Below are 127,289 nucleotides of genomic sequence, written 5' to 3' on the forward strand. Positions count from 1 at the left end.
AAATGTGCGTGTGTCTATATGTGTGTGTGTGCGTGTGTGTTCCTGGTACTCCAGCAGCGTAGATAATATGCAGTTGGGTACAAGGGCTTCCTGAAAGCATTTTTATCCGTTATTAGTGGACCACACGAGTCTCCACATACGACAGGGTTAAATAAGTGAATATAAACATTAGAAGTGTGCACTCGGTTTCGTGGGCACTCGGTTTCGCGCCGTTTTTTCTCTCCTTCGCCTCAGCGGCAGCAGGGCGTATTCACTTCCCATCCCGGTGTGAGAAGGCAAAAATATGACACACACATTCATTTTTCTTTCGTTATAAGCCGTTATCCTCGACAGGGTTTGCTTTTGTCGTCATTATTTGATCGTATATTATGTTTTGGTTGAGAAACTTGCGGGTGTAATCACAACTAACGGCGATATTTGGGCAGATCTTGTTCATGACCATATAAGGTCATAGGATAGCGCTATGGCGTTGCTGCTTCCCCATAGGCTGACTGTTGCCACCTCGCGCAACAACGTTAACCCTTTACGTGCTAAATTATATTCGTTGGTCGCCTTATATATATAATATAAAATTAACCGCTTTCAAAAATCTTTTTTTGGTACATTCTACACTACAATGTGATATACGGTGTGGTACAGTATGTGCTTCTGTGTAGTTTCTTTGCGCACATTTCCTGGAGATTTCTGTTTCCGAGACACGTTAACATTTCTGTGCTCTGCGGTTTTAATCCGTAGTCAATCCTATGTGGGTTCTTATAACTGGTCTAATCGGGGTTAAAGGACAATAAAACAAAACAGTCAACATTATATCAAAACAATAAACACACTGATCTACATTTCTTTAAGTAGCACGTATTAATAAATGGATAAAACATTTTTTTCACCCTAATAGAGTTGAAAACTAACACAAAACACTCATTTACAGAACAGACTTCATTCTCAAAAGTAAAGCTACCAAACTACCTTGTCATTGGGGTGGTATTTTAAACTACACATTTTAATTTTTTTTACCTTTACTAGCTTATATATTTGTTACCTGGGAAAGTGCACATGGTGAACCATTGATTTGAGAATAGAGAGTCAAGAGTCAAGAAGCTTTTTATTGTCATTTCAACTATATATAGCTGTTGCAGTACACAGTAAAATTAGACAAGGTTTTTCCAGGAACGTGGTGCTATATAGAACAAATACAGAGCTATAAGGACATAGAACAAACACAGAGATTATAAGGACTTAAGGATGTTAGTACTAGATACATAAAGAGTATCTGTGCAACCTGGTGCAAACAGTGCAGGACAAGACAAAAAGACAAAATACAAGACATTACACAAAAAACAATACACAAAAACACAGATTAGCATAAATACTGTATGTTCAATCAGTGTTACGTGTGCAGAAATACTGGACTGAACACATTAGTATAAGCAGAAGTTACATGAGGTATTATAAAGTATTGTGCAAAACAGCAATCGACTGAAATGTCAGACAACATATGCAAAGAGAAAAAAGTGTGCAAAACAGCATATAAACAGTTTGATATGATGCTGCTGTAGACGTGGATGTAAATTGGACGAGTGTGTATTTGGTGTGGGTCAATTGGAAATTAGCTTTAAGAATAATGTTTTAATGGCACCTTAGTGGTCCTGAAGGTCTAATCATACTCCTTTAATTATTTTTAATTAAAGGTATTAGAATACAGAGCCTGCTAAAGGTTTAATATACCCTTGGTAGCGCCATGTCAAGGTGTCAAAAAGACGTGTGTTATTCCCTTTAGCTGTGAAAGTGGAGGCCTTCTCATGCGTTACGTACAATGTCGAGTGTATACAGTCAAATGGTGTATATGAAAGCAATTAAAACAATGGCACTTTTATAGGCCTGTATTTCGGGGAACGATGTCATAAAGCAATATAAATTTAACTACATTACTGAACTGCACTAGAACAGGTCGTTTTTAGAACCAGGTTTGTTCAGGTAGCCTAAAATGGCTGCAAAACATCTGAAGCATGACTAGGCAAAATATTTTCATCACGTGTGTCAGAATGCTATGAAAACATCTAATGTCCTGCTGTTGGTGTGCTAACACGTGTATATTAATATTTTATACGTCAATTTTAAAGTGATGTAGGGGAAGTGGAAGTGATAATTTATTTTTGTTGTTAAACTAGGCTATGTCTATGCAGCTAGTCTTTAACTAGGTCTGTGTGTGTGCATTTACAACCAACGAAGTGTGTGCATGCATGAGTCGTGTTGAAGCAGCAGCAGAAAGATATTTAATCATGCAGTTGTGCGCAGCACCCCAGCTCTCTGCACTCGTGGGGTTTCGGTTAAGTCTCCCTCCTCTTCCTCCTCCTCCTCCTCCTTCCCCTAGCTCTGACGTCACGTGCCTGCCTGGCTATTGCGCGAACTATTTTCTGTAGCAACAGCAGTGAGTGTATTTCACCCGCTTACCGCTAACGAGCACCGAAATACGAGCAAGGGTCAGGGAGAGGGAGAGCGCGAGGGAGAGAGAGGGAGGGAGGGTTAGCGAAAGAATTCATCTGAGCCACAGTGGCTGTAAAACTCAAAATTACTGCTACAGCATCAACGGTTTAACGCCAATAGGGGGGACAATCGCGCTCTCGCTTCGTCCACCTCGGAGCGACAAATGGATCTACCTGCCGTCGGAGAGCACGTCTTCGCGGTGGAGGGCATCGAGAAGAAGCGCATACGGAAGGTAGGATATCTGGATTAGTGCAAAACACGACGATAGTGTGCTGTGTGTTTGTGTGTGTGTGATTTCAACACAATTCTTTTGCGATCGCAGGGTAGAACCGAATATCTGGTGAAGTGGAGAGGATGGTCACCGAGGTAAGCGTGTATTTTTATATATCTGCGCTAACTGGCTCTGCGTGTTCTTTTATTTATTTATTTATTTTTGAAAATGTGGAGTGCAAAATGTGGAGTGCACTGTAGTGCAGTTACTGTGTGTGTGTGTGTGTGTGTGTGTGTGTGTGTGTGTGTGTGTGTGTGTGTGGCGCTCTGCGCGCGCGAGCTGCTAGCGCGAGGGTAGCAAGAGAGAGAGAGAGAGTGTGTGTGTGTGTGTTTCAAACGGAGCCACGGATTCCATCACTAATTTATGCGAGCTTAAAGAAGGGGGTAACCTTCTCACACGTTATCCGAGTTTAATGATTTCGGCAGCGGATCCGCTTTGGAACGAAGGTTTCGGGGACTTTAACGTGGCCCCCGTTTCGAACATGCTGAATATTCGCTTGTGAAAATATATTTTGGTTGAATTATTCGTTGAGTAAGATTTATAAGGCACATTTTAAAGCACACAAAGCATATAACGTTATTTTCTTTTTCCATCGCTGCATTACAGCTTGTTTGATTTTATTGGCGATTTTTACAGATACAACACATGGGAACCGGAGGAGAACATCCTCGACCCGCGTCTTCTAGTCGCCTTCCAAAACAGGTGAGACTGAAAGCCGGTTTAAGTGAACTTGAGCTCGTGTCCTTATATGGTCATGGGGGGCGGGGCGAGCTCAGACTGCAGCCTGTCTCAGGCCCTCGAGTAGAAGATTGATTGCAGCCCCTTCAGCGAGGCCTAACGACTACAAAGCCTCCCTTGATGCGCTCCGTGCTTAGCGTTTTCACACTGTTTATATACCAAACAGTCCTTCACTAATGCTATTCCAAGGCATGTGGAAAAGTCGAACAATGTAGAATAACACTTTTATGACAAAAGAGGAAGGGTGAAGACATGTTATTTGTTATCAGAAGGCAGTAGGGGAATGTAACATGGCACCCAAGAGAGAAACAGCTGTCATGCTAACAGTTTAAAGATATGACAGACCTCGTCAAAATGACCTTTCAGAATAATATTAGATAGAAAGTTCAGAGAGAATGAGAGTTAACAAAATGGGAAATATGTAAAAGAGAGCCTGGATACTCTTTATTTGCTGTCAATTGAGATATGTGGTGTGGAGCTTTCATAGCATTTCATAGCATAGCACTGTCATTTATATCATTAGATATCTACAGACTAAGAGTTTGTAGTTTGTTTTATTTCTCAAGTGAATGGAACGTGTTAGGGAGTCGTGAAAGGACAGAGGTCTTTGCAGAGTCTTGAATCTACACAGTGCATTAACCTATGTTGCCAAGTCCAAACATAGTTGCTCATGGCCGTAGTCTATTTTTATTTGTGCCATATATGACTGGTCAGAAAGAACGTCATATATATATATTCTTATATATATATTCTTTCTGACCAGTCATATATGGCACAAATAAAAAAATATATATATTAATATATATATTATATTATATAAAATATATAGTATCTTGTTTGTATTGTATCTTGTTAGTGTCAGTACTTATCTAAAATAGCTAGTGTTGTTTCTAAGAATATCAGCAGTAGACTACAAGGTCAAAAATAATCAAACTGAATTATACAGTTGCAAAGAAAGCAAAGTAAGGCATTATATTTTATGCAGTTAAATGTTTGCCAATAAACCTTTAAGGAAATTATTAGTCTTCTGAAGGATATAGATGGTACAGTGTCTCACAACATGAGTGTGTTTGGTTTCAGAGAGAGACAGGAGCAGCAGATGGGATATCGCAAAAGAGGACCTAAACCCAAACATCTTCTGATCCAGGTAAGAATTCACTACCTAAATTACATTTATTCAGAGAAATTAATTGTAGTACTGTTGCATTTTAAGTCATTAAGATAATGGTTAACAGTCATTCATGTTAAGGATATACTTTTCTTGCTATCTGTCTGTGAACACCCTCTCAGTGTGGCTCTTTTCTAATGTCCTGAGCTTCTGGAAGACAAATGATAGTGTCATAGATGCATAATGTATAGCGACTGCTGTGTGACTTAAGTTAAAATGCCTGCCTGCTATTCTGTGCCTGTTATTCCACCGATCCAAAGCTAGATATTGGTGGTAAAAAGCTGTCATTCCAGTTTCCATTTACTGGTTCCTCCCTTTATTCCAGTTACCTGCATTTGCACGGAGGTCCAGCATCCTTGCTGATCTCCAAGAGACATCAGTGGATGATGAGAACCAGTTCAAAGTAGATTCACTTCAGATGCCCCGGTCACAGCCTCAGCATTACCAACTCAACAGCAAAAAACATCACCAGTACCAGCCCAACAGCAAGGAAATCCCAACAGAAGCTCACACCAATGGCAAGAAGAAGCACTTCTATCAGCTAAACAGCAAGAAACACCATCATTACCAACCAGACCCTAAGATGTATGACCAGCAAACCACAAAGTCTAAAGAGGTTAAAGGGCATGACCCATCTATTAAAGGCTGGAACCTCCCTCCAGCCTTGCAACAGAAATGGGTGCGTGACAAGGACACTGGTAGTTTGAATAAAGTGAAAGATCTGTCCATGGAGCATAAGCACCTGCTTATACCCGCTATCAAGGAAGACCAAACAGTAAAGACAACCTCAAAGGATCCCTTGCTCTCCAGTGGCATCAGCAGTAAGATGAAGATCATCAGGAACAAAAACAAAAATGGCCGAATTGTCATTGTTATGAGCAAGTACATGGATAATGGGGTCCAGACTTCCAAAGTGAAAAACAGTGATTCTCCTGAAACAGAGAAACCAAAACAAACTATAAATGAGTCTATAAATGGCAATGCAGCCAGTCTTGTAAACGTTACAGCAGAGGAGGAGAATGGTGAGTCTGATCACACAGGAGACAGTGCATGTGTTACCAGAGAATTTGTTCATAAAGTGCCCCCCAAAAAGTTTGAGCTTTCAAAAGCAAAACTGAACACTGAGGCAGGTCACAGAACAGAACAAGAGGTGAATAAGATCGGCGTATCATACAATCCTTCTCTGCAACCATCCAACAAAACTAGCTCTTCACCTATATTAGTTGTGGAAGATGCGCCATTGCAGAAGGACTCCGCCAATCACCACCTCATCACTCGTAAACGGAACTTGTCAGAACCTAACAAGGCTGCAAGTGATTGTAAGAAGTTTCTCGGCTCCAGAAGTATCAGTGCTCCCAATCCGGTGGTTCTTTCTCCTCAGAGGGAACCTATCGACCTGCACTGTTCTGGCCAAAACACCAGCAGCCTCTACAACTACAATATTACCGACAACATTCCCGATGAACCAATCGACTTAAGCTGTGGGAGGACTAGGCTACATACAGAAGCTCCCACAGAGTCCCATTTCATAGTGGATGGCACATCTGAGACATCAGAAAAGTGTGAAGAACCAGTTAGCTATTTTAAGCCATTTTCAGGTAACATCATCATTACGGATGTCACCACAAACTGTCGGACTGTGACCTTTAAGGAGTACGTCTCCATTTAACAGCCTTCAATTTGATACACTGACAATTGCTGATGCTTATATGGATTTGTAGATATGTAATTAATTATTAGAAGTCTGTACATATGTATCTATAATATCTCATGTATAGAAAGCAAATGTTTTTTGCAGTGTAGATTTTTTTATTTCATTTGGAATATGTTAAGGCCTGTACATGCACAGATTAAAATAGAGTGTTTTGAATGTTTAAAAGCAGGCACATTCTGTACTCTGAAGAAATCAATATGGGAGACCATGCTGAGCTTAAGAAGTTGTTAAAGCATCACTGAACAAGCACTTACTTGCTTTCAAGACCTTGTACACTAAATGAAAATGGCAGTTAAATAGATATGTGTGCTTTATTTTGAGCATTATTTAAACTCTTTTCCATTGCAAACACATAGTTTTACAACATCACACTCTCCTTGCAAATGAGAACTGAGCTTATTCTAATGTCAGATGGATATTCAGGGTGTTCATTCATTCATTCATTCATTCATTCATTCATTTTCTACCGCTTATCCGAACTTCTCGGGTCACGGGGAGCCTGTGCCTATCTCAGCCGTCATCGGGCATCAAGGCAGGATACACCCTGGACAGAGTGCCAACCCATCGCAGGGCACACACACACTCTCATTCAGGGTGTTTTCTTTTTAAATATATACTTTACTTTAAGCCACACTTGCATTGGTGCATAATTGATTCTGTTGTGAGAGATACAGGTCTTTGCTGTGCAATGTTGAAATAGCCTCAATCAGACAAAGCACCGTTTGATCCTTTGGTTTTCTTCACCTACCCAATGAATGATGTAAGCTGCACTTTGCCATCAGTTAAGATGCTTTGAAAAAGCCCTGAATGACACTGATCCAAAGGGTAGATATTCCCTATCATACTGTGGTTGAATTTCATGCTGATGAACTTGTACACCAATATGTCTTTTTCCCTTCTTGAGATTCTACATATTGCTTCATATTGATTTGCTGAAATGGTTTTTATTTTTATGCCATGTTTTTTTTAACTGCCTATTTTTGGTGTGACATACTAATAACAATGTATGACCAAACGATTTATTTTAGACAATTTGTAATCCGGTAGCACATAATATTGTAAAACTGCTGCTAAAGTGTTTTACTTAGTTGAAGTAATATGTTGTGGGAAAATGCAGAACATGCTGTAGTCAACATTAGTTTAAATTTGCCTTAAATGAGTAATAATAGTAATAATAATGATGATAATAATAATAGACTATCAATATTTTACAAAGCTTATTGTAGTGAAACAATCATAGTCAGTACCATATCCAGGCAGCAAATGTATCAGGTTTTGACACATTTGATTGGACCTGACTGAACACTCGTGACTTGCTATGACAGCCTTTTATCAGTGACACTGACAAAAATAAGTCGCTTTTAGATCAGATTAAACGGCTTGATTACTGGAAGCACAACAAATACAACAAAGCCAAAAACAGTACCATGAATTATTTGGTACGTTGTTCATCTGTGATATTTTTAGAAAGGTGGTAGGTTCATTCAGACAGAGGTGTGGTTGATTTATTGTTTTATTTAGCAGTTTAGTTTTGCAGATCTTTAACTATGTGCCTGTGATAACTGCCAATGTGACAATAGAGGGAGTGTACTGCTATTTCATATGTATCAAGATGTTCATTTCAGAAACTGCCCTCTCATACATAACCTACAGTTGCAATTATAAAAGAAAAAAAAAATTAACAGAACTCAACTTTAATAAATCACATGATGTTTCAGAATTTGTGTGCTGTCTTTTGAGTTTTTTTAAAATAATAATAATAAAAAATTTTCTGTTAAATATGGGCTCATTTGATCATTCTAAAGTGTGAGAATTTTTGTGTGTGATGTTTCAACAACCCTGGAGCATCACTTCAAGTATTCTGAGTTATTAGTAGCCTGAAGCTTGTCATTTCAGTGTTATTCACAGCATGCAGAAAGCTTATCAGTGAGTGCAGCACTGTTCAAAATAAGCACAATCTCACTATCCATGACAGACGGCTTGAACAATAATTCAAATATCTTCTACCACTGACAACCCTCTCAGTAATTAAAGCCATAGGCCTAAAGCATGTAAAGAGACATATGGACCTAAAGGAACAGCAGTTTCTTAACAGAATCAGTATAAATAACAGAAACATAGTTCATGTGTGAACCTCAAAATCCAGACTTTTTTTTAGGAATATTTACCAAAAGACTTGCATTGAGGTACTCCTTTTATAGCAAGTCTGTAATGTGATCTCCACCCACTTCACGTAGTTCACTATACAGTCCAAACATGAGTAATTAATGTGTCATTACTGCTTAATGTCTACCATATGTTCCACCACCTAACATACATATGTGAATTTAGACACATTTTGGTGAAACGTGACATCTCAAAATGGAAACATGTTATGAGATGCAAGTGTGCATTAATCATATAACATTAATTATGCAATGCACAGTTAAAAATAGCCTTACCTTAACCTTCATAATATATATATATATATATATATATATATATATATATATATATATATATATATATATATATATATATATCCATGACCAGATTTTTTTTGGCCAGTCAGCAGATTTTTCATTGAATCTACAATAGTTTCGAAGATGAATATATATATATATATATATATATATATATATATATATATATATATATATATATATATATATATATATATATATATATATATATATATATATGAGTAGTGCTTGATTTAGTTGCTTTAAACAAAAGTGATTTCACTGAACAGAAATTAACTTGCTAGCTAAATTAATAAAGGTTGCCTGTTAAAAAGTAGAAGCCAAACTCAAGCATAACGTGACCGAGAGTAAATTTATGTCCTGTTCTTCATCTCATGCAGAATTCTACACGATTAATCAATTCATTCAAGGGTCGGTATTAATTTTAGAGGCTGATTGAAGCTGACTAATGAGCTTTACAGGAGTAGGATTGTGGAGGTGACACACATCAAGTAACAAGCTCTGAGAAACGAAATGAGAAGTCCGAGTCCCAAGGCGCTTTTGTTTTAATTACCTCGAAATGAACACTTGCAAATGAGCCAGTAGGTGATTCGATTCGGAGAACCTTTCACAGAACCTGTTAAGTGAATGAAAAAGAACCGCAAATTCTAGTTCATTTGGCCTGAAGCTAAAACGACATCTTGCATGTTTGATATTTATTTAAAGATATTTGCGGAAGCTTATACGTGGATGTCGCTTGTTCAGATGAAATAGTCTTAAATACCTTAATTATTTTATTAGAATTGCTACTATAGTATTATATCTATTCCAGTTATTTATTCCTCCTTCAGCTTTGACATGGTTTCGGCTCCTAGACCTCAGTATTGGTTGTTAAAAGGACGGGTTGTGTTCAGCTATTTCACTCCATTTCACTGAGTTCCGCTCCCCGTATATTACATTTCAGCCATTTTTACAGCTTCCTTGTCACTAATGCGTTGCCCAGAAACGTGCTGAGGCAGTGGAAAATACGTGTAATGTTCACGTAGCTTCGTCGGCGAACTGATAATCAGAGCAACCATTTTTAAAGCGGCCGAACTGTTGGCGCAGCCAGAGAAAAGAAAATGGCTGTCCTCCTCCTCCTCATGCGCTTATACACATCACTGAACGTAGGTTGGATAAATAACGCGCCAGGCTGACGCTGTTGTATTGTGTGTGTGTGTGTGTGTGTGTGTGTGTGTGTGTGTGTGTGTGTGTGTTGTGTGTGTATGTGTGTGGGGGCAAAAATGAACCTGGAATGACATCAAGCAGCTGAAGACCGCACTGACACGCCAAATATACACTAGACTATCGAACCATCGGAGAGGCGACACAGTAATACACATAGAGCACAGAGATCCTACACATCAAACCCTTTGTATTTGTTTGCTTTGTATGCATTGCAATTAGCCCATAAATCACTCCAAGTCCCAGATAAAGCAATGACGCACAACATAATTAATTGCGCACGCGCTTGTGTGGTGTTTATTTTATTCTTTGTGTCCATGATGACCGGTTCATACGGTTTTCCATAAACATACAACAATTCAGGGAGGTTTTTCAGGTCACATTTTAGACGCACTCGGGTTTTGCGTAAAATAAGTTGATTTGATAGAACAGCAAACCTAAAATAATAAATGATTTCCTACTAAACAGACCAGAAGGCAAAAATGAATAGAGGAAGAAACAACATAAAATCCTGAGTTCAAACAGCAAACATACGATGGTGTACAGTAGGTAAGGGTTTGACAGGTGAATCCTGTGGCAGCATGTTGGAAGTTACACAAAGATCTAGTGATATTGTCCATCATTTTAATCGTATATGAAACATGTTTTTTTTTTTTGTTTTGTTTTTTTCCGAGGGCGGATCCACAGATTAATTAAAAGTCAGCCAATGATATTTTTACAGCTCGACTAGCAGTGTTCAGATTCAGCCATTTACAGCCACACGCCATTACAGCAGTCCAATCCGCTGCGCACACAAACAAGGGGGAATCTGTTCCGCATTAAACGCTGCGCGTATTAAAGATCAGATATTACAGTTATTTCTATATCTATATTATTTTGGCATTTTCGCAACGCATCACATTTTCCCGAAATAACAGTGATTTTTATTTCAGCGTCTTTGTTCTGAACAGCTCTTTGTTTCTCCACCTCTTACCAGGTCCTAGAGCTACAAAATCAATAACGCACACACGATACAAAAGTGTCTTACAAGCACCAGTTTATCCAGCACTATGTTTTGTTCGCCCTAAATTTTTAGTCGTGAATTTTCCTTTTTTTAATTTTATTTATTTCGTTTTAAACTCATTGACATAATGCTTCAGGGCGGGTAATTCCATGTCAATACCATAGAATATGGATTCAAATTATAATTTATATGAGACGTTATTAATTATTTGCCTTTTTCCTGTTGACTAGACTAGTATAAACTAGGATAAACCCTTGATGCTTTATAGAAACTTATTTCCTTTGCATAGAAGCTCAAGCACTATACACAAGCTTTGTTCCAGGATAATCCAGATTTTTTCGCGGTAATTTTAATGAATTTTTACGTACAATTATTTCTAAAGTATTCTTAATTGCAAATCGCCAATCCTAAACCCGTTACACGCATTAACATCACATTTTAAGGACAATTTAAAAAATATTAGTAAACGCTGTAAAAAAGCAAACAAAAGAAACAAACAAAACAATAAAAACAACAAAACAAACACATTAATAGACTCGACACTTAAATATCTGTATTGTTGTTAGATAAAAAAAGATATTTTTAGATTTATGTTTATTTGTTTGTAATTATTTAGAGTTCAATACTAGTATAAACAAAAAAAACTATAAAAACTATACTATAGTCAACAACAGTATTGTTTCGATTATCACCAAGCTTAAAATCTTAAATTAAATGAGTAACAAATATTTAATTTCTGTTAGCTTAATTAAATTTCTTTTATACATTCGTCTAAGGGCAAATCACAGAAACACAAAAGATTTACATGATTGATGTCAGTCTTATTAGAGTTTAAGACATATTTTTTTACGTACCAGACAAAATTAGTATTATTTATTTCCGATTGAGAGAAAAGCGCTAATTAAATGCTAAAAACGACTCAGAATTCTGTTGGTGAGCTAATAAACCATCGCAGGTCAATCCTGCAATGCTGCTGTCCCTAAATACCACCCGTAAGTCATGTTAAATCGGATTGGTGAAAAAAGCATTAAGATTTTATTGCTGTATTAGGAAAACAATCATTACTGATCATCATCAATAATAATCAATTTTGTTGCAAAGTATAGAATTTGTTAAAGATATTGTTTGGGGCATATGTCTTGTCTTTCAGTTAAATGCATTAGAAATGTCTTTTTTGTAACTTTTAGCTTCAAGATATTTTGCATTCTGAATAAATAAAATCATCCTAATCATACAGTTAAGTTAACAAACCAAAATATGTTTGACATGAGACTTAATATGTAATTTATAGGACGCTCTATATTAATAAGAACCTTTATATTAGGTGTATGTGTGTGTGTGTGTGTGTGTGTGTGTGTGTGTGTGTGTGTGTGTGTGTGTGTGTGTGTGTGTGTGTGTGTGTGAGAGAGAGAGAGAGAGAGAGAGAGAGAGAGAGAGAGAGAGAAAGAGAGAGTGTTAATTGTGTTACTCTGATTACTTGTAAAAATATTTACTCCTGCTTTATTGCTGACAGTAATATTTAATAGTCTTTTATTAAATGATTTACATCAGTTCATGGTAGCTTGTAGAAAATGTATCTGACAAACCTGGGTATCTTGCACTTAAGCATTAAAATTGCTGTTGTATTTTATAAGTATAGTCTATCCTCACATGGCTCTACAAATAGATTCAGAATTTCTAATCTAAATTTAATGTTTAACATTTTTCATTAACATGAAAAAAAATTATTTGACGTTTTTAAAACATTGTGTTTGATCAAACAAATTCTACCAGCAGCTGGCAAAACTCAAAAAGCCTAATGCACAATGGTGTCTCATAGTTTATTTTAAACGAAACAGTCATCTATAATAAAACCCTTCCTCGCCTTCTCATGTCATTACACCTAACAGCTGATTTTAGAAAGGCAATGGCGCAAAGACGGAAAAATGAACTACTACAGGACATTTAGTTTTACCTTTAAAATGTTACTTAAAGTGTTCTGACATTATATTTGTCAAATAACTAATTCATTAATAACTGTAATTTTAGTATATTTATTAAATCCTTATATACGGGATATAGTAGTGCATTCATGTAGTCAAAATTAAATAAGACCTGAAACAATATTTGCTTCCTAAAAAATAAATAAATAAATAAATAATTGTATATGTATGTATTTACATTTAGATTGAAATAGAAATAGGTCTGCCCCACTGAAGACACAAAATCATTTCTTTAACTTTCTTTTCTTTTTTAAACTAAAATCGGGCCTCCTAAGCAACAAGCAATTCTGTTTTCCCTCTGTGTCTTCTAAAGGTTTAAAAAATAAAATAAAATAAAATAATGCAATTTACAGCAAATCCTATTAACTAAATTGACGAAAAAAATGCAATAATAATAATAATAATAATAATAATAATATTATTAATAATAATAATAATAATAATAATAGGTGTTTAATCTTTGATTATCCTATGAGTATAACAGATTAATTTGAGACCCAATGAGAATGAATAGGTTATTTATTTGAATGCTCTTCTATATTTATTCTCTTTATACGCTCATGTTATAACCTATAATTAACATCAGTTATACAACAGAAATGTAAAATTATTACAGGTCAATTTGCCAATGACTAATAATTATGGCAAACTATGATTTCATTTATATTTTTTATTGTTATTATTATTAGTATTATTATTATTGTTATGATTACGATTATTATTATTGTTATTATTATTGTTGTTATTGTTATTGTTATTAATAATAAGTATATGATTATTATTATTATTATGATTATTATTTTATTTAACGTTACCTGCGCATTACTCTGGACCCAGTCTCAGATCGAGATAAGTGGGATAAGTGGGCTAAGTGGGATTTTAAAATAATCAGTAGCTCTTCCAATGTTACATAAATTGAGAAATCATTGAGAATGAAAGCCCGATATATAGAGGCAACATATTACAGCGAGAGCAACGATGGTTTCTGCTTATTTCTAATGCGTTATGGGCCTAGTAAAATCTAGGCTTATGTCTCTTTGCTCAAATATAAACGAAAGAAAATCAATTTGGTAAAAAAAATAAAAAAATTAAAAAATTAATGCCTGTAGCTTTTATGAGCATAATGTGTACAATTTAGGCTAATGACATGCATGAGGTCAGAATAAAAGGACGGCCACATATAGGGACATCTATTTCTAGAATTATTAAACCATCAGACATTGTAAACAAATATTGTGAACAATTTCACTGTTACCAATTAAACATTATAACGAAGTTATATTATAGGATTAGCGACATGTACAGTGACTCTGTTTAACCTGCTTGTTTACTCACTGCAGGTCAGATTAAACAACAAACTGTGTAATGGGCCTAAAACACGACTGAACACGACTTTTTGCCTGTGTTTCTTACTTACTTTCCAAAAGCGACTGAAATCAAACTTCACCCTACAAGCAAATTTAAAAACGTGAACGACAGCCAAATTTCCATCGAGCTGCGTTCAACCTCAAGCTCTATTTATTTTATGGTTCGTCACTTCCTCGAAAAGACAGCGTGGCTCCTCCCCTCCCTTAGCAACTACATTCGCTTAGCAACAACTCGACCAATAGACTCAACCAAATACGGTCCCACCGACTTCGGTCCCATGGCAACAATTTAGAACGTGATGACGTCTCTGCCAGCGAGTATTATGGGCTGTCCGTGATTACACTGGCCGAGGTTGTAGCGGAGGAAAAAAACCGTGGGGCAGAAGTAAACATGGAGCTCTCCGCTGTCGGGGAGAGGGTTTTTGCGGCCGAATCCATCATCAAGCGGCGCATAAGAAGAGTATGTGTATAACTTTTGCCTTTTGCTGTATTGTTTTCGCTTTCTGTGCAACGAAGGATTGAGATTCGTTTGTGTCTTGAAGCTTTGGCAAGTTGAAGGCTAGCTAGCTAGCGAGCCTAGCATGCTAATTGATTGGCCGTGTTTTAGCTGTCATGCGTTCTCTTGCAGGGGCGGATGGAGTATCTGGTGAAATGGAAAGGCTGGTCTCAGAAGTGAGTAACACAAACCCTGTGTGTCATGGAGGCGAACGCCTGCGCTGGTATTTCTCTAGTCTGCTAACGCTAAAGTTAGAGACTGCTACCGAGCTGAATGCGTAACGGGCTTCGGTACTCGGTGCTAAACGTTAGCTGACGTTATATGGCCAACTGTGGGGTTAGTTAGCATAGTCGCTAATTCGCGGAAACTCTGAGCTGATTCGGTTGCTGGTGTATTCTGAGATAACTGAAGCAGATAACTCACTGTTCGTTTAAGCAATGCTTAAATTGTCCGTATATTTATTATTTTATTTGGCATGATTTGTATTGACTTAATATTTCGTCACAGGTACAGCACCTGGGAGCCAGAAGAAAATATTTTGGACGAGCGACTGTTCGCTGCTTTCGAGGAGAGGTTATTGCACTAATCTATAGCATTTCTTCAGTCCAATTCTAAATATTATTTGCCGCATAACTAACACCCGCTGATTATTTTTCCTTATAGAGAGCGAGAAAGAGAATTATATGGGCCGAAAAAGAGAGGACCCAAACCAGAAACTTTCTTACTGAAGGTGAGATTGCAGCTTGTGTTAAAGCACAATGCATACAGTCACTTTAACTACATGTTTTAACCATACATTAATTATTCGTTGAATGACATTAGCTTAAGTGTTAGAGTTTAAAATATGTCCATTTTGGCCATGCTAAGCTCTGAGTAGGACTTTTTGACTCTTCATAATTGTTTACTAGAACCAGTTTGTCTGCCTGTTTAAGATCATCAGCATTAATTGGATTTATGCATTGTGCATTATGACCTTTTTTTTTTATAATTACAGGCAAAGGCTAAAGCAAAAGCCAAAAGTGACGATTTCCGAAGGGAAATGTCAAGAGAGATTAGAGTTTCATTCCCCGTTGCAGAGCCAATTGTAACACCTCGAGCTCGAGAAGGGCTAAGAACAGTTGTACCTACTATCTTCCCCCCAAGTGCTGTCAACAGAGGAGAAAGTGTTCGTGTTCGATCACCAGAGCCAGAGAGAAGATCTCGACCTCCAGTATCTCCAACACATACCCTTATCGACTCGGTTAACACACCAAAAAAGAGAGGACCAAAACCAAAGTTGCGTTTTCCTGTTAGCACACCTAGCAGCAGCTGTTCACCCACTGAACCTGTTAAGAGAAGGGCAGATGAACATTTATCATTTAGTTCATCTAAAATTTCCAGGCCTGTTCATCATTCAGGAGAAACATCCAACTGCAGTGTTATCCAGTTAACTCAGAGGTTTCAAGCAGAAAGCAGTAAGCCTCCTAAACAGCTTGGGTGTGGATCGAGTAGCAGTGTGGCTCTTGGAGGCACTCTGCGAAAAACAGCTCATGATATTTTGGGACACGGCTCAAAGCATTTTTCAAGTGGCCCTTCAGATCCACACACCAAGAGAAAACATCTTTCCAAGAACAGTTTCTTTCAGCCTATTGATCACTTATCTCCCGAATACCCTGTACAACAGAATCTTGGAGATGAAGATGAGGAATCCTGGATCCCGTGCCTAAAGAACATGGAGAAAATTGTTGTGACAGATGTAACAAGCAACGCACTGACTGTAACGATTAAGGAGAGCTCAACAGACCATGGCTTCTTCAAAGAACAAAGATGACTTGTGTGTTTCTTGGCCAAATGATGTAAATATCTATAAAATATTATCTATCCAGTAATAATCCATGTTTCTATAATTTCTAGACTAACTGTACAGCACGTCTTTGAATCATGTAAATATGTAACAAAAATAGTCTGCATATACATTTTCATTCATATTTTCTATGAAAATGAAGTTTATTTTTTTACTTCCCAAGGTATCTGTAATGTCCAGAGATCAGTTTGTTTCGGTTAGCCTTCGTCAGCTGTAGTGCGAGTGAGCGCACAGTGACAAATAAACGCAATGCAGTGACTACGTGCGAAACGCGTACTAACGTACTAAATAGTAATAGCATCGTGCGGCACGTGCCATCGTTATTCACTGCTTGGTACGCTAGTATGTTTTTCGAGAGTATATACGCTAGGCCTTTTTCAACGCACGGCACCTTTTATCCAGGGGGAACCAGTAAGTTCCTTCTGTATCTCTGTCCTTTATTGTATTGTGTGACTAGTTTGTGTATATTTGAAAGTCTAGCATTGTGTATCAAAGCACAAAGTAAATATGAATATAAATGCTGATCAAACTATGGAAAGTGTCTGAATGTTGCCTGTAGTCGGAGCCTATAGAGGAACACACCATGACAACAAACATCATGACAAAAAACATATGTATGGTATATATATATTTTTTCATACGCACAGTGAACTCTCTGTAATTTCGACAAAATAATGAATAGTGCGGAAATAGTAATATTTCTTGATTAGATTTTGTAAAATCGGAACTGTTTTAAGATACCCCAAAAAAATCTATTTTACCTTTATACACCTTTAAAAAAAATTTGCTATTACAGTCTTGGGTTGAAGTGCAACAAGCTAATATATGCATGTAATATATTAGATGATTTAAAAAAAATCCCTGTTAGTCACTGACAGTGTCTCCATTACTCATTACATTTTCGTATTTTCCGCCTGAACACACACAAAAACCTTGCTGTGTTTCTGCCTAAACACGCGTCCTGATCACGTTACAGTTTAATAGCCTTATTGAGAATACTGACTTTTCTTCAACTGTGTACAAAAACGACAAATAGTTAGAGATTTGCGCGAATTTACTGAGTTTACAAGGAACTTTAAAAGTGTTTTTTTTTATCGTTTAAAAATGAAAACTCGGGTTTTCTAGTCGTGTCTCAGTACGGAGGAGGTATCTGTTATTAGAGAAAACGTGTAATGTTTCTGTAAGTTCAGCCCCCGCTGCGTGTTTCTCCCTTTCCCCCCTTCACACGTTTTGTTTAAGTGTCGGATTGATCGATGCGTTCCTGAAAGTTCCGGTTTAAAAAAGAAATACGAATTTCGGTTTCACCGTATTTAATAAAAAGCTACAACGTTGTCTGCCTTACATATAGCTTTAAAATACACCGTGCAAATGTTGTAACAATAATAATGAAATAAAGTAGACATTGCTGTGTATATTAGCCGAACACACAATGATCAATAGTTTTCCCAGGCGAGTAAAAAAAAAAAAAAAACCCAAAAATATAGTTTTGTAGCCGAAGGTTTATTGTAATTGTTACTTCAGCTTGAATGATCCATTTTACTATTTCTGAGAGCTGATTTTTATAAGAAAGAAACCGCTTTATAATAATAATAATAATAATAATAATAATAATAATAATAATAATAATAATCACAGTAAGCCAGCGAGATAATTTGCATGAAACGATGAATTGTCAAATTCTCATAAAATAGACTATAAAATCTATGAAGCCTTATAACAGAGCATAACTACGTCATGATAAAACCTGAAATATTCTCACAGAATAAGTGATAAAGGCAAAACTTTCTATGTTTCTAAAGTGAAACATTTTTCTGATATTTAGGCTTGAAACATTTTAAAGGGGTTTAATACACAGCAGTAAGTTTAACGAAAAAATTAGGCTGAACTCTTAGGGACTGCATTTAGAAATGCAAGACTCTATTTGTCCCTGTAGCACCTTTGATATTACTGCTTTTGTGTCTTTTAATTTAAACGTGATTATAGAATCAACAAAGATTAAGGTACAGAATTGCAGCTTAAAGACCAGTTGTGTAGCTTAATTCTTAGATCGATTAAGGTGCATTATACCTGCTCAGTTAAAGGATACGTAAGGCAAGAGCAGAGAAAAAGAGAAAGAACAGGCTATAATACTGAATGAATGCCACATTGGATCGAAAGCAAATTGACATATAAATCTGTGCAGTTTGTCTCCCCAGTGTTTCAAGTCTTTTCAAATTCGACCAACCTTAAATAGGAAAGCCCTGGGAATATCCAATGATTTAGATCATTTGAACATGTTGGCCACAGACCGGTCCGAATCTAAATCTGCCCTTAATCCCAATTTAATTCCTGCTCCCAAATGAGTTTTCAAAGCCGCGCAAATCCACAAGATGTCGCCATGACCTCACTTCGAATTCCATTTTATTACCACCCGAAGTATACATGAACTCTATTTAAACACAGATGGGTTAGAAACCGAAGGGGTTTCGGCAAAACCTGCCCTTTCCACTCATTTCCGTACGCACAGCTTTTTTTATTTTGGAGCTAGTAAATATATAATAAGCGTAAAAGGACATTTATAACCTATATAACACGTTGCTTACATTTATACAGACTCGTTATTCACGTGTCTTGGTGAATAAATAGTGCATCCTAAAAATGCTTCGGATTAAGTTTCCCCTTCTACTGTTTTTAGCCAGATCTCATCGGTTAGTTATACAAATGTGTGTCCAGGCCTATGTTTAATCTGTGTCTCTGGTTCAGCCTTTACGGTCGTCTCGTATGTCGTCTCATTTATTTTAGCTCAGATATCTGAGTGCTGACGTGCTATTAAAATAGTGCCTGAATCAATCATTGGCTAAATTATGATCGCTGCTTTGATGAATTCTAGCACAACATCAGAAAACTTCCTAAGCAGATTCTTATATTAAATCTTATATCAAATATAATTATTTTTATTATAATAGTCAACTGGTCTATATATATATATATATATATATATATATATATATATATATATATATATATATATATATATATATATATATATACGTGTATATATATATATATATATATACACGTATATATATATATATATATATATATATATATATATATATATATATATATATATATATATATATATATATATAGTGTGTGTGTGTGTCTGTCTGTCTGTCTGCCTAATGAGCCGAGAGGAGCAGTGTGTTAACTTAATAAATGTTAGTGCCTGAGGGTGGAGTCGACCTATTCACCCTCTCCTAGGGGACAAAGGCTCTAAATCCGCCCCGTCTGAATTGTTCAGCTCACTAACCAGTGCACCACATACCGGGGATCTGCAGAATACTGATGCTGTACAGGACAATGTTTCACCACACTTGCCGACTTTCCAACTTTCATTTGGACTGATGTCACCAAGAGGAATCAGGTTACTACAGTACTTACACACTTTGTGTATTCTTACGTCCTGTACTGCAGATGTGTGCAACTGGAGAGGAAGGTAAGAATTTAAACGTGGTTTATTGACACACACTTTTAAAGTTATGATATTTTGAAATGAATTATTTAGAAAGTGCCTGGATAATAGATACGAACTATTAACTACCTCGATCAATCCCACAGCCAGACATGACTATCTATCTATCTATCTATCTATCTATCTATCTATCTATCTATCTATTTATTTATTTATAGGTATTTATGTTTAATCGACAAGCTGTACTTTTGTGTGAAACTGTCAGTCTAGATTAAAATAGCCTACTATAAAATAACAACCAATTCGACATGTTAATGTTTGTTTGTTTGTTTGTTTGCTTGTTTGTTTGTACCCAGTGGTCTGGTGGACTCGCCTCTCTCTGGGTCGGTGCAGCAGGTGCGGCTTCGCTGTGCGGCAGGTTCGGTCACGTGGTTTTCCCCGCGCTTCGCTCTGCGGGTCGTGCTGCAGCCAAACGTGTGGAGCTCGCGCCATGCGGCCGTGTGCGTTAAAGCACTGCGGGGTTTCCACGGTGCCGCGGTATTCGTGGAGCGGGCTGCAGGCTTAGACCTCCTGCTGCAGGACGAAGAGTCTCCGGAGCAGGTGCGCTGCTTCCGTGCGCATAAAGCTCAGAGCGTCGCCATCTTTCTTCAGGCCAACCCGCAGGGTCACGCAGGTCCGAGTATTGTCGGGTTCCGGTACGAGATGCTGCGCGAAGATAGCAGCTCTACCGAGGTTCAAACAAGCAAAATAAAAGGTAAAAACTCAGTTTATTTAAAAAAAAAAGCGTATACATTAAGGATAAGCAATTAATGATGCTTAATGATGATGAATAAATCTGATCATTCTGAAGTTGTCACATCAAACATTAGAATAGAGGAAAATGTGATCTCCGTGATTTTTGATGATTGCATTGATTTTCCAAATGGGCTGGATGGAGTATTTCAGAAACCACTGATCTCCTGAAGTTTTTTTACACAAAAAAGCTTATAGGGTTTACACCTAGGATAATGTGGAAAAATAATGTCTAGTAAGAGACAGTTCTGTAAGCCAAAACACCTTCATAATCAGAGGTGAGAGCAGAACACAACATCTGAACCAGTGTTGTGTCAGTCAGCTGTATGGTCTGGTCTTTATCAGCAATCAGGTCTGCGCTGAACTCAGAGGTTACAATGACCCATTAGTTCCTCAGGAGCTCTCGGTTGCACTATTATAAACTATTGTAGAAAGGACATTATTTACATTTACACTATTTACTATAGAGTATCACCCAAATGAGGATGAGGTTCCCTTCTGAGTCTGGTTCCTCTCAAGGATTCTTCCTCATATCATCTCAGGGAGCTTTTCCTTGCTGCCATCACCTCCAGCTTGCTTGTTAGGGACAGGGATAGATGTATAGTATTTTAAGTTTTAAGTTAATCTTTTTTAAACATTAATTGTATATATTCACTTATGTATTTTTATTCTTATTTTTTCTTCTTCTTATTTTTAATATATATTCTTTTTTCTCTCTCATTTGTTTCCATACTTCTGTAAAGCCTGCTTTACATCTGTGGTGAACAGAAATACATCTCAGACACACAACACATTTAACCTTGAGGTGAATGCGCTACAAGAGCAGAAAGCCAAGTTCCACTACTTTCAGCCTTATTATAGATCAGAGGCTTCCCAAGCCTGGAAAGTTGAATATTTGAAGTGTCACATGGTCATATTCAACTGTGCAGTTGTCAGCTAATACCACTCTGTTTATTCTCCGCTCATTGACCTCTCTTTCAGAAAGTATGTTTTTAAGCCCACATCACTGAGAGAATATCCTAGACAGACAGTTTCTGATACACTCATACCAGCAACCATTCCACAGTCCAAATCCCTGAAATTTTTCTCCTTTTTGTTGTTTGTTGTGAACATTAACTGAAGCTTGCATTCATTATGTTTATCACTTGTATCTGGAGGACTTTATTCAGTTTTTGAGTTGTAAATTGAGTTGTAAATAGTTTGGTGTGTTTGAAACACTACATAACATTTAATAAGTAACATTTTAAGGATTTTCCTTCTCCTTCCACTTAAATGTAAATGAAAAGCACATGCTATCTGTAGCAGTTGTATATGTTATTTTTCCTATTAGTGATTTTAAATACCTTTGGCACTGCCAAAAAAAATCAAGGCAGAGGTCTCAACCTGAATTGATGGAAAGATGGTGAATGCTTTTTAAATTCCACAGATACTAAGTCATTGTGTGTCTATATGAGGGTGTGTTATTCATGTCAAAATCTAATTCAGGTGGTGGGGTTTGCTTGACTACTCCCAACTCTCTCAACTCTGACAAAGAAGAATTCACATTTCAGCCACACACTTGCTTGGTGAGGGATTGCTCAGTAGTCTATACAAAAAGAGGATCAGACAAAAGTCAAATTTCTGCCCTCACACACAGAAAAGGATTGACTTTTGTGATTATATACCACATGCCTAACATTCCTAAAGGGTTTTTGTATTCCTCTCTAGCAGATGCAGAGTATTGTCTAATAGAATGTAGTGAAAATTTAATTAGATTTCTCTCTCTCTCTCTCTCTCTCTCTCTCTCTCTCTCTCTCTCTCTCTCTCTCTCTCTCTCTCTCTCTCCCACACACACACACACACACACACACACACACACACACACACACCGTGCTGATCTTGACAAAGTATGTTTTGTTCTACTTTATGATGCTATCTGATGCTGTCTTCCCTAGTTTGTATCAAATAAGTGACCTTTCTGTGTGCATTCACAGCAGCCTGTCGACCATGCAATGACTCTGAGATACTGAAAGCCATCTGCAGCAGTGACTTTGGTGAGTTTGTTTATTTTAGCTAATCCAACCTATCATATCAGTTTTGTTTAGTAAGAAATTGTGAATTTTCTAATATAAAACAATAATATACCAATATGCACATTTCCCAGATATAAATTAGATACTGTGAATGTTTATTTGAAAGTTCCTGTATGTTTAGTAATAAAGTATATTGTTGCACACCACTAATAATACATTTACATTTACAGCATTTAGCAGACACCCTTATCCAGAGCGACTTACATTTTTATAATAGGATTATATGAGTCACCACATACAAATAAACCATTTTGAATTAGTCTCATATATCAGAGTAGTCAGTCTCTATCTTGGATGTGAAGGTTAATTTATTCCATGAATGGCTACATGCAGGGCAAGGCCCTGATTTGTTCCTAGCGAGTGGGCCCTGGCAGATGTGAGGGCTTTGCAATACACAACAGGAGGCACATTGCTTTAAGGCCTGCAACAGAGCAAAAGCAGTGGCTCCTTTGAACTCACGCCTTGTATAGCCTGACCCTTGAACTCTAATCTCACAAATTGCCATTGGACACTTTTTAATGATAGAGAACGAGCTGCCTAATGAAAGTGTAACTGCTGATGTATATTGAAAAGGTTTTGGTTTGCCTCATGGTGTGCATGTTTAGAAGGCATTTTAAGGAAAGAGTTTGATTTCTTTACAAAAGGAAATAAGCAAAGGTTACATTTGTAATGCAGTCTAATATTTGTCTAATTCAGAGATGACTTGTTATTTGTTTAAGTCTAGCTCTTTGTGCAAAAATAACATTTTCACACCCGTTTACTTTTTCTATTTGACCAGTGGTCCGTGGCTCGATAAGGAACGTAACCCATGATTCGGAGAGGCAGACCTCTGTGGTAGAGGTACAGAAAGGCAGGGTGTATCGGCAACGGAGTGGAGTCTTTGGGAGAGAGCCAAACCACTCGGGCTCTTGGCATGGGTACATTCATACACTTCTGCAGTGCGGCGTTAAAGCAGGAGCTGGTCAGTTTCTTTTCACCGGAGCTGAACTCTTTGGGGAGGCTTGGCTTGGCTGTGCTCCTCGATTTAAAGACTTCCAGATCCTCTATCATTCAGCCAAGAGGGCGCATCATATGCCATGTGATTTTTCCTTAGACTGAGGAGAAGTTCTTGAAAGATTTTCTGTAATAGTAATTTAGTTAATGTTCAAGGCCATTTGAGGAGAAATTGCCACTTGAAGCAGACCAAAGGCATGACATGATAGATCGGTTTTTGCTCTTTTTCTATTCTTTAAAGCAAAGCTTATTTTTTGTGTTAAAGCAAGAGCTTTGTTACTCAGACGTTCTTTATGTGACCCCATTCACTAACCTTTTCAAAGAGCTATTCAAAGTTTAAACAGAATACCATCACTGCCAATTGTGGTACATCATTTAAAATGTCTTGGTGTGGGGGTTCATCTCTGTGTGTGCATACCTAAATGTTTCTGAGATAATATTTAACATAGTGTTAATATGCAGATGTTTTTAGCCAGTTTTGCAGTTTGGCAAGAATATATAGGCTTTACCTATTTCCACTGACATTACTGAACGTGCTATTCCATTATTATGGTTGTAAACAGGGTATAAATGTTATAATTGAACATGGAGATTGGAGATTTGTGAATATTCGTGTATTATAAAGTAGACACATTTGATTATATGGTTTTGCTTTTGTAATTATTTGTAATACAGTTGTTGTTTATATTGTTTAGCACTTGGATCAAATCTGCATAAAAGCACTTCTTTATGTTAATAAATGGTTTTAATGACCCCAATTGATTAGGATAGTTGAATTTAACTAAAATTGTGTGGACTGTTAAAAGAAAATCTGAAATGAAAATCTGATTTTCTTTATATATCAGATTTTTTTTTATGTATAGCTTTTCACTACATTTATTTGTTTTTGAAAAATCAAAAATTTTTTTGGCAAATCAATGAATGATCTCTAAACAGATGCAACATCAGTGTTTATATCACTCATATGTGTCTATTTGGTTTAATTACAGGGGAAATTATTTTATACTTCATTTATATTATAATTTACATTTCTTCAGACAGCCTCTAAGAATGCCTTTGACAAAAGAAGAACATACTGGTTAACCAGGAAAAGATCATTTAACCTCTTGAGACCTGAATGTCCTCATATGAGGACATAACATTTTCTCACACTTCATTGTCTATATATATTTATTGTACCAACCTTATATGAGGACTGTTAGGTATAATTCTTTTGCCAAACTGCTTCCTTGAAAACACTGATTAAATTTATAGTTATCAGCTATGAATTAAGAGAAACAGTCAGTAGAAATTGTAATGTACACAACAGTAGCATACGGGTCTCAGGAGGTTAAAGGACTACATTCGGTGTGCAATTACATCCAACATCGGATGTGTTAACACAAGTTCGACATGAGTGGCAGAGATGACTTCATGTGTGTACAAAGAAATGGCAATCTTTATAAAACTGCTGATAGATCTGCTTTGCTTTATGGGATAAATCTAAAAAGTGTGTCTTTTGTTTTCCATTATATATCCTTTTTGTGAATGTCCCACTACATAATGAATCTTGTTGCAACAAGCCAGACTCAGACAGACAGTGCTGTCTTTGGTGGTAATTCTGCCTTCTCTGAATCCTTTTATGACTGGGGTCCTTTGTAATCGGGATCCTCTGTGAATAGACTAGACCTAGCAGAAAATGATATACAAATGTGTCTAAGATAGAGAAAGCTCAGACACTGCTGAATTGGCCTATTCTCTGAGGCTTGGTGGTCTGAAGTCATGGTTTTGGGAAGCTGGCTAAACAGATGTGAACAACTCTGGATCCAAGACTATAGATCCTGTCAGTGGGTCCCTCCCAGATAAGGAACAATTAATTGACTTTATTCTATTCCTTTTCTTCCGGCTCCACACTTCTACTTGGCTGAGCAGGATTCACAAATTGCTGTCTTGGGCCTTTCTGGTGACTAAATAGCTGCCAATGAAAGTGTAAATGACTTCAGAGTGAATGCATTTTTCACAATAGCACCATCGCCTCAAGTCTCTGACCAACATAATGATCATTGTCATCACGGCTGTCAGCCAGGAGGCTCAGGGTCCCCATGAATGTAGAAGAGAATTCAGAGAAGGAGAGCAGATTATTTACTCTGTTTTATTTCTTTCTGATTGCTCTCTGCACTGGAGATTATCCAATTTGACAAAGTTAATCCTGGACCTCAATGTTTTCAGTAAAAACCAAAGGAAAGTAATTAAGAAAAATAATCTGTTATCAACTGTTTCATTTTTTTAATCTTATCTGGAGTTTAATACAATTATTAAGATAATTAGAGAATTATTAAGCCTCACTCCTTTCTGTAATGAGTTAGGAAGTTTGTTGATACATTCACAACAATAGAAATGAAGGCACACGTCAAACTAGACATATACTATCTATATAAAGGTATACTACCTCTATAAAGCTTTTAGCTAAATAAGTTTATTTCTCTTTGTGGAAAACTAAGCGGTTGCTTAACTGGGTTTTATCCAGAGGTTAACTTAGTGGTTGGTGGTTAGTGCTGTGACTAATCACACACATAACTAATCACTTACATGTGATCTTTCTATGCTTTTTCTTTTTTTTTTACATCCAGATCCATATGTTCTTATACAAATCTGTCTCTACTTGTAATATGTTGTGGGATATGCCTTGAAACAAAAAAATAATAATCACTGCTGTATGCACATTTTACTGAAGAGACCTGTCCCCTTAGAGGGAACATTTATTCATAATCATCACAAAATTATCTGAGATTTATACTATGATGTAACATTTGTATCGTGATGGATGTGGTCTGTTCCAGGAAGAGGGCTTGTGGAATACTCTGGTGATTACAAAAATGATGTAAATCATATTATGTGATCTTCACAATCACTAAGTCACAAACCAATTGAGCAACAATGGGACATTTTTGTCTAACCCGTTAGTTCTCTCATCATCTCCACCATCATTAAAACTGAGAGAATGAATGGTGTTCATTGCTCTAGAGGTATGTAAGATGTAGGTCAAGGCTCACCATTTTGTTTAGATCCTTTATGTTGGCTTTTCCTTTACTTTGTCTTTCGTCTTTCTCTTTTACATGGCTTGGTTTTACTTAAATTTGTCATCAATTTCAGTTTTTTTTTTAATGATAAATACATACTTAATTATAATGTAATGTATAAGACATTATGTCTGTAAATCTCTACAGTAAAATATATAGTCAAATATGGGTGCAAAACTTTACTATCATTATTTGTTAAAGGTGTTTACACACATTTGCATTTGTTCCAAGACATATTCAAACATTCATGAAATATATTAACAACATCTAATTTCTGCCAATTACTGAATTTCCTGGCATGAATTCTTCTGGCACATCTGTATGCATCTGTCAAGCAGGCTAAGGAAATTAATGCTTTATTTAGTTTGTGTCCATCCACTATTGTTCTACTCAGCCTTGGGCGTTTGGTTCCAGTCTGAGCCCCATCTGCTAGACTTCCCACAGCGGGGGCAGTTTAGTGGTGGAACGGGCCAGGGATCTCAGGGGAGCGCAATGCCCCTGGCCTGGAAGACCGATGGGAGTTCACTCTATATGCTGGCTAATTAGTTTAGAGCACCGCCTGCCAAGCTTTCCCATGTGGGCCACTGCTGTGCTGCTGCACAATGTGAAACAGCATGATAGCCATCCACTCAGTCCATCTTTTCACTGCACTTACTCCACAGAGGAAGCAGGAACCATACACAAAAGCTAAATCTGATACTGGCTCTCTCCTCTCTGAACAAAATACCTCCTTTCCTCTTCATTCTTGGTTTGTAATCAAGTTTTGCTGCAACTTCACTGACAGAATTCTTTTTCTTTCAATTCATAAGGTAATGAGGAGCAGAATCCAGCCTCAACTGGAGCAAAATGCATGTCAGCTTTATTGATCACACCTGACTCATGGTAAGGAGTAATTCGCGGTAATTATTCATGGTAATTCAGCTACCACTTTTAATCCATAAATAAAATTCTTTAATGTCATTAGTAAAATTGATCACAATTGTCCACACACTCGCCTTTTTCTCATTGCAGATACAATCTGGAGAAAGCATTTTAAAGATTTATAATGTTAGAGCTATAATCAAACATTTTAAACATTTAAACTTTAACGTTTGATTATTCCCGATAGATGAACATTTATTTATTTGTTTTATTTGTTTGTTTGTTTGTTAAAATTACTGCATGATTAAAATTTGTAATAATGAGCTTAAATTTTTACTAAAGCATTTAAACCAAATTTAAAATGGAATGGTATACCTTAACATGAATACCGGAGGAACCCATTTATATATAAGAAAGGATAAAGCTCCATATATTCATCATATCCCTGCCTGGCTAAACACCAATGAATTGTTTGAATTGTTAGACACATTGAATAATATATAAGAATTTTTCAAATGTAGAAATTTACTTTGCATCTCATTTGAAAAAAAAAAAGACAGCCCTTTTATTTGCACAGCTAAAAATAAAATAAAAAAGACAGTAAAAATAAACAATATAAATAATAATAATAATAAACAGTGCAAGAAAATATAATTGTTTTTTTTAAATGCAACAAAATGCACACTTTTGGGCTTCAAATAAATCCCATTGAATAATAAATGAATCATTTCATTGTTATTTATTTTTTTACTCAGAAATGTGCCAGAAACATCACGTCTCAAAAGAGTACAAAGCAAAAATTATTTGAAAAAATAAACGAATGAATTTAATTCTGCTTTCACTTTGTTCTACTTCCGGCTGTGGTGGTAGATGGTGCTGTGTCCTGTGCTGTCCTGTGCTGTATTGACACCACACCCCGAGAGATATGATCTTATATTCGAACAATATTTTGAATACCAGAAATATTTATCTTTTCTTAAATGCCACTACAGACGTGAGCTGGTGGCTGGAGGTTTGAACTGATGGGGTAACATGTGAGTCTGTTCTTATGAGTTTACAAGCAATAATTAATGTGAGGGCTTTTCCAGAACATTTAAACTAAGTTTTTATGCATTTCGATGCATTTTGTCCAGGAATTCTCAAGTTTTAAGACTATTTACATATTATTTGAATTGTCAAACTTTGTGCTTAAAATTGAAATCCTACCTGTACAACTCACACAGTGCTGTCCAGCTGACCTTTTATTGACGTTTGTTGATTCAAGATATTTTGCTTAAAAGCCAGAAATTCTAATATTTGCAGCAAAGAACACCAGACGTGGTGTTATCATGTCTAATACACTGTTCAAACATGTTTTAACAACTCAGCAGGAGATGAAAGATTCAAGCTACAATTTCTGAAACTAATATTCCATGGTGTTGGATTTATCACTTCATCCATGTTACTGCCTAACTGGTTCTTAGCAACTTCTCAGCTGTGGTTCTGAAATCTGAGTGGTCTCAGCAGCTGCAGTAAAATTTGTGTCTTGCTATCCAGTCTGGGTCTCTGCTGATCATTTGGTCAGTTTGTAAACACCTGAAAGACATTTCACACGTAAATGAATGCATCTCTCAGACGTTTTCATTGACTTAAAAGAGAATGATAATTTTCAACGAAGGAATTACATGCATCCATTCATCCATCCATCCATTCATCCATCCATCCATTCATCAATCCATCCATCCATCCATCCATCCATTCATCAATCCATCCATCCATCCATCCATCCATCCATCCATCCATGTTCTGTACCTCTTATCCTACAAATGGTCACTGGGAATCTGGGGCTAAGCCCATGAACTCTGGCAATGAGGGCAGCCTATCACATACACACACACACACAATTACAATCACACACACACACACACACACACACACACAATTACAATCACACACACACACACACACACACACACACAATTACAATCACACACACACACACACACATGCACACACAGGGAAGGTGTGAGTCAAATGTGCTAACCACAAAAAATGTCCTCCACTAAAAATATTAAGCAGTCTAATACCACATTCCTCCTTATTACTGATCATTCAAAATGCAGAGAATAATGAATTGAAAACATAACTCACAATTTAATATAAATAACACCACAGAATGGTTTGTAAGGTTTTGGAAGGAATTCTACTTGGAACTTTCCCTGATATACTGTAAAAACAAAAACATGGCTGTAAGAAACATATTTCTTTTCATGGTTATATTTAAAAGGTTTTACTTAAATGTGTGTATTTTAACTTTAAAGTATTAGATGAATTATAAAATGAGGTTAAGAATAGCTTCTAATATATAATCTATATACTTTGTTTGAATGTTGATCATGATTTTACGTGTACTCTTATGAAAAAGACAGAGATAATCACGTGACGTAGATGAGTGGAAAGATTTATTACATATCAAAAAAAACACAAAAAATAGAATACATCTGAATATGACTATGAAATAATAAAGACCATCTATAGCACAATCAATTCTAGGTACTGCCAGCATGATTATGGTGGAGATACAGTGATGGGAAGAATAAGAGACAGTATAGAATATATTATGTACATAAGGTATCATTAGGTCTAAGGAAATCTGTTTGGTCCTAGAGGTTCTGCTTTTCAAATTATGCACATAGAGTTTTCTAGTAGTTAAATGGCATAAATATGAAATGGAAATTTGATGTTCTTGTTCTCTCAAAGCTTGTTTTTACTTCTAAATAAATTAGCTTAAGCTTTATTTGAAATTCCTACTGAAAAACAGGGTGATTTGCTGTTGAAATGTTTATCAGATTTATAAAGAAATTTCAATCACAATTATACAGTCAGTGATTCTTCAGCAAGGTAATGAACTGAAATTTCAAATGTGGCATACATTTGAAATAAAAAAATAAAATATATAACCAGCCCAGGCTGGTCTCCAGGCATCATATAGCATAAAACTGAACAATGAGCAATGAAAAGACTCACACTGCATAGTAGATATGTAGAGTGTACATTACTGCTGAAGCCGTTAAAAAGAATTATGTGCAACAGTTTAAAAGTCATATGAAGATCATGTTAAACTCTGAACTTTTGTAAAAAAAAAAAAATTACATGTAATTTGTTTTTGTGTGTATATGTAAGTGTCACACCAAATCAATCAAAATATTTTAGATTTGAGAAATACTCAAAATTCTGACCTATTCTACTTATTATATTATATTCTGTTGCCTATATTAGGTACTATTTTGTATTATTATGAAGTACCAAAACTGAACGATTAACAATTTAGAAATGACATAGTGGAAGAACTAGTGACATAATTTACATTGATTTTTTTTTTTTGTCAGGTTACTTCAGTATCACTCTAATCTTCTCGTCCCCCAGCATCAGCCTAGAAAAGTATAAAAGCAACATGCAATATGAACAAATCTAGAGTATTATAAGACATTTGTTAATATTTAAAATATATATAATTTACTGTTTGATATTGACATTCCTGTTAATAGCTGCATATTTACCGAATGAGAGTAGCAGTGAGCACTGCACCAGCTATGGGTCCAATCCAGTAGATCCAGTGATATGTCCAGTAATTTGCTACTGCTGCTGGTCCAAAAGCACGTGCTGGGTTCATGCATGCCCCAGAGACTGCTCCTCTAAATGATAAACAATATGTACACTCAGTACAGCATATTAAATCATTCGTATTAGGTCACAGCACAGGCAATCAGCAAATCTGTCACATCTTTATACTTTATACTATACTAAAGGGGGTCTGATTTCTTTTCCATACTGTATCTCCATATTATATTTAGACAGCTGAAAAGAGTCAAAAAGATCCTAGAATAGCAATAAAACCCAACAAATTCAGTTTTTGTATAGATTTGTTCTCATTGGCCACCTTAATGAGAGCAAGTAGAGCACTGAGCTGAACAATATTTGAAGCTATAAAGACAAATAAATTTAGTTTGTACTGGCCAAAATGAAGAAATAAAAAAGAAATGTACAGAGGGAGGTGCATACCAAAAGGTCAGACAGTGTGAGCTGGCACTGTTAGGCTATGGGTAATTGGTTACTGCGCTCTTACATGTTGGGAGAGATTAACCACATGACCCATGGTAATTGATGTGATAGAAACTGGGAAGGATGAAAACACAGATGGCGTATTGAACATATGAAGGCTGTGTGAGTAAGAGTATTTATTCAGGTGGCAGTGGGGGGCTTATTCTAACGCCACAAGAAATTTGAGCTCGCTCACTTTTGCCTGAGCTCAACTAATATACTTTGTTGGGCATTTGAAACAATAGCAGGAGGCAATACTGATTCACATTGTTTTGTCTTTATCAGGAAGAGACTATAAATATATAAATTAACTACAATGCACAGGGCTGATAATTTCTTAGCATAAAGCGGTGTGTATAATAAGGACTTGTATCCTTTCAACTTTAAGCATTTATTCTGGCTAAAACAAGTGCAACTGCTGCAGCTCCAGATGTTGAAATCAGTGTGCCTCTGCACACTGTACACCTTTATCTTGAGAAAAATTGATGTGTGGAACAATTTACACTGGAAAGCTGCCCATCTTCTACTTGGATGACAGTAAAGTGTGAAGTTTATTTTAGGTAAAATTTCAGCAAATGATGTAAACAGATAACATTCATTAAGCCCTTTATACTGGCCAAAGTAGTCATGGATTCAATCATATCACATGAAAGCTGAGAAATTGGCTGGAAATACAACCTGGGCAAGAGGCCAGTCTCTCACAGGGCATCCTGAACACATTAATTTACACAGAAGAGCAATTTATCACAGCCAGTCCACCTACATGCATGTATTTTGAGAGGTGGAAGGAAACCAGTGAACCCTGAGGAAACCAACAAAGATATGTAAAAATCTCACAAAACAACGTGTTACATTGTGGCTTGAGCACACGATCGAACCAGAGACATTCTACTGTAAAGCTGCTTAGTCACAATATCTATAGTTAAACACACTAATTAAATAAAATGTGTAAAATAAGAAACATTTTACACAAATTAAGTAAGAACAATAATATGCAAGCTGCATGGGTAGGATACCTCGGTCCATGTAGAGGCTTTGAGCATTAGCTTTAGTGTTCTTTAACAGTGCTCTAATTATACCCTGACTGCTCACTTGCTGTGAGGCTTTGTGTTAATGAGGCTGGAAACAAGGAGGAAGAGTTACAGTTCATTGTAAGTTTAATGGATCCAGCAGCTGTTTTTGACTGGACAGAGTTATTTAGTCATCATTTTATGTCTAAATAGCCTTCATTACTCCTTGAATTACTTTCTAAGATGTTTAATGGTTCTTAAATATAATTATAGGTTCTAAACTTTCTTTAAAGTGTGATAGGGAAGTTCTCAAATCCTATTTAAACTTACTCATGCCAGGCATCTTCAGTATCAGGATTACTGTATATCTGGATAATGATTATTCACAGGAAAATAAAAATGTGAAATGACACTAGATGTATTATAGATGCATTTTACGTCATACAAGAGTACACAAATTGTCTCTCTGAACCACATTTAAAAACAAAAGCAATAAAAAAGAGTTGGTGCAATTAAAAACATTATATAAAAAAAATGTAATAATGATTTTTCAACAAAGCAACTAGTGTATTCATAAAAAAAGGTGGGAGACTAGAAGTTGGTAGAAATGGAAATGGAAACACAGGTTTAGGTGACTGGAGACTGCATGGAGAATTCATGTATTTAAGGATATAATTTGGGTGGTTAAAGAACTGGCCAAGTGGGTTCCAGCACTCCAGCCCTAAGAGTGCACATAACTGACGTGACATATTTGAAAATCAGTCCAAATAATCAGAAGTGCAGATATTTTGGATGAATAAAGACATCTGTGGCAGATTTGGCAAAAATGCTGCATGCTAGAGAAACCTTTCCTTATTGTTTTACAACTATAGTAAAAACAATATTAGAGCTACTAAAACCACTTATGCAAGTAAGAATGCAAGTTGAGGTTAAGTTCTGGTACATTAGCAGCAAATTACTGTGTAAGGTCTGGCAAAATAAAACATTATGGCATCCCCTTATACTTTCATAGCTGTGCTTTGAGTCACAGTTTCCAACCAAAAAAAACTGAGCTATCAACAAATGTGTAGGTCAGAGAAGATATCGGAGCTGCCAAAAGGAACAGACACAAGAACAAATATCCGACAAGGTGAGTCCGTATTTCCTCCTGACTGCCAAAAGTCATTCTTTTATGCACACAAAATACACCAAGACGGATAGTCATAGGTTAAGTAACAAACCTTCAGACAGTCAGATAATAAAATACAGGAAATAAAAAGGAAAACATTGAGGAACATCTGTTTTTAATATCAGTCTGATTAAAAATTAATAAACCAAATTAAAGTCTAGTGTGTGTTATCATGCCATACTCACCCTGCTAAGATATCAGCAGCAACTGTCAATCCAATACAGAATGGAGCTAGTAAGGTACGTGTCTTGCCATTCACCGCTCCCATACACACTGACATAGTCAGGAACAATGACATTACCATCTCAGCTATAACTGCAGGTTCAACCTGTGCTCGCTCTTGGACTGTGTTAAATGCACCACCAGATGCATTGTAGTAATTGTGTGCTAGTGAGATACTCTAAGGAACAGAAGAGAATATTACATCTTTATAAATGTATCTTATATGTATATATAACACACACACAGACATGTATATCAGAGTCATTGATTTGCTTTTAGATAATCTGTGCAACACCACTCAGTTTCCTGTATTCCATGATAATGTCAAGCAGCGTGCGTATAAGAAACGAACAAATACAGATAAGCAGAGTTGGTCTAAGATAAATAAAGTGCATGGAGATACACTGGATATTTAACAGATTTTAAACATTCTAGCTCAGTGAATAATATGCGACTTACTTTAGCCAGACCTGCTCCAATGAGTCCACCACACAGTTGTGCCATAATATACGGTATCAACAGAATAACATTAAGACCCCCAATCAGGTAAACAGATACAGAGACAGCGGGGTTGAAGTGACCTCCACTGCAGGAACAAAGTTGTGTCAATGCACATAGCTGAATTCCTGTACGTTCATTTTAAAATCTAGCAGGTTAACAGAATATCGTGTTTTACTGTCTGTGGATATCATAAAAATTGAATGATGAATGATGCATGCAAAAAAATGTTAGTTTTTGTTGATTTTGTCAAGTATGTTGATTTTGTTGTAGAATTGCATTGAACAAATTTGTCATAAATAAATCTAAAAAAAAATAAATAGTGTAAATTAATTGTTGCAGGAAAAAAGTCAAGTCACTGTATCCAGGTGAATACCTGATCTCTCCAAACAGTGCAATGACGATGCTCAGTGCGAGGCCATGTGCTAGAGCTGGCTGCAGACTCCCAGTGTCCTGTGGATTCTCTATAACAGACATGCAGCCAGTGAAGATGAAAAGCGTGGAGCCCACCAGTTCAGCCACACAGGGCTGGATATAGGGTTGAAAAACATTGACAATACGATGGATTGCCGTCTCCTCCACTACTGGCTCTACATCGAACACACTAACTGAGGTACACACGTCTGTGTCTGAGTTGGTTTTTGATTGGCGTGTGCTCATGCTGGCAGTTGATGGATGGAACTGGCAGTACAGTTAAGCAGAGTGATATCGGGCTGATAAACATAAGAAAGAAGGAGGAGAGAAGAAACGTGGGAGGTACAAGGTGGGATGTGGAAGAACTCCCTAATATCAACTTTTATGCCAAATGTGTTGCACAGTTGTCTTATGAATGTCTTATGAACAGTTGTGAAACTGTCACATGGTTAAAACAATGGAAAGAAAATGATGCATGAATAGAGCTTTCTGTTTAAGTGAGTAAATTTAAGTGAGTTATTCATTAACTATGAAAAGGTAATAGTGTAAATTGTAATTGAAAATTACTTTCATTTAAAGAATTAAAAACTTAAAACTGAAATATTAGATCAATAGACTTCAGCTTTAGTTGACCATTTGACAGGTTATTGCTGCATTTATTTATTTATCAGACATGAGGGTGATGATAATAATGGATGAAAGATAATTAGTGAGCAGTGAAATTTATCAAAAATGGTTGCACCATTCTTCTTTATAACCTTTTGTTTGAACTGTTTGAACTGCTGTTTTCTGAAATAATATTAGTTTCGGTGTGTGAACTTTACATATCTAAACGTGTGTGTGCTTTTGTGAGACTCTGACCATTTGTTATCATTAGACCACTGAAAAAATTCAATATTTAACCGTACAGTGACCATTTGGTACACGAATGTGCATTAATCAAGAATAAACAAACTAGTGGATGTATAGGCGTTTATTTTTTCTGTTGGTCATGTGTTGGGAAATATTTGATTTTCTGCACTCTAGTTATTGAAAAGATCATAAGATAAGGTTCAGTATACTAGATGAATAGAAAATATGACTGAGTCTTTGCAGTATTTGCAGATTGGATTTGCACTGAGATGTTAGTTTCACCCAAATGTCTAGAAACTCACTGTCTGTCTATAACAGTACAATGACAAATAATTCTGAAGTGTACAGTATATTTCTTTCCACAGTTTGAAAAGGCACAGACCCCATTTATGGCACAGAACTTTGCACAGCTAATTTTCACACTTGGCCCATTCCTTGGGCAGAAGAATTGTCAAGGGAGATATACAACATTCTCCAGCCAAAAACTTAAAAGATGCACATGGTCACCATCAATAATCAAATAGGCTATGGCATTTAAGCAGTAACTGATTGATATTAACAGGCCCTAAGAGTGCCAAGAAAACGTGAAGTTTTGACACAAGGCAGGTTGGGTCTATGGATTGCTCTTTGGAAATCAAGATTCATCAGACCAGGGTACATTTTTTATAGTCTGTGTCCACTGTAGCCTCAGCTTTCTTTGGCTGAAAGAAGTGGAAGTGTTCTTCTGCTGTTGTAGACTCAAGATTCAACATGCATTCTAAGATGCTTTTCTGCTCACCAAAAGTGTACAGAGTGGTTACCTGAGTTACTGTAGCCTTTCTGTCAGTTTGAACCAGTCTGGCCATTGTCAGTTGATCTCTCTCATCAACTAGGCATTTCCATCTGAAGGTTTTTTCACCATTGCACTCTTCTGAGAAAACTCTAGAGACTATAATTTGTGAAAATCCCCAGAGATCAGCAATTATACTAATACTCAAACGAAGCCCCTCTGGATCCAACAGCCAGGCCACAGTCAAAATCACTCAGTCACTGAAACCACAATTTTTCCTCATTATAAAGGTTGATGTGTACATTAACTGAAGCTGCAGACTCGTATCTGCATAATTTTAGAAAAGTGACTTATTAGATAACTGCATGAATAAGCAGATTTATATGTGTTCCTAATAAAGTGGATGGTGAGTGAATCCCACCAATACAATATGTTTATTTTTAATAAATAAGTGCTTTTGAGATACTTATTACTACTAAGCTTTTAAATATATATAACACAGCAAATCAATTGTAGAAGGTGGGTTTTCACCTGTTTCCAATGCAGTTACTGCTGCTGTCTGGTATAAAGTATTATTACATTTCCAATACTGACCACCAGGTGGAAGCAGACTACATTTTTATGACAGTTTATAGACTTTTTTTTTTTTATCTCTTTAGGTCCTTTTTTTTGGTAATAAATAAATAAATAAATAAATAAATAAATACTGTATATGCACACACATATATATATACAGTAATTAATGTTTGACTTAAACATATTTCATTCTACTGAACAATAAAATAATCTAATAGCTACAAGAACTCAATAACAAACACAATAATGAATGCAACTTGATTTGTTATATTCATTGCTGTAACAAATAAAAGATCATGGCATAGACTATGCATTTATGTTTGAACATAGAAAAAAATACACTCTGTAAAGCAGCAAGTGTCACTGTATGCTACAGATATTTTTTAATTAAATGTGTAAAGCATAAATAAACATACAATTTTAAATTAAAAACGACTTACACTATGCTAAAATTTTTGAAGGGAAAAAGCATGAAAATGTTGGTATTAAATTGCACAGATAGAGCACAATTTTATTTTCAACTCTCTGTGCATAAAGAAACCTAAGAGACATGCAGGTACAGTAGCCCTTGTTCTTTGTTATTTTCTGCAAAGCTACTTATGTTGTGCAAGTAGAGCAAGAACAGTGCAGTAGACTTGGTGTTCCACATCCCTGTACAACCGGTGTTTCATAATTCCTCAGCTAAATCAGTTGTATTAGCCACTGAGGAAATCTTATCCTCAAACAGCCAGTGTGGCTACAGGTTTTAGTCTGAGTCAAATAGAGGCCATGCCTTTTAGTTATATGAAGCAACCGGGTCTCTGTTTTGGTTGAAATGAAAACCTATAACTACACCAGCTATTTTAGATTTTGGATCTTTGTAAATTTCTCTGGTTGAAAGCTATGCTTCCAATACTGCATTCTGGTGGAGCGCCATCTTGAACATTTAAAAAAATTTCCTTACCATGACTCAGATTATCTGCATCTTGTGTGTGCAGCTAGTCCATGACGACATTTTTTCATTCATTCATTCATCTTCTACCGCTTATCCAAACTACCTCGGGTCACGGGGAGCCTGTGCCTATCTCAGGCGTCATTGGGCATCAAGGCAGGATACACCCTGGACGGAGTGCCAACCCATCGCAGGGCACACACACACACACACACACACACACTCTCATTCACTCACGCAATCACACACTAGGGACAATTTTCCAGAGATGCCAATCAACCTACCATGCATGTCTTTGGACCGGGGGAGGAAACCGGAGTACCCGGAGGAAACCCCCGAGACACGGGGAGAACATGCAAACTCCACACACACAAGGTGGAGGCGGGAATCGAACCCCGACCCTGGAGGTGTGAGGCGAACGTGCTAACCACTAAGCCACCGTGCCCCCCATGACGACATTTTACTTGTATATATTCAAATATTTTAATATGATGCAAAGATCTGAATTATTTTACATATCGATTTGACTAATTGATTTATTTCTGTCTTTAACATTGTAGTCTACGGTCACTGACGCTGGAGATGAAATTAGTAAAACTGGTGGCTGAAGTGCTGTTTAACATGTTCTTTGCTTTTGTTCATCTGCTTTTAACCATGTTAATAAGTTTATTTATTGCTTTGCTCTACTAAATATTCAGGGTTTATTCCAGTACTAGAAAATTAGTGGGGTTTTTTTTGTGGTTTTAGAACAATTGAGAGGAAGAAAAATCACAATGGCACATAGACTATTCAGATTTCATACCTGGCAGAAACTGGCTTGAGATCTACATTGCATGCACAAGCCATTATTTTATTTCCTATCTTGAAGAGGTGTCCATGAGTATTAAAAAAAAGAGAAAAATACTAATAATTTTAGAATTTCAATTCAATTTAATTTTATTTGTATAGCGTATTTGTAATAATGGACATTGTCTCATAGCAGCTTTACAGAACACAAGTACAAAAAGCTTAATGATATACAAAGATTAATATTGTACAAATGTTCAAGATTAATATTAGACTTAAATGTGTTTGAATATATACCCAATGAGCAAGCCTGCGGTGACTGTGCCAAGGAAAAACGGACACAAAAATGAACCTCATCCTCATTTGGGTGACACCAGAGAGTGTTATTATGAATAATGATCTTTCTAAAGTCATATAAAGTCTGTCAATTGTGTATTGATTAGGAGGTTGTTGTCCTCAAAGACAACAACCTCCTAGTTGGCATCTCCTCTTTAAATGCCCAAATTTCCATGAAGTGGAACAAAACTGGAGCTGGTACATCTCTAGATGCCTCAGGAACCTCAAAGGATTGGTCTTCTTGAAGTGGAACACAACTGGATCTGGAGCTGGCACATCTCTGGATGTTTTTGATTATATTCCTTGATATGAATAAGTTCAATCCAAATCTCAGTAAAACAAAAACAAACAGGTCTGTAAATAATCTAAAGTTCAATCAGTGGATAGTTTAGAAATAAAAACTCTAATATAATATAATATCAGAATGGATGGATTAGTAGCAGGCTATGAACCTTAGGCCACGTCCAAAACAGCATACCACAGCTCTAAAAAGTATAAATAAACAAATAAATAAATAAATTAAAAAAACCCCGAAAAAACTACGCCCCTTTTGGTAGTACGCAGACTTTCTGAACTTGTACCTTTCTGCCAGGGACCTGCAATCACGGTGCGAAAATACCACCGCAAATTTTTGCGCAAACGCAAAGAAGGAGCGCATAAAAAAAGGAAAGAAAAAGAAATGCTCTCTGATTACAGACGCACCGAGATGCTGCAAAATCACAGAAATGTTCAACAGTAATGTTGCAGGTCGGTCAAAATGACCAGCACTAACACGCATCTGCAGCATGGCTTGCCTAATAAGTTGCCTGGGAAACCCCAATACTGCCCAATACTGCCCTATACTGTCCTCATACTGCCCAATACTGCCCTCATACTGCCCTATACTGCTCTATACTGCCCTATACTTTTATACTGCCCTATACTGCCCTTATACTGCCCAATACTCCAAATACTGCCCTATACTGCCCTATACTGCCCTCATACTGCCCTATACTGCTCTATACTGCCCTATACTTTTATACTGCCCTATACTGCCCTTATACTGCCCAATACTCCAAATACTGCCCTATACTGCCCTATACTGCCCTCATACTGCCCTATACTGCTCTATACTGCCCTATACTTTTATACTGCCCTCATACTGCCCTATACTGCCCTATACTTCCCTCATACTGCCCAATACTGCCCTATACTGCTATACTGCCCTATATTGCCCTTATACTGCCCTATACCTCCCTCATACTGCCCTATACTGCCCAATACTGCCCTATACTGCTATACTGCCCTCATACTGCCCTATACTGCCGCTCCGGAAGCGTCAGATCAAGTCCTGCAGTTTTTGTACAAACCACAGAGAAAGAACCAATTCTGAAATGTGAAGTTTAGGATTTTAGAAAACTGCAAATCATGTTTTTTTTTTTTAAACGCAAATCATTTCCCCTTTTAATTTGCTCTAAAAACGTTTTTATTATTATTATTATTATTTGTATTTTATTTATTTGTTTATTTAGCTTTGGTGTTCTGTGATTGAGTCAGATTCAGTAATTGTCTGAGTCCTACTCTGAGGCCTACTGTAGTGTGTTACTGTACTGTTTAGTGTGTTACTGTACTGTTTAGTGTGTTACTGTACTGTTTAGTGTGTTACTGTACTGTTTAGTGTGTTACTGTACTGTTTAGTGTGTTACTGTACTGTTTAGTGTGTTACTGTACTGTTTAGTGTGTTACTGTACTGTTTAGTGTGTAAGTGTGAATCAGTGCTGTAGGCTGGAGGAGGCCACTGTGATAGGTGTCGAATGTCAGTGCGCGTCTCGCGCTGCTGGAAGCTTCAGCAGTAGGGAAGTGAGAAGCACTTCCTACTTCCTCACGCGCTGTTGTTCAGAGGGCCGAATGCGGAAAACGATGTAGTTCTGAACAACTTTTTAGGACCAAACAGCTAGACATTTGAGGCAGAGCAGCGGGGAATGAGCGTGAAGGAGAGAAACTGCGGGTTGAAGCTGGCCGAGCGGCTCGGATGGCTGCGCGCGCGCGTGCGGAGCGGAGCTGAGTGACGAGGCGACTTCACACACCGGGCCTCGAGACCCTTAAACTTTAACACGGAGAACTAAACTAAACAAAACAAGGCGTCGACATGAAGAAGCAGTTTAATCGTGTGAAGCAGCTCGCCAACCAAACGGTTGGAAGGTCGGTGTTTTTCTTTCCTTTGCACTGTTACATTGAGTGTTAGAGAACACGTTGTGTTGTTGGGAGTGTCACAGTGTCTAAGTTCAGGGGAACAGCACAAACGCCCAGGACACTTCTCTACTAATGATCTACTACATTTTTATTTTCATTTTACCTTCAGTTATGTGACTGGAATTGAAAATGTGTTAACTTTTTGTCATCAGAGTAACTATAATGCACCCCTGGGTGGTGTGTGTGTGTGTGTGTGTGTGTGTGTGTGTGTGTGTGTGTCTGTCTGTGTGTATGTATGTATGTATGTATGTATGTGTGAATGTATGTATATATGATATATATATATATATATATATATATATATATATATATATATATATATATATATATATAGTGTGTATGTATGTATGTATGTATGTGTATACGTATATATGATATATATAATGTATATGTGTGTGTGTATATGTGTGATATACACACACACACTATATATATAATATATTAGTGTGTGTATGTGTGTGTGTGTGTGTTTTGATCCCTTTACAACTACAGTTGTTATAACCAGTTCATGGCATTACAGTGTAGCCTGCTCTGAGGTGTTGTAGGCCAAACTTAAATCGAGCTGGAGGAAGGTAGACACAAATTTTTACAAAATATGCTTATTTTGAGAGAGTTAAACCAAAATGTGATGCATTACAGACTGTACTAGAGCATATTGTTTTCTAACTAAGTGTAACTATTAGGCAAATAGTCTGGGTGAGCAAAAAAAGCAGGGAGTATCATATGATAATAGGTACATATTAAGGGTACACAAAATATGTTATGAAGTTCAGTTTTGTTCTTAGACTAAGCCACATTATCAAAGATATAAAAGTTCAGAGACTAAAAACAATAAAATGGTTGGTGCAAAAACAAACCAAGCCATTATTGTATTATTTGTTACTGTAAATAACAATTATGGTAAATGATAGCCAGGAACCTGACAGTACTCTGAGAAGTGCTTCATGATCTGTGTATTGTCCTACTTCCTTTTGGTTTGTTAGTAAATGACAACTTTAATGTATAATGCAATACATTTAAAGCTTGTCTGCATGATTTGATTTAATTGCGCAGACCTGAATTAAACCGGTGCCGGCAACCTGGGAAATTATGAAAAAATATGTAATTGTTATTACTTACACCCAAGTCAACTTAAATTTTGTAAATTAGACAAATGCCACTAAATGATAATGATTTTCAGTTCTTAATTTATCTTAAGAACTATTCTATTCAAAAGGCACCATAAGGATTTTATTATTATTTTTAAAACAGGTTTTTATTCTGGTCAAATTTTGAGCCAGTTTTAAACATGGGTTGTAAGCAGAACGTTGTAAATCGTGGTAAAATGTTTAGAAATGAAAGCAGTAAAATTTTTATATTGATACCTTCCGTGCTTTTTCCTCTTGGACCCTACCATAAATTCCAGTGTTTTTATTGGGGAGTTTGGAAATGTAGCGCATGCTTGTGTATCACTGTAAACAATTCTGAAGTTTTAATAAAGATTTGTAAAAATGGCATTCTGCTGTTATGAGGAGTTTTCATGATGATGGAAACCCTGCACAGTTGAAGCTCTTAGATTGGCCCCATTTTGAGGACTCCAAGGGGCTTCCCTAAAGCTATAGCACACAGATCCTGTTTCGTTCTGGCTGATGGATGAGGCTTTGTTCCATTTATTGTACTTCATGGGTCTCCTCCTTAAATATTTTTAACCTGCCTGGAGATTTTTGTAAATCAGTTGTTAAAACTGCAGCACAATGAATGAATACCTACAGCAATCTAAAATATACCAGTCAGAAAAAAAATCACAATAAACTATTCATAATATCAATATAAACCATTTTACTAAACAGAACCATTTACCAAGAACCAGGAGGAGAACGGAACTAAAAATAAATTTTACTGTTGAGACGGATGTTGGTTTTGAAGGTAATTGAATTGATGATACTGTTGGAAAAGTGATGGCAGATTTGGATTCACTTTCTGTTTTGTTCTGAAATCTTATAAATTCAGTTGCTTCTGCTTAACAGAAATGGTCCAAAGGGTGAACACTAGGCAAGTATTAATATCTCTTATATATGAAATGTGACTTTTGACACCCGCAATATCTTTACAGATGATCAGTGCTCCAACCCACTGAATAGCTGTAAAGACATAGTCATATCACTAGTTCACCATAATGAAAGATAACAAAACAAGAACAGTGTTTTTTCTATTTTTAATGAGAAATTTGGAAATAAATCCATTATTGCTATGATTAAGGAATGATTTTTACATGACAAGTTTTGCATGTATTGTTTTTATAATACCGCATCACAGATTGTGTTAAAACACAAGGCAATAATTGTGCGTTTACTTGAATGGTATTTTCCAAAGCAGGCATTTGTTTGGATTAAGGAAATCGCCGAACCAGGCTATCGTAAATAACATGAAGGAACTCTGACATTTTTCTTGTAGCTATTTAGAGCAGTAACATGTAAATACATGTAGGTACCTTTAGGAGAGGGAAGGAAGAGGGGTGTCTAATGTTATGGGTGGTGTTTAGCAGTTTTTCCCAGTTCCTTTTTCCTCTGACTGGTGATTTTGTAGTAGCAGAAATGGTTCATTTAACACCTGTGTGCAAAAAAAAAAAAATAATAATAATAATTATACTCGTGGGGGCACGGTGGCTTAGTGGTTAGCACGTTCGCCTCACACCTCCAGGGTCGGGGTTCGATTCCCGCCTCCACCTTGTGTGTGTGGAGTTTGCATGTTCTCCCCGTGCCTCGGGGGTTTCCTCCGGGTACTCCGGTTTCCTCCCCCGGTCCAAAGACATGCATGGTAGGTTGATTGGCATCTCTGGAAAATTGTCCCTAGTGTGTGATTGCGTGAGTGAATGAGAGTGTGTGTGTGTGCCCTGCGATGGGTTGGCACTCCGTCCAGGGTGTATCCTGCCTTGATGCCCAATGACGCCTGAGATAGGCACAGGCTCCCCGTGACCCGAGGTAGTTCGGATAAGCGGTAGAAGATGAATGAATGAATGAATGAATAATTATACTCCTGCAAATTATGCCAGTCGCTTACAATTAATAAAGCTCCAGATAGACTTTTGACAGACTTGTATACAGTATAGTGTATTATAGTATGTTATTCCACGGCAGTTTCTTTTTAACATGAACAAAAATGATGACAGGGTTTAACTTGTTTGTTGGATATTGGAAACAGATAAAGATTGTCAAATTGCTGTGGTATGAAAGGAGTGGAAGTGCCGTAGTGGAATGTGTTGTTATATGAAAATCGCGCAACCTTGACCCTTTTTTATAACAGGTTTTATTTATTGTCTAAAGTATTTTAGTTAATAACTATTAGCTGAATTATTACAACACTTCTTTAAGTCTTTACTGATCAGAGGTTTCTAAGAATATTCAGTCAGCACAGTTTTTCATTCTCCCTCAGAACATGACACCAAATGACAGACACCAGGTGTGTGTGTGTGTGTCTGTGTGTCTGTATGTCTGTGTGTGTCTGCATGTCTGTGTGTGTCTCCTGTCTGTCTCTCTGTGTGTGTGTCTGCCTGTCTGTCTGTGTGTGTGTCTGTGTGTGTGTGTGTCTGTGTCTGTGTGTTTCTCTGTGTGTGTGTGTGTGTGTGCAGATTTTGAGACACTGCTGGTAAAATCATCATGTCTCTGTTACAGTAAATCAGAGTGTAATGTAGAATGCAAACCAAAATCTGACTCAGACTCAGCGCTTCACAGAGCAGCTTCTCAGGCTGTACACAGTGCCAGGTTTTGTTTTATCCATTTGACTCTAATTATGGCTTCAGTCATGTACTGGAGATTGTACAGAGCAAATGTTTCCAAACAGCCTGCTCTAATTATCAATCAGGATGACATTTAATTAATTACAAAATCATCTTAAATAAATATGCTGTATGTAATTAACTGTCTCTTGCAAAGAGATATTTAATACGAGGAAACAGTAATTAAATGATTGGTAACAAATTGGTTCCTGACCTCATTATTGATTTTTTGCCAGGAATCACAGTTTAGTCCATGTCCTGAAATCCTTTACATTTTACATTTGTGGCACTTAGATAAATGATTATAGCCATGATAGAAAATATTCATTCATTCATTCATTCATTCATTCATTCATTCATCTTCTACTGCTTATCCGAACTACCTCGTAGTGCCTATCTCAGGCGTCATCGGGCATCAAGGCAGGATACACCCTGGACGGAGTGCCAACCCATCACAGGGCACACACACACACTCATTCACTCACGCAATCACACACTACGGACAATTTTCCAGAGATGCCAATCAACCTACCATGCATGTCTTTGGACTGGGGGAGGAAACCGGAGTACCCGGAGGAAACCCCCGAGGCACATGGAGAACAAGCAAACTCCACACACACAAGGTGGAGGCGGGAATCGAACCCCAAACCTGGAGGTGTGAGACGAACGTGATAACCACTAAGCCACCGTGCCCCCCTCTGATAGAAAATAATTTTATAATATTTGATCATTTCTTATTTTATTTTTGATTTATCCATTTTCACATTTTCTGTTTGTTTAATATTTTAATTGTTGTCTTTTGCTAAATATCTAAATATCCACATTGTAACATGGATCCATTCTAGCAATGTGCTGATATAACAGTCTATGTTCAGGTGGTGATAATTATTTATGTTATTATTTGATCACAGATTATGATATTACACTAATAGTATCGTCAGTACATAATGTTTCATGCCCTGGAATATTCCTCAAACCCTGATCAATGTTTATACATTTTGAAGCCGGGGTTGCTGAACTTCCCTGCCAAATGTTCTTTACTGCATAACATAAAAGGGTCATTTATGATACTTTTTATTATCAAATATTTGCTAGTTTTTAAATTCTGTTCCAAACCCAATACGTGGTATTACATACGTTTCCAACAGGAGGCTGATGTTCTAGTGGGCTTATACTGAACTGCATAAGATCTAAACTATGCACTATGTACTGAGCATATGTCAAGAGACAGACAGAGAGACAGACATTTAGACAAGATTTATATATTTTATTACATTACAGACCACAAATGCACTGGTGTTAGAATGGTTTAGCTTTAAAAATAATATTAGAGGAAGAAAAGTTTTTTTTTTGCTGCTTACAGAAGTAAACACTAATTATCAGCAACAACAAAATCCTTTAGTATTTAAGATTAAATTTTAAATCCTCTCTAATGCATCATAATGCTGATGTTTGAGTTTTTTTTAGTAAATTCACAAAATCTTAGTTTTTTTTTTTTTTTTACTGAAACTGAAGCTTGGAAGGTTTTGCATTCAGACCCAACATCATTCAAATTTCTAGGTGGGTAGGCATGCAATGCCAACTAGTGACCTCTCTAACCTAGATAATGCATGTGAGATTATAACCATAATTAAATACATTTATACTCTGGCTTGTGGTATTGACTGTTTTGAAATGTCCATGAAGTGAATTTTTGTTGGTGTTCAGCATTGCAGTATATCGAATTGTGTTATTTTGGCACATGATCACTATAGGGTTTTAATAAAATAAAAGACGATGCTGTCAGTGAGACAGACAGAGACAGGCAGAGAGAGAGACAGGCAGAGAGAGAGACAGGCAGAGAGAGAGACAGAGACTGAGAGAGAGACAGACAGTATTCACACTTATTTTACAACAGTGCTCTGCACATCATCTAAACACATCAGCTTGACATTTGCAGAAGGTGTAACTGACAGATGGGATGCCGGATTGCAGCAGGGGGCCGTTCCAACACACCGACAAGTATCATTTCCTAACACTGTTTTCCCATAACACATACAGCCCTTTTCCACAAACAGACAGTGGAAAACAAGAGGAGAACGGAAGTGTGTCTCTATACCTGATTCCGTTTGCTATGCAACTGCGAAATTAAGATTAAATATATATATATTTCTCTAAATGTCGACACTCAAACAAATGACGTCTGTCCCAAAAGGACATGTCAGGAAATGATTGTATACCAAAATACATTGCACAGGAGATTTGGGGTTTGATTTATATCTTGAATTACATTACAGACCACAAACCATTATCCAATTTTTATCCATTCTGTTCACTGTTTAAAAGGCTTCACGGCTTGCCTGGTACTGAGTAAACAGTAATGTTGCCATGGCGATACATTCCAAGAAGAACTTCGGGCTGTGTGTGTGTGCGTTTCTGCTGATTGGGTTTAATCCTACACACATGGAGTGTACGCTCAGTGCACTCTGACTCGGGTGTGTGTAGGCTGGGCTTCAGGAGTTTTTCTTTTCCTTTAAAGACTAAAGGAAAGCCTACATCCATTTGCCACACTCCAAATCAATGCTAATTCAATATTGATGCGAATCTAAAAATTCTCTCCCTCCTGAAGCTTTCTGCCTATGTAACAAGATCTCATAGATATTTTTTTCTTGTTGCTCAGCTTGTGGCTATCAGTTTCATCTTTTGTGGCTTTTGTCTCAATGTATATACACAGATCCTCTTCCAGGAGATCTCTCAAGTTTCAGGAGTTTCAGGAGATCTCTTCTCCTTTCTCAACTCTGTCTTTATATTTCTAAAACTCAGAGCAATTACAGATTTGTTGAAACACAGATGGTTCTTAATAGATAAGTAGCATTTCTTTCATCTCCTGGCTATCGATATGTCCTATAGCCATGTCAAGACAGCACCAGTGTTATTACCGTCAACTAACAGCAAATGGGTAAGCTTCTACATCAAGCTGTTCACCTAAATTGCTTTATTTTAGTATTATTTTCTTCTTTTCTTTTTAATGATGTTCATTGGCATTACAGATGCTGGGCAACACAATTTTCATTGTCAAGGAAACAGATTACTAAGCTATATTTGCCTTGCGCTATACCACAGTGATCCAAACTGTTGTCTCTGTTGACATTCTGCCAGTGTGTAGCATTATTATTGCAGTAGAGTAGCAAGTGTTATGGATGCTTTTTTTAAGTGGATTAACAAATTTGATTGCATATATTCCATTTAGCTGGACGATAAAACTTGTTTTGACGTACAGAGGCTAGGAAATATTCTGATTTAATACATTGTCCTCGATAGGGGGAAAAAGGATGGTTTGAATGGAAGCCATTCACTAGCTGTACAAGCATTTAGGGAGCAACTAATCTCTGACCACTGAATATAATCTAGGGTACAGCAGACATTAATTCAGTCGCCAGGATGTTTATACACCCTAGTGTCAAGGGGAAGCAGGGTTTGTGTTATTAATTCTCTTTTAATTCAGCATTTCCCTGCCAGCAAAGTATGTTCAGTACTCATTCCTTTCTCCTTAGTCAGTCTAACTAGCACAACATACGTTATTACATTGTATTATCTACCACTATTGATAAGCAACCTTCGTATTAGTCTGGGTAGCACATCAGAGTTTAGCTTTCACCTTTCGCACGAGCTAGCGGATACATTTGTGATTTGTTCCCTCTTATTGGGCGTTTGTGTAGCTTAGAGCAAGCAAAGTACAAACTATATAGTGTTATATAAACTATAACAGTATATATCTACATAGAAGGCTTTCGCCGAGCACAACTTTACTCTGTTACGGTAATATTATGTGATGATTACACTGGTGTATCTGAACTGCAGTGCAGCTTGGACACAAGCAGAGGCCTAATGGGGAAGCTTACAGAAGGAACTACTGTGCTGAATGAGCACTTTTTCAGGACATAAATCACTGTTTCAGCAATATTCCACCACCCAGCACACTAGCACACTATCTATTAAGTGCAACAAGAGCTAGGGTTTATATACAGGGCTAGAGGTGTTTGTTTGTGTGTGTTTGTTTGTGTGTGTGTGTGTGAGCTAATTTGATTTGTAACAGGGAATGTATAATGCTTTTAGCATCAACACACAAGGACATTAACACACAGTCCTCAGAATAACAATCTGAACCATGCTTTTTGTGATACTTGTGGTGATGGCAGGTCTCAATGCCTTCACTTCTTACATTACTATATCTTATATGTCATGTTATATCTTTTGATTATAGCTGCTTGATCAACAAATTCCAAAGTGACAAAAAAAAAAATCTATTTAGTAAGATCAGTGTAAGAGTTCTGCAGTTTTTGGAGGTCCACCCTATCTTTTGTCTTTCCCATATTTTCCCTGTTCTTGTACTTTCCATTTCCTACAGAGTGCACCGAGTGTACTCCACATGGTGCTCAGCGTTTTTTTTTTTTATCTGAAGTTCCTGTCACGTTCTTGTAATTTATGTGTATGGGTATGTGAGACTATGAGAGAAATGTGTCCAAACTGGTGTTCACTGGCTGGAATGCTTGCTAATTATGTGGTCTGTCTGTCCATTTGTATGTGCTTTGCATAAAGCTTGCAATAAACGACATGGCAAATGTAGCAGGACTTCTAAAACAATTATATTCTGAAATGAAAGCAATACAGCAATTAATAGGAAGTCTAATCCTTGTAGATTCATTGACTTTTATTATTATTATTATTATTATTATTATTTTTTTTTTTACCTTTTACTATGTGACACTTACATAGATTAAGTATGCAGAACTTCTTCATACTGGATGTTTTTTGTTTTTCATATATTCATATATATATAAACTATAGAGACTGCTGTGTATGAATATTCCCAGAGAGCAACAGTTTCTGGAATACTTACACCAGCCCATCTGACGCCAGCACCGTCTGAGATCGCGTTAGACCATTTCTGATGTTTAACTCTTGACATGTGTTAGCAGTAGGTAGAAGTATTGTACTGTAGACACACAATAGCTGATTAGCTAATTATATTAATGAGCAAGGGTACAGTTGTTCAATTCAAGTGACCAGTGAGTGTATATATCCATCTAACTGCTTTTATTACCCTTTTTTCTAGAGCGGAGAAAACAGAAGTCTTAAGTGATGACCTTCTACAGGTGACTATTTCCGTATTCATCAACTTATTCTTCTTCTTCTTAGTCCACTGTTTCTTACTCAGCTAGAAATTGCTTTACATCTTTAAGAACTTTGTATTTCCCATGTAGCTCCTACTCTAATCCTATCATCTGCTCAATGGTCCTGCTAAATAATTGTCTCTCTGTCTCAGTGTGTATAGCACTCCAGGTTGTTGTTCAATCCTCTTCTAGCTAACCTTTGCCCACTTGTTGGTTTACTCTGCTTTCCTCTCCAATCACACACTTCTGGAATGTTCTTTATGACTCAAATTCCATTCTTAGGGAGGAAAGTCTAAAATCCCTTTTGCGGCTCGATTCACCCAAGTTTAACGATCCAGAGTTTATCACTTAGTTACAGAATCTCGGAAGAAGTGAGCTCATGATACAGATCCCATTCGTTATTCTGAATTGTGTTGTCTTTTGTATGAGCATGATATTGCTTATTTCTAAATACTAAGATTCCGTGAGTCCATTGTTGAGTTCAGAGAATCTGGCACAAGTTTTACTGACTCTCTCTGGTCATGCTCTGCTAGCTCTGCCTAAGCTAGAACAAACAGGATGTGATGCTGTTCTTAACCCGTATCATTTTATATTTAGCGATGTCAAAAGTTAAGGAAACGTAAATGAAAGTGTAAACAGCAACCTCATTTGTTGGTTCAGTTACCTTTGTTGCTCTATTTATCTCTTGATTTAAAAATGAAACACACTGTTGCGCATGCGATATGCATTGGTTGGAAAGACGATGATGATACTCAGATGTGTTGCTGACACGCAGAGTGAATTCTAGGTCACTCACACTTAGAGTCGGTTGTCAGTTACACCCATATGCATAGAGACAGAGGCCGAGCTTACACACAGTGACGAGCTTTGCACACGGAAGAGACAGCGAAAGCATTTCTGCTATCCTGGGAAAAAGCCTGTCTACAATGAAAATGCTTGAGAATTCATCATTTTTATATTTCTGTGTATGTACTATATTTACTCCAATATATTTATGTGGGGCACAAGACTGACATTAAAATAGACATTCATAAAAACATTGAGTGATTCTGTACGATTGAGTGCCTTGCCTTCCCCTTTCAACAGCTGAGAAAGTAGCAGTTCCTGTGAGGCCCTGCACGCTGCATTCCAGCGTCACTCATGCATTCAGTGTCCAAGGGTCAAAGTTCGACTGTCGCTGCTTCACTATTTAAAGCAAACCTCCATGTGCCAGCAAATTCTGTACACAGACAACCCTCATACAAAATACTATAGTAAAAACTTCTCTCTTCATAAGGAGGTGGGAGTCAGAGTTTTTCCTCCACAGAGAGTTCAACAGCTGCCAACCGCCAGTTTCACTTCAGATTAAAAAATACTTTCATTTTCACCAAACTAGAAAATGTAAAGCCTATCAGCTCTCAGAAATGAGCATCAGCTCTCAGAAATGAGCGGCAGCTATGCGGAAGGAAATTCCTAGTTGATGGGAGAGATCAACAGAGAATGGCTAGACTGGTTTGAACTGATCGAAAGGTTACAGTAACTCAGATTGTGGGCAAAGGTTAGCCAACTGTAGTGAGTAGAAAAGCATCTCAGAATGCACAACACGGTGAGCCTTGAGGCTACAACAGCAGAAGAGCACTAAAGCATTTCTGTCTGCAGAATTTCCTCTTACTGGATATTTTTTCTGTTCAGCCAACAATCATACCACGGCCAGAATTACTGCCATTACAATTTTAGATATAACTAATACAATCAAAAAATGATTTAATTTCTTGTTATATGAAACACAGGCTTGCCCTTAGCTGTTGAACTGATACCAGTTTGTAGTAAATATAATTCTTAATTATGATCAGCAGTGCAATCAGGAACCACTTGCCACATCAGCAATCATGAAAACACTTCTTATACAAGGTAGGCTGATTATATTGTACATTGATAGGTTTCATTTCACCTAAATTTACTCAAAACATACTCTATTTGCCCAGTCTAACACATTAGAGCATGTGACATGAGGGTGGTGCTTCCATTAAATTTTTATATGGCACAACCTTGTTATAATGGACAATGTTGAATGTTTAGATTGGAATCTGGTCCTGCAAGAAGCTTGTTTGATTGTTCATTATTCGACAATACAGTAGGCCTCAGGATGCTTAAATCATTTCCTCTTATTGAGCATGCTGTTACTATTGTATACTGTTGTATTCATTCTTTTACAGACCATATAGTGGATGTGCACTCGATCTCTTCCTTGCATGTTTAAAAATTCTGTGGAAGTCAGAATGAAAGCAGAAGTCAATGGCATTTTCAGTTGTAGTTCCACTTGTGCTTGTCCGAAACGTCATGTTTGATTACTGACAAGAGGAAATTTTCTTTTTGTGTATTCAAGTTGGCAAAACCCTTGCAAACCCTTACAATTCTCATGCCGTAGTCAGTTTTTTGCCACCTACTTGTTAAAGGCGGAAAGGGAACCTGTAGCAGAGCTAACACCTGAAGCTCTGTGTGTTAGACACCCCATGTGTGAGCTCACCTGACAGGCAGAAAGGCCTGGAGCCAATTTGGCTTCTCCATGGGTACGAACAAAAGGAAAAGACTTGAGCTGTCATCATTTGCCTGAGTCCAGGATGAATTTTTACAGCTACATGAGTTCTCCGGCTTACCATTTGAATCCAACCTGATCGGAACGGCTCTGGGCTGGAGGCTTTCCGAAAAACTGGCTTGTCAGTCAAAACGAGGTGCATAAGACATGCAAAGATCCTGCAAAACCTGCATACTGTATTTATAGGGTAGAGAGAGGTGAAGTGAAAATGAATCAGCAGACAAGCTGAACTCTGATACTCTCAAAAATAGTACTGCATTTTCCTTCTTCCTTTTGTACATACTGTATTATTGTAAACACATTTTTTATACTAAGTTGAGGTAAAAAAAAAAAAAAATTTTGTATTTTTTTTTTTTCCTGCAAGCCTTTGAAGGAGTATTTCCTACAGGCAAGCCATGTCCGATGTTTTTTTTAATACTCAGCACCAGCATATTTTTTTTTCCTGAGAAGTATTCTTATGAAATGTATTGTATCTCAGTATAATATCTAATACGAGTATACTTGAGTAATTATCATTACTAAATGAGTAACCTTCTTAGTTTTTTCTAATTATGGTGCTGAGCAATATTTTAGATTTATTTTTGTGTCACAGGCATAGTTTGTAGCCATGAAAAGCACAACAATGCTCATGTATTTGGGCTTTAAGGCTCATTCTTTATAAAATTAACCAATCAATTCTAAATTAAATGCATTAGCTAGCTATATTAGTTATCTCAGATGGAGCACTGCAATGGAGAATGGGTTTTGCTTCAGAAAAGCGTTTCTTTTCAGTTGTAATCAAATAAGTTTTTTTATTTTCATTGCATCAGAAGCCTTTGCTGTCTGTGACCGAAACCGACTCGTCATCAAGAATAATATACAAGTTTAATGCTCAGCTCACACACCCAGCAGTGTGTAGACCTTTTTTCCCCCCTTGCCTAGTAAGTGTTGTTTGCAGCATTTGTTGCAGCTGTTTTTTGCCAGCAGTAAACTCCTTGTCCTGAGTTTTATGTTTAATGTGTTATATCAGCTTATTCGTATTGAAGAAGTATGCTAGAGTCTCTACAGTCTAATTTGCTTTGCCATCAGTAATTGTTAAATACGTCCACATCACTGTCATGTTGTCTGTTCATAAGCACAACAATTTACACTAGGCTTATGTCACGTGGTATCATGTGGTGTTGAATGTTGAAATGGGTTAAAGCTCCACTTATCGGAAGGTTGTGAGTTTGAATCCCAGATCAACTAAGCATCCCCTGATTGGCCCTTCAGCAAGGCCTTTAACTCTCAGTTGTATAAAAATGAGATAAACTGTAAGTCCGCCAAATGCATTTACATAAATGTAAATATGAGAAGATTATATTAAAGATATTTAAATGAGCATTATATCGGACCAAAAGCACACTGCATCACCTACTTATTTTTTTTTTAATTAATTTTTTATTTTATTTTATTTATTTATTTTTTTTTAAGAAAAAAGTGCTTCCCAACTGGTGGATTTATTATTTTATTTTTTTAAGTTTACATAAATTTTAATGCCGCGTGCTTTTATTTGAATGCCGTCTGGCATTTCCTGCTTACAGCTTGCGCCTGAGAACCTGTCATTGTCAGCGTGTATAAAATGAATAAAAAGACTAATGTTTTATGATGAAATTTTGCTGAACGTACATGGCCATTACAGTGAATTTAATCGTTTCTGATCATTAAGCCAGATTTTCTGTTTACAGATTGAGCGCCGCATGGAGATTGTGCGGTTGGTCTCGCATAATGCCTACAAGAAGTTGGCATCATGTATGCAGGGCCATGTTGGAACAGATGTGGAAAAGAGACACGTAAGTGCAAATTCTGTTTTGTTTCACATATCTTCAGTGTGATCACACCCTTCATTCATAATGTGACACGGTGCATGTTTGTCCCACTTTAGAAAAAGCTGCCTCTGATGGCCCTCTCTCAGGCCATGGTGGATGGAGGCACTCAGTTAGGAGAAGAGTGCATGATTGGGTGAGTTCACTTGCATTCTGATCCATGCATGGTCCACGGTAGCACGTGTCAAATTAAGAGAATTCATATGAGGAGACGTTCACAGCTGGGTTTTGGTGACATTCGTTAAAGAGGGCCTGCTTTAAGTTCACCTCATTCAATATAGACCCATATAAGAAGCACTGCTGGACCTTACACAACTTGGATGATGGTCTCCTTCTAGACTAGACAAAGACACAATGTCTATCATCTTAAGCAGTAATCAATTGTGGGAAACTGAAAATCAAAACATTTAGGAGCATATCAAACCTGTTTCTAGATTTTTGTAATTATTTTTAGCAGATATCTATGCTTATCAAAGTACTCTTCAGTTACTGAGTATTTTATTTACTCGTATTCCATATTTCATCAGAGTGTTATAGAAAGCTTATGTTCTTCAGGATTCAGTTCTGCTGTATTTACTACAGTATGTGTATTTATGTATATGACTGTGCTGATATAGAAAGATGATGGAGGTGTGTGGAGAAGCTGAAAGTAAGCTCGCCTATGAGCAGAGCCAGCATGAAGTCCAGCTTGAAAGGGAAGTCCTGGAACCACTTAACCAGCTAGCAGAGGTGAGCACAGACACATAACATTTGGTAATGTGTATTGTGCAAATCATAAAGCATACTAGTAGAATATCAATATCAAATTATACACGGAATGTTTTAACATTTACCAAAAAACTGAGTCTTAAAATGAAATAAATGAACGCTGAAATGAAATGATGCAAATGACCTTTTAGCACTAATCCTTGTGTTTTTTCCAAAAAATAAAAAGCTAAATAAATCATTGCTGGGAGTCAAGCACAAAATTTGTGTTCATGATGTATTGCATCTAGCACAAGTTATATATCGATTAGTTAGTTATGCTAAATAAGTGAAACATTTTTCACAATTGTATTTACTTTTAGATATTCTTATATCCTGTCCACATAATAGATTATCTTTTTTATTTCTTTCTACCTTTAGTTTGACATTCCTAATATTATGAAGCAGAGAAAGCAGCTAGCTAAGCTTGTACTGGACTATGATTCTGCAAAGGCGAGGTGAGCAAAACGGCCTACTTCAAAACGAATAGAAACCTTACTTATTTGTTAAATTATTAAAAAAAAAATTATATATATATATATATATGTATATATGTGTGTGTGTGTATATATATATATATATATATATATATATATATATATATATATATATATATATATATATATATATATGTGTGTATATATATATATATATGTATATATATATATTAGCTGTAAGAGAAATGTAAGTATATCTAGATAATTAATTATAACCACTGTGCTTAAAAACCACAGATTGTACATTGATTGTACATTTCACATGACCTGCTATAGTTTTACATGTTTATTCTCTGTCTGATGCAGATATCACCAGGCCAATAAAGCAATTCTCACAGCTACAAACAACCAGGCAATGGCTGCTAAAGCAGACTCCTGTAAAGAAGAGATGGATGAAGCCCACAACAAAGTGGAGATATGTAAGGTATGGTTATAGGATAATTCATCTAAAGGAGGGGTTCTGTATCTGCTGATGACCTTGAGCTGGGCCAGGGAGGAACTGGAGAGAATTATGAAACACATTCCTGAGGTAAAAAAAAAAAAGAACCAGAAATACAGAGACTATCATGGAAAGCAACGACCATTTAAAATTTGGACAAAATAATATACAATCACTATACAGCTTCATACTAGATTGTATGATTGAAATAAGTTTGAAGTATCTTGAAGTGTTTCATGAGTAAACCAACCCTCATTTGTTCTCTTTAGGATCAACTGGCTGCTGATATGTACAACTTCTCCTCCAAGGAGGGAGAATATGCACGTTATTACGTCATGGTGAGTTCTCCCTCTGCTGTCTGTTGATGCAGCGGTGTAATACTCATTCGACACAAATGCTTTCCTTGTGTTTCCCATCTAATCATGGCGGAGTGCTGAGCTTGTTGCTTTGAAGAATGAAATGTTATTACTATTAATTCCAGAAATCCAGCCATTTGCACTTTCCTGTCACGTTTCCTGTTGTGCGAACACTAAGAAAAAAAAAGTAAGAAATATGTTGCTTCCTTGTTAGTTGTTAGAGGAACAAGCTGAATACCACAGACGCTCTCTGGCTTGCATTGAATGCGTCCTTCCTGCTATCAGATCACAGCAAGGTATGACCTGCTTTCATTTCCTGGATGTAAAAATAACCCATATTGTATTAAACAAAACATAAATGCAGAAAATTGAATCTGTACACGCATGTAGAAATAACTGACATGATGGATTTGATCAGTACTCTGTAGTGTTGTAGTATACCAATAATTATAGATAACACCTCCACACACAAAACAAGTCCAATCCAAATAGGACATATGACCCCATTCCTTCACAGGAACAGAAAGTATTTTTATAATGTGTATATTGAACATTCTATTGGCACTGAAAATTGTTATTTGAGTCACAGTTCAGATTAGATTGTCTGGGATCAGTGCTGTGAAGTCTACTATATATTTCTGGATCTATGATCCGACCGCTGCTGATCAGTTATTCGCTGACTTTTATTTTTGCGCAATCTCTCTCTCTCTCCCTCTCTCTCTCCCCCTCTCTGTCTCTCTCTCTCCCTCCCCCCCTCTCTCTCTCCCATGTCTCTCTCTCTCTCTCTCCCCTGTCTCTCCAGACACATGGATGGAGAAGCCAGCATTTGGTACAGCACTTGAGGAGCACCTTAAGCGCAGTAACCGAGAGATTGCTCTGCCTATAGAGGCCTGTGTGATGATGCTGTTGGAAACAGGCATGAAAGAGGAGGTAATGAGCCTGACCAAGCACATGACAAAACTGCTGTAGTCTTTAGAAAATTTGTCCAGATTCAAGAGGGTTCACTATTACTATTCAAACTGAGAACTTCTGCTCTAGAAGCTCTCTAAAGAGTCCCCATAATGACCTGTGACTCTTATATTTGGTGGCACATTAAAAAAATGGTTGTATTTTGATCAGTTGACAAAATCTGGAGTAAATGATATAAATGTAGTTTGTTTTTTTTGACAACAATTCATTTGCCTAACGGACTAACTCGTGAAAGTCTTGCTTTAGTAAGTGAGTCTCTGGGAGTGTAATTGAAACTACTGATGTTATTGTGTAGTTTACTTCTCCTTTCCATTTTGACACGCAGACTACTGGGTCTAATAATAGAAGTGAAACGAGACGTCTATTTCCCATCTCTTATCGGCGTGAAAAAGATTTTTCAAATGCTTGGTTTTGCAGGGATTATTTCGTATTGCTGCAGGAGCCTCTAAACTAAAGAAGCTCAAAGCAGCATTGGATTGTTCAACTTCTCAGCTGGAGGAGTTCTACTCAGACCCTCACGCTGTAGCTGGTATGTCCCAAATGCAGTAGAAAAAAAAAGTATTTGGTGCTTTGGTCTCCTTGTCTATGCATCTAATATTTTGAGGATATTTTTTCTTTTAAACAAAACCAGGCTAACCTGATTTTACAGTTAAAACTATATCCTGCTGCTGCAGGTTCTGTTCTAGTTCGCACTGATGACATGAGAAACACTGTCTTTGTTTTCTTTGTTTTCCCATAATCAGGAGCCCTGAAGTCATACCTGAGGGAGTTGCCTGAACCACTGATGACCTTCCAGATGTATGATGAGTGGATTCAAGCCTCAAAGTAAATGACATATTGCATGGCACACATTCTGTACACGCATGTACACACAAGAACACTATCCATAGCGGTATGGTAATTAGATAGAGTTCAGACAGGAACATTAGAGAATACGTGCAAATCATGTATGACTTAACATTTTAACCTCCCAGAATACATTCATTCAAATTGTGTGGCATGTCTTTTTCTCTTTTTTTTTTTGTCTGGATGTCACTTTCTTTGCAGTGTTGCTGATCCAGATAAAAGACTGCAAGCATTGTGGGTGACGTGTGACAGTTTGCCAAAGGCCAACAAGGCTAACCTGAAGTAGGTTAAGGAAAAAAATCAAAACACACACATGCTGTTATAAAGAAATGGGATTTGTAAACACAGTGAACACAATTTTTATTATCATACTTTGTTTTTAAACTACGTACAGTTACATTTAACGTTTTAACATCCATTAAACAAGTTATTTAGCTTGATGCCTAAGCAACTGTAATGTTTAACAGTCCTTAAAAAACACTATTAATAGCTTTACCTCTGACTGCTACAAAGTAAATAACCTTTTTTTTTTTTTTTTTTTTTGCATTTTGACCTTATTCCGCTTATTTTGTGTCCATCAAGATATCTGGTGAAGTTTCTGGCCAAGCTAGCTCAGGAGAGTGATGTCAATAAGATGACCCCAAGCAACATCGCCATTGTACTGGGACCAAATTTGCTGTGGGCCAAAACTGAGGGGTGAGTTCACACACAAAACATAACAACACAGTCTCATTTTCTGTCTGTGTAGATTTGAAATGTAACGTTTTGGATCACACATTGAATAACATCAGCTGTTGAATGAGTTTTTCTTGTATCTTTAGGACTCTTGCTGAAATGGCAGCTGCTACTTCAGTCCATGTGGTGGCGATTATTGAGCCCATCATCCAGCATGCTGACTGGTTTTTCCCAGAAGGTACAGTAAGAGTTGTGTTTATCCAAATCACTTTATCTGAACATGAGAGTTTTACTATTACTACTATTTTATTTATTTATAATTCCAATTATAAGATTACAAACTAGATCATATCTGAGAAGTAGATAACATGGCACATTCAGATTTTAGTGAATATGTCTTATACAATATGAACAAACATTTGTGAACACATGACCACCACCGAATTGTCCTGTTTTCTCTGTCCTCCAGATGTGGAATTCAATGTGTCAGGAGTGTTTGTGATGCCCACTGGCCCCATGCACCAGTCTGGACACACTGTTACCACCGAGCCTGAATATGCCACTATAGAGCGGAGGCGCCCGGGCAGCCTGGGGGGATTGGAACCCGAGACTCCCCGCAAAGACAGGTATCCATCCCACCCTCGCCTTCACAGACAAGACTCCAGATCCACAACTGTGTCTGCTTTGTATGTAGTGGCCAATGATTCTGTCACAGTCAAAGCGGACAGTCCGTCTCCGGAGGCTGTGAAGTGACTCGCACGTGCGTTTCTTTTTCAAGGTGTTTTGTCTTTCAGTTTATTTTTTGTGTATGCTTCAATACATCAATAAAACTTTTATTTTCTCCCTTGTTCAAACATGGTAAAATGAGTGATATGATTTGTGTATTATGAACCGGGTTTAAGTGAGTCATACAGACTGTGATATGCCTCGACGAGACTGGATCTTCAGTAACTCTGGTCTCAGTCATGATTATACATTACAAAACTGATTAATAGATGTAAGAGTACGTTAAATATAACCGCCACACCCTCATCTGCTGTCTGTTGGCTAAATAATGGTTCAAAGTTCAAAAGGATGAAAGGTCTTTCAGACATGTGATGAGTCACGTGCTGCTGCTGTAGTAGAGGAGTTTGTTCAGTGAGTTAGTATAATCAGCTGTTTAACAGAAGTATGCAGTCTTGAGTGAAAAGAAAACTCCAGCATTTTTCAACTTAATCTCTCTCTACCTTGTTGACAGCATTTGTGCGATTACCTCAGAGTCATTTCAACACACAGGAAAAGGTTTTTTGACTCAAAACATATCTATAATCCAAGTCTGAGTATTTATTTTTTTTTTAAACTTTTGACAGTGTTCTGTATAACATCAGTTCAAAGCTACAACTATTTTTATGGCAGCAAATTTGAGACGGATATTCAAGGAAATCGTTACGTATTTTTAACCTTGACTACACTAGTGCGATACTGTAAAAGTTTTGTGGTATCTTTGCTTCATCAGACAGAAACTTAATACTTCAATGATTACTGTATGATCTCTTTACACACGTTCTTCTCGATTCCTCTCGGGCCAGTTTCTTAAAGGATGACTTTAAATACATATCTGGAGTCTAATTTAAGAAATGAAAGTATTCTAAAAATGTGTTTGGCAAAAATCTTGTTTTCTTTTGACTGAACCACCGACTTCCGTTAGACTCTGAATACAAGTGATCCTCATGTAAACAAATTCTTGTTTTTGCTTTTTTATGAGTACAGCAAAATGATCTAGAATTGCTCATATGCTAAAAATATGGTAGAGATTAGATTGAAAATGTGCTGGAACATTAAATCAAAAGGTCACATCTTATACAGCTGCTTTTTTATATTTTATGCCTTTCCAATTAGTAGACAATGATAAATGACTTGCTGATGATTAGCATGTAGAGTTAGTTAAGCAATGACAAATAATTAAACAGCAAAGGAAGATATTGCCTGCTAGTGCACACTTTAAAAAAAAATCAAATAACTCAAAATTATTTCCTTTTTTTTTTGTTTAACCAATTGTACCCCCTGCCTTCGTGTGCTTTTTGTGTTGCCTCCCCCCTGTTTCTCCTTTCACTTCTCCCTGTCCTCTGGTCTAATGCCTCCCTATGACCACAGGTAGAGGGTTGTCAGGTATCAGTGTTTCACCCTCTTTCCCCTCTCCCCTGTAGCCTCACTAGCAAACATCCGGAGCATGCACCTCGTAGAACTGCCACTCTAAATAGAAAGCAGCAGCAGCAGCACACCTCTCCAGCCTTCCAGCCCCCTCTTCCTCCAGTGGAGGCAGGGGGGGTCCCAGCGTCCGAGCCCTTATCTCAATCAGCTGTAGGGGGCTCGGAGGCTGGAGCTATAACGGCTCAGACCCAGCAGCAATCTGCTGAAGAGAGCAGGTAAGGATCCGAGGACACACAGAATGCTTTCCACCGCTTCGCTGCAGGATGCCAATCAAAAAACAAACAAAAAACAACCCACCTTTTTCTACCAGATGATTCGGTGCTGCGTAAAGCTGTCTCTAGTGTAACTTTCACCATCTTTCTGTTAATGAATCCCATAAATCAACGTACCAATTAAATCCTGAACAAGTAAGTAAAAACAAATCAAAAGAGCATTTTACCTTCTGGCTGAGATTAAGGAGTTTAAAGGCTTTCAGATGCCAGTTTAAATCCGGAAACTTCTTAGTCATTTGTCTGCTCAGACTGATCATACCTTCCTCATAGTCAGTCATTCATGACTTCCTTATATCCCGTTTACTGTGTCTCTTCTCTTTCTCATGTCTGAATCACTGCACTCTTTCTTGTCTGGAGTCTACATGCTTTTAATTCCATTTACAATTTTCCTGTACTTACTGCTGAAAAAAAATGATTTCCTGGCATGCTGCATAGGTGATTGTTGTACAAATAATGATTTGCAAGCTGTTTAATATCTAATATAAAGATGCATGTTAATAAGAAGCATGGGAAACATAATATTTATAAACAGCATACTAAGAATAATGCAGATGTTTGAACCTGATTGTTTTTTACACCTGTAGTGTTGGGCGAGAGCCAACCTCCACACCTCCTCCCCTGAGAAATGGCCCTGGAGGCTCCAGTGGATCTCCTGGGCAGCTGAACATAGGGACGCCAACATCTGCTTCCAAGGGCCCCAGTCCACACTTGATGCGCAGAGGTAAGCCATCTCCCATTTCTCCACAGGAATTATAACTATCCTTGTCCATTGTTGGACACTGTGTAAAACTTACATTATATACTGTGCTGTTACCTGCATTGTCACGCTTCTATGGCTTTGTTTCGTAAATGGGTCTTGTTCAAGCTCATATTGATAGAACATATTCAAATGAGAACATGGATTGGACTTGTGCTTTCAGGTACAAAGAAACAGGCCCCTGCACCACCTAAAGTGGCTCCCAGCCCCTCTTGCTCAGCAACTACACCCTTGAAGGCCACACCCCCATCCTCTATACAGGTCCAATACCAAACCCCTGTCGCGACTATTGTCCAGCCTGTAACCTTACCTCGCCGCCAGTCCAATAACCAGATGCCCATCCATGCCCCAAGTCACCCTCCTCCTCAGCCTCCACAGAATGCAGCAGACCCAGAGCCATCCCCTCCCAACAGCCCCACTCCTCCTGACACCCCCCCACATGACTCCACCCACTCTGCTTCTATGTCCCGCCCTCGACCAGTTCCCAGACCACGGCCCAGACCCAGTGTACCACCGCCGCCCCAGCCTCCCAGTGAGAGCACTAATGGAGTGTGTAACTCTGCTTCCAAGATTATCACAGGTAAGAAAGGAGCATTAATAAAGAGATCAGAGATGGTTGTGCCTTTTTTTTTGTTTTGTTTTTTTGTTTTTTTGATTTTTCTTCAACAAAGTCTTAAATACTTAAACAAAATGCTTTCCGTATTACAGATGTTACTTTTCAGTCCATCTGATAATTAACCATGCACTCAAACCCGTGCCTTTAATTATGTATGAAACATATTCGCTTGACCTGAATTTTGGTCCTACACCCAATACTTCTTGGCGAGCATGAAAATAATCTGAATGACAGCTACCCAGTGCAGCGAAACATAATTAATTCACCTTATTACATACAAATAATACAGAGTGTAGAAAGTATACGAAGTCATGTGGTCGTTCTCAGAACAAACAGCAGATAATCAGATACTTTAAAGTCCTTGCTGGCAAAATGAATCCAGAAAGGAAACTGTTTCCTATGAAAAAAGAAGCAGAATGTTTAACTGCTTTTGTGCTTCTTATAACAGCAAAAAGCAAAAAGTTTGGGGGACGTTGAGCTTTAGTATGTTGAATCAAATCCTCGACCTCATTAACGATTCATTATTTGAAGCACAAGCCAAACTAACCGCTGCCCTCAATCTTTCCCACATCATTATATAAAGATGGAAACTTTCAAATGGTGCAGAGAAAAGGCACTTAGTTGAGCTCACAGTTAATGTTACAACATCTTACTATCTTTCCACGTATTTCCGCAGGTTGAGGATCTTATCCTGGCCAAGGTAGTAACTAGAGCACTTGTTCTAAAATTAACTTGGCGCTCATTAGCATTACTATCACTGTTAGCACTATCACCATCACCATTTTTCACCATCACTATCACCATGTTCATGTTTCATCTTGCATTTCATGGCCCAAACCCCTGATCATGTTACGCTGTATTTCATAAAATGCTTCTGCACAAAAATTCTGTACAAGTTTTTTGCAGATGGATCTCACGCCATACATTTTTTCACAAAGGGACATGTCTGAGCACTGAACTACACGCTAGTTTTGTGGTGACATGATGTTAACCGGAGAACTGTACACTATAGATAATGCATATATAGAGAATCATATCAAATGCCTAAACAAACCACTCTCCCAAGATTGCTCAGTTTTAAGCAAAGTTGCCTCTCAATGCGCATTTTTTTTAGCCTTGTAATTTATTTGATGGCTGACGTGCAGCACTGCAACTAGTAAAAGTATAGTCAGACATTAATCAGATAAAGTCTCTGGCATTTGGCTAGCTGCTACAGGAAACATATGGATTGGTATGAGCAGTGATAAAATAGGCACTGGAGAATTTTCTAGCATGGAGGGAACATTCTTCTCATTTAACTACTGATCTTGTTTGGGTGGTTACTGTGAGATCTTTTGCCCTGGGTACATAGTGAAAACAGTGAATTATACTGAACTAATGTGTGCATTTTTAAGCGCAAATCTAAGCAGTTCCTGAATAATGGACAGACGGTATGTGTGCAGCATGTACAGTTAGTTGGAATAAAACAAGTTTTGAGACAGCAAAAATGCATGTGCTTCAGGATTTAAAGCTGTTCAGTTGTAATGGAAAGTTCAGCAGATGCCAGCCATGCCCTTCCCCCTCCACTCTGGTTTGAACAACACCCCATTCTGCGGTTTCATCACACGGCTCCTCTGCTATCCATCTGCATGAGCACAAGCACTGCGATTTACAGCTGCACCCCTCAGGCCACTTCACCAGGCTTATCACTCCATCTTTCTATCTCTCCTTAACTTCGCTTTCTCTAAAAAAAAAAGAAAAAAGGGGGGGGGGTATTTTTTTTCCAATCAATTACCTTGACCATGACCACGCTGTGAGTCATACAGTGCTGTGGTTAATTACTTTTCTGATGACTTTTCCAATGCCATCAGAATGCCTTGCTTGAAAAGTAATTCATGAGTAATTGATGAATTAATTGGGTGTCTTGTGCATGACGTGGCATTGTTAAATTGTTACAGATGTGTGACCTGCCTGTGAACTAAGAGTTGAATGGCAGGCTATGGTAAGGATGTCAAAACTGCAAGCTAATCCATAGCATTGTTGCTGAATGCCTCGTTGTCAACGCTTTTGCGCACTAACACTGCTTGTCCAAAAATAACACACTAACCGCTAGCTAACCTGCATGTGCAATGACCCTTGTCACAAAGAGCTCATTGCAAACAGCAAACTTTTTCTTTTTAAAACTGCCCTGGGGTCTTATTTATCAACCATCTATACACATGTTCCTACTAGAATGGGATTTATCAATTTCTTCTTGTGCATGAGGATGTGTATATATACGCTTATATATAGATACGCTTATATATATATACACACCATACTACCATGCTTATGCAAAAACCCCTAGTGGTCAAAAAGCATAATAACAGCATTATTAGTGTTTCAGTGTAACTGAGTAGATTAACTACTATTGCAGTGTTCAAAACAAGTTAGAGAACTGTGTCATTGTGGATTGAGACAATGCCTTAATTGAACATTTAGCACACAGATTTCTTTTAATGAAAGCAGGAACCTCTTTGCTAAAAGTGATGAACTGTATTTGCCTGGTGCAATTGTAGTGCAGTAACTCATCTAGTAACTCATCTCACTTTCTGTGAGGCTAACGGAGCCCAACAGGTGCAGCTTTACACTTGGGAGTTTTTTTTTTTTATTCAAGGACTAAATCTGGCAATTTGGGGATGTATTGACATTCCTGTGTGTGCATATGTGCCTGTGGTAAATTTCGGTTTTCTACTGCATCCTGGTGGTGCTCAGGTATAGAGTTCAGTTTGATAAATGAGACCCTTTATCTGTGTGCTGCTTGCTAGCATTCACTTAGGGTGTGGAATAAAGAAGGACATGAGGCCATCGCACCACGGATGATGTCTAAATGTGCTACAATTCGAGTTAAACAATAGCGTTCCATTCATCGATTTCTTAGTGATTTTGAATCGAAGCATCAAATGCATCTAGCAAAATGACAAATTCGTGGTGTGTTAGATGTTTCCTTGCTTGTTTTCCTAAACATTTAAACATTCCGTAGCATTAGTAAGTACCACGCAAATACTTTTTGAGTTTTGACTGTAAATTCTGACCGCACAGATGTGGCCGTGACATTGAAGGGGTCCGGGCGGCTCCTTGTCCCGCATATAGCTGTGGAACAGCCTGTGACTACACCACCTGAAGCTGAGAACCAATCAGAGAGCACCATCTTTTAAGAAGTAGATGAAACACCTCCTCAACACGCAGCCAATCACTCCCTATATTGCTGTTTTGAGGCAGAGCGATGCTCTGTAGACAATCCTCGAACTCTGGGGTCTTCTGGGAAGGAGGGAGGGAGCTTTTTAGACGCTGTTACTGTTTCAACATTTGCTGACATATTGAAGCTTGAGGTAAGCAATTAAACATGCTGTATACTTGTACCAATATCACAAACTGTAACCTCTCTCTCGTGCCAGAAAGTTTCCAGTTGTTAGGCTTTAACTTTACAATTTTTTCATGCTTTTGAATTGTATTGTGAACTGCATACATGCGTATTATTACTTGAGAGTGTTTGACTGCATAACTAAGGGAACAGCCAAAAACAGTGTGAGCTTCGTCAATGAAGTTCTCTTTCCCTCTGAATTCTCTGTGCTGCCTTGTGTCTGTTATCATTCTATTTTATTCCTGTCAGCCATCTTTATTTTAAACTTTCAGCTACTGAGAGTGCAGGATTTCATTTTGACTGCCTGAGAGATAATCGAGTGATTTCTAAACAGACCAAAAATCTTTTATAGGAAACGTTTCATAGAGAAAAACTATGGAAATGCAGTGTATGGCTAAATATCAAGTATTGATTTTTAAGTACTTTTATTCATGTGGTGCAATATTGATTGCAGTTTAGACCTCCTTCTTCTTTTTTCTTACAAATGAGACAATCGCAAATTTGATGCACAGGAAAAGAGGAAATGGACCAAATATTACAGCAATAAATTCACACATCTCACATATCAGTTAAACATTATTTAAAGTGGATATCTACACCGTGTCAGTGATCGTTTCCATCCGTATGCATTGTTTTTGCTTTAATAAATGACCTGAAATGTAAGTGCAACTGCCACAAAGCTATTTCTTATTATAATGTGTCTCCTGACTCTGCTGTTCAGTACAGATTATTGGATGTTTTAGGGAGAAATGCTACACAACATTGATGTCTTCCATAAAGGACCCAATACTAAATTCCCAGCTAGACTGAAATGATCTCATTTGATTTTGTTTGAAATTTCTTTATTACATTCTGTGCTTGTAAATTTTGGTGTTATTTTTAAGGATGACAGTCAAGTATAAATGTTGGGTGAATAGGTGTAGAGTTCAGTTTTGCTCAGGAAATAGCAACTCAGAAATATTAGTCATTCATCCATTTAATTACTGACATCTTTTTTGTTGTTTTTTGCAGCAGGCTAATTTTAAATGACTTCAGATCTTGTAAATGTTGATTTGTATTTTTTGTTTCGTTTTTCTTTTTCTTTTGTACTGGGTGCACCTTTTTTTGCAGCTCTTTCCCAGCTGGTTCTGCACATCTCTCAAAGCAAAGATAATCTGGTCTGTTGTACTGATTACTGCTGTATTTCCTATACAGCAAGTGGAATGACATACAATTACCTAATAAAATTCCATTCAATGAGAAAAATACAATGCAGCACAGAGTGTACCTGTTGAGCTGTGTCTGTTTCTATTTAAATGCGTTTATTGGTTAGTAAAACATACTGTACATCTTAGTGAACTGAAGACATTTAAAAAGAAAGTATTGCCTGCATATAGCTCAGCGTAAAAATGTCAATGTTCTGTATAAATAAAATGAGCAACGCTTCACTCCATCTTCTACACAACCAGTCAGTCAATGCGCATTGAGTTTGAAAATGCTGAGATATGAAAAATTTCACACTGATAATTACATGATTATAAGACAAAATTGTGACCAAGCTTTGTAGGATTACTAGTGTCCATAGTCTTTAGATATTAAGACTCCGGGCTGTCATGCCCAGAAGGCAAATAGAAACACCGCCACTGACATGCAGACGATTAGGTTGGCGTTTACCACATGCCTCAGACAGGGTTCTTCTTCTAGGGAACACACTACTGCCTCAGGTGGAGGTGCCGGGTCCTGCACCCTTTCTGAATTCTGCTTCATCCCACACAGCCAGAACAGGGTGGACTTCAGCCTAGAGGGTGTTTCAGCATGCTGTGTACTCGAGCCTGATGACAGAGTGTTGTACATGTCACAGTAAAAAACTCATGAATTTGAACCTTATTAACATCTCAGTATGTTTTCAGTTTGCATTTGGATTTGAAAATTTTATTCAATCTAGGGAAATGAGTTTGACTCCCTTTTCCACCAAGCTGTCACTCCTGGGCCCCTGAGCCAGGCCCTTAACCCTCAATTGCGCAGCTACATTTGGGGGGCTTTCACACAGGCAGTTCAGTCCAAAACAGCATGGAAAATTGTTAACATGAAAGCAGTCCTGGGAAGTGGATTGTGATACTGAAACCAGGACCACCTGTATTACATTGTGTGAGTTAAGTTGTCACCATTGAAATATTCACCATTCCTGTGAAGGTGACTTATACACGTTTGCACTTGTTCAGGAAGTAAATCAACCTGCATGTCTTTTAGTTGATGACATCATTTGTTTCCGCAACACCTGTATACCAAAATGTGGTGAGTTGCGGTGTTGTGTTCTCCATGCACATTTGTAATGATGTGAGATGATAAGAATGGACTGGACTATCACACTCGCATTGTACACTCATTCAGATCAAACATACCCAGTGTGAAAACCACCTTCAGCTACATCCGGAGAATGTAAAAAGTTTAATGATAATTTGTGACTCTCTGGCTCCCCCTACTGGATGAACCGTCATTGGTGCTTACTCTTAATCTTTTAGCAAGGTTTAAGATCGCTTGAGATGAATAAAATTTCCAGCATTTAACATGAATTACTTCTAAATCAAAACACACCATTTGTGTGTTCTCTCACACTTCCATGAGTCTTCTCCTTTTCGTGATCTACGCCATGATCGATAGTAAAGGTTCCAGTTTCTATGGACTCGCTCCTCTTCACAGGATCAAACCTCGTTGACCACATCAGCCGACTTAACTGTGACACACAGCACACATTAACATCAGTTTCATGAGTCACTGTGTGTAATTTTCTGATTATTAGTCGTCTAGAAATTTTACAAAGTGCCACATTAAGCTTCACATATGCATGCTGTGTCATCCTGACCTGTTCTTCTGTGGGTTTCTCTGTGGCCAGGCTGATACAAACCACCACGGCGAGTGTGAACAGGGAGAGGATGATTGAGAAATACAGATAGTGCACATATTTGATTACATCCGGCCTGGTATCCGTCTCGTAGCACTGTGGTAGAGGGTAGATGAAATCCAGAATCATCCTCACAACGCCAACCAGCAGCCCCAGCACCAAACCCCAGAATGCCCCCTAAATCACACACAGTGTAAAAGACAAACATGCAAAAGATTTCAGAGAATTACACGTGTCTTGTTTCATTCTTTATAGCCTTAACACATGTACATGCTGGATGTAGACCCAGCAAAGAATGAACAAGTCATTAAACTCCAACTTGTTCAGTCATATTTTAAAATATTTCATTTTTCCATTTTATACCATTAGTTCTGTTGACTAGAACTGTGACTAGAACATTTGATGTAGATTGTCATAGTGGTAAAGCAGTTATACACTCAGATCAAGGCCATATACAAGCTAAGATATATACAAGATAGACAGATATATATATTATTATTAATATTCTTGTTATTCTAAAATATAAACTTATAGATATTATTGATTACACCCACAAAAAAACACACATTAGGTCTTTTTTATGCCCATTATCATAAATCATTATAACTTTGAAGAATCTAAGGCTATACACTGGACACAGGTTCACCTCAACTCGACAATATTACCTGGTATTTTTCATTCCAAGTGTAGATTTAGTGCCCACAATAGCTTGAGGCTGACAAGAGCGGAAGGCAGCTTGGTTTTTAATATTAGCGTTAATTACAGTTTTCAAACTTCAGTGTGTCATTGTGTCTCAGGTATTTTGTAACTAATTTGAAAATTAAATGAACGATGTCTTGCAACCTACAATGAGTCAAAAGCTCTCATGTTCACTTTACCTAAAGTTATCGCTGAAGCCATCAGAAACAGTTAACCTATGTAATTGTTGATAAATATTAGAGTTCTGTATAATTATACACAGGTCATTACACCATGTGACATTATAATGAATAGTGACACTTACTGTACATTACAGCATGAGTAAACGCTATATAACACATTATAAATACTCTGTTTTTAAATAATTTACAAGGAATCACTGACAACAAAAACTAGAAAATGTATGAATATGGCCTTCATAGAATGAGCTCTAATAGAGCTGGTCAACTGTATGGTCAATATACTTCTTTTTGTGACCAAGTCTTTTTCATGTTGCAGGGTCAATAACAGGTCAAAAGAATTCACGCACACACGCTCGCACACACACACACATACACACACACACACAAAACCTTCTCATTGGTCCTTTTCCAGAAGCAGCCTGCCACGAACACCACAGTGATAGGTGGCTGCAGGTAGTTGCTGATAGACTGCAAGTAGATGAAGAGCTGGCCACCTTGACTGGCCTGAACCAGAGGGATCCATAGCACAGACACCACCACCAAGATCAGCACAAATACTCTGAACACACACATAAACACAGTGAAATGAATGAGAATAAATGATAGAATCATGAGTATAAAACATAAAACTCTAGAAACAGAAACAATAGGCAAGCAATTTGTCAATAAAACTTGTTGAGGATTAGGTAAAAGTTCATTCATTTATTTAACACTCTAGAGAAAATGTTTTATACAGACTAGCAGTGGACGTGTAGCCAGCCCTGGGAGAATTGGGTGCAGGGACAAAATGGGGACCCTGTATAAAGGTATAAAATCAGTTGTACCATTGTGTTTCTCTGAGCCAATGTTGGTTTCTTCTGAGGACTTTTGAATACTCTGGTTTCCTCTCACCTTCAAAATGCATGTTTGGTATGAATAACTATGAATATGTGTATGTACAGTTGAGGCCAAAATTATTAGCCCCCTTATGAAATTAGACAAAACTCTTGATTTCTCCATGGAAATGACCATTAACAACAAGTGTTTTATAGTGTGTTTGTTTCCAAAATAACAAAGACAAAATCTCCACTAAGTTTGATTAGGATATTTAATTGAAATAGTGAGTTGAAACAAGAAAGGGCAAAAATGAAACGTCCAAAATTATTAGCCCCCGGTCATTAATAGTCAATAGTGAACCCTTTCTGAGCCACAACTGACAACAACCTCTTAGAGTAGTTCTTTACTAGGTTGGCACAGGTTTCCTGAGGGATTTTAGCCCATTCTTCCATTGCAAATTGCTCCAGCTGGTCCAAATTACGTGGTTTCCGAGCATGGACATTCACTTTGAGCACTCGCCACAGATTCTCAATAGGATTGAGGTCTGGGCTCTGTGCGGGCCACTCCAGGACCTTTGTTTTGGTATCCTTCAGGAACTGTTGGACCAATTTCGATGTATGCTTTGGGTCATTGTCTTGTTGGAAGACCCAGCGACGACCTAAGGCTAGACTACGAGCAGATTTCTGCATATTATCCCTCAAAATGTCAACATAATTTTCTTTTTTCATGATGCCATGCACCCGAACAAGGCTCCCTGTGCCTGAAGCTGCAAAACAGCCCCACAGCATGATGCTCCCACCACCATGTTTAACTGTGGGAACTGTGTTCTTAGGGTTGAAGGCCTCACCCTTTCTTCGCCAAACATAAGCAACATCCATGTGCCCAAACAGTTCCAGTTTAGTCTCATCAGACCAAAGCACAGACTCCCAAAACTCATCTTTACCTTTCAAATGTTCACGGGCAAACCTCAGTCTAGCTGTGATGTGCCGCTGTTTGAGTAAAGGGGTTCTTCTGGGACGATGGCCCTGAAGCCCACCACGATGAAGAGCCCTCACAACTGTGTTCCTTGAAACATCAACTCCAGAAGAGGCCAGGTCAGCAACAATCATCTTGGCAGATGTCTGGGGCATCTTGCTGATATCTCTGACTATTTTCCTCTCCAGGGTTCTTGAAATCTTGCGCTTACGACCACGCCCAGGTTTGTTTCTTACAGAATTTGTCTCCTTGTACTTGGCAATGATGCAACGTACGGCGGTTCTAGACACTGTGAAAAGCTTGGAAATGGCAGTATAGCCTTCCCCCTTATCATGAGCCTCCACTATCTTCTTTCTGAGCTCAAGACTGATTTCCTTTGTCTTGGGCATGGTGAGTAAAAGTCTCTCTCCCAATAATGTGTTCAAGTGCCCTGTTCCTTGGAGTCCTTTAATGCTGATTGAATGCCCAGGTGTTGTTAGGAAGCCAATTGACTGCACAGGTGTGTTTTGAAAGCTGATTGATTAATTGGGTGTGTTTTGAAAGCAAATATTCACAAGGGGCTAATATTTTTGACCACCCCATTTTCACTATATTTGATTATAAAGCAAGCCTAAAAATGTATTTTATATTCCAAAATGTACCAAAAGCTACTAAATAGCACTGGCGAATGTTTGATTATATCAAGTTTTATGAATGCTGCAAACATTGGAAAGATCTTTAGGAAAATGTTCCAAAATTCCTGGGGGGCTAATAATTTTGGCCTCAACTGTATATGTGTGTGTGTGTGTGTGTGTGTGTGTGTGTGTGTGTGTGCGCATGATCGTGACGACTTTAATTATTGTTCCATCCTGAGTGAACTACTGCAACTATTTCCAAGATGTGCTTCCAACATGACCCTGAGCAGGACAAAGGAGCTTCTAAATTACTGGCCTGGAATTCAACACACAGATTGCCTGAAAGAATCAAGTGTCAGCCCTTAAGCTTACCGCTATACTGTAGCTGAGTAACATTTGTATTAATCATTGTCCAACCTGCCAACGATCATTAGCTCCCACTCTGAGGCAGCACGGCGGAGGTATCTCCATAAGTCCATGGTGAACAGAGTGCTGGAGCTGTTAAAGATGGAGGTCAGGGACGACATGAGAGCAGCTATCATTACGGCCATCATCAGACCCCGCAGACCTAAACGTATAGGTGTCTGTCAGACATCATAATGGCAAGAAACTCAGCATTTAAGATTAATACTGAATCAAAGAAGGGTAAAATACCCATAGGAAGGAGTTCCATGACTAGTTTGGCGTAGGCGATGTCAGAGCAGCCCACAGAATTCCCACAAACCTGCTCACACACTTTAGGGTCTGCACAGCCAACCTCATCTGTTCAAACACACCAAATAGGACCAAAACATACTATACATTAACACTCAGAACTGTCATGCTTTTAAATAAAAGAAAATAAAAAGGTTGGGTTCAATAGACATGTCTTTTAGGACCTGGAAAGAGGATTCGGCTGATCATGCCTGGCAGCACCATCATGAAGAAGGGCAGAATCTTAAGATAAGAAGCCATCAAAGAGCCTCCTTTAGCATGCAGCAGGTTCTTAGCAGCCAGCGAGCGCTGCACTATAACCTGCACAGACACGTAAGGTGAAAAGGGAACTTTATTAATTTTAGATATTTTAATATATACTGTATACTATATGAAAATCCAGCTACAAAAAATGTTTGTGTCTACATTTTAATGATTAATGACTAATTCGTAGCTATAAACAACACATTAAGTTAAAGTGTTTTTTCTTCAAAGTGGTATTTTACAATACAAATTTTAGATCTAACAGTGCTGAACAGAGTTTTGAACTAGAGCAGAGAATAAACACACACTTATCTGTCTAACTGGCTTTAAACTTTCTGCTTCTGTTGTCATTTTTTAATAACAGGTCATTACATCACACCAGAGAGGATAAATGCAATAAATATACTGTCCTATATAATGAAATGAAATAAAAGTTGTAAAAAAAATTTACAGTGTAATTCTATTAACATATTTTTTTTCAACAATGTATATGGTTGTGTAAGTAACAAAATTAGAATTAGAATTTACTGCATATATGAAACTTTCTTGATGAGCTTCCTTCAGCTAATAATTTACAGACATGTATATGATTGTCAGTAACAAGTTGCAACAAAGGATCTGCTACAGAAGCCAGAATAGTTAATGTTAAAATAACTGAGTTGCTAAACTAATCGTTCTATATATACATCAGCTGTGCTAATATTTTCACATCTACCAGTTCAATTCATGGAAAAACTTTGCTGGGTCTACATCCAGCAAACACAACATTTTCTCATATCCACAGTGTAAAATAAAATAAAATAAAATCCACAGTGTAAAATCAGTAAAATAGAATTTCTGTGTAATGATGATGGATTTGTGATCTTATAGAATAATCCACGTACAGGATTAAAAAGAAAAACACTATTTGCACAACTTCTATACTTCCCTTACCTGATCTGAGCACCAGTACCATATGGAGGGCACTGACATCCCCAGCAGTACCCCAGGCCAGGGTAAGTCAGAGGTCACGGGATCCCGAAAAATATGGAAGGCGTCCTCACGAGGGATCCCGCACGTGGTGTTTGGGACTCTAATGGAGGGAATGGCATTGCTGTAGCCGTCAAAAATGGCCTGCAAGCCCCCGACCTCCAAAAAACCTCCCCATATGCAAGAGTGACGGCAAAAAAAGAAACAGGACAATGTTACAGCTACAATAGTGGTTTGTTTGTCCATCAAAAGTTCCTCAGAGGATGTTAGGAAGCAGATATAAAGCGAATGATTGGTAGATGAGTTAAAAGGAAACTACATACTGAAGGTCATAAGTGTCAGGGCCCCAGTCAGCATGATGACAGTCTGAGCCGCATCGGTGTAGATGACGGCTGCCAGACCACCTAAAAACCAGTGTTGTAATGTAACGGAGTACAAATACTTCGTTACTGTACTTAAGTAGAAATTTCACGTATCTGTACTTTACTTCGCTATTTAAATTTATGTCAACTTTCACTTTTACTCCACTACATTTCCTAGATAAAATGTATACTTTTACTCCGCTATATTTCCACTAAGTGTCATCGTTACTCTTTACTACAAAATAAAATCAGAAGAAATGTGTGCGACTGCAATAAGGGAGGTTTTGGCGAATCACTGCTCCTAGATTGCACTACGCTCCGCACACTCTACGGAGAAGCACAGGCACGCGCAGCGTGCACGCGCAGTCAGAGCTGGAGGCGTTTATCTATAACGTTAATCGGCTGAAAGCCGCAAATACGGCAACCAAAAGCAGTGAAATTTCACTATTCTTATTACCAGAGCTGATAGAACAAAAAATATTAATGCAAACAATCCATTCAATACTAAATAAAAATAACATTTATTGATTTGGTCTTTGTCTTGTGAATATTTTTATATTAATGACTGCATTCATTGGACACACTGTTTGTAGAGAATTCACACATACATAAACTGATTTGATTCAAGACTGGCATCATTACATCATTTTGGTGTCCACCTTTGCCATTTAATAATACCATAACTTTTGGCTTACTATGTAGTCATATAATATATAATATAAAACTCTTCTTGTTTTAAATTCTCGGGACTAAAACCCCCTAAAGATGAAATCCTAGAACTGCCCCTGCTCTTATGCCTACCGAAAATCACTGAAATTTTACTTTTTACTTTTACTTCAAATACTTAAGTACATTAAATATCGTAAAATTGCTTTTGATACTTAAGTACAGTATATATCAGATACTTTAAGACTTTTACTTGAGTAATATTCTAAAAGGTAACTTTCACTTCTACCAAAGTCTTTTTCTAGTACGATACTTGTACTTTTACTCAAGTATTGCTTTCTAATACTTTATACAACACTGCTAAAAAGACATTCTTTCAAACATGAGTGCACAGCGGCCATTATCATAATCTCAATTCACTAATGTACAATCTACATGCACTAAACAGAAAGCCACAAACTCACCTGATACTGTATAGAGCGCAGTAATGACAAGTAGAAGAATGACAGCAAGATAAATATTCCAGCCAAGAGCCTGCTGAATAAACACAGCCCCAGCGTACATATCCACCTGCACACATGGCATTCACACAGCCTTTAATCTGTCCTTTTTTAAAACATGGAACACTGGTCAATATTTTATTATTATTACTTTTTCAACTAATGTGGAACATCTGAGAAACCTGTCTATTGAAACAATACTGTCTTACTGTATTCCTGAGAAAATGCTGGTCCATGCTGGTGCAATTTCTCCATTCTTTACTCAATGGAATAGCTGGATTTAATTATTGATGTTTTGGCATGATACTTGTAATGCATATATTTGTGTATACACGTCTGAATAAACAACTTACAATTTAGTTGCTGTAGTATGTTGATATTCAGCACATAGAAGATACTTCAGATAAACGGAATATAATTGTTTTATCTGTGAACTGAGTTGTAACTAGAGGTCTTCTCGGGTCTAAAAAAATGTACCCGACCCGAAGTGACCCGAATCACTTTTTACCCGAACCCGACGTGCATAATTTTTTTTTTTAAGAAAGACCCGACCCGAGACAAACCCGTAAAAATTAGACCCGAGTCCGACCCGTTGGCATTTTTTTTTAACCCGACTGGACCGTAATGTTGCATAACTCTACACTAAAGTAACCGCTACAGCGTGGATTCAAAATTGATTGACAGGTCAATCAATTTTGACAATTAGCTTACCGCCAGCCACACGTCGGCAGCCACATGTCACAAGGGGTCTTGGCAAACAGAGGAGAGGTTGGAAAAGATAAAGACGAGATAAAGTAGTTCGGGTCTTCTCGGGTCCGTTCGGTAAAAACACATTCATTTTAAATTACCCGAGACCCGATGCCGCTATTATTAGACCTGATCCGTGTCCGAGGCACACGTGAAACTTTTAGACCCGAACCCGCTCGGGTCTCAGGTCGGACCTCGGGTTTTCGGATCTAAGTGGACCCGTGAAGACCTCTAGTTGTAGCATCCACAGCATAATGGTAAGAGGACTGTTACATACTGTATATTTAAATGTTTTATAGGTCTAATCCTAAATCATTATGTGTTTATGATTAAATACCTCTTATTTAGGAGTTTTACCTGCTGACCATGAAGTCTATAAAGATAGACAGTTACATTATTTTTGTTCATGAAGGTTAGAAACTGGTAAACTGTTCAGATCATCAGCTACACAAACATGTAAGTATGTTACCTGTCATTTTAGTGTTTTATGAACAAAACACTAAAAGCATGCGATAATAGAAAGTTCAATTCCAGCTATATGAAAAATACGTGAATAAACTCTGAATAGATTCTGGGAGGCTGGGCTTGGTGCACATGGGCATGGACCAGAAATTGGGTTCAGTGAGTAAACAAATCATTACAATGCTCCTTACAATAGATCACTGTGTAACTACATGCCAGAGTTTACCTAGTGCACCGTTACACACAATTGCAAAGTTCATCACGTTAATTTTCCAGAAGCCCTGCTTAATGTTAGACCAGAGGCTGTTTACTCACTTGGGAATATCATCTGCTGCCTGCTGGCTTTGTAATGCAACCACTAAACATGCATTACAGGAAATCATGAAAAATTTCAGTTTCTATTTCTGCTGAATCAGTGTCTAGCATGGAGTGAAAATGGCTACATTCGGTTATAAATTGTTTATACTGAATATTGGTTTTTCAAAAGTGAAGAAAACTTGTGCACATTGATAGACACTTACCGATATTTTTGTGAAGATGTAAATAAATAAATACAAAATTGCAAGAAATATCTGTATTCTTTTGCCTCCAAATCTCTTCTGAAGATATTCTGGCATAGTTGTCACCTAAAAGAGAATTCAAATATTCTTGTAAACTTTATTTATTTATTTATTTATTTATTTATTTTTTGAAATAAACTTAAATAATGATGTATTGATGTGTACAAGCCCTCTCACCCCTGAAGCTATGTAAATGGGGAGGAAAACCCAGCCTAGGAGCAGAACCACCAGCATACCCTTTAAGAAAAAAAGAGGAAAGAGTCTAATGATACAAACATTTGTTGAATATTGGCCATTTTCTTTTTTTTTACAGAAAAGATATGTCTATATATGGATATTTTGCTATTGGAGCTTTACATTCCACTCGTATGCAGTGGGGCCGATGCCAGCTGCAGCTGCCGATCCAGCCAAACCCATGAAGTGACCGCTGCCTACGTTGCTAGCAAACAAAGAAGCGCCTACCTGCAAAAATCGCAAGGAGTCAAATAATTTACATATAAAAAAATATCATATTGTGTACAGATATTATGTTCACTGTCAGAACTCACCGGCCACCAGCTCATGTTTTTGCCTGCTAAGAAATATCCATTCACTGTGCTTCTGTTGGTTTTCCACATGGACTTGAAATCAGCAAAGCATTAGATTACATGTGTGATTTGTAATAACTCTTATATTGCAGTGAAATACACAGTAAAACAGCACAGCCTGTTCAGATGTATAAAACAGATGTTTTATGTATTAAAAGTCTTACAGAAGAACCTTTTGTGTGCAGCAGATCTGCAGCACCTTCTACACATTTAATATCAACATCCAGGCACCAGCATATGTCAAACGCTTATGTCGTCTGTAATTTCTTTAGGCTCCCGAGAATGCAGAATCGTAAACAAAAGTTTCACAAGTAAAACTTATCATATGTCGTGGAAAGCACAAACATTCAACTAGTGTATTGGTAGAGATTAACCTGGCTAAGAGTGAAAGTTTAATACGTTGCTGTGTATTGTACGCTTGTGCCAGAATGTTATTGACATATTGTTAATATTCAGTGCATAGATGGTGCTGTACGTTTATGACAACTGGAATAAATCTACATGTATATGACAATTTATAGTAATAAGACTCCCCAATTCTATTGGGTTTAATGCTGCCATTGAGTTGAATAATGTAGTTCTGTTTATAAAGCTGTATTGAAATTTCTATAAATGTCATAACAAATAGCTTTGCATCTCAGTATTTCTGGTATTTCCCTAACTCTGGTGTTAATATCCATCCTTCTATTCTCTACACTGTATATCCTGCTGGGTCACAGGAAACCTGCAGCCTATGCCAGGAGACTCGGAGCACAAAGCAGGGTAACACCCTAAACAGGATGGCAGTCTATTGCATGGCACAATCATGCACACACTCAATGACTCACTATGGACAATCTTTATCTTTAGACTGGGGAGGAAATTGGAGTACCTGGAGGAAACCCCCGTGGCACAGGGAGAACATACAAACTCCACACACACGTAGCAGAGACAGGAATTAAACCCTTACACTGGCGGTGTGAGGCAAGTGTGATAACCGAGCCACCAAACTTCAAACGTTCCCCCCTGGTGTTAAGATATTATAATAAAAATCCTATAACTGAAGCTCACTTTACAGAATATTATACACTCATGACATTTGTCTTATAAGCACTTTCATTTATAGTCAGAAGTCTGTTGTTACAGTTTAATGATCAAAGTCTGCCAAAGTCTACACTGACTAACAGTGTCATACAGCAGGGTTTCATATCACTGTATCCAAATATAGATTTTAACAGACTTCAGAGTTCTCACTTTTGTTACGTAGGTCTTCCAGCTAAAGCCACCTGCCAAGCCACTGTGTGTTTAATCATCTCTTTTATATAACTCTAACATAAGTCAGCATTGACATTGTCATAACACAACCTTCTGTCACGTGGCATTCCAAATTTAAGACAGCAGACCTGTATTGGAATAATCGCTTGTAAAATTGTATGCAGACAAGTCTATGAACATGATACTTAAGTAAAGGGTCACCAAAAAAAAGTGAATGAGTTAACAATGAGAAGACCTTAAAGAACACACACACACACACACACTTGTATCACTGCATTAATGTATGGATGTGCTTTTACATAAACTCACCCATACTCCTACTGCCAGGATCAATATAAAATAAACAACAAGCACCGCTATATCAGCTGCAGACAGAGTGTTTGGTCGGTTTGAGATCCCTTCCGTGGGTGTAGAGGAGACACTGGGGATCTCAGTACTAGCCATGATGTCAAAGGTCAAGTGTATTTCCCACTGGAGTTAAAACAGCAAACATAAGGCAATTATCCCATGTTATTATACACACACACACACACACACGCACACACACACACACACACACACACACACACACACACATAGGCATCCATTAGAATGATCTAGACTTTCAAATTAGAATAATCATCTATTCACCTATACATTCATTTATATTTCTATGATTAACTGAACCAAGAAAAAGCATGTTCAAATCAATAACATGTTCAGTCAGTTACCACAAACTGCCCTTTTACCACACATTCAGTGACACGTCATTGCAATCAAACCGAGCGCAGTTTGTGTAGAGAGATTTCACGATGAATCATGTCTACCATTAAAGCTATCTCCCACACCCATTTGTCAGGTGTGAAAAAGTCATGAACAACACCATCTGGCCTTCGTAAAAAGCCGTGAAGTGAGGGGAAGAGATTCACTCACCAAGAATGAGTTTCCCTTCCCGATTGTGGAGCTACAGCTTCATAACACTGCAGTCAGAAACTCTCACCATTCAGACATTTCTAATATTGTCACCGGTGTCGAAAATCTTCCCCTATGACCGAGAGATCAAACTCCAGATTCCTCCTAACTCCTTATATATGAGTACACACACTGGTTAAAATGTAAGTAAAGTTTATTACCAAAAAGTTAACAGAATTATGTTGCACTAGCAATTAAACAGTAGAGTGACATAACTTGTTAAAGGCAAAGTAAACATAATGATTGCATGAACTTAAATGTAAGTTAATACATTTAATGATTAAATAAATTGCAGAAATTGACAGACATTGAAGCTCAGTATTGCAGCACAGCTACAAGGCAACAACACCTTTATTCTGGCCTGCATTTAGGATATCAGTCAACTAACCAAAATAAGAAAACTGTTTTGTACTGCTATAATATGCAAGTTATTACTTTACTCCTATAATAATATAATTAATAAAAGAATTACTAAAAATGTTAATGTTTTCCAAATATTTTTTAAATAAAAATATCACAACATTGTTGATCGATTTCATTTTTCCTTTTCGTTATATTCTTTTTTTGTCTTTATTGCATTCTCCCAGGCCTATTAATCTTGTCTGTAAACAGTTAAGAAAATCATAAGGTATACAAACAATAATAATCATAGTTCTAACCAAATAAAAAAAAAAAAAGATAACTTAAATCCATTTATTAAATACACAACATAAAAAATGGCACATTTAAAAAGACGAAGACATTTAGATTTCCATTTCCGGTTGTTAAAAAAAAGCAAACAAACAAACAATAAAACCTTTATATTCTATTTTACATTTAGCATATGATAAAGCAAATACTGAGGAAAGCTTATCTATTTCTCTCATAATTTCATCTGATTTGTCATACAATAAAAACTAGCTATAGAAACTCTTACAATAACTCTTATACAGTAATATCTGGTTCATAATAATATTTCATAATTTGCATGTGATATTGCACACTACTACATAAGGAATCGCTTTATTAGTTAAATCATTACTTAGAATAATCAGAAATCTGTCATATATCTTTATAAGAAATATAATATTTTATGTCCAAAGTGTCCAAGGTCTATGTAAGTACATTCTACAGAAGAATCAACGTAATCTGTTAAATAACAGCCTCATGAATAAACATGTCAGAGCATTTATACACAAAACAACACCAGAATTTCATTCACAGTCCTGTTCACATTCCACAACTGATTCAGTACTATATCTAAGATTGAATGCGCATTAATGCAGTCACACTGTATAATGCTAATATAATCTCTGAACTTAAGACTTGTCTTTAGTTGTTGTTGTTTTTATTTAGTTTGAACATCTTCCAAAAACTCCATGTAGCCTATGTAGCTCAAAAATGTGTCAGAATGGGAGCATGTATGCATAGGAACTAAAGGAGATTTTCCCGGGTATGTCTGTGTTTGTTAGTGTGATGAAAGTATTTTAGTGCATGTTCAATGTGTATGAGTTTGTGTGCACTTTATATTAGTCTGTTAACAGTATATGTGTGTGTGTGTGTTTGTGTATTTGGGTGTCTCATCACAATGGTAGGGGAGACACCATGCGAGGACTGCGTGGAGGATTTTCAGCAGCCTGGTTCTCCATTACAGCTCTCTATAACACACACATATACACACACACAGAGAGAGAGAGAGAGAGAGAGAGAGAGAGAGAGAGAGAGAGAGAGAGAGAGAGAGAGAGAGAGAGAGAGGGGGGTGTCATGATATTGGCAGAATCCATACGTTCAACTCTGACTTATACAGTACACTCACATCCACTTTATTAGCAACACTTGTACATCTGCACATTCATGCAGTTATACAATTAACCAATCATGTGTCAACACTGTGTAAAATTATACAGATAGAGATCACATGCTTCAGTTAATGTTCTCATCAAACATCAGAATGGGGAAAAGTGTGATCTCTGTGACGTTATTAACCATGGTATGGTTACTGATGCCAGATGGGCTGGTTTGAGTATTTTAGACTTTGCTGATCTACAGAACATTTCACATAAGTTACCTTAGGGCATTGTGCTATGGTGAAATGTTATTCAGCAAACCAGAAAATAATCCAGAAAATCTTAAATGATCCTAACAAAATTTGGGAATGGACAAAATTTTCATTACAGATGAAAGATTCTCTGTACATGCTGACAACTCACATCAAACTTTGAAATGAATTCAGCAAAGATGCCAAAGAAAGCCTCTGTGGTGGTGGCTTTGCCGTCCTCCCCAAAAAAGGAGGCCACTTTACAGAATTCCTCCATAGCTCTCTGCTGTAGAGACTCCAGAGACTGCACAGCAGGGTGGCTGTTCTCCAGAAAACCCTACACACGTCATAGTTAAGGCAATACACAAAGTCCTGTACAAGCAACTGTTCTTAACCTGCACACTCTAGAACCTAATGACAACATAATATACCTGAGGAACATGATGTATTTCTGACATTGCTAGGAAAACAATTTTCAAGTCAAGTTCCTGACCATTTTTTGTGATAATATAGCAAATAAAAATAGAAAAAAATAGCTGCATATAGTATACTTAGCAAAGGGTGGCTAATACTAGCCTCACAGTAACGTCCACACAGTGAAAGGGGTGATTAAACATTTTGACTCAACTGCATAAAAAGAATAAAAAAGGCAGAACAATGGCAACTTAAGCATAGCCTAAAATCTAAGACCATGTGATTTTGATTTTTTTTTTTAGAAACTCATGAATACACGTCTAAGGTGACAGATTGCATTACTGGCTTCATAAACTTCCATGCAATTCCAGCTGTGCATGTGAGTGTGTGCGTGTGTGTGTGTGTGTGCTGGCCAATTTAAACCAGGTTTAACATTCACATTCAGCAACAAATATATATTCAATTCCATTATTAAAATCAGGTCAGTCCACACTGGGGTGATATTAACATCAAATGTTGTCATTTTACACCCTGTCTGTTGGATGTCACAATTCTTGACAGTTTAACAAAGACTTTTGTTGCTATGCAACTACTAAAATTAAGCAGATTTCTTAATTTTGTTGATTATGATATGGTCATGTATAGCAGTGTGAGTTACAACCTAACGGACATTTATACAGGAAGTACAAGAACTACAAGTGAGTGTACGTCATGAAGAGGAGATTGTGGGTGTCTTCAGGGGAAACTAGACTTATTCCTAGAACTAGACTTATTCCATTCATTATCAAAGTGCACAGCTTTTCTTTCTCCTGCTAGTAGCTCATACAGAAATGTAAAAAAACAGTCAGGTTTTGAGATATGAGGAAAAAAAGCTGGGTTAAATAGACACAAAAACTTCCACACAGCATAACAGCTGTATATCACAGTGTTTCTGTTACAGGGATTGGAAGGATACACTCATAACAACAGCAAAGCGGTCCTCAGCAGTGGCTGGCATCTTTTGGCAAGCAAAGCGGATGTCTTGGATGGTGGAGTGCAGATCGTTTATATCAAAGGTGATGTTTCTCTGATTCACTACAATCAGAAACAGAGAAGAAAAAAAATCCTTTATATAAATCTGTTTAGCACTAAAGTCTACATAGGAATGATATAGTATGAGTTAATTGGACTGAAGAACCTAGGTAGTACACTAGAATGTCATTTGAGATTTATCCAGAAAAATATAAACACTTGGTCAAAAATCCTAATAACATGTTTGAAAGATCACATAGTCACAAAAACTGAAGGTCATCACAGGAGTTCTGATATTCACTAGCACGTTTTCCTTTCCGTAATTTTCTGTTCAGAGAAAACATGTTACATGTTTTTAATCTGTTAATGCAGTGTCCACCGAACAAGTCCCTGTACATTAATTTTAACCCATGATTTGCTTCATGGGGGGCACGGTGGCTTAGTGGTTAGCACGTTCGCCTCACACCTCCAGGGTCGGGGTTCGATTCCCGCCTCCACCTGGGAGTTTGCAAGTTCTCCCCATGCCTCGGGGGTTTCCTCCGGGTACTCCGGTTTCCTTCCCCGGTCCAAAGACATGCATGGTAGGTTGATTGGCATCTCTGGAAAATTGTGTGTGTGTGTGTGTGTGTGTGTGTGTGTGCCCTGCGATGGGTTGGCACTCTGTCCAGGGTGTATCCTGCCTTGATGCCCGATGACGCCTGAGATAGGCACAGGCTCCCCGTGACCCGAGGTAGTTCGGATAAGCGGTAGAAGATGAATGAATGAATGAATGATTTGCTTCATCTCTGGAACTACTGCCAAGACTGCAATAATAGACTCAATCAGCACCTTCTGAACCAGAATCAACAATTCACCAGGTTATCAGATTATGTTCTTCTTCTTGTTATTCTTTCAGCTGCTGATCTTCAGGGTCTTTGGAACAGATTTTACGCCAGATAAAATACTATTATATATTTTATATTTGGTATTTTATGCCAGTATCTGATTATATCATGTATCATATTAAAATGAAATGCTTACATTTAATAAAAAAATTAATATTAAAAAAAAAAGAAAATATGAATTTTGCGAAGCCGTGGGTCTATAGAACTGCTGACCTTGAATTCAAAATTGAATGTATGTAAATATATGTATATGTATTTAGCACTATATTTCTTTCCTAAAATAGATCCACATTATGTCTACTATACATATAATTCCGTGATGTGCCTTACATTAAGGAATTACCCAAAGACTAGCCTATAATCATGTGATTTATTGCTCACCTTTGGCTGCAAGTGGTACAGTTGTGAGTTCTTTGGCAAAGTCCAGGACCTCGGGAAAATGTTGCCACAATGATTTGGCCAGAATATGCAGAAATGTGGATTTTCCATCTACAGTTTTGGTGGTGCCAAGCTACAAAAAAGGGTTATATCCACATGTGATTTAACACACAAAACAGCAATATTGAGCTGCTTCAATGGGAATTTCAAAATTAATTCCAAAAGCTTTTGAGATGTAAACCAAAGCTGCCTAAAATTATTATGACCATGAAAGTGTGCAGGCATTTACTTCTGTCAGGAAATTGATCTTGAAACCAGTGGTCTTACTTCCCTTGGGCTGGCCATTGTTTAAGTAATTCCCCATGGCAAGGACAAACTGGAAAATGACAAAGAGAAAGGCAATAGACTCATAGAATACAGTATGATTGATAAAAAATATAGCAAAATTGTATCACAGTATAAAACTACACACAATGATAATGAATTCTGAGTTGATTCATGATGTTGAGATTTATCAACCTGAAATCAACCAGAAACGTGATTGGAGAACTGATATTTTGTGGTTTCTCAGTATTGGTGAACAAATAAATAAATGTTCCACCTCCAAAATCTTTGCTAGTTTTTTGCTGTTTTTGAGCTCCAGTGAGGCCTTGTAGATGTACTCGTATCCTACTTTCATCTCCTCGGTTTTCTCCTGCAGCACACTTTTATAATGCAGACTCTTCAGACGGGTCTTGTACTCAGGCACAGACAGCATCTGGAAATAAATGCACATAAACACATACATAACTACTTTAAGAACTGACACATGCATAACAGCTCCCCCTTTGCCCTAAGAAGAATAGAAATCTGAGGTTTTTATTTAATTTGCGTTATTACCTGTAAGACAAACTGATCTGGTTCACTAAGCTTGCTAGGGTTATCAGTGAACTGCTCATACCGCTTGACCTCTTCATCATCAGGCGCATACAATAGCAACTGCTTGATGTGTGCTGGCTCCAGGCGATCGGTCGACATCGTCATTAAAACCTGACGCAGCTCACCTGGAGAAAGCTTCAGATGGGCAATCAGGATGGCTAAAGGGAAAGTGGAAAAGTCTTAAAATTTCTGAAGCAGCAATCAATTCATTAGTACCAGCTAATAGAAACCTACAAATAATTAGACAGACAGACCAGCAGAGCTTAACACTGATATAGCAAAACCATGATTTAAAAAGTAAATGCAGCTGAAACATAATTGATTTCATCAAATACAGTACAGTCTGACACAGAATATCTGCCCTTAAGAAGACAATATTAGTTTTTTTTTCCTGTACTACTTACATGCATTGTAGGCTTTCTTATGCGAAAGAATCTCAATCACATCTTTTCTTTTGAATGTCTCTGGCTGAGGTGCAGGTTCTGGAATAGGTACTACACAAAGTCAAAGACTTAGAGTGGGTTTTATATGTCAAAGAAAGGTGAATGGAGATATACAGAGTTGAATATACAGAGTTAAATTCATACATGCATGGGTAAACTGACACACAGCTAGAGTGGTATGCCCAAAAGGTAAAAACATCATCACTTCTGAATGGAAAGCCGGTCCAAATATCATGTGGTTACTCTTAAATGTTGTAAGAAGCATACAAAGGTAATCTGAAACGATTTCTGACTTATAAAAAGAAAAGAAAATTAGAATGAAAAATACAGAATAAAATAAAATACATCTCCGCCACAGATGTAACTGATAATAATCACAGAAACCAAATGACTGCAAAGCAGCATAAAGATGTGCTATAAGCTAAAGTGTCTTTGGCCTTTATTTGGCCTTGGCGGAACTTGGTAACACACACACACATTTTACTCACTTAGACTCTTCTGTGTGCCAAAATGCAATTCCAAGTCCAAATATTTCACCATGTCATTAAGCTTGTCATAATCAGAGTCTTCTCCCAACTGCAGTAAAGAAAACATACCACTGCTAACACCTTTAACCCATAGTTATATTATAATCCTACCTGCTATAAATGAATTTAATGCCAGTGGAATTTAATTGGAGTTTTATGCTTGCTAATATTTAGCCATTGCTATGCATGTTACATAAATACAGAGGGCATATAAATGTTCAGCATTTCATGCCCATTTGATGCAGAAATGCAGAATATAGGTTATGACACTTGGGTGGGCTGAGCATAAATTAATTCCTATATCTTGGGGCTAAAGCTTCAGACATAACAAGAACTGATACAACAACTTACCTGGCCCCAGATAGTTCCTTCAGAGTTTTCAACTTGTTCCCAGCGTAGCCTCTTCACATTCATGTGACTGGAGTCTGATTTATTTGGCGATGACCGGGGCAGGGGAGGTGGAACACAAGGAGGGGGCAAAGGTGGAGGTGGAGGAGGCTCCATAGGAGATACCTCTTGATGGTGGGTCTGTGGCTGGGACTGAGGTTGAGGCTGTGATTGAGATTGAACTTCGTGGTGATGCTGATGGCGTTGGTGCTGAATGGGATTAGGACTCTGTCTGGCTTGGGATGAAGGGTGGATTGGATGTGACTGATGGTGCATCTGTGACTGCTTCTGTTGCTGTTGTTGTGTTTGTTGTTGTGATATTGGCTGATGCGTAGTCAGAGGCTGGAAGGTGGAGAGGATCTGGGTCTGCTGAGGTTGGTGGGGCTGGTGGATTACATGGTACTGAGGAGCAGATTGCACAAGTTGGGTCTGATGGATGTGCTCAATCTGATGAATGTGAGGAGGGTGGTGGGGAAGTGGGGAAGGTTGGGTTGGTTGGTAGACTTGATGGATCTGATGAAGTTGGTGTTGACTGGGATAACTTGACTGAGGTTGTGGAGTCTGTTGAGTTTGGCGAATAGCCTGGGGGTTTTGTTGAGACACATGGGCTTGATGAATTTCAGCTCTCCTTTCAGCTCTATCAGACCTTTCCATCCGTTCCATCCGTTCTAAACGTTCCATTCGTTCCAAGTGTTCAAGCCTCTCCAATCTATCCAGCCTATCCATTGAGCTGGATAGGTGAACTTGATGGCTTTGATGATGACTAAGTGGAATCTGATGACCTGGATGCATTGGTTGAGGCTGGTAAGCCTCATAAATATGTCTATCAGATAGTTCCATTCTCTCAATATTGTCAAGCCTGTCCATGGAGCTAGAGAGTTGCGACTGGTGAGGATTATGAGTCTGGTGGCTTTGATGCATTTGACGGCTCTGTTGAGCCTGATGAAATTGATGACTGAGCTGAGCCTGATGATTTTGATGAATTTGATAAACCTGTTGATCTTGTTGACTTTGTTGAGATTGGTGATGCATGTGGTACATCATATGGTTATGGACGGCAGATGGAGATATGTCAGGTGAAGGCAATGGGGGCAGGGACTGGTGCATCTGTTGTATGGTGTGCTGGGAGTGGCCACTGGTCGGCTGGACTGGTAGAGACTGGGCTTCATGAATAACCTGATGGGCCATAAACTCCTCCCGAGCAGGAGGCACCTTGTTAATAGACTGTCGCTTTAGAGGTGGATTGGCCCTAGGAGGCGGTGGAGGTGGAGGTCCTGGGTGACGGCGAAAAGTTAACTGTCGGGGGGCTTGATCAGGAGTGAAGTTGGTAGGAGGTGGTGGATCATTAAACTGAACAGGTGGGGGAGGAGGCGGGGTGAGAGGTGGAGGTGGAATATGCTCAGAGCTGGATGAATATGTAAGGGAACTTGCATCCTCACTGCTACTATGCATCTCACTAGCACTGCTGAGCTCAGGAGGGATATATGGGCCCTCATCTTCCTCCTCATCTTCATCCTCTAATTCCTCATCCTCCTCGTCTTGGAGGGTCATCTGGACCACGTCCTAAAGTTACCATCAAACACATTGACATAAAACTTAAAATTTTTGTCATTAACCATTTTGTAGTATGCAGAGTAATATTAAATGTGTTTAATTAATTACTTTAATTATTTTAACATTGTCAGTGTAAATGTAACTATTCAAAACTGAGATAATGCAACAATAACAACCATAGCAACCCTAATGTAAAAAAATAACAGGCTGAATTCTTCACTTCCATCAGATAATTGGACATATACCTCTTCATAATCATTTTCTGGTGACAAAAAGTCATCCACAGATAACTGCTGACCCAACTGCTCTGTAAGGGCCTCCATGAACAGGTCTGTGTCAGCACTTCGGGGGGGACGGGAAAACGTGTAACGCTTCTTCCGGATGGGAGGACTGGGTAGGTAGTCTGGAGGGCTTGGCGGATAATCAGGGGGAGATGGTGGCGATAATGGCGGGCTGTCCAGGCTAATGTAGGGGTTGGACTCTGAAGTCCCCTGGGACGAAAGCTCTTGAGGATAGCACAGGCCCTGGGGACTGGGCAAGGGCTCATTCCATAACGGTTGGGGAGGAGGGGGAGGAGGTGGGGGAGGCTGGACTGATGTTGCTTTACGACTGCCTGTGAAGTGATGGAGAAAAGCATTCAACAATTACTTTAACTACTAATTGACCTACACTGGATGTCTAGAAGTCCAGTGAGTTTCTTTGGCTGGTTTTGTTTACCTGAACTACCTCGTACAGAAGGAGAGGAAGATTTAGCTCTGACTGACTGGCTAGATGAGTGAGAGTAGATGTCAATCAATGTTTCTGGGGCAGGAGGAGGGCGGCTCTTCAGAGATTTAGACCTCTTGCCTACATGCACATTCTCCAGCTCAGCATATACAGCAGATAGCTATCAAAAGAGAAGACATTTCAAATAAATAAAAAATGCAACTATACACTAATTCATTTGCAAGATATACAGACTACATAGCACAAGTCATTCAAAAAGGCTAACGTCTAATATATATTCTATTGGACAAGCATGTTAATTTTTTATTTTGGTTTAAGGAAGTGGATAATAATCCACAGGGTAAATTTCCATGATTGAGTTTTAACAGCTACAGTCTGCTCACATTAGTGAGGTTGTTGGGTGTCTCTGGTAGAGATGTCCCATCTCCAGATTGTCTTTCTCCAGGAGCCAGTCTCATAGAAGTGACCTCAACGGGCTCAGTTCGGATCCCTGATAAAGACATGCAATCCACATTTTACATATCCAGGTTCTCAATTACATTAAAATTTTGCTAAACCGAAAACTGTGTTCAATACAATTGTATAATAAAAGTCCATAAAAATGTTACTGAAGATTACAGTATATAACATGGCACTCTCAAAAAGTTGAGGTGTAAGTAAGGAGTAAATAATAGTAAATAATATGCACATGGTGGAAATAAATTAAATATAAAAATTGAGGAAAAGGAGGAAAATGAACAAAAACATTTACACTGTTAGATTTAATAGAATAAGAGCATATAATGGAAGATTAATGTTTTACCCATTCCCAGGTGAGTGCCAATGACCAGATCGTCTGAACTACGGCCTCTCACACTGCTCCGGTAGGTGGTCCCTGTCACCTTCATAGAGCTACTACGCCGGTGGGGCTCTGGAGCTGGTGGCTCTGGTTCTGCCACAGGCACTTATTTAAAACACATAAACACACAAAACTTTACAAAGAATGGCCCACCACAAATAAAACATATGCTATAGGCCCACAGTTGGGTGTTTTAAGATATTTAGGGGTTATTATTATTATTATTATTATTATTATTATTATTATTATTATTATTATTATTATTATTATTGTTGTTGTTGTTGTTGTTGTTGTTGTTGTTGTTGTTGTTGTTGCTGCTGCTGTTAATAATAATAACTAAACATTTTAAATGAAAATCAAATATCTGGTATTTACTGGTCAAGCTTCTGTAAAATTGTAGAACCGTTCTTGGAATCATTTTAAATGAAATGCAAATGCAACATATATTGTACATGATTATTAACACTTCTGTTTAAATAAACACAACTTACATGTGACTTTATAACCAAGGAAGCGTGAGATCTTGCTCTGGCAATATTCTTGCTCTTCATAGGTTAGCAGTTGGTAAATAAACTGCCAGATCACCTGCTTAGCTGGAGTATCCAGGATTGGAAAAACATCCACGATCAAAGTATCCACATTCCTATTATGCAAAGAAAAGAAAAAAACAACAAAAAAAACTCACATTTTCAACTACAAAGACGCAAATAATGATATTTAGATGCAAAAAAACCTCTTTTTTATGTTAGACCACTCATAATATGTGAACTCACAGACATGTGAGGTTATTTAAAACATTGTTTACTTTAATCTAATTGCAAATAGTAGATTCCAGAAGATCTAGAAACCCAAACCAGACCAGTTAACTTCTGTAACTCATCAGAAACATATGGTGTCTCCTAATACAGTTGCGTGCTAAAAGGTTATTGCACAGAGAACTGAGAAGATCTCCATTCACCTGTGTTGGAAGAAAGCCTCGAGGGACTTGCAGATGGTGTATCTCTCTTGCAGTGTGAGCAGGTGCTCAAGTTGCTGACTGAAAGTGCGCCCCTGCACACGGATGCTGGGTGGCAGAATTTCAGCCACCCACTGTAGGGAGCTAAACACAGGAGAGCGTGAACGTGGAGATGCCTCCAGAGCCTCAGGCTCGGCCAGCACGAAGACCGGAGGACCATCCTCTACCACTAGTGATGGCATGGCTCCACTGCCTTGCAGCATTGCTACCACCTTCTCATGGGCACAGTTCCTAAGACAACACACATGTTTTTATGGATTTTTCCCAAATTTTATAGCCCCTTTACCCTTCAGTGATAATTCTCCCTGTAATTCCTAAAAATCTATTTTAGAATCTATACATAGATATGGGTTCACATGACAAGTAATAAGAAAATTCACATGCCCCAATAAATTGTTTTGTAATAATAAATCCAGCATTATTACAACAATCAAATACCTCATGTCAAGGCCATTGAGAAATAGGATGCGATCACCAGGTTTGAGGCCTGCTTTCTCAGCTGGGCTACCTGAAATACAGAAACATGTGTAATCAAATACAGACATCAATTCAATTTAATTACATTTTATTCTATAGCACTTATAATTACAGACTTTGTCACAAAGCACCTTTACAGATATATGGATATAGATTTAGTCATACACTGAGCGTGGGCATTAACATAGTAAGATATGGTTGAATGAACATCCAGCTCTTCCCACAGTCTCAAGTATATTGTGCATTTATTTAATGATAAAGCAGGAAGTGAAGTCAAAAACTGTAAAGAACCTTTTGATGAACACACAATTCGACCACCTGTTCTCTTCTGACTCAACCCTACAGTGGGTGACTTCTTCAGACTTTGTTATGTCTTCACATACAACACACATTCATGATCATGATTTCACCAGATAACACGTCATCATCGTGGCTGCTGATGTATTTAAAAAAGAAAAGTTTAATATGTTTAATAGTCCAGCTGAATAATGTCTATTATCTGTGGATGGGAATAGATGATGGAAAATTTGAATAATGCATCAAAATGAACAAATCATTCTATAACTGGTCCCTCTCGTCTCGGAGGTGTTGGTACCTGGAATAACCGAGTCAATCCAAACGGGAGCATGGCCACGTAGGGTAAAACCAAAACTCTGGTTCCCCTTGTAGACCCGCACCGTCCTGTAACACAGATAGAAAAAATAAATCTCAGGTTACAATCTCAAAATGCATTAAAATAATGCTTTCGAATATATTTGCATGGCATAATTCTTTCATTAATTTAGATGTTTGCATTTCCATAAACATGTTCCGGATTGGATTCTGGTAGGATTCAGGAGAACGATCCATGAACATATAAAAGACCATGTTTGGTCAATAAATACAAAAGCTTTGATGATAGCAATAAAAATATGACCTGAAAGCGGTGATTGAGGCTGAAAGCCCCCTGAGTGGATGTGTTTTATAATTCATGAACTGCAAAGGTTCTTGTGACCTTTAACATTGCATGACCATGGGTTAAAAGTCTTTCATTAAATACAAGCTAATAAATGAAATCGAAAATAAATCAGCTAATAAAATAAAAAATTCGGCAGGGGAAAAACGAACATGATAAAGCTTCAAAGTAAAAAAAAAAAATAACAGTGAACATTTTGAGAAGAGATTTAAATTGTATGGAGTAAAGTGATGACAGACAGATCAAAGCTTCTCTGAAGGCCATTGTGACATTCCTCTTGTGCTCTTTCTGTGACACACCGATAGTAACTAAGTGTGAACCTATGAACATATATGATGAAAACTGAAATACCTGTCTCTTTCGTGATCCGCAAATTTGTTGCTTTATTTCAAGTAGAATACATCTCATTATCTTAATTTCTGCTTCCTATATTTTTTCAGAGTCACCACTAAATGTTGTACTATATATAAACAACTTGGCAGCCCTGCCAGGAGAAAATAACTCTTTAATTACATTTTTCATTAAAAAAAAAGCCATTTTATAGCCACAGTTATATAACAGCTGTCATCAAATAGAGAAGCTAATTTGCCACACTATTTTATTTTAGTTTTAGTCTCTAACGAAGGCTTGGCAAAGTAAACAGCTCTGCGTTACAATCTGTAATAAACAAGAACTGAGAATTTCCTTCACATTGATGCATCTAAAAATAGAGGCAATAGATTCTACATATGAATAGATTCTACATTTCTTTCACTACTTCACAGTTCTCTGTACAAACGTCTGAAATAGTCAGTGAAAATACAAGTCAGAATGTATTATAATATGTATTATAATGTAGGGGAAAAAGCTCCATCTTTCTCTAAAAAAAGGCTTTTTATAACGTTTGATAGTTAATGTTACATGCTAATGTTAATATAACAGTAGTTAAAGTTAGCAGTTGACACACTGGTTCTGTAATGCAGTCTTCTATTTGCTTTAACAAATATTTACCTCCAAAAGCTGAATTCTCCAAGGTACAATTAGAATACTTCACATTTTTATATAATTATATACTGAACTTAACATACTGACCATGTGTTAATCAGAAAAACTACAAAACGGATACTATTGCATCATATAAATACCATTCTGACAAACTGATCTATTTCATTCTGCCAAAAGCACATCATTAAAGCAATTTTATAAGAGTAAAGTAAAATGTCATTATAACTTCTAAAAGTTTTTAAACACACAAAGGACCGTATTAATAAAATGTGCAAAACACATACACACACGTACACGCACATTAACATACAGACATATACACACACATACAGTACACACAAATAGACACTCAGAGACACAATCTCAAACATCATTATTATAGTCATTTGCCCCGAAGAACTGGCCTGCGGTTGCTGACGGCACCAGAGTGGCCAGCGATGAGTGAAGTCGTTTTGCGAAGGCCTCGAGAGGGGGGAAGAATGCCATCCTCATGGGCAGTGCGTGGCACTGAGCTGGCCCGTGTGGACACCAGCAGTCTTTCAGGGTGATCTTCACTGCGGCTGCGGCGCAGACCGCTCTGCCTGTGCTCACTAAAACTGCGGCCCCTCAGGCGGCTGATCAGGCTCTGAGAGACCACTTCATCAAAACGCTGCCGGTGCTTTTTGGGGATGAAGATCCTGATGAACATGACAGAGAATAAGTAAGAAATACAGGAGTAAGTACAGACAGCAGGAATGACAGGGTCCTGAGAAGTCACTGCACCAGTGTCAAAATCATTGAAGTGAAATGAATGCAGAGCCATTTCAGCTGAAAAAGAGAGTGTGTGTGTGTGTGTGAGAGAGAGAGAGAGAGAGAGAGAGAGAGAGAGAGAGAATACGTGGAGGCAGGACAAATGTTCACACATATCTCCTGAGTGGAGGAGGAGGTAAGCAGAAGACAAAAATCTGCTATAATTTTACAGCTTGGTGAAAATGATAAATCTTTCCCTCCAGCAATCAGGTAAAGAACTTGGTGATGTTTATTAAATGCAATAAAACTGACACATTTGTCACTGTTGACAAGGAGGAGATAAAAATAGTCCTATTCATGCAACATGGAACCTGATGGCAGTGTGTGGAGGGTAAAAAGTGTGGTGCAGTATTAATCTAAATTACTTAGAGTGTAATTATCTGTGTATCTTCTCATTTATCAGTATACAGGAGCTCATCTACTCATCAAGTGTAATTTAGTCATTGAAGAAAAAGAGGTTGTCTAAAAATGTATTATTTATTTATAAGATATGTTTAAGCGCTCAAAAAACTACATGACGTCTGGGCTAAAAATACAGTGTTTTTTCCCCATGTACCTTAATAATAAGTACACTTCTAGCATTTAAAAAATATATAAATTCTAAAGGTGAAAAGTGCATTTAAAGATTCCATGTGAGGGACCAAGTGAGTTCCAGTGTCCATGGTGTGATGAGTTGGACAGGCATCCCATACAGGATGTTGTCACACCTAATGGTTTAGACTCAGGTTGCATAGTAAATGGTTACTGAAAGTGAGAAATTAATTCCATTCAGTTGTACTATAGCTGCACCTCAGACATTTCGACAGCCGGTAACATCTTGCTTTCATTATTATCTGCTACAGTAATTCACACTCTGTCTCACACTTTGTCTATGTGCCAAATACACACAGATTTACAAACACAAACCAACACACCCCAGTAATAGTGCCTGGATGTGCAAAGGGTAACAGAAAAAAAACTGAAAGACAATCATATAGAAAACACTTATTTTCAAATAAACAGCTTCAAACCTGATTTGCATTTAATGATTTCTTTACTGAGGTCCTGGAATAGCTACAGGAAGCAACATAATTACATAAATTCACCAATGTCTTCATAACGAGTCAAGCAGCCAATTAGTGAGATGTACACACACGGGTAACATTGTCCATGTGTAATAAAGAAACTGGGCTTCAAATCAATTCTACATTACACAAATAAATTGTACCTACTCTCATTCTCCCTCATACCACTCCCTTAGGAAAGGCTCTATTTCTTCCTCTCTACCTCCAGCTTATATATAGAGCAAACAGTGGATATCTACATAATGGCTGAACTGGGAGATAGCATAGACTGTTTAAAGTGAAGGACTGTGCTTGCTATTGCTCAAGATTAAGATGAAATGAGGAGTCAGAAGACAACATAAAGCTTTATAGGGAGAAATGTTGGGTTATTCTGGTAGATGAGAAGTGAAGTGGATTTTGCAGGGTTTCAGAGCGAAAATACAGTTGAGCCAAATGTTTACATACATCTATGCTACAGCCTTCTTTTTTTCACAACTACACATAGTTCATGTTTTCATACATACATTTCATTTTGGAAGTTAATTAAGCATCAACACATTTGTTCACATCAGAGGATGTTTAAGAAAAAAGTGAAAGTATTGGAGTTGTCATCTCCAATAGGGGAAAAAATCCTGACAAAAGACAATTACATACATTAAATACTAACAAGTGTATATAAAATTTGAACCACTTTGAAAATCTGATAGAGCAAATAATAGCTGAAATCAATCTTTCTTAACTATTGTTTTGAAATTCTTATGTTAATGAAGTAGATATCTGAAATGGCTTAACATAAGAAATGCATAATAATATGAAATATGTGGAGTGGTAAAAGAAAATTGAGTTTGAACATCTTAAGCCTAGGTGTATGTAACCTTGCCTTCAACTCTACACACTTCAGTCATGAAGATTTGTATCACTACTATTGGACTAATATGTATATAATGATTATGAACTCTGATGGCCAGTTTACATGATGTAGTTTTTTTTTTATTTATTTTTTTTTTACTAACAGCGGCTCTGACAGTAGTGCTAATGGCAAGGCTCATCATATGTTTATATACTCAATGTTTATACTAATGCACTTGTTCCAACATTATTATTTGTTACAGCTCATTTACAGGGAATTGTATTGTGAATGATCCACATTCAAGAGATTTTTTCAGTTTCTCTGTTACATGACAACAACATTGTCCAAAAGAGAGAGAAAGAAGAGAGCGAGACTGGTGAGGGAGTGACGGTTTCTATTATTTTATAGGGTAAGTGATGTGCCATGGATTTTCCACAACATATTATATTATAGATGGTACATTATGAAGTTAATTAATGAATGAATAAATTGTAATTGTTGCCCTTTTGTTGTGGTATAAGAGGAATATTTTGCAACGTGATGTTATTGGAAAAGAATAAACTACAGGGTAGTAACAGTAACTGTCATTGATAATATTCCTAATATTATCCATATTATTCCTTACTTATTCAATACAGCTTTCTATAATTCAGGGCATGTAGCTACCAGGGACACACAGATGGCGCTGGGGCAGATTGATAGATTTTAACAACCTAAGATAAAACGTTCTTTCAGCTCAGAGAGGTCAAAATATCTTCAGCTTGTGTAGCCTGAAACGCAATTTTTAATCATCAACCAAGTTTACACTTTTCCAGTTGCTGTGCATCCCAGCAGACCAGTGTGTACAGCAGGATAACAAACAGTTTAACGCAAAGCCCTGCTGAAATCCACTAAACGAATTATATTGCAAATGGCCCAGCTGGTCGTCTCCATGACAACAGAGTGATCAAATCTGAGAAATGGTTTTGTGTTTCTGCATTGCTGCAATTCTGCTGGCGTGTTAGTCATTCACTACCAGGACAAATGGTGAAATTCTAGGAAAAGCAATGCAACTCACTGCCATCTGCAGGAAGAAAAATGATTAAACACCTAAAGTATATGTAATAATCTACATCTGGTACAATGATGTTTAAAACTAAACTGAAATTCAGTCTGCAGCAGCAAGAAAGTTTGATGATCAATGATATATATTTGATGTGAATATCAATACATATCAATATATCAATATATTATATTATATTACACACACGTGTCTGTGTGTGAGTGTAGATAGACAGACAGACAGACAGACAGACAGACAGATAGATAGATAGATAGATAGATAGATAGATAGATAGATAGATAGATAGATAGATAGATAGACAGACAGACAGGTCGATAGATAGATAGATAGATAGATAGATAGATAGATAGATAGATAGATAGATAGATAGATAGATAGATAGATAGATAACTCATATTAGGTTACTTATCTGGTATAATATTATATAAATAATATAATATTTAAAAAATATATATCTATACATATATTGTTTTCTACACCTTACACAAAGGTAGGAATAGTGGACTCTGGGTGTGTGTTTCCGTCTGCATGTGGCTTTAATATATCGATCTTTTTGTGATTGTTGTGGCTAAGGATTTTTGCTTTTCCCTTTCTGATGCAACTTGTGGTGTTTTTTGTGCTTTTTCTTAGCATAAAAATACTTGAATTGGCAAAAGTGCAAGCACAAGAGTCATTTTTAAAAAACTATTACCAGTGAAGTTTAATTGTCAAAGTGTAATTACTATGAAGTGTAATTAGTATGATCACTATACTGTTTGACACAGGTGAATTGAATATGGCTGTGGCTAATTGCATGTCTTGGCTCGAATCTGAGTTATATCCCAGAGTTTGCTTGATTTTGCATTCTTCTATATGCGATCACAAGATTGGTAGAACCTGGACAAACTAATACATTTAGTCCCATCGATCTAACAATGATTTCCACACTTCTTTCTACTTTGTGTTCCACTAGTTCTTTGCTTGGCCTTTTTCCAAAGCGCTATGAGCCCTCATTCTGAGCAGAGTTAGAGCAGCGTATCCGGGCCAGAACAAACCACCTGCACTTGTGCTGGAGTGGACAACCTTGTGCCAAAATGCCATGTGAGCCATTCCAGGAGCTGAGGCAGTAAAAACGGGTATGACGGCTAGTTTTTGTGCATTTGATATATTGTCAGTGAATTTATAAGTGGAAAAAAGTGTACAACTCCAGGCAAATACAAAATATCTATTAAACATCTGAATGCATGTCTCGATATTGTATTCACACTCCCCAAGTTGCTCTTGAGCAGAGCCAAGCCCAGATTATTCTTGTTTAACTTTCATTTACACTGGAATGCCCTCAATTAGAAGGAGGTCACAGGAGGGCTAAAATTAAACAAGAAGTGGGGTTTGCAGATCAAGGACACACTACTTAAAGCACACTACTAAAATCTCAATCACGGCTAACATACAATGGCTACAGACTGCACACTTATTCCCATCTTAATCCTGAAATATAACCTTAATTACTAAAGGGTAAGAATAGCATTGCATCTCTTTACAGTAAATCCAAAGCACAGAAGAGAAAACACAAGGAGATACTGGCAGAAAAAGTAAAGTGTACAAAACAGAAATAAGGGCAGATATTATGACAAGTGTTATTGTGCTTACTGTAAGCATGCAATCTATGCCCAAATAAATTAAACATATATCACAACTGCATCACAACTGCATCAGAACGGCAGACAAAAAAGAACAAAAGTGGCACTTAACTCTTATTCCAACAGATTTCTCTTACCGAAAGTGCTTGGAGAAACTCCTGTCCCGCCCCATGCTTCTCAGCTCATCACTCAACACCAACCCAGAAGACTATCAGTGTAGGTTTCACATAAATCATCAATCCCTGAGCCGGATAGAGCAGATCTCTAAAGTCCAAGCATGTCTGTCTTAGTGCAGGTGTATTAACCAGCATGTTGAAAACCATCAACTATACAGTTACTGAAGCCTCAAAGTACATCAGAGGTCACGTCAACTTTCCATCTGTCCCCCATATTTAGGTGTCCAGAGTCTCCAAAGTATGTGCCATTGGGAAATCAGGTCTTGTTGCAGGTCTTTGCCCTCGATCTCAGATCAATTGCCACCCACCAAGGACCAAGCAGTGAGGTGTGTTTGCGACTGCCTAGAAGTTGGAGTGAGAGAAAGGAAAGGAGGAGAGACGCAGGCGAGGAGGGAGAAAAAACGCGAGAGGAGTGCAAGGAACTCCCTACAGAATTTCGCAGGCAGGTCAGCACGTGGAATCTCCGACAAAAGAAGGGGGGAAAAAAGCAAGCTTACAAAAGATATCTATGAAAACATCAGCACATCAAATGTCCTGCTAGAAGTCATCCAAACACCAGAGAAAATGAAATCAGCACAGCAGGTATCAGTTCAATGGCTTGCACAACCTCAGTTAAATTAGTGATACCCAGTGAAACCACAGTCCATGCTCCTGAAACACTACCAAGCCTTCTTTGTAAGATGAAGGTAAAACTCCCCATCCTGCCTATACACCCTTTGAAAGAAACTTCAGCTTCTATAGGCTACCATGTGAATTTTGAGCAAACTTGTAGTGCGTCATGAACCAAAAAGCATTTATTCAAGGAAGTAGGCTGCTTAAAAATAGCGGCCACCTGGAGGGAGAGCTGTACAGATTTGCAGGGACAGAAAATCACACAGCTGGGCAGATTTTTAATGGGAAAACAGATTGATCTGATGGAGTTCTGATCATTGACCATAATGGGTGAATGAAGGCCACTGTGTCATTAAACTGTAGTGTCAATTAAACAAACGTATAGTTGGATGCCTTTCTATGCATCGTAGTGCAATGCTTTTAAAAAATCAGGCTACTTCATTGACAAAACACCTTAAACACCGTTATTATATACTATTGCTTTTATCAATAATAATTTATGGACTGTCATTCAAATATAAATACTTTTTAGTGATTCATGTAAGATACCTGTTTCAATGTGAATTTTAAATATAAATCTAAATGTATTTATGTGGATATAACATATTTATATATATTCCACATAAAGCTGGAATGACATGGAATAACCTAGACAAACAATGTACCTCTACCGCTTATCCGACAATGATAAATTTAAACATCCATAAAGAAAAGGGTACAAAAGCTAAAGGGTGCAAAACATATTATTAAACCAAAAACATAACAGGAAAACTATTGAAATTGTAGGTAGTTATTTAGAGTAAAAGTAAGATGAAACACAAGCCTACATAAAACTGCTCATGCTACTATTTGTACTTTTTTATATATACTGTCAAATTAGTACATTATTAATATTATACTGCAAATGCTTACATCTTGCCTAAAGGAAGAGTTATTCCAAAGAAGAGCTACTCCTTGCGATAATTACTTATGTATACAGTTAATCCATTTTCTCTAGGCTAACAATAAATGTACACCCCTTGTTCACTGTTATAGTCATGAGTCACCGCTAATCAGCATCGAGCGTGTGATATTCATTAAGCACTCACTCTTTCAATTTTGATGTAATGCTATTTTTTCCAATTTGCTTTTGTGCTTTGGGTTTCAAATCCCAGAACCACCAAGTGGCCACTGCTTAACCCTCCACTGCTCATACATTAGACGTTGTAAGTCCCTCTGGATAAACGAATCTGCCGAATGTCACTATTTTCTGATTTTTGTATTATTTGCTTAATTAAATGTTTTTTACATAAATGTTACCATACAAGGTAATGAAACAAACATTTATGGCTGAAAAATGAACACATGACCAGTGAAAATTCCTCTAAAGATTAAAAAAAAAAAAAAAATGATGAGGAGCAGCAATCTAGGTATTTGGAACATGGTGCTCTACTTCCTAGCTTATTTTTTGTAGAGGCTGAAGAGTCCACACAGCTTCAAAGGATGATCCACTTCTTAAAGTTTCCAAACAACCTCTTTGACATTATATTGTCATATTGTCCTTATTGTCATTAATGTCTCCTTTATACAGTTAAGGCCTTAATGATAGATAATGTTTTATTAATGAGAATAAATAGGCCTAATTGATCTCTAATTTCCACCCCAGCTAACACTCACACCACCCTGTTAGTACAGTCTGCCAAATCCTGCAGCGTTTAGGATGCCTCAAATTCCCATGACAGTGTACCTAATCAGCAGCTATTTGACCTAGAGAGAGAGAGAGAGAGAGAGAGAGAGAGAGAGAGAGAGAGAGAGAGAGAGCAATGGAATTGAGCCAGGCAGCCCACAGGCATTACCCCATTAGCTCGCTCCTCCAGGACCATTTAAATGAGAATTACTGGAGGTGTTACTCGCTCCAAATTTGAGTTCATTATTTTCACTGTTATATCTATACAGCACATAGAAAAGCAGTTCATGAAGACTATCTTTCAAGAAAAGAAAGTAAATGTTCCAAATGAATAATTTCCACTTGGAGGAAGGAAAAACCTGAGTTTATTTAAATCAAATAACATCAGCTGAAACTGTCAGTTCCATCCTGCCCTGCTTCACCACACAGCAAGAGATAAAAAAAAACTCAAAATAACTGACATGGCTGCTTGTGAAAGGTACGTATTCACTGCCGTAGCTAAAATTACCATTCAGAAAGCCTTGTGCTGCAGTGAAAGATTGTGTAGTATGTGCGTTATTCACAAAAGCATGAACAGTCTTCAGTGAAGTTTTGTTCTGTCTGTCCTTAGACACATAAAACAACATAGTCATGGTCATAGTGTTCTTTTGCCTTCCCTTTCTTTATTCCTTTCTTAGCATCAATTATTTAATTACTCAACCATACAAAATTTTATATGGAAATCCTTTTATAGTAATAGGCATTGTTGTATATTGTCCCAACGCTTGCATTCCCATATAGCTGTATTAACTGCACTCCTGTGTAATTACAGCAAATAATACATGCTTGAGCTGGAATAGCTAAATATGTAGATATTTAAAATATAACCATGGAATCAGTTGCTTTATGAATAAAAAAAATACTTCCAGCTGCAGCACTGTCTATAATGTGCAATACAGCATATCTTGACTATTATAAATAAATTTTGATTTGATTTGATTTATTCTAAGATGCTTTAAATGAGTCTGATTATAATTCTGACTATGCACAGTTGTACGTTAATTTGAGCTATTATATACTTATGTCCTTGTATTGTAAAGTAACAGAGAAACTGGCTTAATAATAACCACATAAACGCCACTCCTTAAACTCCAGATGATATATTTTTAAAGATTTTTTTTTTTAAGATTGAGACGGAACAATATTGGGAATACTCACGTTAAGATGACTCCAAATTACTATGTCTTGACTCATGTCACAAAACAGACACCACAATGAGGCATCGCTTTCCATAAATTACACCGCGCAGCAGCAGAGCACAGAGAGACAAACAGGAACACTCAGGAATGTCCAGCATCACTCACCTACAGCAATCCATCACTCACTCGTAGCCCCAAACCACTCACAGGAACTTCATGACTGCTGCTTCAGTGCACAAAGTATCATCAAATATTGCCTCAAGTTACTCCATCACCCCATCCACCTTACAGTACGGCTACACAGAGCCAGTGAGCAAATTGGCTGGAATATCACACTTCCAAAGGCTGCCAGTAGCAACATTTGGGAGAAGAAAAAATGCCAATATGAGCTCAGTGCTGGATAAAGAGGAGGGGAGGGGAATGTGTGATTTTAATGTTGTGATATTAAACTATGCATTTCTGTAGAATTTTGTAGAGATAATGGAAAGTCGATTGACAAATACAGAGTAGAATGGACATTTAAATATTTGTAAAAATTTTAAGATTTTGAAATACTGAGACAGTAGAGTTGAGCGAATGCAGGTTAATGAAATAGAAAGCAAAGATAGTAGGAAAGGTCATTATAGTAATTAGCTTGATTTGGATTTCTGGATTTCATTCTTAAGAAATGATATACCTATTTCTTGAGGGCTTTCACATTCTTTACAAAAACATTGAAATGAAAGCCAAATGCATTTCCATTGAAAAAAATCTCCTCTATTTTGTTTCCTAATGTCAGCATGTTTCTGTTATCGAGTCTTTTCCCATAAGGGATACTGAATGCCACTAACCCAAGAAACAATGAAAAATGAGAAGGGGATGCTTAAAGGATGCATTTCCCTGCAAATTGATTTCCTCCCAATTAGCAGGCTTAGTGGCTCTTCTTTTGTCAGAAACAGACACTCCAGCTTATAATCATTTAGTTAGCAAAGTCCATTTAATAGACACAAAGTGAGCATAACTGTTGTATTCATTTGACTAAAGCCATCTCTGTCCAATTAGTCCATGAAGACTCAGAAACTGGACTGCCCAGAATAGAAAATCTCACATTATAATAGATTGGGAGATAGATTGTTTATTTATTACCAGTTGGGTATACTGAATGAGCATTTGATTTTAAAGACGTACCGCATCTCAGTTCAATGAAATGATTGGCCAGATTAATACGATTAACATCTAGCTGTGTTGTAAGGAAATTGTGTAAATTAAGTAAATTAAGCTTTCTGTAAGAAATTATTTCATTGAAAATGTGGTAGAGTCTAAATTTTGGAAAATACTGGAAAATAAATTTGGAAAATGCTGGAACATTAATGCTGGGAAATTGCAGTGGTATAATGGAAATAAAACAGTATAGAACATGCTGTAATTTTAACAGTAACTCAACAGCCAGGCATGCATTATTTTCATGTAATAGCACACTAGTATTTCCCCCTTACTTAACTGTGGAGCATTTATATTAGATTCATCCTAAATTCAACAGTAAATACTAGACAAGACATTAGATATCAGTGCCAAAAAACAAACCTTGTCTGATCGTTTGTTGAAACTCCCAGATTCTGCAAATCTAAATAGTAGTCCCTGAGCGTAAGACGCGAGCGTATCAAGCTTCTATTTCATTAAATCTTTCTGACGCTGGTGCCATTGGACTTGGCAGGGTACCTAATTCCCTACAATATTTATAGACATTGGCCTGATTACGACAAAGCTGTCAACAGCTTCTGTCACCACATATCAGGCAATTGCTTTGTTCATTTACAAAATGGAATTTTGTGGATTTTTAAGGATATTTGTCTTTTATTACTATATATTTGAAGGCATTTGGAGACAGGTGAGATGCCATCTCTATTTTCTTCGGTTTTATATTTGGAAAAGGAAATTGAGAGAGAGAGAGAGACAGAGAGAGAGACAGAGAGAGAGAGAGAGAGAGAGAGAGAGAGAGAGAGACAGAGAGAGAGAGACAGAGAGAGAGAGAGAGAGAGAGAGAGAGAGAGAGAGAGAGAGACAGAGAGAGAGAGAGAGAGAGAGAGAGAGAGAGAGAGAGACAGAGAGAGAGAGAGAGAGAGAGAGAGAGAGAGAGAGAGAGAGAGAGAGAGCTAAACTTTATTCAGAACTAGAAAAAGGGAAGGGGGTAAAGTGCTATTTAACCCCATCACTGATAATTCAACTTCTGTATGCTTTCATTTACACCAGTTTGTATTGATCTGTAACTCAACATAAAATCAGCAAAAAAATCAGTTATATACAAAGTTATATTTGACTTATTAGTTAAATATAAAAGACAAAAAGCAGAAGATGCCTCATATATTATTTATCTGAACTAATACAAAGTGACAAAGTGACACGTTTGCTGACAAAGAATCCATCTATAACCTCATTAGTACCTGATGTTGTCAATCAGCTGTTGATGTTCCTCAGTGATCAGTATCTCAGGGAGGGTGGATGCCAGCTGCTCCACATCCCTCTCTGAAGCGTATTGCTTCAACAGGTCAAAAAGCCTCTCCTTCACCACTGGCTCGTCACCTAAAATCTCCTCAACCTGAAAACCGAGGAGACATAAAGGAAAAATCATTGGCAAGAGTACCACGAAGCATTACTTTAGTTTCTTCATGCAAAAAATGTTTACTGTTTAGAGTTAAACCAAAGAACTTGATTTGAAAAAAGGGAAATTTCATAAATTAGAGACAAAATCATCTCCTGGATGAGTTGCAAGTTAAATATTGTAAGTTAAATATTGCAAGTCACCACCACAAGTCCTGTCCTAGCATATAATGGAGGGAAGTAGTACTGACCTTCTTGTTAAACTCCAGTGCTTTGTGTTTGCGGTCCTGACGAACTATATCTCCACTCTGGTATGTCTCTTTCATACTGCTGCTGGTGCGTTTTTGCCAACGGTTCAGTCTGAGCACACCAAGTCGCAATGTCCGCCCCTGCGATGCCTTAATCATGGCTGCCGCCATTTCATGGTGCTTCACTGGAATTCCATTCACCTCCATCACATAGTCCCCTGCCCGTAACCCGCTGCGGCCTGCTGGAGAGTTAAGCATGCAGTCCTCCACCAACAAGGGGCAATCTCCAACAATAGTGAAGCCAAAACGACCGTCAGGCCCTGGAGTGATGTCCAACTGTAAAGTAACACAATGAAAAGTAATGTCTGTGGAATCCTTCAGAAACATCTACAGATTGTGTTTGATGCTTTTTAGTGAAATCACACCGCAGTAATCATAACACAATGCAGAATTCTAATAACGTTAGTGACCTGTTCGATGCGGGACACAACCCCAATGCTTGGAGGTACAGTTTTGAGGGTTTGGGCCAAGGCGATGAGAGCTTTAGTGCTCAGAGAGGCAACGTTCTGGCCGTCAATTTCTAACACCTGATCACCAGGCTGCAGACCTGCCATATAAGCACTGCTGCCCTCCACCACAGAGAGGATGTAGCTAGGTCCATCTCCACCTAGATTGAATCCAAAGTCCTCAGGCCAGCCCTGGTTGTTTGCTGGAAGGCCCATTTCTGTTGGAGAAGGGTAATATTTAACACATAGATTTGGCATTAAACTTTTTCTAATTTTCATGCAATTTCAGAAAAATGTAAAAAAAAAAAAATCTTTTATCTGAAAATGTGCATGCAATGTAGAAATGTACTAATTATGTACAAAGAAAGTATACAAAGAAAGTATAGTTTACTACTGTCTTTTTCCAATCTCCTATTCAGTATTCTGTTTTAATACAGCTTACTTTCTGTCCTAATATTTTTCTTTAAATATGCATCATTGCATTATAATGTAACTGAAAAGGACTTCTTAGGCATTACATTTGGAATCGCCTTCGGTGTCATGATCTGTATTTCTATTGCACTGTGGCACATGTACTCCTCCTTTACTCACTAATTTTTCTACCTAGATAAAAAACAAAACTAGGCTTATTAAATAGGTCTTGTATTAAAGAGTGTGCTGATTAGCCTAGCTTGCTTGCCACATAACAAAACTAGCAGGTTACATAAGCTTGATTCATTAAGGTTAGTGTTACACATTAGGTGGCACTATTTTACTGTTAGTGAATTCTGGCAATCATATGACTGTTATATTACTAAAACCTGAAATCAAGGAAGATATGCTGATTTGTAAATGTATTTCATAGTTAATTCTAGAGTTTAATGCTTTTCAAACACTAACTGTACTTATAGCATCACTTTTTCTGAGAAGCATAAACAAACATATTTTCAATTTAGGCATGTAGTCTGAGACCAAGACTAGCTGAGAGCAAGAAAAAGCCAAGTCTTTTGAGTGTCAAGACCAAGTCAAGATTAAGTGCAAACGAAAGCAAGAATAAATAAAGAGCAATAAAAAGAGCATTAAATCTTCAGGGAGAAATCTAACCTTTTTTTCAAACTTTGCGTATATTTAAAGAAAGGACAAAACAGCCAAGACTATATTTACCGAGACCTGTTTCCAAGCACAATTGCCAATAAAATGAGAGAAAAGTCTAAGTCAATAGAGAAAATGTCTCAAAGCCAGCATTGAGTCCTACTGCCCTACTTAGCCTTCAAAGTTAGTGACTAGTAAATAGTGATTTTGAACTGTCAATGTTAACACTGTAACAGACAAGTGCTTTAGTATACTGTATATATGAAATTAAGCAAATATCTAGACAACAATGCATTACAATATTTCATATAGTTAATAGGTCTACTGATAACAGCTTTTTACAAAGATGGTGTTCTAAATCTGGTCAGTGGGAGTCAAATTGCAAAGTGACAAATGATGAATATGTATGTAGAAATTTCTATGTGAATATACCGATGTTTAAGGGGAAGTCCCTGAGCACTTGAGGATTTGGGTCTGTGAAGAAAAACAGCAAATGTCATATAACAAAAAGACACAAGCATACAAATCAATCAATACAAAGCTAAAAGTCCTATCAGGGCTTCAAATACAATAATCCACCCTTAATGTTTCCAGTTAGAAAATATTTTAGTGTTTATTCATTCACAGCATGATTTGCATAATATCATTAAACACACACACACACAGCTTTTTTTTGTGTCTGTATCTCTAAATCCCTCAGTAGAGCTCTTGCCCTCATTCTTGTACTGCAGTCAGTCTCTGACAGAGAATTACACTGAAACCCGCCCAAATCATTTTTATATGCCATTTGTGTGTATTTATTCAGTGCCGAGGGTTACTGAAAGAAGAACAGTACCTTCGTAAAGTAAAACATATAGCTTGTGTGAATTATGAATGAAACTTCACTGTATATAGAGCAAAAGTTTATATCTGGGAATATTTTAAATATATATCAAACCTATATAAATACTTTTCTGGGTGTGTTGATTGTGTATACATTAGCATATAATATTCCAGATACAGACACTGGATACACACATAAAAATGATCTTTACTTTAAAATATGAATAACATACTTATTCCCAAGCCCAGTGCAGATTAGTATACAAATTGTGGGCATTTTCCTGGATGATACAACTAAATCTAACTTGCTGCAGTAAAGTATTCACTAAAATAAATAACAGCACAACTAAGAAAAAATAATCAGAAAATTACAATCCACTGCAATAAGGAATGAGCATTAAGATGATGAATAAGCAATTAGGTCACACAATACACTTCTACAAGGGGTTTCAATTTCAGTGTCATTACAACCACAAATAATTGCTCCAATACACAGCCCAGTTTAGCTGCAACCAACATATCAGCACAGAAAACTCAATCCCTTGTGACCTGTATTGCCTCTTAGCCGTGAGCCTACATAAGAAACAGAGTAAAATAAATAAAAGACAAACTTACAGAAGTCCTTGGAGGCGCTGCGGGAACCTGAACGGCTTTGGCGGAGTGAAAAGCGGCCCTTCTGGCTCTTCAGAAATCTTCTCATCATGGTTGCAGGTGTGCTATTATGGGGTTTGTATCAGAGTTAGTGTGGGAAACCCAAGGGCCACAAGGAAGTCAGCTCAGTCAACTGCCAAACACTTAAAACCATTTACAAAATCTATCAAAGCTCCATCAAATTTGCATCTTAAGCCCAGGATAATCTGTGGTGAAGAGCGGAGTGCGTAGGAGAACATAGACACGGTCTTTCCAAGCAGGGCTGTGCATCCTCTACTAAGTTTGTCTAGCTCTGGCCCTCATGCAGAGCACTGATCAGAAATCTGGGACATGCTAGCTGGGTCCTGTAATGATTCTTTTGCGAGGAAAAAAGGTACTGCGAAGCCCTATTTTTCTATAAATACCTCCCAACCCCTCCTCTCTCTCTCTCTTTCTACTTCTTGTGGCTCTGGTCCTCTCAGAGGGCTAAGGACTGACCCAGAAAAAAAGCTGGTACTCTGGTGAAGGACAGCATTCAATGAACTGCAATGGAGAGACAAAGTGAGAGGGGAAAGATCTGTTCCAGGTCATGATCAAGCATGCTCTCAGTTAACATTAAGCACATTTCATGTTTATAAGCAGTGTAACTGCTACCCATGTTTCTGATAACATGCTAAGGCCAGTGATGCACAAACCCCTATTTTTATCCACACACTAAAATCATTTCTCAGTGTTTGGCCTTCTGTTGTAACTGTGTCACATGCCACTCATAATTGATAAAAACTATATATATATTTACATTTACAGCATTTGGCAGACGCCCTTATCCAGAGCGACGTAAATAAGTGCTTAAATCTCTAGCATTGAATACATTAATGCTGGCTCACTAAGTTACATACTTAAGATACCATGAGTTTAAAATATATATATATATATATATATATATATATATATATATATATATATATATATATATATATATATATATATAAAGCTACTCTACAATATTTTATTTAAAAGGGTTGTACAGTAGCAAAGAACTGTAATCTGCAAGCATTATTCAAAGATTATTAAAGACACTATTTGATGATAATTTGATAATATAACGCTCCCATCCAGACAAGTGAAATTATGCTCAATGAGAACAGAAAGCCATTTATAGTTTAAAGTGGCACCAACGCAGATAGACTTTAGAGCATTACTGTCCACTCAATAATATGTCTGTTTCCTTTGCTTAAGAAAAACTGAGACTTAGACTGATTTACTAGAAATTTACAATAAACCCAAGACCACTGATTTGCGGTGTCAATTACCAACCATCTGGCATCTGGCATCTACGACAACCATCTATGTCGGTTTCAGGTTAGTTACGTCATTAACACATACTGTAGATATGTAGATGGGTTTATACATAGCTAGCTACTTTCATCTTAGCCTCATAGTCTTCCGTCTTCTTTCTATACCGAAATGTATATTATAAAATACACTAAGTATATGTAAGCATCTGCCAATTGCTGCAGATGTAAATATAATGCAGCATATGATCTGCTATATTGCATTGGGTATTACAATCACATATTCCTGCACTTAAGTGTCTGGATTCCTTTATTCCTCAGGAACCAAAAAAATTCTAATTTTTGTCACATTTTTAAAGTTTCCATTTAACACACCCTCATATATAACATAGTATACCTTTTGTTACACCAAGACAAGCATTGTGCAGGGAAGACTTCTTTGCCCATTAAGATGTGTACTGTACTGTTTGCTTCTTGGAAGGTTTCATCATTGTTGCGAGACAAAACACACTCACATGAAGTCATTTAATCACCTTGTTAATGTTTCTTGAAATTTTTCCAGTTTCTGGAGCCTGTGCCCATCGTCGCCTCAGGTTCATTTTCTAAGCTGACCAGAGTGGAAATCAGTATGGTATCTGCAATGATAGATCATCTGCTTCAAGGTTTTTGACATACTGAGATGCTTTTCTACTTATCACAGGTATAGAAAAAGGGATATTTATAACTCCCAAGGTGACTAACAGAAAATCTCCCACCTTGTCAAACCAATATCGCAACAGCCATTTGTGGCTGGGGATCCAAAAGACTCGATACCCTCTCTGCCCTGTCAATCACAGTGACACCAGCTAATTCTTGGCATCTGTTGTGGATAGCACTGTCCTCCATGTGTTATACTGCCCTGTGACAATCCATGAGCATAGGTTTCATATTTTTTATATACATATATATATATATACATACACATATATACACATATATGGCTGAATGGCTTTATATCTCAATGAAAACATTAAGCACCCAGTGGGCAGTGGACATTTGATAGAGAACGAACAAGGAACTGAGTGGCGATCTGAAAAAGCCTTCCTGTCAACTTGAATCCGTCTGACATTTCCTCTCTAAACAAGACAGTTCTGCCATGAAACCAACACTTTTTTATTTTACACACCATACTGTGAAATCTGTACAGTGTTGTGTGAGATAATCGTGGCAGTTCAACATTCATGAACTGGCCACAGAGATCACATTTTCTCTACTCTGAGGTTTAACGTGAACACTAGCTGAACTCAGTGGTCAGTGGACATATTTTTTTTTGCTTGCTTGCTTCAAAACACCTTTCAGAAGCCTCAGCACATCCAAACTTAGAGAGAACATACAAGGGCAATAATGTGTTACAATCACAATGAACAAACTAACTCCAACATCTCTTTATCTAGGAACATGTTTACCTAATTTTTTTAGTTATGGAATATGTGCATTTTTAATGAACATAACTCGTTTCCACATTGCACAAGTCACCAGGCTCTGGGCACTTTAATAGTTTAAAAAAAAAAAAAAAAGCATCATACTATAGACAGCATATGTGAGGACCCTGAGGGGGGAATAAAAACAATCCATCAAATCCTTGGCAACAGCACATGTAGTAATAACCTGACAGGAGGGAAGACCAGAGGGGAGTTTTGGTGGGGGGTGGGCGAGTTGGGTAACCAAGGGCAAGGTGAGAAATGTCTGGCGTGGCCCAGATCTGCCTGGCCAGTGATTCTCCTAACTCACCATCCATGTCTTGCTGAAAGCCCAGTTGTGAGAAGTCAGATACAAAAAGGATCAAATCCTGTCTCATAACTCGTAGACTCTCTTGTACATGAAGTTTGCAGGATTGACATCTCAGGGACAGCTGAACATATCCATCAATCTCACACCATACACTTAAAACACACAAAAATAACAAAATACATAGTTTATGAGAACTTGGCAGTGTGTACTGGAGAAAAAAACAGCAAACCGGAAGAACAATGGAGTGAGTAAGAAGCATGGCTTCATTGAGAGAAGCAAGAACATCCAACACCGCCGTTAAAGCCATGCCTAACCAATAACATTAACTGCTTCCAACTCGAATAAATAAAATATACACAGAAAACAACATACTTTATAGTACAAAAACCATGCGATGTAATTGTTTTTTTGGGGGAGGAGGCAGAATAATTTGGTATAACTGCAGATAAGACAATAAGTTCATCCAAATAATCTAGTGTCTTATGCATTATATGCAAGTCAAAAACCAAAACAGGTTCATTAGCCTCCTTTTGTTAAGTGCAAACAATTGAAAATCAAGATAAGGCATAAGAGAGGAGAAACTGCTACAGGTTTTGGGTAACAGTCAGAATGTCCTTTACTTAAGATTTAAGGCAGCATTAGCCAGTTTTATGAGATGTACTGTTACTGTCAGACTACTACAACGGTCTGAATCTCCATCTCATCTGAGGATGCGATGACATAATGCTCGTCCTGCTCCATTGCTGTAGTGCCTTCGGTGGAGGATGTGGTGTTCAGGAGGGCGCCGTTGCTGATGGCGCTGGCGAGAGTTATGGCCACCTGCTCGGTGAGGCTCTCCGGCGTAGCAATGGTGATCGTGTCGCCCGTGTCAAAAACACCAGGTTTCTCGTTGGCTTCCACATTACGCACAATGATCTGCTGTCCACCGTGTGCCTGACTCACAACCTGCTGCACCACCTTTATGATTTGACTGTCCAACTGCAAAAAAACACAAAGGCCAAGAAAACAAACTATTAAAAAAAAAATGTGTAATTATAGTTCGCAAATATATAATTTCTCTACTCATTAAATGGTCTGTGAAGATACTACTACTACTACTACTACTACTAATAATAATGAGTGCATGGGGTGAGTAGAATGGATATACACATTTAAAACAATCTGGATAACCAAAAACCTTCATAGACTTTAATTGAGAGTTCTCCAGCCTGTTACTAAGACTTGAACGCAATATCGATAAATTATGGCATAAGACAATTTACTGACAAGAATCGATTCTTGTTCCAAAAGGAAAGTATTCTTACTTGGTTATGATCGTCATGAGCAACAGACACCTCCTCTGCTTGGGCCGTCTCCTCAGCTGATGTCTGTACATAAACAGTAATCAGACAGCTATTCGGTCTTTGCAGCAAGGTAAACCATACAAGCCAATATATAGGATTTTAAATGGTTTATTAAAAGTGGCACTACATTTAAAATGATTTCTCCAACGTGAAACTTTCTCCTTTGTTAACATGAAGTTCAGGGATCACAATAACATATTCGACAACCTCTAGTCTCTTTAAATATAAACATAAATATGGAGTTGATGGTACATAGCTGTAAAAATGGAGGAGGTTTGTTTAAAAGACAAAAGATGTTGCGGTCACTTTTAGGTATGCCCTTATAACTATCCCTAAAACAAACAAAAAAAAAATAAAGCCACAATGTGAGTGGAATGAGGGTTAAAAACTGATGACAGCACTTTTATCTGCTAGGGTCACTTGCTTGACTATAGCATATTAAAACGCTCTTGTGGACAAACAAGAAAATGTGATCCAAGCATGCAGCTTCACAAACTGGCACTTTTTGAATCATGATACAGCATTATTATACCAGCGTAATGCTCACAAATGTTTTAGTACAAAAACAAGTGACGAGAGCTAAGTATGTAACAGTGAGCCAGCATTAATGTATTCAATGTTAGAGATTTAAGCACTTATGTACGTCGCTCTGGATAATGGCGTCTGCCAAATGCTGTAAATGTAAATGAGAGCTACACAAGTGTAAAGTCCACTGATGACTCCTTTTGTAAGTATATGAAAAAGTTGAATTACGCAGTAAACTCACTCCTATGATGTACTCCTGAGTATCAGCCACCACAGAGGAAAACTCCACCAGCACAGCATGGGGATCGTCAGAAATGATGGTGGCTGCCATACTGTCTATACGCTCCTGTTCCTCAGAGCTCTGCGACGACTCCGGCTCTGGCTCCTGGACTGCAGAACATCCCCCTGACACACAACACACCTTTTTCTAAGCTTTACGACTATATACTCAAATACATACATACATACATACAATAGTGTGTGTGTGTGAACCATTTTCATATTACCTTTCGATCGTATATGGCGATTGAGTGTGCCGTGCTCTGCAAATCCACGGCCACACTTGGAACACTTAAAAGGTTTTTCTCCAGTGTGGTGGCGAATGTGACGCACCAGAGCACCTTTCTCCCGAAATGCCCGAGAGCAGTGTGAACATGCATACGGTTTGTCCTCCCCATGCGTGCGCTGATGCACCTGGAGTGCATTCTGAAATGAGAACAGGCCAGTTATTACTTGTGATCTTGAAACACCTGTTGTGATCTTTAATCACTAAAACCCTCTTTAAATATCATTGATAAAGACAGTGGCTACCGCTAAGCACTTAATCTTTAGATGTAATTCCACTCTAACTCACCTTGGTCTTGTAGCTCTTGTTGCAGAGGTTGCAGTGGTGTGGCCGATCATTGGAGTGTGCCCTCATGTGCTCACGTACATGCCCGATAGCCTTAAACATCTTGCCGCACTCGCCACACTTGTACCTACGCTCCGTCACGTGCATCTCCATGTGCTTCTTCAGCATGTAGCCCGTCAAGAACTCTTTCTGACAGGTCACACACTTAAAAGGCTTATAGCCTGCCAAGAAAATAGCAATTCCATCAGAAAAGGATAAGTAATTCCAGCATAATTTGCAAAGTCTAAATAAAATGTTTAATGACAAACACTGCTGATGAATAGCCATTTTGAAGCGATCGCAGAAAGTTTCGAGAAATGTTTTCATGCAGGTTAAAACATACCAGCATGCCCTTTGATGTGGATGCGCAAGTGTGAAGCTGTCCTAAATGTCCGATCACAGTGAGAGCATTTGTGCGACTTTGAAATGGAGGTTTCCATCTCTTTTTCTGAAGTCTCCTTCAAAATAAAAACATAGTGAGTGGTCAGAAAGAAAACAGAGTGGTCAGAAAGATACAATAATCTATAGTTTCTGTCTCCTCAGATTTTGAGCAGTCGATTATTCCTAGTGAAAAGGGACAAAGGAAAAAGTGTCTGAATCTCTGTTACGTCTCTCACTTACCAGAGTCTCTGCCTCCACCTCCACACATTCCTCGGTCACCTGAATCTCTGGGACTCTGCCCTCAGCCTCAGGATTCTGCAGGACCTCTTTAGGCGACTGGGCGTCTGCCTGCTCTGCTGCCTCTGCAGCTTCAGTCTCCAGCGCAATGCCCGAGTTAATGATGGCTTGGCAGATTAGACTGTCTCCTTCTGTAACAGCTTCAGCTACAGGCTGTGATACCACCTGTTCAGAACAGGACACCATACCATGTTTACACAGGATACAGTGTAATAAATCCATCTATGCCTAAACAAATCATATATGCACCTTGTATTATCCCTACAATGGTACAGAGTGTATGTAGAATCCACCAAAGGGCCAGTGGGAGGTGTATGGAGTGAGTTAATAACAAAACATACACAACCGTCACTTCAAGATAAATCAGTCAACCTCTCTGCAGTTTTTATTTTTAGTCCAATGAGGAGGGAGAAAAAAAAAGAAAATGTTTTTTTTGGGTGTATTGTTAAGTTATGAATTATAGATTTCATGAAAGTAAGAAAAGCATAATAATTATATAAACTATTGAAACTGTACAATAGTGAGACATTTAGGGGGTCATTTATAAATGATCTAACAATAAGTAAAACTGATCATAATTGATTAAATAACTGAAAACTAACCCAGCCAAAAGGATGAAACAAAATATATGGACTAAATCTTAAATTCACAGTGTTAAAAAAAAAAAAAAAAAAAAAAAAAAAAAAAATGCACCCGTTGGCATTGTGTGTATACCTCCACATAAGGACATTTTAGGAAGTGTATGTGCATAAATTTAAGATCATTTTAAATAAATTAACAACAAAAGAAAACATTAATTCTAAATCAAGTTCCAGCAAATAACCTGATGAACTTGTCCAAGGTCTTGTACCACCTGGATATGAACAGCATCTTGGACTGTCTGCACCACACTGACCACAGGTAGCGGCTGCTCTTTCTCAGTGAGTACAGGAGGCTGCTGCTGCTGCACTTCTACAGTACAACACAACACAACAATCAGCCAGACTGCACCAGAGCAAATACAAAGCGGACACAAACGCACAAAAAGGAGAAGTAACAGATTTTATTTTACCTGTGCAAACACCATCCTTGGTGAAGAGGATCTCTTTGCACTGGCTGTAACGGATCTTCTCTGTACATGGAGTCAGCGACTTCAGGTGTCGTGTCAGTGCACCGGACTCTCTGAAAGAGAGACCGCACTGATTGCACTGATAAGGCCGCTCATCTAGGGAAGGAAAAAATAAATAAATAAATCAAATGCATTAGATCTGTGTTGCCTTCCAGTAATTCATCTTGCAATGACTTTAAATAATACAAAACAGCAATTAGTGAAAGCCATATAAAGAAGTATTTCTCTGTGTACCCGTGTGCCGTCTGTTGTGGCGAATCAGAGAGCCTTTGGTTCGGAACGCAGTGTCACAAAGGTCACACTTAAAGTCCTTCCTGTCTGTATGGATGGACAGATGTGTCCTCAGGATATTTGCCTACACACAGACACAGAGACAACGTAAGCCATCAAAGTAATCACGGCAAGGCTTGCATTCTTGCACACATTAGTAATGTAGTAATGGATGCTTCTGCCTAAATGCATCATACCGTTTTGAAAGTCTTCTCGCACATGAGACAGACATAGCGCCCGTCCTCGTTCAGCTTGAGAGAAGCTTTATTATGATCTGAACTGTCTCTGTCTTCAGACTCGCCATGGTCTTTTCCCAAGTGGCCTGTCCTTATGTTTGTGGTAGTTAACCTGCCACCTCCCTCATCTATGAAAAGCATGAGAAATTCTCTATAACCAATCAAATATTTTGAACTAAGTACTAAATTATTTCTACCACATTTAAGGCCACAAATACTATACTCCATTCATTTCTGGACTTAGAGCAGCCAGTGCCTTACCCACTGAGGATCTTTCTGCATCATTAGCCAGCTCTTCATCTTTATCATCTTTGACCTGAGGGACAGTAAAGGCACAACTTTGAACAACACAAACAAGTCTATGAAATGACAGAATCCTGTTTTCTACTCATTCTGCAAATTTTTATTAAAATGAAGATTAAGCGACTGTAGAATAGGCAAGGGTTAAACCTACCTGTGAGTCCTGTAAAGGACGTTTACAGATACGACTAAGCTTGTGCTGAATGAAGATCTCCAAAGCTGAAAATTCCTCGCCACATCGCCCACATTTGTGAATATCTTCATCTGTCGAGAACAAGCCGGTTCAGTATGTTACACCAAACTAGCTGTGTTTAAGGAGGCATGTGAGAATATACAAGTGCATACTAGCTATACTTAGTGACTAGCTCATTTGTACTGCATTAACCAAAAACAACCACTACTCAAAATTGTGTTTAAAAAAGGGAACAAGTAAAATTAAAGGATGGTTATATAATTAGTGATTGTTTCTGCTAGTCTCCATGTAGCAGCGCATAAACCACTCAAGGTGCAGGCGAGTCTTCGGAGGGTTCGGTGCCTTGCTCAAGGGCACCTCAGTCGTGGCCGGCCCGAGACTCGAACCCACAACCTTAGGGTTACGAGTCAGACTCTCTAACCATTAGACCACGACTTCCCCCTCAAATTAAATGTGGTGTTCAGTTTTATGTAATTTTTGCTCCTAAATAAAAAAAACAATATGGTAGTGTGCAAGTTTGCATTGCATGTATCAAGCACAGCAGATTTGCTGGAGTATTTAAACACTGTGTATTCACAATGTGCATTATTTTACAACCTACCATGTTGGTCCTCTAAAAATGAAGACTGTAGATAAACTATAACATGCACGCTGCACTTTACATGTGTTTTCTGACCATGGATTTATTAGACAGACTGTAGTATCACCACCTCATGGCTCCAGGTTCATTCAATCCTGAACTCGGAAAACCATCAGTGTGAGATTTGCATGTTTTCCCCACATCGATGTTGGTTGCCTTCTGATTTCCTTGCAGCTCTCAAAACATGTATTGTCTGTATTAATTTGCCCCTGTGTGAACGAGTGCATGGACTGACATCCTACTCGAGATCTATTCCAGCCTCACACCCATCCTAGAAAAACAAACTGGAGGACTAAAATAGATGATACATTTATGTTTCTCAAGACAGCAGTGACACAAAGCTGTAAGAAAAGTCACCAAGGATGCTGCAGCTGATACATTTATACCAAAGCTACCAACAATCTTATTATCATGACTGTGCTGAGAATAAACCACATCTTATTTAATATAAACAGTGATCATTTACCTTTACTGCACATTTAGCAGACAGTCTTATCCAGAGTGACTTTATTTCAAATTATACAACTGAGCGTTAAGGGCCTGGCTCAGGGACCCAGCAGTGGCAACCTGGTGGCCCTGGGATTCGAACTGATGACCTTCTGATCAGTAATCCAATGCCTCAACCACTAGGCTACGTTCTACTGATTGGGTGAAGAGAGGATGCCTAGCAGCGTAGCACCTGATAGGCTAGTCAGTAACCTACAAAAAGTACATGTAGGTATGAAGTAGATGTAATTATTAATAAAACAGGCCATTAAATATACTTAACTCCTCAATCACTGAAAAAAATGAAGTTAAAATCGCTGATAAATAACATTCTATTCTCTTATTCGACTTCACATCACTGCAGCATACGAAGCTACTTAGCCAGTTAGCATAAGCAACATAACACCCAAATATCAGCTAGACATCGTCAAAGAATTAAATATTACCTATGCTTAAAAAAACAAACATACACGTTACAACTAATGATACGGTGACCCGTATACATATATATATATATATATATATATATATATATATATATATATATATATATATATATATATAAGAATGCCGTCTAAGAAATTAGCAATCAGGCTATTAGCACGTTACCACAGCAACTCGGTTAGCTTAGCTAACCCTAGCATGCTAGCGAGAAAAGTATTCGAGGTCCATAGCAAGCTTTCTGACAGCAAGACAAGACACGACAAAGAACGTAAAAATATATAAATATACACGTTTCAGTCATCAAAGGCGGGTCATTTTTGACTACCTTCATCTCCCAGGGTGGTTTGAATGGTGATGATGCTCCCATGCTGCGTTTGGCCGATAAGCGATTCTGCCGTATTATTACTTTCTTCAGTCATGTCGTTCTCGCACTCCGTCTCTGTCGCAACGCTACTGCAGGAACAACATGGCGGATTTACGACCTCGTCGTCATAACAACAAAAGGGCAGGGAAAAGGCAAGTTTTTTTTTTTTTGGTTGATTGTATTTTTATACTGCAGATTTTTTTTTTTTTTAATAGACTTTATTCAAATACAAACATTTAAGGCATATTTAACAATCATAAATCAGTGTTTCGTGTTGATACAGCATTCAAAGAAAAACAGAACAAACAGAGAAAGGGAAAAAAAAGGGGGGGGGGGGGGTGGCGGGGGTATTAATCTAATAACATATACGAGTCCAAAGTCGAAAGAAGTTTCAGGGCTTTTCTGTCCATCATCCATTGAAGGGATTTTGCAAATAACTTCAAATCATTTTTCCATCCCGTGAAATGGGGTTTAACCCTTAAATACTTGCATCTGTGGATAAAGTGTTTTCCTAACACAATCAGGTTATTTATCAAAAATATTTTATCATTTATATTTTTATCATTTATAAACACTCCAACTTTAATTGAGGTCATATTCAAAGGATGTATCAATATATCTTTAGATTGTATCCAATTTTGAAATGAAAGCCAAAATTCATTTACCAATTCACACTGAAAGAAAATATGCTCTACCGTTTCAATGTCTTTCTCACAAAATCCACATGAATTGTTTTCCCTATTAAATTAAATTAAATTAAATCTCTCATGTAAAAAGGAGTTGGATGGATAAATGTCATTTAAGATTTTGAATGTCACTTCTTTAGCCTTGGGATGAATTGGGTATGATAAATATCGTTTCCTTATTTTTTTCGCTTTTTCCACACTAAAGTCTTGCAGAACATATTTTCTTTTCAGTTGATTAGGATAATACTGTTTAGATAAGATATTTCTAATAAACTTATTTGTAAACTGTTTGCTATTTAAATTAATACCTTCAATGCAAAGTGACCTCATTTCTGATTGAGAGTTAGAATAAATTACAAACTGCTGAATCATTGTTTTCAGGGGTGCTGGGATGGCCTTTATCACTCTATTGTATTCTCTAATTGGGCACTTGAAACTAAATTTATCACAAAAATCACTGTAATATAGCAAATTACCAAAATTATCCATCAAATGACTTACTGCCCATATACCTTTTTCCATCCAAGTACCAAAAAACAATGATTTCCTATTACTCAGAATATATCTGTTGTTCCACAAAGGTGTATTGTGTGGTGTAAAGTTGTGCTTAAACATTAGTTTCCAGTACAGAAGAAATTGTTGGTGGAAATCAGATAATTTCACAGGTAATTTGTATACATCATAGTCACAACGCAAAAGAAAATGAATTCCACCCATCTTTTGAAAAATAGCATTTGGGATAGTAAACCAAAAAGCATCTTTGTGACAAACAAAGGACTTCAACCATTTCAATTTTAGTACACCATTTAGTACCACAGAAAAATCTATGACATTCAGGCCACCCTCTTCAATACTCTTAATCATGTCAGCTTTTCTAATGTAATGACATTTATCCTTCCAAATAAATTGGAAATTCATCTTGTTTAATAAATTGATCATATTATCTGATATTTCTAAATAGAAGGCAGGGTAAATAGCTCTGGATATACTCTCCATCTTGGATAATAAAACCCTACCGAAAATTGTTATATCCCTTTGTAGGAATTCAATATTGCTTTACATTTATCAATATTTCTAAGAATGTTTTCTTTTTCCCTTATTTCTTTATGTCTGGTGACCGTGATGCCCAAATATCTGACTTCTGTTTTAACCTGTATACTCTCAATTACGCGAGCTGGATGATTGTGTAAAGCAAGAATTTCACATTTTTTAATGTTCAATGTAACACCTGATGCTTTTGAGAACTGACTGATTGAATCCAACGCTGTGGAGATCTGCCTTTCATCTTTTAGAAATAAAGTTGTATCGTCTGCAAACTGACATGACAATGTGTTTTCCCATGATGTTTAAGCCATCAGATTTATTAATTTTAATCATGATAGACAGTAGTTCAGCAACCAGGCGAGCTGTTGCAGCCCTGTCTAATGCCCCTCTTAACTCTAAACATGTGCCATGTTCCAGAGATACACAGCTGTTTATATCATTGTAAAGCAGACTAATTAAATTTGTAAATTTCTGTCCGAAACCAAAAAGGTTTAAAGTTTCTAAAATAAAGGGATGTTCAACCGAATCGAAAGCTTTGTAGAAATCTAAAAAAACAATGAAACCCTGATCTACAAACGTATGACTGTAATCGATTAAATCTAATACCAATCGTATGTTATTATGAATAGATCTTCCAGCAAGGAAGCCAGATTGTGTTTCATTTATTATCTGGGGCAAGCCTTTTTTCATTCTAGCTGCAATAATTCCCGATAATAATTTATAATCAGATTTCAAAAGCATAATGGGTCTTAAATTATCTAGCAATCTTTTGTCTTTGCCATGTTTAGGAATAAGTATTATTAAGCCTTGCTTCATGGTTGTCATTAAATCGTTCTTAGCTATGCATTCTTGAATTGCCTTAAATAACATTTGTCTGATTTGTCTTTCCAAAAGAATCTATAAAATTCGGCTGTGAGCCCATCCGTACCCGGGGATTTATTCAATGATAATCTTAAGCACACTTCATCCAGTTCTTAAATTTTTAATTCTGTCTCACAAAGTTCTTTAAATGAATCATCAATCTTGGGTATGAAGTCTTTAATTTTATTTAGAAAATTTGAGGAATGTTGTTGGGAATATGCAGAAGTGTAGAGATTATTATAAAATGCAAAGACCGTCTTCTCAATGGTTTTATTATCCTTACACTCTGATCCATTTATCAGTAGGCTTGATATTGCCTTACAGTATTTTCCTGTCTTCTCTTCTCTAAATTGCTGAAGTACGAGGTGTTCTTTTCTCCTTGCTCTATCCACTTCGCTCGTGATCTCACAAACGCACCTTGAGCTCTTTTGCAATACATACCATCTAATTTGGACTGCAATATTAATAGTTTGTCTTTATCTTCACTGTTTAATTCTGCCTTATCACAGTATTTACTAATTTCTTGGAACAAGTTACATTCTTCTCTTCTTTTTCTCCTTATCTCCTTACTAAATTTTATGGAACTTTCTGTAATTCTATATTTTACATATTCCCATTTACAGCAAAAACCATTTATAGTCTCATTATTTTCAATTTCAATTATTATATCTTTTATCTTTGTACAATATTCTTCATTTTTCAACAGACTAGCATTAAATTTCCAGTAGCCTTTATTTTTCCTTATACTATCAACTGGATTTAATTTCATTTCTACAATACAATGATCTGTTAATGGGGCTTTAGAAATCGAGATATCTGAGGCAAGTTCTCCAAGCAAGTAATCCACCAGCCAGTAGTCAATCCTAGATTTACAGGTATTATTTGGTTTAAACCAGGAATATTGTTTTACACCTGGATTTAGGCTTCTCCAAATATCTATCAGGTGATTTTTTATTCATAAATTCCCCTACTGTATGGTTTAAGTGGTAGGTGTCAAATTTAGTGGGCAATGTCTGTTTCTTGTAATAACAGACATTGTGGTTTTCTCCCTTTACAAATAAAAATAATGCTTTTCTTTTAACTAAATCTTTTAGACCCCTCACGTTTAACGAAGCAAATGAGACTGAACACTTGAACATTGCTGAACAGGTGATATTTTAAACTAAGAAACTAAAGAAAGAAGAAAAAAAAATATTAAGAACTTAGTTCAAAGCTTATTTACGCTGATTAGCAAATACAACAATAGTCCCATGTCCTCTTAACACACTCCTTCAGACCTCTAATGTCAGTAGATCAAACCTTTCCTTCGTTTAACCAATTCGACGACCCTCTATGTATCCGTGCGGTCCGCGGTAGTAGGCACGCTTTCCTTCCCGACGAGCCTGTTCAATCTGCGGCCACAGTTTTTTCCTTGCCTCTCTATCCTCTAGTGGTAGCATCTCGGCGAGGTGGACACCTTTCTCTCTGCACACCAGGGAATCCTTGCAGCAACGCCATAACTGCTCCTTGACAAGTCTCCGAGCAAATAACACAACTACATGTCTATTCCTGTTGTCTTCTTTTCGTCCGACTCTGTGCACAATATCAATCGCTTCTTCGAGCTGTCGCTGTTCCATGTCAGGGGCGATCTCCTTGAACAGTTGTATGATGTCTGTTCTAATGTTCTCGTCCTTTCTTTCTGATAAACCTTTCAGTTTCAGACACCATCGCATCTTATATCTCTCTTGGTCCCTGATTCTCTCTTTAAGCTCCTGATTTTCTTTGCACAGACGTTCATTGCACTTTTCTAACTCGATGACTTTCCCTTTGCATTCCTTAACTTCTTCAGCATTGAACTGCACAGCTTTTGATAGGCTGGAATCACGCTGCTTCTCTGCTTAGCTTGCTCTCGCAATTGCGTCAGTTGCTCATTAAAAGTTCTTCTCTAAACTCTGAATGGCTTCCAGAATGGTCAGGTTAGACACCTCGTTTTCCTTTAATGAAGTTTTGCTCTTTTTCCCAGCTGGAATCTTACTCAGAGTTATTGGCGTAGTCGAGTCTTTTCTTTTACTAATCGTGTTAACCTCCATATCGTAGTCATGGCCTGTAGAAGGTTCGAGGATCTTTGTGCTCATCGCAGCTTGCTTTTTTTTCACTGTCCCCTTCTTTAATTATCAGTCTGACCAGTTTGATCATACTTTTTAATTGTTTGGAGCGTTTTTATCAGCAGATAATCAGATTTGGGACAATTTCTCTTCCGTCTCTGACGCGAGTGACTGCTCAACACGCCATCTTGCCCGGAAGTCAATGTACTGCAGAAGTGTGACCTGCAATTTTCTTATTTAACTCAAGAAGTACTCATTTATTAAATAATTTATAACAATATAATATAATAATATAATTTATAATATTATTAAATTAGTCCTTCATTTGAGTGGACAATCACAATACAATCTCCACATCACACCGTGATTCATTTGTTTTGGGCTCTAAATCCTTCCTAAAAGACTACTAACTAATAGAAACGTAAACCAATATTTTAGTTGTTAAAAACTTTTTAGACATGTAATAATCATATAGGTTTAAAGCACCTTCTGAAAACCTTATTGCTCTGTTGTCATGTGGTTTAGATTGAAGTTTTCAATGGTTTCACACCTGTAATCACAGGAAGAAAACTGATTGCAATATTGTATTGTAATGGGTCTTGCAAATTTAATATTCAGGCTTCGGCATACATTTTTCATGAACAGAAATGAGCCCGAGCTGCTTTACTACAAGGCAGTCAGTGAACCCCAGGTTTATTTAGAATGGGGTCTCATTAAACGAATAGATTTCAATCTTCAACACAAAAAAATGGAGAAACTAATAAAGGGTTACCTTAAATTTAACTAGTTCTCATAAATACATCCCTAGCTGCCAGTAAAGCACAGACAGAGTTCGAGTTGGTCTTTGGCAGCTGAGATAATGCTGGAAGACAGGAAACAGGTTCTGTATTGTCGCTACTAAAGTTACTAAAATAACACTGATAAAATGTCAAACATTTATTGGTTTAGTAAAAGTGTGACTGATAAAGTTTTAATGTAATAGGGAAGCTGGAAAATAACAGCTGGGAAAGCTCGTCTTGGCCATCTGTGCTTTGGCAGCTTGTAGCTGTTAATACCATAAATAATAAAAATTATAAGATTATATAGAGTACCGATTGACAAGGTGCTATATGAATGTACATTTTCAAAAATTAGTGAGAAATTCCCAGAGGACCAAGGTCAGGAAGAGACCGATAGACCTCAGCCATCCAAACACTACATTGTGCTCTTTGTTGTAGGTCAGGGGAGCACTTCCTGCCCCTGAATACCAGCACAGATAGAATGAACAGGACTAGCTCATCCAGGTTTTGCAAAGCATATATTGTACATAACTATACGTCTGGACTTTATTCATAATAGTCAACTTATTCTTTAACAGATCTGCATTCTTCTGTTATATTTGAATATTTCTATATACATTTCATATCTATACAGTTCAATTCTATATTTATTGTAATTCTATTTTAGTCTGTGATTCTATTTTATGACGTGTACAGTTGAAAATTTTTACTATATCATATTGTGTATGTGACAAAATTTGAAAGTGAGCACAGAACAGTGGGTAGCAACCAGTGCTGTCAAGATTTTCATGATATTTGCAATGCAAATCAATGCAAATATTTACAGTAGGGCCTCTAATTCTAGATCTAAGAAACTTGTTGTCTAATAAAGGATTCTGTGTGAAATGAGAGTCTACTCTTTTGACTGTACTCATAAAGATGGTGTCAATTAACAAAATACAAATTATAATAAATAGGGATGAGCGAGTACAGCAGTATCTGTATCTGTATCTGTTAACCATATGAATTATCTGTATCTGTATCTGTACTCGGAGTGGGTGGGGCCTAACCCGGAAGTAGGCTGTGCTTGTCTTGAAATGGGCGGGGCTTTAACCGGTATGTTATTTTAAGCATGCAATTGATATGGGTTGATCAGAAATTGTTATATTTATTGCTGATTAGAAAAATATTTACAGGAGAGCATCAGGATTGAGTTTCAGATCAATGGTTTTGATCACGATAGCAAACGAACTATATTACAGAACAAGTTTTGCAACAATGAAAACGCAGTGCAATTATGAAATAAAATGTAATGAACAACATAACTTTTTTTTAACTTTTATTTTTTTTTTTATGATCAGTGTGATTTTTTTTTTTATTTTTTTGGTTCTTTTTTTATTTTTTTATTTCCACACCAGGTGTGTGTGTGTGTAGCTTAATAATTCATTTGTAATATTTATAACACTAGCTTACTACCTTTATGTTTTTATGAAATACAGCAAAAACGTGTCAGACACTCAGTGTCTGGTTACTGGTTAGAGCAGTGTTACTCATTGCGCGGCTCGCGAGCCTCCTGCGGCTCGCTAAGCTTTAATATGCGGCTCGCATGGCAGTAAATAATACGATGATATGATCATGTGGTTAAAATGTATTTTTCATTTAAATAACATTAAAAAAACGCGGTGACTTAGTGGTTAGCACGTTCGCCTCACACCTCCACGGTCGGGGTTCGATTCCCGCCTCCACCTTGTGTGTGTGGAGTTTGCATGTTCTCCCCGTGCCTCGGGGGTTTCCTCCGGGTACTCCGGTTTCCTCCCCCGGTCCAAAGACGTGCATGGTAGGTTGATTGGCAT

General features: G+C 37.5%; 8 protein-coding genes across 14 annotated transcripts; 4 read left to right on the forward strand and 4 right to left on the reverse strand.

The window, feature by feature from the left end:
* The first annotated feature begins 2,409 nt into the window (after positions 1-2,409).
* On the forward strand, positions 2,410-8,151 carry cbx4 (chromobox homolog 4 (Pc class homolog, Drosophila)). 2 transcript variants are annotated; one of them, XM_060892636.1, is made up of 5 exons: positions 2,415-2,713; positions 2,804-2,847; positions 3,389-3,454; positions 4,571-4,637; positions 4,984-8,151. In XM_060892636.1, the coding sequence occupies exons 1-5, from the start codon at positions 2,645-2,647 to the stop codon at positions 6,325-6,327; spliced, it is 1,590 nt and encodes a 529-aa protein (XP_060748619.1). In that variant the 5' UTR covers positions 2,415-2,644; the 3' UTR covers positions 6,328-8,151. The 2 variants fall into 2 exon arrangements, with proteins under 2 accessions (XP_060748620.1, XP_060748619.1); XM_060892637.1 differs by lacking the exon at positions 2,804-2,847 and having other exon boundaries at positions 2,410-2,713.
* Positions 8,152-14,628: 6,477 nt separating this feature from the next.
* cbx8a (chromobox homolog 8a (Pc class homolog, Drosophila)) lies at positions 14,629-17,260 on the forward strand. Its single transcript, XM_060892740.1, has 5 exons — positions 14,629-14,849; positions 15,018-15,061; positions 15,393-15,458; positions 15,549-15,615; positions 15,880-17,260. The coding sequence occupies exons 1-5, from the start codon at positions 14,781-14,783 to the stop codon at positions 16,693-16,695; spliced, it is 1,062 nt and encodes a 353-aa protein (XP_060748723.1). The 5' UTR covers positions 14,629-14,780; the 3' UTR covers positions 16,696-17,260.
* Positions 17,261-19,865: 2,605 nt separating this feature from the next.
* On the forward strand, positions 19,866-24,731 carry LOC132861097 (meteorin-like protein). Of its 2 annotated transcripts, none has more exons than XM_060892461.1 (4): positions 19,866-20,206; positions 20,539-20,936; positions 22,948-23,007; positions 23,825-24,731. In XM_060892461.1, exons 1-4 carry the CDS (start codon positions 20,115-20,117, stop codon positions 24,142-24,144), a joined length of 870 nt encoding a protein of 289 aa, XP_060748444.1. In that variant the 5' UTR covers positions 19,866-20,114; the 3' UTR covers positions 24,145-24,731. The 2 variants fall into 2 exon arrangements, with proteins under 2 accessions (XP_060748444.1, XP_060748445.1); XM_060892462.1 differs by having other exon boundaries at positions 22,951-23,007.
* Positions 24,732-31,079: 6,348 nt separating this feature from the next.
* LOC132861596 (aquaporin-8-like) lies at positions 31,080-35,636 on the reverse strand. Its single transcript, XM_060893194.1, has 5 exons — positions 35,314-35,636; positions 34,899-35,025; positions 34,403-34,617; positions 31,499-31,633; positions 31,080-31,371 (listed from the first exon to the last, which is right to left on the reverse strand). Exons 1-5 carry the CDS (start codon positions 35,595-35,597, stop codon positions 31,329-31,331), a joined length of 804 nt encoding a protein of 267 aa, XP_060749177.1. The 5' UTR covers positions 35,598-35,636; the 3' UTR covers positions 31,080-31,328.
* A 5,748-nt stretch (positions 35,637-41,384) lies between these two features.
* arhgap17b (Rho GTPase activating protein 17b) lies at positions 41,385-68,152 on the forward strand. Of its 5 annotated transcripts, XR_009649887.1 has the most exons (22): positions 41,385-41,782; positions 50,683-50,722; positions 55,022-55,126; positions 55,219-55,295; positions 55,777-55,888; positions 56,285-56,361; positions 56,707-56,824; positions 57,109-57,177; positions 57,410-57,491; positions 57,998-58,125; positions 58,582-58,693; positions 58,908-58,989; positions 59,212-59,292; positions 59,593-59,706; positions 59,832-59,923; positions 60,155-60,311; positions 61,872-62,090; positions 62,732-62,868; positions 63,068-63,484; positions 64,197-64,220; positions 65,458-65,501; positions 66,581-68,152. XR_009649887.1 is itself a non-coding variant. In XM_060892263.1 (21 exons), the coding sequence occupies exons 1-20, from the start codon at positions 41,730-41,732 to the stop codon at positions 64,199-64,201; spliced, it is 2,277 nt and encodes a 758-aa protein (XP_060748246.1). In that variant the 5' UTR covers positions 41,385-41,729; the 3' UTR covers positions 64,202-64,220; positions 66,581-68,152. The 5 variants fall into 5 exon arrangements, 4 of the variants coding, with proteins under 4 accessions (XP_060748246.1, XP_060748245.1, XP_060748247.1 ...); XM_060892263.1 differs by lacking the exon at positions 65,458-65,501; XM_060892262.1 differs by lacking the exon at positions 64,197-64,220.
* Positions 68,153-68,178: 26 nt separating this feature from the next.
* slc5a11 (solute carrier family 5 member 11) lies at positions 68,179-81,200 on the reverse strand. The gene is made up of 16 exons (XM_060892265.1): positions 81,046-81,200; positions 80,443-80,604; positions 78,841-78,912; positions 78,650-78,754; positions 78,470-78,529; positions 78,254-78,358; positions 76,488-76,593; positions 75,319-75,399; positions 74,960-75,165; positions 73,948-74,083; positions 73,724-73,831; positions 73,487-73,637; positions 71,055-71,223; positions 69,745-69,960; positions 69,477-69,615; positions 68,179-68,713 (listed from the first exon to the last, which is right to left on the reverse strand). The coding sequence occupies exons 2-16, from the start codon at positions 80,575-80,577 to the stop codon at positions 68,493-68,495; spliced, it is 2,010 nt and encodes a 669-aa protein (XP_060748248.1). The 5' UTR covers positions 80,578-80,604; positions 81,046-81,200; the 3' UTR covers positions 68,179-68,492.
* A 203-nt stretch (positions 81,201-81,403) lies between these two features.
* Positions 81,404-107,006, reverse strand: grid2ipa (glutamate receptor, ionotropic, delta 2 (Grid2) interacting protein, a). The gene is made up of 22 exons (XM_060892260.1): positions 106,904-107,006; positions 106,437-106,769; positions 106,029-106,183; positions 95,017-95,289; positions 93,269-93,354; positions 92,635-92,704; positions 92,140-92,280; positions 91,673-91,824; positions 91,146-91,286; positions 90,727-90,833; positions 90,335-90,503; positions 89,863-90,230; positions 88,028-89,626; positions 87,638-87,725; positions 87,111-87,188; positions 86,668-86,864; positions 86,390-86,545; positions 86,078-86,164; positions 85,792-85,921; positions 84,471-84,589; positions 83,274-83,438; positions 81,404-82,721 (listed from the first exon to the last, which is right to left on the reverse strand). Exons 2-22 carry the CDS (start codon positions 106,689-106,691, stop codon positions 82,647-82,649), a joined length of 4,611 nt encoding a protein of 1,536 aa, XP_060748243.1. The 5' UTR covers positions 106,692-106,769; positions 106,904-107,006; the 3' UTR covers positions 81,404-82,646.
* A 5,690-nt stretch (positions 107,007-112,696) lies between these two features.
* Positions 112,697-120,118, reverse strand: e4f1 (E4F transcription factor 1). The gene is made up of 14 exons (XM_060892784.1): positions 119,965-120,118; positions 118,031-118,140; positions 117,838-117,892; positions 117,538-117,704; positions 117,305-117,425; positions 117,014-117,166; positions 116,786-116,913; positions 115,906-116,127; positions 115,628-115,742; positions 115,249-115,466; positions 114,902-115,100; positions 114,637-114,800; positions 113,832-113,894; positions 112,697-113,505 (listed from the first exon to the last, which is right to left on the reverse strand). The coding sequence occupies exons 1-14, from the start codon at positions 120,056-120,058 to the stop codon at positions 113,197-113,199; spliced, it is 2,118 nt and encodes a 705-aa protein (XP_060748767.1). The 5' UTR covers positions 120,059-120,118; the 3' UTR covers positions 112,697-113,196.
* Positions 120,119-127,289: the final 7,171 nt, after the last annotated feature.

This window comes from Tachysurus vachellii, chromosome 18 (assembly GCF_030014155.1).
Source record: "Tachysurus vachellii isolate PV-2020 chromosome 18, HZAU_Pvac_v1, whole genome shotgun sequence".
Classification (NCBI taxonomy): Eukaryota; Metazoa; Chordata; class Actinopteri; order Siluriformes; family Bagridae; genus Tachysurus; species Tachysurus vachellii.

Bases quoted from the DNA above. Each gene is read 5' to 3' on its own strand.
- arhgap17b (XM_060892261.1), top strand. From the start codon at position 41,730: ATGAAGAAGCAGTTTAATCGTGTGAAGCAGCTCGCCAACCAAACGGTT. The intron at 55,889-56,284 runs GTGAGCACAGAC...TTCTACCTTTAG, and splicing joins CACTTAACCAGCTAGCAGAG to TTTGACATTCCTAATATTAT. The intron at 62,869-63,067 runs GTAAGCCATCTC...TTGTGCTTTCAG, and splicing joins TCCACACTTGATGCGCAGAG to GTACAAAGAAACAGGCCCCT.
- slc5a11 (XM_060892265.1), bottom strand. From the start codon at position 80,577: ATGGCTAGTACTGAGATCCCCAGTGTCTCCTCTACACCCACGGAAGGG. The intron at 78,755-78,840 runs GTGAGTTCTGAC...CGATTTTTGCAG, and splicing joins AAAACATGAGCTGGTGGCCG to GTAGGCGCTTCTTTGTTTGC. The intron at 75,400-76,487 runs GTGAGTTTGTGG...ACTGGTTTTTAG, and splicing joins TGCGCTCTATACAGTATCAG to GTGGTCTGGCAGCCGTCATC.
- e4f1 (XM_060892784.1), bottom strand. From the start codon at position 120,058: ATGACTGAAGAAAGTAATAATACGGCAGAATCGCTTATCGGCCAAACG. The intron at 115,743-115,905 runs GTAAGTGAGAGA...TTTATTTTGAAG, and splicing joins AGGTGGAGGCAGAGACTCTG to GAGACTTCAGAAAAAGAGAT. The intron at 114,801-114,901 runs GTAATATGAAAA...GTTGTGTGTCAG, and splicing joins TCGCCATATACGATCGAAAG to GGGGATGTTCTGCAGTCCAG.
- cbx4 (XM_060892636.1), top strand. From the start codon at position 2,645: ATGGATCTACCTGCCGTCGGAGAGCACGTCTTCGCGGTGGAGGGCATC. The intron at 2,714-2,803 runs GTAGGATATCTG...TTGCGATCGCAG, and splicing joins AGAAGAAGCGCATACGGAAG to GGTAGAACCGAATATCTGGT. The intron at 3,455-4,570 runs GTGAGACTGAAA...GTTTGGTTTCAG, and splicing joins CTAGTCGCCTTCCAAAACAG to AGAGAGACAGGAGCAGCAGA.
- cbx8a (XM_060892740.1), top strand. From the start codon at position 14,781: ATGGAGCTCTCCGCTGTCGGGGAGAGGGTTTTTGCGGCCGAATCCATC. The intron at 15,062-15,392 runs GTGAGTAACACA...ATTTCGTCACAG, and splicing joins TGGAAAGGCTGGTCTCAGAA to GTACAGCACCTGGGAGCCAG. The intron at 15,616-15,879 runs GTGAGATTGCAG...TTATAATTACAG, and splicing joins CAGAAACTTTCTTACTGAAG to GCAAAGGCTAAAGCAAAAGC.
- LOC132861596 (XM_060893194.1), bottom strand. From the start codon at position 35,597: ATGAGCACACGCCAATCAAAAACCAACTCAGACACAGACGTGTGTACC. The intron at 34,618-34,898 runs GTAAGTCGCATA...TCTGTTCCTTAG, and splicing joins TTGGAGCAGGTCTGGCTAAA to AGTATCTCACTAGCACACAA. The intron at 31,372-31,498 runs GTAAATATGCAG...ATACTTTTCTAG, and splicing joins CTCACTGCTACTCTCATTCG to GCTGATGCTGGGGGACGAGA.
- LOC132861097 (XM_060892461.1), top strand. From the start codon at position 20,115: ATGTCACCAAGAGGAATCAGGTTACTACAGTACTTACACACTTTGTGT. The intron at 20,207-20,538 runs GTAAGAATTTAA...GTTTGTACCCAG, and splicing joins GTGTGCAACTGGAGAGGAAG to TGGTCTGGTGGACTCGCCTC. The intron at 20,937-22,947 runs GTAAAAACTCAG...GTGCATTCACAG, and splicing joins TCAAACAAGCAAAATAAAAG to CAGCCTGTCGACCATGCAAT.
- grid2ipa (XM_060892260.1), bottom strand. From the start codon at position 106,691: ATGCTTAACTCTCCAGCAGGCCGCAGCGGGTTACGGGCAGGGGACTAT. The intron at 91,287-91,672 runs GTAAGTTGTGTT...GTTTTAAATAAG, and splicing joins CCTTGGTTATAAAGTCACAT to TGCCTGTGGCAGAACCAGAG. The intron at 85,922-86,077 runs GTAAATGCCTGC...CCTTTTTTGTAG, and splicing joins AGATCAATTTCCTGACAGAA to CTTGGCACCACCAAAACTGT.